At 33.1% G+C, this 144,179-nt stretch overlaps 1 protein-coding gene across 2 annotated transcripts; it reads left to right on the top strand.

Annotated features, from left to right (window-relative positions):
• The first annotated feature begins 24,831 nt into the window (after nucleotides 1–24,831).
• Nucleotides 24,832–137,591, top strand: LOC100915681 (gamma-aminobutyric acid receptor subunit gamma-3). Of its 2 annotated transcripts, XM_031959093.1 has the most exons (5): nucleotides 24,832–24,963; nucleotides 104,247–104,399; nucleotides 117,596–117,792; nucleotides 118,345–118,404; nucleotides 135,114–137,591. In XM_031959093.1, the coding sequence occupies exons 1-5, from the start codon at nucleotides 24,846–24,848 to the stop codon at nucleotides 135,390–135,392; spliced, it is 807 nt and encodes a 268-aa protein (XP_031814953.1). In that variant the 5' UTR covers nucleotides 24,832–24,845; the 3' UTR covers nucleotides 135,393–137,591. The 2 variants fall into 2 exon arrangements, with proteins under 2 accessions (XP_031814953.1, XP_031814954.1); XM_031959094.1 differs by lacking the exon at nucleotides 118,345–118,404.
• Nucleotides 137,592–144,179: the final 6,588 nt, after the last annotated feature.

Genomic DNA, 144,179 nt, shown 5'->3' with positions numbered 1-144,179 from the left:
CTAATAGATCATCTCTAACATATTGCCTGGGAATTGAAGGACTACTCTGTGAAATATTGAACATATTGAAAGATGCCAGGTTATGTTCTTTAGTTTTACTGTTTCTTTCCTTTTTAAAAAATAAAAATGTTGCATGAAATGGCTCTCTGGTGGGGGGAAGAGGAGGTATATATTTAGAATCAATTTGGTGTAAAAATAAGAGACATCAACAAAAGTTAAAAGAATACTGTAAAGGTCATTTAAACCTCTAAGTTAGACTTCCTAATTAAGTATATGAATTAATGAAATTTTACCATATTTATGGTCAGCTAAATGGCACAGTGAATTTTCTGTTGGGTCTATAGTTAGGAAGACATCTTCTTGAGTTCAAATCTGGCCTCAGACACTTACTAGCTATGTGATCCTGGACAAGTCACTTTACTCAGTTTTCTTCAGTTTCCTTATCTATAAAATGACTTCCAGAAAGAAATGGCAAACCAGTTCAGTGTCTTTGCCAAGAAAACCACAAATGCAGTCACAAAGAGTCTTATCTTTTTATCTACAATGCTGTACAAGTTAGATAGATAGATATACTGAGAGAGAGACAGAGACAGAGACAGAGAAACAGAGAGAGACAGAGTAGGGAACCAAAAGGAGAAAGTGAAATAGCAGTCATATAGTACTACATATCAGAAGCTCTGCTAAGGTTTTCATAAATATTATCATATTTTATCCTAATAACAACCATGTGATATTTGTGCTTTTATTATCCCCATTTTACAGTTGAGGTAACTGAGGCAAATAGGGATTAAGTGACAGACCCCAGGTCACCCAATAGTAAGTGCTTGAGACTGGAATTAAACATATATATATATATTCCTGACTCTAGACTCAGTACTACTACTAAGCAACTTAATTTCCTGAGAGACTAGCAGCTGCTTTTCATGTATATCTAAGAGCAAGAGCAATACTGTGAATATTTGCTGTTAGGTGAGAAATATGGACAAAATTAGCAACACATTTCTTATGCTTTTGGTGGGAAGGGAACTTTTGTCCAACAGCAGTGATTCTGAATCTCTACTGATTCCTATTTTTACTAGTGACAAACATTTTTGGAGGGAAGGAGCCTTAATAGTGGGTTAGCATTAAAAAGGCCAAAGTCTTCCCTTGCATCCAGGACCATCTCCAATCATCTTTATCTATATTTGGCCACTGGATCCAGATGGCTCTGGAGGAGAAAGTGAGGCAAGTGACCTTGCACAGCCTCCCTAACTTAAATCTAATTCACTTCCATTTCACAGCATCCCCTCATTACTGTTTAGAAGGAAGGACAAACAACAATAACAACCTGGTTTGACACTCAAATCAATCCCACTTAAAAACAAATCAAACATATGTTGTAAATGTTTCTTATGTATTGTTTTCAGGGGAATTTTCCAAACCAAAGTTTCCTGACGAGTTTTTAGAAACTGATGTTGAACTTGTCTTTGAAGAAAAGAAAAAGGAGGGAGAAAAAGGATATATTCAAGTCTTGCAGTTTAGAATACCTTACCTCCTATAAACTCAACCAATAAAAATAACTGATGCAGAAGCTTCACCACCTCTTACGCCTTTTACCATGTTTACCAGCCACCTCTGTTTTTAAGTTAAAGGACTGAATTCTTCTCTCTATTGGCACAGGGCATATGAGGTAAAGAAGATCTCCAACAGTTAACTTCAGTACTACTTCCAAGAATCAATCACAGTGTTTCAAAGTTGGAAAGAATCTTAGAGACAAATTAGTTTTCACTTTACAGAAATGAAATAGAGAAAATAACTGGTTCATTCAAAACTGTTTACTATACCTGTCATAGACAATCTGGAGCCAAAATCTGGACTAGGTGCTAAGATTCCAGGTAGCAGATTCTCTCAATTCAGGGTACTGGCCTGAACTTCCCAATGCAAAGCTGGTTGGAGTTGCAATTAGAGGAGGAAGTGGAGGGCAGGAAAATTTACTAGTTTTACTATGCTGTGCAAGTCACTTATTCTCCCTCAATCTCAATTTCTTCATTTAAATAATAATAGTGCTTACCTCACAGTGATGTTGTGAGGATCAAATGACATAGAATAAGTAAAATGCTTGGGAGAACTAAAAGTGCTATATAAATGCTGGATATTTTTATCTTCTCTAGTATTTCTGGGTGTTAGTGATAGCTTATAACATGACTTTAGTAAAGGGCAGGGTTATTTATAGAGACAAAATGCAGTTTAACAGGGAACTATCATTGTCCTTTCCCTTAATACTTCAAAAGAAAATCTTGGTTACTCATGGGACTCAGTTTAGTATATTATTGAATAATTTGACTCATTTTCCATTTCAGTGAAGAAGAGTCTGTGGGAGACAGTGTAGAGTGGTGAGAAGATGGCCAAATTTGGAGTCAAAGGTCTTGAATGTCAATTTTTCTTCTGTCATATCATCCACGTGACCTTAGGTCAATAATTAAACTTCTTCTGGTACTGTTTCTCCATATTTTAGATAAGGAGATTGCATATGGTGACATCTGACTTCCCTTATATAAATAGACATATATCATCTCATCACAGTCATATTCATAATTTGGCCTCTAGATAGCAAGTGAATAGAGATGAGAAAAATGATTATCTTTCTCATGTTAATAACCAAATACCATGAGGGATCTATGGTTTTTTCCTTTCTATTTCTTCATTCTTTACTAGATCAAAGCAGTTTCTGAAGGACAAGCTTGATAATGAGATTGGCTTAAGATTTTCCTCAGTGTTGGGCAAGACCCCAACTGAGACATAGTGACTTGAATGGAGGTAGATCCCTTTCTCTAGATTGCCCAAGGTGGGGATGGTGTTGTAAGAGATAAGAGTGACATAATCAAAGTCATGGCCCCAGCTCCTCATTAGACTAAATCCATCTCTCATAAAATTCTCTCATTGTCAACCAGTGAAAGTTTATTTCTGCCTGTTGGAAACACCCACTCTTCTAAAAGGATCTAAACTCTCAGTAACTCCCAAAGTTTGTCCTTGGTTCCTGAGAGTGCCACTGACCTCATTTCATCAATCATCAGCTAATTTTAATAAATTAATTGTTAATTACTTAGAAATTCTCTTTTACTATTTCTAGTCATATGAAAAGATGCTCCAAGTCATTATTAATCAGAGAAATGCAAATTAAGACAACTCTAAGATACCACTACACACCTGTCAGATTGGCTAAGATGACAGGAAAAAATAATGATAAGTGTTGGAGGGGATGCGGGAAAACTGGGACATTGATGCATTGTTGGTGGAGTTGTGAACGAATCCAACCATTCTGGAGAGCAATTTGGAACTATGCTCTAAAAGTTATCAAACTGTGCATACCCTTTGATCCAGCAGTGTTACTACTGGGCTTATATCCCAAAGAGATCATAAAGAAGGGAAAGGGACCTGTATGTGCACGAATGTTTGTGGCAGCCCTTTTTGTAGTGGCTAGAAACTGGAAACTGAGTGGATGCCCATCAGTTGGAGAATGGCTGAATAAATTGTGGTATATAAATTATGGAATATTATTGTTCTGTAAGAAATGACCAACAGGATGATTTCAGAAAGGCCTGGAGAGACTTACACGAACTGATGCTGAGTGAAATGAGCAGGACCAGGAGATCATTATATACTTCAACAACAATGCTGTGTGATGACCAGTTCTGATGGACCTGGCCATCCTCAGCAATGAGATCAACCAAATCATTTCCAATGGAGCAGTAATGAACTGAACCAGCTATGCCCAGAGAAAGAACTCTGGGAGATGACTAAAAACCATTACATTGAATTCCCAATCCCTATATTTATGCCCACCTGCATTTTTGATTTCCTTCACAAAGCTAATTGTACAATATTTCAGAGTCTGATTCTTTTTGTACAGCAAAATAACAGTTTGGTCATGTATACTTTTTGTGTATCTAATTTATATTTTAATATATTTAACATCTACTGGTTATCCTCCCATCTTGGGGAGGGGGTGGGGATATGAGGTGAAAAATTGGAATAAGAGGTTTGGCAATTGTTAATGCTGTAAAGTTACTCATACATATAACCTGTAAATAAAAGGCTATTAAATTAAAAAAAAAATTCTTTTTCAGATTTTTCTCATCACAGAGTACTGGGTTGGGAATCAGAAAGCACCAAATTCAAATCTTAGCTCAGATACTTTGTGACCCTGGAAAAGCCATTTAAAAACAGATATCTGCCTCAGTTTCTCCATGTGTAAAATCAGGATAACAATAGAATGTACTTACCAAAGTGGTTGTAAGGACCAAATAAAGTAAAATGTATAAATTATTTAACACAGTATCTGGCATATACAAAGTGGTTATTCGGTTTGGTCATGTATACTTATTGTGTATCTAATTTATATTTTAATATATTTAATATCTACTGGTCATCCTGCCATCTGGGGGAGGGAGTGGGGGGAAGGAGGGGAAAAATTGGAACAAGAGGTTTGGCAACTATCAATGCTGTAAAGTTACCCATACATGTAACCTCTAAATAAAAGGCTATTAAAATAATAAAAAAAAAGAAAGTGGTTATTAATTTCTTTCCACTTTTCTCCCTTCCCACTTCCATGGACTTTTTTTCTCTACTACCTTTTCTGTAGCTTTTCCCTTACAACTGTATGCTAGAGAAAGTTTTCTGTTTGGCTTTCTGGTCCACAATATAAATCTTTCTACATTGTGTGAAGGACATAGGATGAAAACAAATCCATTTGCCAGACTTATCTCTTCAAATAACTAAATCTTAGGATAATAGAAATAGAAAGTGACTTTTGTAAATGTTTCTCTTGTATACTGTAGGTCCAGTTCCAATTAAATTAAGCATCATACCACCTGTGATACAATATAGTCAGACTCATTTGACTTTTAACCTGTTAATCTTACTTGCAGTTTCTAATTTGAGGAATGGAAGTAAAAAAGCATCAGTGAAATTGTACTTAGAGCTTTGTGATATATATTTCACCTTCCATGGTTCACTTTGCCTAAAGTAGTTTGAAAAGTACATAATGTGATACTATCTTTGTAATGAGGGATACAATCATCATTTTCCTGAAATTGTGTCTCCATTCTCTTGCCCAGCAAGTTTTGAAAGTTGTCAGTATGTTGAGAAAATGCCCATCCTATCTCATTATCAGGCTCAGAAGCAATCAATGATCTTGCACTTCTAAAATGATGAGAGATTGGCTGGTACTAAAATACAGCTCACAATGTGGTCTTGGCAAAGAGCAATAACCATCAGGACTCATTTTTCTCTTTATGCCTCATAAGAAAATCAGGACAGAGAATGATAAACATAGGATGATTTCTAAGAAGATAATTTGACATCCATACAATGGATACAAATAGGATTCATAGAATGTACTGTTTGTTCTAGAGAGCTGAAAAGGAAAAAAAGGGATAAAACTTGCATACTAAAAAGAATTTTATTAGATTTGTCTTTGCATAGTTTAACTATTTACTATTTATGTATATGTGTATACAAATGTGTGTTTGTGGGTATGTATATTTTCTAAATCAAGTCACCAAGAAAATTCAAAGACCCAACAGAGTTCCTATTGAATCTCAATCTTATGTAACATCTGCCTTGTCATTTTTGTGTGGTGCCTGCAATTAATTTCTTTCTTCCCTTTAGAACCATTATTTATTCCACTTTGTCTTTATTCTCTTATGATTTTTTTTATTACAGGCACATTTTTTCCTGCAATTCTGTCTAATATTCATAAATATACACACATTTCCATGGAATATAAAGGAAACTGAACTGAAGAAAAGAATATGTTCATTCCTTAGATCTGTAGGATTCACTTCTTCTTCTGATTTCTGCTACTTAGAAAAACATGTTTTTTTTCAGAGAAGTTCATATTTCCATTAGAAAACAAAAACTTTTACAATTTTTTTCTCAAAAATAAAACAAATAAATAAGTACAAATAAGGAATCAAAACCTGTTTTTATTTTCTGAAATATAAGGCAGTGACGATTAAAAGGATGATGATGATCACAGATACCTAGAATACTAAGTAAACAATCTCACTGTAAATATGTGAGACTGATTCTCTACTCTACCTCCTTATATTTCTGAGCATAGATGCTATTACTCCCCAAGAAGGTAATAGAAATACAAATTTTTCTGTGGAGTCTTAATGACCAACTTCTATGAAAGGAGGCATTTCCCTAACAGGTGATCTGAATCACCACAGTAAAAAAAAAAAAAAAAAAAAAAAAAAGTAGAGTTGTAGAGAAATAAGAACTGAGGGCAAGAATGGTGAAAAACTGAGGGTAAGTGAGACAAAAGTCAATTTACAGCCTCAAAGGAGTAAATTTGATGTGGCTAGAAAGATCAGAGGAATGTTGAAGTCAAAGGGTAAGGCAGCCCCTTGGAAACAACTGAAAGGATATACACAAATAAATTAAAATAAAGACAAGCTGGTTAAAGCTTCACAGAGAAAAAATCCATTGAAAATGCTGTATAGTTTTCCCTTCCATATCACAAACTTCCCCATCGAGGTTTCAATACATTACAGGCTGACATAAGAAATAAAATGAGAATTTGGGCAGTTTTTTGCAAGCTACAGATAGACAAGAAGGCTAATAGATGACACTAGAAAAGTTAGAAACTCAGAAATGCACAGAAATACAAAGGTATAGAATTATATAATATCAACATATTTTATCATTCAATACCAAAATAATTCAGACTTCTCTGTAAGGAAAGAGAGTCAAGATATTTTATGGGGATTTTTCAGTTTACAACATCTGTGGGTTAGAAGGGTTAACTGTAGCAGATGCTTAAAGAAGATGTGGCTGTAAAGTAAATATTTACATTTTGCTACATAATTACCACTTGCAGGTAATTCATTGGTTTCATGGGCTAACATAAATAGATGTTTCATAGATGTATGAAAGGACAAGATTTCTCCTACATTAATAATTTGACCTGACAAGCACTTAACAATTCTTCAAAATGATCAGCATAAATATTATTATCTTCATTTTACAAAGGAAGAAACTGAAGTTTATAGAGTTCAAGATTGCAATAGCTTCATAGAGCTAATAGACAGAAGAGGCAGAATGTTGAAGTTCAAATCTTTTGTTTTTCTCCATTATATCATGCTACCATCAGTGAATTCTCATTTTCTGTAGTCACTCAGGGGTATAGCATGGATTCTAATTTATCTTTTCAAGCACTAATTTTTTTTGAAAACTACCAACATTTTAATATAAATTATTTTGAAATGCATCATATACTTCATTGCTTTGTTTATTGAATTACTTAAAGTGTAACATAATTTTTTTTTTCTTGAAGAATCATTATTAGCAAGAAATACTGTACCGTTTAATGATGAAGTAAAATGTTCAAATGAAATTGAAGTTTTTAGACCCAGAATAAATGGTCTTTTAGTTCTGGTACTAATCATTTCACAGTTTTTCTTTCTCTTTCATTGTCAGCTTTCATTTCTTTCTACCATTAAGTAGTATCCACTGTTTCAGCATCTGACAATCCTAATTTGTAGTTTCCAATCTACAGTGTGCTGCAAAAATGGACAAATTGTCATGTTAAAATTTAATGTAAAAGAGAAGTAGGCTAAGCATAAGGCCATCAGACTCTATTCTAAAATAAATTGGATTTCATAACAGCCTTTTTCACTTCTCACTTCTTAGGTGTATTTTAAAGGAATAAGATTTCCAAGATTTTGATATTCATCAAAGTGAAAGCATATTTATAATGCTAAATGGAAGCTTTACAAACAAATTCTACTGAACTTCAGTTTTTATTCACATAACATACAATTTCTGAAATAGAAAGTTCAATTCTTTAGTTTAGATTCCCATTTAAATGCCTTTCATTCAGGTAGAGAGCTAATAACTTCTATTTTACTTTCCTTTCCCTTTTCTGTGATTTGTGACTTTAATTATTGATCTTTCTGTGGAACTCTTACTTTTAAAAAATCATGAAATGAATTAAAGCATTTTAATATGAATTGAATACAAATATTAATATAGAATAAAATATGGATTTCAATATAAAATATATTATATATGAATAAGTAAAATATTTAACATAATATTTCAATATAAATATATCCAGTGACCATGGATAAGGTAGTTTATCATGCCATAGTGAAATACTTATATTCTCATTTTACTAATCTCTGCTCCATTCTACTTTCTCTCCCTAAGGATGATAGGTCAATTGCCATCTGAATATGCCTTCAAGTTTATATAATTTTAAGCCTTTAAGAACTCTGGCCTTCAGACAGTGTTCAAAATCTATTGCAATTTGTACTATGCCCAATTGGGAGCAATAGGGACTACAAACTGAAATTGTTCCCTGTTGTTATCTATTATCTTTCTCCCCTTATTAACAGCCATAAAGTTTTATAAATTGCTATTCTTATGTGTCCCCACTGCTCATCAACCAAACTCTTCTGCACTAGAATAAAATGCACAAGAATGCACAAGAATAAAAGGCATGCATACTAAGTTTCTGCTGTAGCTTTCATGACTACATTTGAATCATCTCATGCAACTATAAGATGTAGAGCAAGCCCCTCAGATATTCTGCCTCCTTTTGATGCAGGTTATTTTATTCATTGCATTTAAATCCCAGAATAAGTCATCTTTTTGCTTTACCTATTGAAAGAGTAGTATCTATGATTGTCATTTTATTGGTTGTGGAACATATATATATATATATATATAAAAAGAATGATGACTAACACCTTGCTAAAAGCTGTTTAAATTACATAATATCAAGAAATTATGGGACTTTTATAACTGATTAACTTAGAAAAATTTTACTTTTCTTTATCGTTCATTTCTGAATTTCACTAAATCCTACATGGACTAAAACATTGGTGAAAACAGTGTGAGACTTGAATAGAATTAAATGTATTTATCTTTTTCATACAATATAGTCTTTAACTTATTAGTTACTTTTCTCCCTAGCTAACCCAAGGAATTGGATTGAAATTATAACAAAGTGAGTTTTGGTTTATGTTAAGTAGAGTTCATCTATTGTATTTTTAGTCATTTAAATTCCAGAGATTTACAAATTATTACTTATAAATAATATTATTTACAAATTGTACATTTCAAAAAAAACAAATATTTGTTCCAACTGACATCACCAATATCCATCAAAAGAGCTAGCTAGTTATTATTCTTTTTTACATTTTTATTTATTTTATTTTTAAATTTTTGGAATAAAATAAACATTTCCCATAACATAGCATAAAACAAAAAGATGGTTGCATATGAAACTACAAAATGATTATATACAACTTCCTATTCCTTTTAAACCTATAATAAACTTATAAAATTTTCTTTTTTTTCCTTTCCTGCCCTCCCCTGCTATAGAGATAGCTATCATTAAACATACACACATATGTGTGTATGTATAAAATCATTCTTTAAATACTTCTATATATCAGCTATTTCTCTAGGATGCAAGTAGCATCTTTAGTTACTCTTTTTAAGTATAGTAGCAGACTTCAGATTAAAAGTAATATAACTGGCTTAAATTTTGTTTAGATTAAAAAAAGTTAAAGTAAAACATATTTGAGACTCATGTCTAGAAAACTGAAAATGAACATCTTTAGAGTGAGATTTGACAGATCTTAGTTAAAAGTTAGCTTTATTGAAATGCTTGGGTGCTCTCTCATGACCCCAGAATGTAATTGAATTTTGGGTATTATAAATAAACCCAGATATCCTTCTGGCAATGAATATTTTGGATTTGAGGTAGATTTTTCAATGTTAAAAATGTACTATTGTTCATATCTTAACCCACAGAACCATTGTCATGCCCATCACAATACATTAAGAACACTATTTCCTAGTGTTGCAAGTAGGGATATTTTAATTTTTTACCTTTACTTTTTCATTGTTTTTATGATTTTTAGATTATACAAAAGGAAGACAAAATTTAAAATTCATGACTGCTCAACGATTTTTGAGCTACTTTATTTAGATTAAGAAATAGAAGAATGAGTAGCTTTAAAAGATTCACTGTGAATGAAGAAATAATAGAATTTCCTATTATTCATGAAGTAAAAAAAGATATATATGTATTCTTGAAATAATAATTTCTTTGTTCTTTAAGTAATTTTTCTCTAGGATTTTTTTGTTTATTTTTCTTTTAGACATTGATATTGTTTTTGTGAAGTCTTGTCTAAGATTTCTTAGTTACTATCTAATATCACAAAATTATATATGGTCTGGTTTAAGATTCTCTTAAAATAATTCATATATATTTAAACATACATATACATATATATATATATATATATATATATATATATATATATATATGTACGTGTGTGTGTGTGTGTGTGTGTATGTGTGTGTATAGTTAAAGGAACATCATTATTATGATTCAGCTGGATAGAAATATAGGAAACTCTCCAGGGTGAAATTAACCATGTTTTACTATAGTACCTCAAAGGTGCTACTGGTTACTTACTTCAGCAGCATTTTAGCAGCTAGTGAAAAACTGATCATCTTGTCACTGGAATCTGGTCTAGTCCAGGAGCCTTGGTAGAAGGAAAGGAAGTTTCTTTGAGGTCAGCTGAATATAATTGTTGATATGGCATACATCACCAGTGACAGGAGAAAAAGTGATTGTGATGGATTAGGAAGGCAGTATTCCATTTTTATTCCTACATAGAAATGAAATGAGATGCTGAAAAAAGCTTCCTTGTGTCTCTTTCAGAATGAGTTTTACCCCCTTTGCCTTAATGCATTTGTCAAAGTAGGTCAAATCCTATAACCAAGGACACTACCATTTAATTCCCATCACTCAAAACAAATGTTGCTTCTTTCCAGACAAAAGAGTGCTAGGCAATATAATTCTCAAAATAGTGCTGGCTCTTGACCTGTCGACCTGTACATAAAGGTAGAAGAGTGAAAAAAAAAGTCCCAGAAAGAGATAAATGGATGCATGGAACTGAACCCTCTAAAGGTTATCTATGTGGACACAAGTGTAACTGCTAACCAGGTAGTTCCTCTATTATTCATAAGGAGGTAGTACAAGAAAGCACTAGGGCACATGGTGACAGAGGGCTTTTAAGAAAAGTGGGAGAAAGGGAGTCAATCTATTTTCAGTGTTTTGGTTGAAAGTCTGGAATTTTTAAATGATGGCACTGTCTATGGGAAAGAAAATTCAGAACTGAGGTGATACTTAAAGGAGAAATGCTATATTTATCTCAAAATGTAAGTGAGGTTTAATATGTTCACAATTCTGTACAAGAAATGCTGCATAAGTATGGAATATTTATGCTACTGGCTCTAATTTTATGGGCCAAATGAAGATCTGGAATTGCAGTTAGGATGGATGGACAAGGAAGATGGGGGCATCTTCAACTTTTTAACAACTTGTGCCAGCCATGGAGGGGCTGGTTTGAAATTATTTGAAATACTGTATTTAGTTTGAGGTACCACAAAATTAAGAACAACATTTATAACTTGGAAGTGTTCAAAGAAATATGGTGAAAATGACAGAAAAACGACATTATGTCATATGTAGGATAGTTTGAAGAAAATAGGGATATTTAACTTGTAGAAAAAGCGCAACATGAAAATTGTCTTCATGTGGTGGAAAGATTGGACTTGGTTGAAAAAAGAAGACATTAGAAATTGATGGAATTATAGTAAAATATTGACTTGATAGGAACAATAAATTTCTAATAAGTAGAACTCTATAAAAATCCTTTCAGAAGGTAGTGGATTCTTCTTTCTAAAACATAAAGCAAAGTCGAGATGACATTTTACAATGGACATCACAGAGGAATTGCTTGTTCAGAGAGATTAGACATGATCTCTACAATCCCCTCAAATTCTGATAATCTGTGATTCTCTTGTATTCGTTGTTAGCAAATTTGAATATGACTTAATTATTTTTATTAACAATGTTCCAATAGAAAGCCATACATCTGTGTTGGAGTCTGATAGATGCTATTGCTATACAATCTTATTCCCAATTATCAGTTGTAGGATCTTAGACAAATCATTTAACTCTGTTAAATTCCTGTTTACTATAGTACCTCAAAGGTGCTACTGGTTACTTACTTCAGCAGCATTTTAGCAGCTAGTGTTAAACACTCTGTTTATTCTGTTAAATTCCTCTCTGTTAAATTCCTCATCTATAAAATAACTATAATAATTATTAAGACAACTCTGACATACCACTATCCTCCTCTCAGATTAGCTAAGATGACAGAAAAAGATAATGACAAATGTTGGAGGGGATGTGGGAAAACTGAGGCACTAATACATTATTGGTGGAATTGTGAATGGATCCAGCCATATTGGAGAGCAATTTGGAATTATTTTCTTTTTTTTAATGTCTTTTCTTTTTTTTTCTATTTTTATTATAGTTTTATTTTTATTTACAAGATATATGCATGGGTAATTTTTCAGCACTGAAAAACCTTTTATTCCAATTTTCCCTCTCCTACCTCCTCCCTCCTCCCCCAGATGTCAGGTAGACCAATACATGTTAACTATATTAAAGTATATGTTAAATAGAATATATGTATACATATCCATACAGTTATTTTGCTGCACAAGAAGAATCAGACTTTGAAATAATGTACAATTAATCTATGAAGGAAATAAAAAATGCAGGTGGACAAAAATAGACGGATTGAGAATGCTATGTAGTGGTTCGCACTCATTTCCCAGAGTTCTTTACCTGGATATAGCTGGTTCTATTCATTATTGAACAAATGGTAGCTGGTTCTATTCTTAATTGGGTTTTTTTAATTTGTTCTTTTTCTAGTGTTTTTAAATGCAAGCTCAATTCACTGATATTCTCTTTCTCTATTTTTGTGCAAATAAACATCTAGAGATATAAAATTTCCTCTAATTAATACTTTGGCTCCATTCCACAAATTTTGGCATGTTCTCTCATTGTCATTCTATTGGATGAAATTATTGATTGTGTCTTGATTTGTTGTTTCACTCACTCATTCTTTAGGATTCGATTATGTAGTTTCCAATTAATTTTTGATCTATTTTCTCCTGGCCTTTTATTACATGTAATTTTTATTGCATCATGTTTTGAAAAAATGCATTTACAATTTCTGCCTTTCTGCCTTTAATTTTGAGGGGTTTGTGCCCTAATACATGGTGAGTTTTTGTATAGATTCCATGTCCTGCTGAGAAAAAAGTATATTTCTGTCTCCAGTTTTCTCCAAAGATTTATCATCCCTAACTTTTCTAGGATTCTATTTACCTCCTTAACTTCTTTCTTATTTATTCGGTGGTTTGATTTATCTACTTCTGATAAAGCAAGGTTGAGATCCCTACAAGTATAGATTTGCTGTCTAATTCTTCCTGCAGTTCTCTTAACATCACCTCTAGGGATATGGATGCTATACTATGTGGTACATATGTTTAGTATTGATATTACTTCATCATGGTACCTTTACATGGGATGTAGTTTCTTTATCTCTTTTAATTAGATCTATTTTTGCTTTTGCTTAATCTGAGATCAGGACAGCTAACTCTGCTTTTTTAAAAAATCTCAGCTGAAGCATAATGAAATCCACTTCTGCCTTTTACCTTTACTCTAAATGTATCACTTTGCTTTAAAGAGTTCCTTGTTAACAACAAATTGTTGGATTTTGGCTTTTAATCCAGTATGCTATCCATTCCTGTTTTATGAGAGAGTTCATCCCAGTCATATTCACAGATAAAATTATTAACTCTGTATTTCCTACCAACTTGTTTACCCCCAATTATATTTTTCTCTTCCCTTACCCCCTTTCCCTTCTCCCCAGTATTTTGTCATTAATAACTCCTTTCTTCAAACAGCCTTCACCTTTTGCAACCCCTCCCCTTTTCTTATACCTTTCACCTTTTACTTCTCTTCTCCCTTCTATCAGCCTCCCCTATTCCTTTGCCCCTTCTCCTTCTATAGGGTGAAACAAGCTTCTCTATGAAGCTAACTGTGTCTGATATTCTTTCTTTGAGCTAAATCTGATGAGACTAAGATCTGCACAATAGGTTGAGGGGCGGAGCCAAGATGGCGGAGAAGGCACACACGACTTTCTAAGCTCCTCTCATTCCCCTCTTAACCAACAATTTAATTCAGCCTCAAAAATAGCTCTTCACTGCTTAAATTCATGAAGATTAGAAGCACTACAATTTACCATCCAAGTCAATCTGGAAGATTGCCAGGAAAGATTTGTCCTGAGGGGCCAGGAACAGACTAGCACAGGCAGCAAGAGGCTAGTGTCCTGAGCAGACCAGGGACAGAGGTGATCTCTGTGGCTAGAGAAATTATAGAGAAGACTCTGCTATAGACTAACTGCTCTGCCTTGATTACAAAGCAATAAACTGGCAGAGAAATTAAAGCCTAAAACAGAGGGTACTCTAAAAAAATGTCAGAACCTAACAAAATCTGGCTGTAACCACTCAAAACCGGAAGTGACTCAGGCAGACCTGTAACACAGCCCTGCAGCCACATCCTGCAGTTGAAGGCTTTTGTGGGTAGATACAAATCTGCACGGCAGGGGCCACAGCCTGGGCAGCTTCTAATCGGCAGAGTGGGGGGCTCGACCTGGGGCAATAGAACTTCCCCAGCAGACTGTGCTTCCCGGGGCAAAGACACTTCCAGTCCCTGCAAGTCCATTCACTGCTCAATTGCTAATACCCACAGCCCCAGGGAGGAATTTGCCTTGGGGTAGTGAAACTCTCACTGCTCAGCGTCTAGCCCCAAGGTAGTCATTATCTCACATAGTGGGGGTTCTTTGCAGGGCACTTTCCTAGCTTGGCCCTGCAGGCCTGAGTTACTTCCCAGTGGGGAACTCTTTCCCAGAGCACTCCAGTACCTTGCTGCTTTTAGTAGCCAGCTGACAGGACAGCTACCGGTCCATACACCTTTCACTGTTCTGCAGAGGAAGCTAGTAACCTACTGGCCCTGAAGGCAGACCCTACAGGATTTAACAAAATGAGTAAAAAAAGCAAAAAAATGATTGATAGTTTCTATACAGAAAGAGAATAGCTTTTCAACTCTGAAGAGACTAACAGCAGACAGTCTCCAGACAATTGTTGGTCCCCAATACAAAAGGTTCTCCTAGAAGAGACTATTAAAAATCTTAAAAGAGAACTAGAAGAAAAATGGGGAAAGAAAAGAGAAGCTATACAAGAGAGTATAGAAAAGACATATAACTCACTAAAAGAAAAATTTGATGAAGTGGAAAAAGAAAACAACTTCCTGAAATGTGAATTGGAAAAGGTAAAAAACTCCCAAGAAGTGCAGGGAAAGAAAATTTGTGAATTGGAATTAGTGAAATGGAAAAAAATTCCATAGAGAAAAACAATTCATTTAAAAACTAAATTGGACATATACAAAAAGAAGTAAAAAAAAAAGCTAATGAAGAAAATAATTCATTAAAAATCAGAACTGAACAAATAGAAACTAATGATTTATTGAGACATCAAGAATGAGTCCAGCAAAACCAAAAAAATGAAAGATTAGAAAAAAATATCAAATATTTACTTGGAAAAACAACAGACCTGGAAAATAGATCTAGGAGAGATAACCTAAGGATCACTGGACTACCTGAAAATTATGATGAAAAAAAGAGCATAGATACTATTTTACAGGAAATCATTAAAGAGAACTGCGCAGAAGTAATAGAACCAGAAAGTAAAATAGGTGTTGAAAGAATTCATCGAACACCTTCTGAAAAAGACCCTAAAATAAAAACTCTGAGGAATATTGTGGCCAAATTTCAGAATTTTCAGACTAAAGAAAAAATTTTACAAGCAGCCAGGAAAAAACAGTTCAAATAACGAGGTGCCACAATAAGGGTCACGCAAGATCTGGCTGCCTCAACATTAAAGCATTGAAGGACCTGGAACCTTACATTCCAAAATGCAAAAGAACTTGGAGTGCAGCCAAGAATAAACTACCCAGCTAAGCTGAACATTTTTTTTCCATGGAAAAAGATGGACATTTAATGAAACACAGGAATTCCATTTGTTTCTCAGGAAAAAAACAGACTTAAACAAAAAATTTGATCTCCAACAACAGGACTCAAGACAAGTAGAAAAAAAGTAAACTTAGTAGTCTTAAAAATGAAAAGGGAGAACTTCCCATCAATGAAGAGGAAATTAAAGAAATAATAAGGGGTTATGTTTCCCAACTTTATGCCAATAAATTTGATAACCTAAGTGAAATGCATGACTACCTCCAAAAATATAGGCTTCCCAGATTAACAGAGGAGGAAGTAAATTGCTTAAATAGTCCCATTTCAGAAAAAGAAATAGAACAAGCTATTAGTCAACTCCCTAAAAAAAATCCCCAGGACCAGATGTGTATTCTACAAAACATTCAAAGAACAATTAGCCCCAATGCTTTATAAATTATTTGAAAAAATAGGGAATGAAGGAGTCCTACCAAATTCCTTTTATGACATAGACATGGTACTGATACCTAAACCAGGTAGGTTGAAAACAGAGAAAGAAAATTATAGACCAATCTCCCTAATGAATATTATGCTAAAATCTTAAATAAGATATTAGCAAAAAGACTATAGAAAATCATCCTCAGGGTAATACACCATGATCAAGTAGGATTTAATTTGTGTGGAAAATGTTTTGTAGTTTTGCTCATAAAGTTTCTGATTTTCCCTTGTAAATTGTAAATGTAAATTCCAAGGAACATTGTAGATAAATTTCAAAATTATTAAATCAAGAAGAAAATATTGCAAGCAGCCAGAAAGAAACAAATCAAATATTGAGGAGTCACAATCAAGATTACCCGGGACTTAGCAGCTTCCATTTTAAAAGATCAAAAGGCATGAAATCTGATATTCTGAAAGGCAAAAGAACTTGGATTGAAGCCAAGAATCAAAATCAACTATCCAGCAAAATTGAGTATCATTGGAATTTACATTTTGGGTTCTCTTTTAGGAAATGATCAGTGTACTCTTTCAATGGCTATTTTACCCTCTGGTTCTAGGACATCTGGACAGTTTTCCTTGATGATTTCCTGAAAGATGATGTCTAATCTATTTTTCATCATACTTTTCAGGAAGTGCAACAATTCTTAGATTGTCTCTCCTAGTTCTATTTTCCAGATCAATTGTTTTTCCAATGATGCACTTTACATTTTCTTCTATTTTTTTATGTTTTTTTTAAATTTTATTTGATTCCTGAAGTCTCATTGAATCATTCTTTTCTATTTGTTGAGTTTTAATTTTTAGTGAATTATTTTTGTCAAATCTTTTATCTTCTTTTGCATTTGGCCAATTGCGGTTTTTTGTTCATTGCGTTTTTTTTTTCCATTTCACAAATACTCTTTTTCAATGAATTTGTTTCTTTTTCATATATATTTTGTAAGGGGTTATATACTTCTTCAATTTCATCAAATTTATTTTAAGGAGTTTTCTTCAGGTAATTTCTGTTTTTCCTTTTCCATATCCTCTCTCAAAGATCTCATTTTCATTTTGCATTTTTCTTCTAACTCTCTTTTAAGAACTTTTTGAATTCTTCCAAGAGAATCTTGTGAAATGGAGACCAACTCATATCTCCCCTTGGGGCTTTATCTGAAGCTGCTTTGCCTTTAAGATCCTCAGGCAGTGAAGTCTGTTCTTCTCTTTCTCCATAAAAGCTAACTATGGTCAGATTTTTTTTTGTTTTTTTTTTGGGGGGGGTTGGCTCATTTTTAATGGGTGAGATCTACTTTTAAGGTAAAGGGAGGATAACCCCTTTAGTTTGCCCTGGGGATGGTGCTGGGGATGGGGTAGACATGGCCAGTTCTCACATTCTCCCGGGATGCAGGGCTCATAGTTTTCCTTTTGTATTTTCTTTGGGTGTTTTACAGTAAATCTGCTGATCCATTGGCTTGTAATCTGGACAGAGTTGCTTAAAAGTCTCTCAGTAGATTCCCTGGTGGGCTCCCCATTCCATCTCCTTGCCCTAGCCTCCCTGGGCAGTGGTCTAGGCCTGGTAGTCTCTCCCCTGCCCAATTGAAACAGACCCTTTCTGAAGTTCTTCCAAAGTATCTTCTGGAAATGTGTTGTACTCCAAATATGTGGGGGTTCTGTTATTCCAATATCACTTCAGAGGCTTGATCTGCTGTTGATTTGAGGAAAGATCATAGGAGATCACATAGAGGCATGTCTACTTTCCTCCATCTAGGTTCCCCTTCCATCTTTCTGGCTTTTAAGCCAGTTTTCTTATCTACTTCATCATGATGCTTCTCATGTATAGGTCTAAACACTGTAATTGTTGTACACACTTTGTGTGCAACCTACAACCATGTATAACAGTCTACCTGGTGTAAACAATAGTTTTGTCAATGTTCTAAAGGCCTTACCTTCTCCAAATTTAAATATTTACTCATTTCAGAAGAAAATGAAGCGTTTAGTCTATAAAGAAAATGGAGTGGCTTCAATACCTTTCCTCATGATGTGGGAGAGTGAAATATATAATAAAGTTCCATATTTCCCAGTAACTATAATTGAATTTTAATGAAACATAAAATTCCCCCCTAAAATTCCCTTTTTATGACATTATAAGTAGATTTTTAAATGCTAATAGCAACTTTCATAGGAAGCATTCTAATATCAAATAGAGACTTGACTAGTTTAAGATCAAGATGACCTGATTCTCAGTCTACTTCTATTACTTATATACCTTCTATATAAACCTGAGCAATACACTCAGTTCCTTCAGACAATTCTCTTAAGACAATAAAGTTACAAAGAAACTGCAGATACATATTGCTGGAGAGAGTTTCATTATTAGACATTGTCTACAACAATGATATCATGGATCTCAGAATAAATCAAACCAAAAATAAACCTACAGAACAAGGATGGAAGTTCCAAAAATGTTGCCTTAGTTTCTTCAAAACAATATGTTTTCAACTTTTCCTAAAGTTATTTCCTAATTTGAAAACTATAAACAGTTTATACAATGCTTAAGGTGGTGCCTGGAATATTATATGTGCTTAATAAATGATTGTTGATTATTTTTCACTTATTTCTCAATGATTAAACAAGTTTATTTATTATAATACAGATGAGATATATAGCTTGGATGCTAGAAGAAGTACTAAGATTACAAAATTAGGTGAGACCTCAATGGGTCCATAAGTCCTATCATTTTCATTTTAGACATATGAAGGAAAATGAGGACCAAAGAGATCAGTTCACTTGTTAGGAGTCAAACATGTAGCAAGGAAGAAAGTATTCAATCTTCAAATCCAATGTTTCTTTAGTAACTTTTTTTTTGATGGGATAAGAGCCCATCCTTATATTTTAAGAATCTCCCATCCTGATGTCCATAAATTGGAAATACCTGAAGAAATTGTGGTATATGATAGTAATGGAATACTACTATGATATAAGATTTGTGAATTGATGCAAACTGAAATGAATGGAAAACCAGGAGAACATCATATACAGAAAAATAATTATTGTGATGTGATCTGTAGAGGGCTGAAACTCTTGAGTCTATGCACTGAGATCAGGACAGCCAAGCACTTAAAGCTAACTACTGATTTGACAATACTCTATGGGCATATGCTTGGAAAATGGCCCTTCCCACTATCCTGTGCTGGCTCAATGATTGGTGTATATAGAGAATTGTAGAAGGGACTAGGGGGTGTAGTAAGATTAGCCAGAGGCACTTTTGTGATAGAAGAGGAAGAAGGAGGTTGTGGAAGATCCCCTTCACTTCTATCCTTAAAGACTAAGAATAAAGACTAAGGACTCCTGCTGATTCTAAGGTATCTTGGGTGCTAGCACAGTCATCACAGTGATCAACCATGAATGACTTAATAATTAATACCAATATACTGATCCAAGAAAATCTGAAGAACTTATGATGGAAAATGCTATTCATCAGAAAAAAGAACTAATGGAATCTGAATCAAATAGAAGCTACTTTTTAAACTTTATTTTTGTTTTGTTCTATGTTCTGTAACATGACTAACGTGGGAAAATGTTTGGCATGAGTATATATACATAACCTCTATGAAATTATTTGCCTTCTCAGTGAGAAAGATGCAAAGGAAGGCAGGGAGAAAATTTGGAACTCAATTTTACAATTTTTTTGAAAAAAGTTTTTTTATATGTAACTGGGGGAAAGTAAAATAAAAGTAAAAAGTAAAAAAATTAAAATAGTAAATAAATAAAAATAAAAATAGTAAATAAAGAAGTAAAAAGGTAAAAATAAAAAATGTTAAAAATCTCTCTTCTCATCTCTTCACTATAGTTTAAGTAATTTCTTCAAATGATCTATATAATTGATTATGTTCTCTACTACTTAGTACTTTTTTACATGTAAGGAAAGGTTATATTTGAATCTTATCTTTTGTTAATGTGTGGCCATTCCTGAGTTATTATGGTGACAAGTAGGATCTAAATATACACTCGGAAGATGATAACAAAATTGAAACTCCTACATTCAAAGCTGCCAAGAAAAATAAGAATTGGGCTTAGGCCATGGAAGAGCTCAAAGGGGAGTTTGAAAATCAAGTAAAAGATTTAGAGGAAAAATTAGGGAAAGAATTTAGAGAGGTACAAAAGGAAATATAAAATGCTAATGAAGAGAAAATGTCTCAAAAAGCAAAATTACCCAATAGGGAAAGGAAGTACAAAGAGAAAGAGAACAACTGTACCAGGAGAGCATCTACAGTGCCCCGGGTGGCATCTATACCACCCCTAGCCCATCTGGGCCAACCGGGACAAGATACAAAGATGCAAAGGCTCATTGAGGAAAATAATTCCTTAAAAATAGAATTGAGCAAATGAAAGTAATGACTTTATGAGAAATTAAGACACAATAAAGCAAAACCAAAAAAAAAAAATGAAAAAATAGAATATATGTGAAATACCTCATTGGAAAAACAACTGACCTGGAAAATAGAGCCAGGAGAGAAAATTTACAAAATTTTTGGTCTACCTGAAAGCCACAATCAAAAAAAAACCAGCCTAGGACATCATATTTCAAGAAATGGTTAAGTAAAACTTCTCTGACATTCTTGAACCAGAGGGTAAAATAGAAATTGAAAGAATCGACCAATCACCTCCTGAAAGAAATCCCAAGTAAACACTCCCAGGAACATTATAGCCAAATTTCAGAACTTCCAGATCAAGGAGAAAATATTGCAAGCATCCAGAAAGAAACAATTCAAGTATAGTGAAGCCACAGTCAGGAAAACACATGAAAGAACCAGAGGACTTGGAATATGATATTCTGGAGAGTAATAGAGATTGAATTGCAACCAAGAATTACCTGCTGAATATAATCTGAGTATAAACTGAGTAAACTGAGTATAATCCAGCAAAGAAAAAGGTAGTCATTCAATAAAACATAGAATTTTCAAGCATTCATGATGAAAAGACCAGAACTGAATGAAAATTTTTTATTTTCAAATACAGGCTACTGGAGACACAAAAGGAGGTAATCAGGAAAGTGATATCATAAGGGACTTAGTAAGGTTTATCTGTTTACATTCCTACCTGGAAGGATGATACTTGTAACTAATTAGAACTTTCTAATTATTATGGCAGTTAGAAGGAGTATATATAGACAAAGGGCATGGTTATCACTTAAATATGAAGGGATATCTTTTTTTTTAAATGATGAAATTAAAGAATGAGAGAGGAATGCACTGGGAGAAAGGTAGAGACATGGAATGATGCAAGTTATCTGCCACTTAAAAAAAAAAGAGGAAAGAAAAAGTTCTCATTATATTTGGCTCAAATAGGAAATAACATACATACTCAATAGATTTTACCATGAAGAAAAATAGGAGGGGAATACAATATGGAAGGGGAAGGTGGGTGATAAAAGAAAAGCCATATTGGAAGTGGTCAGTAACAAAATACTTTTAAGGAGGGCAGGATGAAAGGAGAAAAAGATAAATGGGGGGGAAATACAATTAGCAATAGTAATTGCCAAAAAAAATTGAAGCAATTGAAGCGTGTTTTCCTGGATGGAATATTATAGTTCTCTGGGAAATGATGAACAGAATGCTCTCAGGCAAAAAACAAAACAAAACAAAACAAACAAAAGAAAAAACCCTGGAAAATCCTCCATGAACAAAGTGAAATACATTGTAAAAGCAATGTTCTGGGATAATGATTTGTAAATTACTTTGTTTTTCTCAGTTGTACAATTATCCATATCTTCTCTGAAGGTTTTATGAAGAAAAATTCTATCTATACCCAGAAAAGGAACTAATTGTGTCTTAATACAAATTGAAGAATTCTCTCTTTCTATCTCTATCTCTCTATATATTTTATCTTAATTTTTCATGAGGGTTTTTATTTTCATTAGGGTCTGTGAGATCTATGTTTTTCTTCACAACTTAACTTTTTAAAAAATATTGTACATAACTTCACATGTGGTTACTTAATTGTGGATGGGGATAAGTCAGAGAACCTAGAACTCAAAAATCCTGAAAACAATTTTTTTAAAATTGTTTTGAACTTAACTGGGGGAAAATATTAAGTAAAAAAGGAAAAAAAAAGCATTCAAAGAACAAAAAAAAGGAAGAAAGTTATACTAGAATTTTGTTAGAAACACCTAGGAAAATTTTTGTTCTATAGAAATTTCATTAACTTTTTTAAGTAACATGCCAAATCAATATTAGCAAAAATATCCCCAAAGTTTGTAATATCTTTTATATACATTATCTCATTTGAGCCTTAATATTCAGTGGGATAGGTACTACTATTTATTCCATAAAAGTCACCCCAAAACAACATTGACCCTAAATTTTTAGTATAAGAATCTAAGAAGCCACCTAATTCATCACATGGTTGCTCTAACATTTAAGGTAATCTACTTTTCCCAGATGGTTATTTGTAATTATAAGATAATCAAAAAATCACAGGTCTTATAGTTAATATACTAACTCCATTTATAAGGGGTTATTATAAGGCTAAGAAGAACAAAAGAAAAGTACTTTCAGAGTACAGGATAATGTACCTAAAATGATCAGAATGATCACAGAATACTTCTTGGTCTCCAGAGAACGATTGAAGCTGCTAGAACTCCAAAAAACAAAAAAGTAAAAACCAGCTTCTAGGCTTCATGTTTGTTTGTTGTTGTTGTTCAATCCTTTCAGTCCAATTCTTTGTTACCCCAATTTGAGGTTTTCTTGGCAAAAATACTGGACTGATTTACCATTTCCTTTGCCAGCTAACTTGCGCAGGCCATATCTTTTTATAGTGGAACAAAAGTATCTCAGCTGAAAGGAAGCTTGGCCATTAAATAAATGTCCTTATATTGCACACCTCTTCTTGAAAACAAAGTTTATGACTAAGAACTTTGGAATGAACCCATCCATATGCTACCCTTCCTAACTAACAAGAAAGAAGTAAAATACCAAAGATCACTTTTAGGGACAATCGTTCAGTATTCAAAATTGCCTATATACCTTATATCTTTTCCCAGAAATCTAGTAGCTTTATGATGCCCCATAGCTAATCCAGCTCTTCATGATTTAGAAAACTTTTATCAATGTTGGTTAGCCTTAAGCTAAGCAACTTTCTATGATGGATACATAAGCAGAGACATATTGATTATTTTATATTTGTATTATTTAGAAGAATCTCAGTTGTTTATGATTTTTACTTAAAATGATAACTTGGTTATAACAAAAATACATGTTGAAAAGTGGTCTTATGTTTTGACACTGCATGTGACTACAATTGTTACATAAATGTTAATTGAACTACAATACTATAAAAAGGAGAAAATTATTGAGACATATTCAATATTCTATTTTTACAAACCATTTTGTCTTGCTGTCTTTGAGCATCAATTTTCAAGAAATTGCATTTAGTTAAGAAACAAAATTCTTCCTTCCAAAAATATTATTCAAATATTAGCTAGCCTAAAATGTGGATTAATAAGAAATATAAATGTCATTCCTCCAGAGTTCTATAGAGAAATATAGGTCTTCATAAACTATAATTGACATGTGTTTGATGGAGCCTGCATTTCTTTACCTTGCAGTTAAATACCTGTTAATACCTTTTAGATATTTGGCTCTTAGGATACCAGTGGTAAAAAGCATCTCATGAATTCAAATTCTTATAAATGATGTTAGAAATATAATCTTATCACTGAAAATCAGATATTGAGGAAAATTTATTAAAGAATAATCTTAAGGAATCATCTTAACATTTCTGGCCAGAAACAGGCTCCACTCCTCCTTAGGAAGAGGGAATGCTGCCTACAGGAATAGGAGAAACTTTATATTTGCTAGTTTGGAATAGCCCCTTCCTTCAGAGAATGGATTGGTCCATTTCTTTTGGGTTACAGTCTTTCTGATCTTCCCAGTACATGTTTCCCCTAAATATGCATAAACATGTTCTCCCTCTCTCATCATACATCCTATGTTCAAAAATGATAGAAAACTCCTCCAACCCATTGTGCACTTTAATATTTAATTAGTCTATTAAATAGGTGCAATAGAGATTTGGTCAAGTTCTGTCATTGACCTCAACTATTTTAGGCTGGATCAGTTATTATCTTAAGTTTGTGTTTTTCTCAAAACTGCAAGTTTCTTTCTGATTGGCTGAATCCACCTGTACCTTCCTAGCCCCTCCTTGTTTGCTCAGGCTTCTATTGATCATTTAATTAGTCCATGGAATCTTAACCTTCCTTATCCAGAAAACTTTTTAGTCAGTGGTACCCTCTATCTCACACTACCTTAAAGCTTGCAACATTGTGGAAACCCAACTTTTCAGAATTTCCCACAATGATCAGAAACATGACTTGGTTTAGAAAATCTCCCCACTAAATATGTTGGCTATATTGTATTTTCAGATGGCTACCCTAAGGAAGAAATGATTTATAGATGGAGGAAAAATTCAGTGGAGGCTGCTGATCAGAAATCATGGCGACTTTATCAGTTTGACTTCATGGGTCTCAGAAACACATCTGAAATTGTGAAAACTTCTGCTGGTAGGTACTAGATTCAATAAATCATAACCAAGTTCTCCTTATTTCCATGGTTAACTATTCCATGGTTAAGGGTATTTTAAAGAATACCCTTGTCTTGACATTTTGGGGGTATTTTGTTAACTATGTAAGGACAAGTATGAAAACTATCTTGTTTTAAAATGCATTACACAACAACAATGGGCATAAAAGTAAAAGAAAAAAAAGTTAACCATCTCAACTATTTCTAAAATTTACCCAAACATTTTGTGTTATGTACGTATGTATTTATATATGTATTGCCCCAGACACCAAATTTTGTTTTGAATTTATTGATTTATTTTTATATAGCATTGTGTGGGCAGAGGCTTAATCTAGGATTACTCTTGAACAGTCTTGTGAAACATTTTTATTTAAGGAAATTGTCATCACTATTGATGTAAACATGCATATTTCTACATACAGTATAAGAAATAAAGACAAATTATTTAACAGATTTTTTTAATACCAAGTGAAAACATTAGGGTCAGATTACTAGGAAGGGGGACACAGTTAAGTAATTTGTTTCACTTCTTGAGTTTGAAAATATTTCTTTTCTCTTTGTACTTTTTCTTAAGTTTTTGAAACATACACATACTCTAATTAGGTTACATCATGTTATTATTGAAGTGTTAAATGAGGCATGTAATAAGATGAACAAGGAGTCACTGATATCCAATATTACCTTATGGTAACTGTCATCAAGTTTTGTCAAGTGTGAAGATAACTCAGTAGTGTTAAAAGTTTAATGTATACCTGTGCTTTAGTATCAAGTGTCAAGTGACTGAGGAAATTCATGATATCAAAAAAATTATTCTGAACTTAGAAATGCTTTTAAATGAATTTGTATTGTATTTATCACAATACCTACATATAAATATGAATATAGTGTATATATATATACATATATATATATATATATGAAAAATAGTAATTAGGGAAGTTTAGGAGCTCAAAGAAGTTGAGGACTATGAGTAACTGTGAAAAATGCTCTCTGGAAAGTAATAGAAAGTTTGGTAACATCATGGAAGTGCTAAGTGGCATGATATGTGCTTTAATGTTAAACAGTGATAAATTTTAAAGAATGGAAGTGGAGGAATTAATTGACATTTGATTTTAATTTTGACATATTTAAAGAAATTCTGTGGAAATAGAATAAAACTTTGTGGAGGCCTGCTGCCAGTTATGAAACTGCATTTATAATGAATATGTGAATAATTGAAATACAAGTTTCCCCTAATATACTGTTGTTAAAATAGCAAATTTTTTTTGGGGGGGTCACATGGTTTTGGAAAGAGTGATATAAAACAAGAAATTTTATGTCTATTAAACTATGAACTAGAACTTAGTTTCCTTCCTAGTGTTCCTTGTTGCAACTAATATCAAATAATGACAAATGGTGTTTATTCAAAAACAAACCTAAGTGGAATAAATAGGCAAATAATAAGGATGACAAGAACAAAAAAGGTTAAAAATGTAACCTACTGTGTCTTTTCAATTGAGAGACATGAGAATCAATAATTAAGATGCTAATTTGTTCTTACTAGATTAGTACTCTAAGCATAGATAGGATGCAAAAGACACTATAATGATTTCCCACTGGGAGCTTACCAATGGGCTTGAAACTTGCTTCTGAATCCTAACATGTGGCTTCTCTGTGACCTTGGGGGTATTGAGATTCAGATTATGGAGTAAACTTTCAGATTGCTTTCTTAAAGGCATTGATCCAGCAGAGTGGTTAACAGATGAATCTAGTTGACTTCAATTTCCTTTTGTTGTTTCCATTTTGTTCACCTAAATCATAGGCTTTTTTTTAAAAAAAAATCTACATAGGAAGGAATGAAAAGAAAGAGATGCTCTAAGTAGCAAAGAAAACCATAGAATCATAGAGGTGTATATGTGTGGGGAGGGGATGATATAGTGCAATGATAAACAGTTCTACAAATATTTCTTTTCATTCCCTCATGTAAGCTGACTCTTCTTACTGTCATCAGCATATTTTGGTTGCTTCTATGCTACACAATTATTCTGTACAGAATTGTCTGAATGATAACCTGAGGGTGGTTTGGACTTCTCTTATAAAAACAAGTACATGGGCTTTTTAGCAGTCATTTTAATTGTTCAAGGAGGTGTTATTTTTTTTTACATTTAGGTTTGTGGTTGAATTCCAGGAATTCAGCAAAGTGGGAAGTTAGGATTCTAGCCTTAAGGAAACTTTAAAGGAATTTAGAAGATGATAATAAATTTCTTATATATAACAATGAAACCTTGATGCTAAATCAGAATATAAGTGAAATAGGATGTTGTCAACAGGAAAATGATTAGAATCCCTACAGTGTCTGAATAATGTGATGTGCTCTTTATCAGTAGCCAGCCACACCCAGCATAAAAATTAGGTGTCAACTGTGAAAATATATATTTAATGAATATGCATGAAACACAATTGTTTACTAAATGTCTGTAGCTTTTTCAGAGTTTTGGTAGCTGGCTCCCACTGTGTTCTGATAGTGCATCAGAAAATGGTTGTCAAATGATTTTTTTAGACAAATGTTTTCATTGTTTTTCATCTTCTAACTCAGAGTAGTGAAAATATGTACTTGATTTCATTATTTGGAATAGTTTAAAACAGTTCATGACTATCATGTCATTGATCCTTATATAAGGTTAATAGAGGATGATCATAATTATTAAATTTATATTTTTCTATTTGAATATGGACTGTTGTATTTGCATGTCTCTCAGATAAAAGGGAATTAATATTCGGAATCAGAATACTTTACATACATCTACTGCCAGAATTCTCTACCAATTTCAGATCTTATAGTCCAGGCAGGAAGATGCTTTGGGAGATAGATTAACAACTTTAAGGCACTAGGGGATCTGCATATTTATATAAATTAAGATAATTCCAAGATCAATTAAAAAAAAACAGAGGATGTCTAAAGGAAGTTAGAATTTCAAATGAAGTAGAAAAATACAACATGTACCTCATCTTGTGACTTATTGTTTGGTTAATGATATCAATTAGAAGCATACTCTCTATGCTTGCCCAAATAATTTCTTTCATGGCCTGGCACAAGGGATAGAACATTGGACCTGAATTCAGGAAGATCTGAGTTCAAATACCTCTTTAGACATTTACTGGTTGAATGACCATGAATAAGTCATTTTCCTTAGCCTCAGTATTCTTACTGAGAACGCAACACAAGAGTTGTATGAGAATAAAATAATATATTTTCAAATTTCTTAAGGCATTAAACAGACACTAGATAATTAGTATTATTACTTTGATGAATCTGTGATTTCATTCATTCATTCTTTCTCCTATTGCATGTCTTTTATATATTCTCATACAATGTGACTTACCTATAAATTTGCCATAAGGGCTTTGCTGATTTTCAAGACCTCTGTACAAGATCTTCCTCTAATTCTCTTGGCATTTCCCTGTATCAGGGAAGCACATGTACTATCCACTGGCCATCATATATTCTTTGAATTTGATTGACCCAAGTTCTTTTCTCATCAAACATCACATTTGATTCATTACTCTATTGCCTTCCAGTAAATCATAGTGATGTAAATGGTATTTCAATTTCCTCATTTTGTGTGATTTAATGGAAAGAAAAATGTATTTACAATGAGAGAACTTGGATTTTAATCTTGGCTCTCTTAAAAGCTACCTGTGCAAGAAAAAAAAAATTGTCACCGTCAGCCAGTCTACGCTAACCCAGCACTCATTTATTCATAAAAATTAATAAAACTAAAAATTCATAAAATTCAGATATGAATTCTAAACTTCTTAAACATTTGAAATAAAACTATTTCCCTAAGAAAACAAAGAAATCTATTAATAGCTCCAGCCATATATATGTATGTATGTGTGTATATATAATTTATATACACACATACATACATATATATGAAACCTACATGTTGTATGATGTGAAACGTGCTATAAAGGCATTCATTATCAAAAAAAACTTTTTTTTCATTTGCATCCTCATAATATATGATGCTATACTGTTATTCATTCCCTTCAACTAAGTAATTCCACCCTAAGTCTTTTAGTATGTCAGAATACTTTCTTTACCCATAAGAAGAGGCTAAAGATAAAATTTTCTACTCTGCAGTTTTGCCTTGCATTGACTTTGGCAGAAACCTACAGTGGCTGCATAATTTTCAGTGACCTCATTCTAAAACCTAATCTTTACAAATAGATGCATTTTAACTTTTTAAATAATTTATTTACAATTAAAAATTTAAATGCAAAAGAAAAAAGGCATTGCTATGTACATAGCAGAACTCAAGAAAGGATTCAAAATAAAAAGCAATAATTTTCTTTTTCAAGAAAGCTTATATGAGAAAAATACACATTGTCTTCAGAACTGTCTTTTCTTTGCTTCCTGTTTTGATTTGCTTTTTATTTTTTTCTGTGTACTTTTAAATTTTATTCTTCTCCCCTCCTCCCCCAAGAAATCTACAGTTAAGTTTGGATATACATAGATAGATGTAGATAGATAGATAGATATAGATAGACATACTATATAGACCATATTATATAGACAAGCTATATATACATATACATATATACATGCAAATAATGTATATGCATGTATATATATATATATATATATATATATATATATATATCTGTTGCATGGATATGTATATAATCATATACACATATATTTTCATATACATCTATGTAAGACTGTACTATGATTGCCCATTTTCTCTGAAGTTAGATAACACCTTCTTTTAAAACTCAAGTGTTTCTATGATTTTCTAAATTAACCAACTCAGATAGATGTATCTTTAAAAAGTGGAGGATTTGATATGGCATTTATCCTTATAGTAGGGCATATTGGAGCAATTATCCCTGGCCCTATTTCTTTTTTTAATTTTTATAAAGCTTTTCTTTTTAAAACAGATAATGTTAAACATTCACCCTTGCAAAACCATGTGTTCCAAATGTTTATTTTTCCTATCCTCTCACTCCACTCCCTAACCTAGATGGCAAGTAATCCAATATATGTTAAACATGTGCAATTCTTTTATACATATTTCCACAATTATCATGTCACACAAGAAAAAGCAGATCAAAAAGGGGAAAAAAAGGAAAACAAAATAAAATGCAAGCAAACAACAAAGTAAAAATACTATGTTATGATCTACACTCACTCCTCACAGTCCCATCTCTGTGAGGTAATGGGCACCTCACAGTACCCATCAGCCATTGCAGATGGCTCTCTCCATTACATCACCATTGAAACTGCCCTGACTATTCTGAAAAGGCCTTTTATGTTTCCTAGATAAATCAAGTCTGGAGTGAATTAGGAAATTAGCATGTAGAGGGATAAATGGTAGAACCAGCTGCTGTTAAGATAATACTAAATCATGTATTGACTTGAACTCACTTCTGGCCTCCCCTGCCAAATTCCCCTCAAGCTATAGATTTCCCTTGTATATCATCTCTTTGATTTCTTTTTCCTCTTCAGAACTACTCTTAATAGTTAATTTTGATCAAATTTATTCTACATAAATATTGGGGAGTAGAGAGCAAAAAGTGCTACTCTCCCTTAATGTCCTTGCATCTTGTGTTTGATGGACTTGGTTAGCTAAATGGCTTAGTGGAAAATTAGCGCTGGACCTGGAGTAAAGAATACTCATTTTCACAAGTTCAAATCTGACCTCAAATACTTACTTATCTATGTAAGGCTGAACAAGTCATTTTAACCTGTTTATCTTGGTTTCTTCATCTGTTAAATAAAACAGAGAAGGAAACACCAAACCACTCTGGTTTCTTTGCTAGGAAAATTCCAAATGGGGTTATAGAAATTTGGACATGACTAAAATGACTAAATAACAAAAGGGATGGTCTTGTCACATGAAGTTGAATATTTCTACCTGCCACTAAGTACCTATAGCTCACTTACTACCTATAGCACATACTAGGCCTTTTATCTCAAAAAGGTTTAAATATTTCCCATATGAAATTAAAGTGATATTTTCCATTTCATACAAATAATTTTCTAAATCAACCTCATAAATCAGGCCTTATTTCACAGAGAAATGAAACTGAAGCCAAGAAAGGTAAAATAATTTGTCCCTATTATTAGTAACAAAAATAGCATTTGTACTCAATGCTTTTGGTTCCAAGTCCAGTTATCTTTTAGGGTAAGCTAACTGGCCATGAGCCAGGAACCATGATATATTGCATAAGTGCTACAAGTAAATAGGTACTTTCCTCCCCTGGTAATGAAATTAAAAGATGCTCGGGTTGTTACAAGTGTATCAATAGCCACATTTTCTCTGGTGGTTTTTTTTTCACGTTGCATGCACTAAAGAATTAATTATTGAATTACATTGAAACTCCAAATTTTTAAGCACTTTTTTTTTCCTCTCCCATCTCTGAAATTTGAAAATCATATATGGAAGTCAATTTGCTTCCATTCAGTCAAACATTTTCAGATTTTCCTTAATAGAATTGAACAAAAAGACATGGTAACACTATCTCCCACAAGCTTCCTGTAATATATTGGAAAACTGTGAAGTAACACATTGACTTTTCTTAATAAATAGTTTGGCCCATCAAATGAGCTGACATCACTTCATTTAATGAGAAGAACTGTAACAAGGCACTATTCTGAGATTTTTATCTTGAAGACAAATAGTAATACATCACAAAAGATGGTTAAAATGGTTCCATTAGCAAGAGATCTGAAAATAGTTCTTTTGGCTTTCATCATATCAGTCTGGAATGCAATCTGGGTAATAAATCAAAGTTTCTGTCTTCTAGTTTATAGGGAAGAAAATAGCAATAGAATCTTGGTTCAGAAAAGTTCTAAAAAAATCAATCTGCTTTAATTTATTTAGTTAAGTCAGTCCTCTATAATTTTCCAAGAGAGACTTGATGAAACAGAAACCCAAATATACAACATCTAGATGATCCCACAACTACCAACACAATTGCACATCCTCTGGTGCTAAGGCCATTTAAAAAAAAACACAAAAAACCCCAAAAACTTTGTGACTTTGGAGCAGTGTTCCCCTATTTGTTATTCATCTATGTAATACTGTATTAGGTACAATGAGAGACATCATCTACTTTACTTCAGACAATACCCCTTCTTTTGAAGATGATGGTCTGAAGGGAGCATAAAACTGAAAATCGCTGATTCAGACTCTGAGAGACTCTGAGAGTTAAAAATAAAATGCAGTAAGAGAGAAAAGATTGTTACTGATGGATATAGGAGCAAGATTAGGGAAGACTTCTTGTAGGAGATGGAATTTATGTTGAATTTTAAAGGATAGATGGGGGCCATAGCCAATCATCCTGACCTATGTCTTGCCATTGGACTCTGAATGACTGGAGTATAGAGCGAGGCTGCTGACTTTGCACAGATCTGCCTCACTTAAACCTAATTTACTCACAAGAAAATGTCTTGGTAATGAGGTTTTGGTCCTCCTGATGCCATTGGTCTTCAAGAACGAAATAGAAACAGCAACAAAGGACGAATAGGGATTTAGTAGGTGAGAAGAGAGGGAAGGAGATTATCTAAGGATTAAGAATAACATGAACAAAAGAATGAAGTATACTAGGAGAAGGGTATTATGGAGTGAGAGAGCAGCTCAGTTTGTCTGGAAGACATTAAAATGAAATTATCTTGAAAATATAGCAGATTGTTAATGGCTTTGATGCCAAGGCAAAGCATTTGACAGCCAAGACTATAGGAGCAACTGAACTTTTATTTTGTTTTGTTTTATTTAATTTTGTAAATTTAAAAAAATATTTAAAATTTAAATACATAATGAGAAAAAAATTATCATGTACACATTATAATATGAGAGGATTCAATAGATTTTTTTTTTAAATTCACTTCAAGGAAACCTATATAGTAAATACTATACATTGTTTTCAAAGCTGCACAATTTGGATTTTTTGTTTTTGTTTTGTTGCTTCCTTATAGGTTTTCCTACTGGAAATTTTTTTAAAAAGATAATTAACAGGAACAGACTTAGGCAAATAAAAAACATTATTCTGGTAGGTGTTTGAAGGATTATTCAAGGTAGAGAGAGAATAAAGATAGAAGAATTGTAAGTAAGCTATAGCAATAATATAGGTCAATAGTAATGAGATTCTTTACTAAGGTGATGACAGTAGTAATAGATAGGAGGGGATTGATTTGACAGATGTTGCAGAGATAGAGTTGACAGGACCTGATAACTGGTTGTATATGAAATATGAGCATAAAGAAAGAGTAAAATGCATGCCAAGATTTTGAACATGAAATATTGGATATATGGTAACACTGGGAAAAATAATGAAATAGAAAGCAATAGTTTTAGGGGAAAAGATAAAGTGAATATTGACTTTGAGTTATTTATAGGATATTCAAGTAGATATGTCCTGTAAGCAACTGGAGTTCCAAAAAGAGGTCAGGGATAGTGAACTCCTTTTAGGAGTCATTATCATAAAGGTGATGCTTGAAAACATTAACCAGACATAATATGTGACAGATTCATTTTCATGAAAACCCATCAGAACTTTTTTGTTTTGTTTTGTGCCAAAATTCTCAAACTGCCCACGACTTTGTTTATCACACAAGACATCTCCTGGGAAATACACAATAGAGAGGAACACTGAAACAGGCAAAAAAGTGAGACAGGAATTGCAGGTTATTGAATGTCATGATCCCCCTGCACAAAGAGGTTGTATCTAGCTCATAGTTCTGCTTTCAAAAACAAACAAAAACAACTATATAGCAGCTGTAAGATGAGACAGTTCTCCAAAATTCCTTGCTTCTACTACTTACTGCTGATTCAGAGTCTCATTGCCCTGGATTGGACTTGGTTTACGGTAGCCTCTTTTTTGTATTATACTCTTTATGCACTCTACATATTCCTGTCAAGCTAATGTTCTGTAAGGTTCACAGTCAACCTTTTTAACCCTATATGTGAAAGAAATTAAATTAGAACTAAAGGGATCAGGCTTGTACTCAAAAATCTCCTGAAAATGTTATTTTTTTAATATTTGTTCTGAACAGATTTCTTTGTTCTGTCTAAATCAGGAACAGTTACTAATCATTGACTAATAAGTGGATCAACTTGTTTCCTGAATCAACCTTTTATTCTAGCTTACATTCCACTCAAAAACTAACAGCAGTTTTATGATTTGGAAGCATTTTATAGCACTAAAAATAAAGGTATCTAAATCACATGTAATCATTTTTGACACTTACTGAATCAAATAACTCCTGAAAGTTTTGCTAAGGTGTATCCACATACACCTTGGATGTATGTGGATAATTATGCAGAAAAAAAGAATTCTTATCAAGCTTGCTGATAAAGAAGGATTGAAGATTCTATTTCCTTTACTGAAAACAGCCCTATCTCCCCAACATGCAGTGTTATCTTTCTCTGACAAAAAGAGGGAGAGCGTGGCTGTGCTTTTCATTGAGGTGACATCCTTTGAGAAATTAGTTGTTTTTAAACTATAAATCATTTCCCCCAATTCTTCAAGAGCCAATTCATACTCATGCCTAGTTTTAACTGAATGAAGTTATTTCACATTTATTAAATGTGAGCTCCGTTCTCATTTTTCAGAACTGTATTATCAGTGATAGAGCTGATTTCTTTGTGGATTCTACTTTGTTAGTTATATCACTTGATTTTTGTTTCATTTAATTTACTTAATTTCTCCTTGTTGATTATTTATAATAATTCAGTACTTCTTAATCATTCTTGCATCATAGACCCTGTTGGTAGGATTGCGTGCCCTCTCCGAAAAAAAGTTTTTATTTTCAAAAATTGAAACCAATTATATTGAAAGAAAACCACTTACATTGAAGTATAGTTACTAGAGAAAAAAAAAAAACAATTCACAGATGCCAAGCAAAAATAATAGTTCTTGATGCTAAGTGAAGTAAGTAGAAAGAAAATATTGTATATCACAAGATTATATGATGATCAATAGTGATGAATTTGGATCTTTTCAATAATGAGGTGATTAAGGACAATTCCAATAGATTTATGGTGGAGTGAGTCATCTAAATCCAGAGGGAGGACTATGAGAACTGAATATGGATCACAATATAGTATTTTCACTTTTTTGTTGTTGTTTGCTTGCTTGTGTCTTTCTTTTTCATTTTTCCCCGTTTTGATCGAATTTTTCTTTCAGAGCATGACAAATTTGGAAATATGCTTAGGAGAGTTAAATATGTTTAACATATATTGGATTATTTGCTATCTCAGGAGGAAAGAGATGAGAAGGGAAATAGAAAAATTTGGAACACAAGATTTTGCAGAGGTGAATGTTGAGAACTATTTTTGCATGCATTTTGAAAACTACTCTATTCTTTAAAAAACACAGTAGATGTTAGTAAATCTAGCCTAACCTCTGATCCCAAATTTTTCTAATTGTCCAAATTTTTCTAATTGTCCCTAGTTATTGTTGTCTTTAGCTAAGTAGAGTCTCTCTCTCTCTCTCTCTCTCTCTCTCTCTCTCTCTCTCTTTCCCCACCCCCCCCCACACACACAATCACTTCAGGTTAATCACTTTTGCACATGTAGTTCTAAAATCAAACCACTCCTTTATAATTGATACCTAAGTCACTTTTCCCTAGTGGCTTTGTTTCTACTGCATCTATGCTTTAATTGTATAATTTACATTAAATTTCACAATTATCATCTACTGCTCCACTAAGGTATTCAGTTGAATTGCTTTATTAGATTCAAATTCAAAATGAAATGGGTTTTGATGAGTCAATTCAAATCAACAAGCGTTTTATGCATGCAGAATAATTTGCAAAGCTATAAATGTCAGTAAAATTTTAATATTATTATTTATAAAGCATTGACCATTTCAGAATCATTGGAGGAAATGAATATGAATAGGACATAATTCCTTGCTTTAAAATTATAATCTAAGAGGGGAAGTACATACATATAATATTACAAAATAGAACTTAAGTTTAGAATAGAGATAAAAAATAAAACACTGAGAGACCTAAGAAGGGAGCTTGGGTACTCTCACCTGAAAACTGTGATTGAAAATTTCCTGGGGGAGGGGAAATTGTAACTAGGCCTTTTAGGACAGGCAAAGTGAGGCCATAGGAAATAAAATTATTAAAAGCATTGTGGTAGAAAAAGGAAAGCCAAGTATAGAGAAGTCAATTTCTGGTTTGGAAGAGTCACAATTATACATCACTTTGGAAAGAAAGGTTTGAGCTATATTGTGAAGAGACTCAAATATCAAACCAAGGAATATGGAATATTCCTGGTAGCAAACACTTATTTAATGTTTTTTGAATAGGCTTAATAGTCTGAGTAAGATACAATGGATAAAAGAAATGGATTGTATCAATGGAATTTAAACAAATGCAGAATATGTGAGAGATGCTATGGATGTGGCCTTAGGAACTAACTGGATATGGAATATAAACAAAAGATGGTAGTCAGAAATGATACTAGGGTTTTGTGACAGAGCTATCTGCAAAGTGAAGTTGTTAAAAGAACAACAAGTGAGGAAAAGAACTGTCAGCAATAACCAGAGTAGCATGCAGCTAGAAGGATGACTAAAGGCTTTAACATGGAGACACTCAAGGAAATAAATTCAGGGAAATGTAGATTAAAGTCTAAGATCGATAGCATCTTTGTGTGTTCATCTTGCAAGGTTGGGGAGAACCTATAATTAAAGACAATGCATAACACTAAGTTGTAATATTCTACTTGTGCTGGTGATTTATACATTTGCTGAACAAAATTCTCTAGCAAGAGTAAAGACATTATTGTCATTGCAGTGCTGCTTGAGAACATTAACTTAGGGCTAGGTCCAGTATTTTGTATTTGCAACAGCAATTCATAGTGCCAGGTTCCATGGACTTTACTGATATGAATTTGGTCACTTCTTGTGGTTTCTTTCGATGGGGCAAGAACCCTATGATAGTGTTGGGTAGATAGGGAGATAGAAACAGAGAGAGATACAAAGAGAGACAGAAAACTAGAAAGTTAGCGCAGCAATGGAGAAAAAAAGTATGCAGGGAGAAACAGGGAAAGAAACATGGACAGAGCCTTAGGAGAAGATGATAAAAAAAAAAAAACAGTGACCATCAATGTTGATTAGACAAAGAGTGATTAGAGATGCAGGAAAATTATTGGACTTTAACCTAGAGAGTGAATAAACCAAGAAGGAAGATTTTTTTTTTATTGTCAATATTACTATATTACTAAATATGTACTAAATACATAGGCTCAAAGTTAGATTAAGACTGAAAAGGGAATATTAGATTTGTCAATTTGGAAGTTACTATTAAACTCTGAAAAAGTCATTTTAATGGAGAGGACACATTGCAAGCAACTTAGGATTGGATATAGAAAGGAAAAGTGGAAGGGCAGCAAAAGTAATATATTTTTGTAAAAATCTTTCTGTGAAATAAGAGAATTAAGAGACTGGCAGTTTGAATGGACAGTAAAGTGAAAAGTTTTTTTTTTTTTCTTTAATCGTTTTGTGGGCAAGATGGAAGAAATCTGAATGGATTTCTAGGCAGAAAGAAAGGACTCATTGGAGAGGAAAAGACTGGAAAGACAAAGTGAGAGGGAAGACTTTCTGGAACAAAATTCCTAAGGAGATAGAATGGAATAGCTCACTGTGGTTAATCTTCATTTCAGGAATCTTCCTCAAATAAAAGCTAAAATAAAAGTATGAATGAAAACAGGGAACTTCTGAAGTATGGGTGTTAGAGGGAAAGAAAGTATTCAGGCAGATGGCTTTAATCTCAATTAAAGTGTCACCTGTTAGGGGAGGAGATAGGGGAATAAAGAGAAAGTAAAACATTGGAAATAGCCATTGTTAAGAACATGATAGGAGGTCAGTTATGTGGATAACCAAGCAGGGTTAGGGGACAAAAGACATAAGAAATTAAGAAGTTGCAGTTAAGCTAATTAGCAGAATTTTATGAATTTTTACAAGCGGTTCTCATTGGTTAAGAAGTAGTATGTTATAATTATGGGACATACATACATATATATATATATATATCTATACATGTATCTAATATGTGTATACACATATATATGCCACCTGAAACAGAGATTTGGGCATAAATAGTGGACATATTGAAAAAAAAAAACATCAAAAAAGTCAGTAGAGTAGATTTAAATCCTAACTTCCATATTGATTAGGTTGTCACTATGAGCAAATCAATCATCAAAAATTTAAGTGCCCATTATATGCCAAGCACTATTGTAGGCACTGAGAATACAAAGACAATAAAGCAATACTGATAAATATACCCAAGAAGCTTATTTATTATAGAAAGGAGAAAAGGCAATCTACAGAGATTTTACTGAATAAGAACAAAATAGGGAGAGAGGGTACTAGCATTTGGGATGCTTCACATAGAAAGTGGTGATTAAGGAGCATCTTAGAGAAAGAAAATAATATTCTAAGGTGGATAGGAAAAGGAGGGAGCATTCCAGGTTTATACAAGGAGATAAGACACAGAATGCCCTTTGTGAAGATCAGAATACTAGTTTGGAGGATGTTTAAGAGTTTGGAAAGGGGAGTAATGAATTATGAAGCTAGAAAGATAAGCTAATAAAATAATAAAAGGCATTTTGAGAGAGAATTAGTACAGGAATTTGTTTTAGCATTTAGCAGTGGAGGGAGAAGTAGGGAATGCAAATATATATATATATATATATATATATATATATAACTAGGTGGTACAATGAATAGAGCACCATCCCTGAAGTCAGGAAGACCTAAATTTAAATCTGGTCTCAGATACTTCCTAGCTATGTGACCCTGGGCAAGTCACTTAACCTTAATTGCCGAAGCAAAAAAAAAAAAAAAGTAAACAAAAGATGTGTGTGTGTGTGTGTGTGTGTGTGTGAGAGAGAGAGAGAGAGAGAGAGAGAGAGAGAGAGAGAGAGAAACAAGACATAAAGAGACAGAGAGAAAGATAGACAGAGATTACATTTTTAAATTTATTATATTTAATAGGGAACAAAACAACCAACCATTTCCACAACACAGCACAATAAAAAAGATGATTGCCCTTGCAACTGCAAATAGATCTGTGTGTATGTGTGTGTGTATATAAAATTATTCTCTACTTCTATCAATTCTTTCTCTGGATGCAGGTAGCATCTTCACATATCCATTATTTTTAATTTGTGGAGTTATAATAGTCAGAATGACTTAATAGCTCAAAATCATAAATTTTATATATGTACATATTTTATTATAGAGGCAATAGAGAAAGCCTGGAGTGGGTTGAGTAAGGAAAGGGTAAGTTCTTATTTGCATTTTCAGAAAATCTTGTTTACAGGGATTAAGTGGAAGAAAGACGAGTCAAAAGACTTGGCCAAATGACTATTCTTTTGTTAAAATGCTGGCATTATTTTAAATATATTTTATTTTCTCTCCAATAACACATCAAAACACTTTTTTTAATATCACTTCTTTCCCTGGAGGCAGACAGTATGTTTCATCCTTAATCTTTTGGCATTTTCTTGGATCATTGTACTGCTGAGAATAGTATATTTGTATATTGTATAAACTTCTACAGCTTCTGTTAATTTCATTTTGCATCAGTTCACATAAAGTCTTTCCAGGTTTTTCTGAAATCGTTCTGCTTAGCATTTCTTATAGTTACAATCATATTCCATTACAGTCATATACCAAAGTTTTCTTTAACTATTCCCCAAATTGTGGGTATCCCTTCAATTTCAAATTCTTATCCACCATAAAATAATCTGCTATAAATTTTTTGTACACATAGTTCCTCACCCCTCTTTCTTTTTTATGCTTTTGGAATATAAATCTAGCAGTAGTATTGTGTAATCAAAGATTATGCATAACTTTATAAAATGCTGGCATTATTAATAAAATTATTATATTTCCCAGAAATTAGGTCTTTTGAACCTTTTTTTTAAACACCACACCGATAAGACAAGTATCTACATCCATCATTGGACAGAGTAGCTAAATCTAAGAGATAATCACTGAAATGGGGACACACATTTAGGGAAAGTGTGCACTTGTACATGCTTGAGGAATGGTAAATGCATTGAGAATTTGTGTTGTTAAAATATATACAAGGAAGATAACATATGAACAAGTAATACATATATCACGGTAACTAATACCCCTTAAACTTGAAGGCCATGGAAGCTTTCTGATGATTGTGTTCCTCTTAGGCCCAGGTTTTGTGATAAGTTCTAGACAAAGCTTCCATTTTCCTCTTTGGCCAAAATACTTAACTCTAAGGAGCTATATCTTTCCCATTAGAGGAAGAGTAGATTGCATCAATTTTCTTTTAGCTTAGATACTGGAGGCAGAAATGATAAGCCAATCCAATATCTCTGAAAAAAAAAATTCCATAGGTCCCAAAGAGATGGACATGGCTAAAACAATTGAATAACAGCTATGGATGTAAGCTTTTATTGTTTTAGAGAAGCATGTCTCACATAATCAGTTTCAAACTCAGGGAAATCCCTTGCTGCTTGTGCCTGCTAGAATGAGAGGCTATCAAGGTTTTTTGCTGTCATTTGTGCTTTTTTTTTTTCTCCCTGAAAGGAAAGCCTTCAATGTCAGATCTCAAGCTTTTTGAACATAATGCATACAGTCAGCAAAACAACATAAGAAGGCATTTATTTGGTCTGTCTTTGACCCTACTCTTCCTGCTCAATAGGTAAAGGGTCTCTGTCTGAAACCTCTTTTTCATTTAGCAAGAAAATTCTCATAATTCCTATTTGATTTCCATATAGGAATCACCAAAATATAATTGAAAAAATATATAATTGATAGGATCTACCCCACAAAAGTTATATGGATATCAAATACCTCATTCCTACCCTCACCTACACATCCTCAAATGAAAAGTAGAGAGAAAGAAAGCCTTAGGAATAAAAGTTCCTTGGTTAAGTATCCTTTCCACCTAAATCATATGTTCTGTCTTTCTTACAGGGATATGGCCAACAATAAGTGTCTGAGTTTGATCTGTGTTACAAATTGGGAGAGGGGGGTGAACTGTTCTTCTGAAATGTCATCCTGCTGAAGCAAAAATTCCTAATACATGACCATCCATTTTTTAAATAGAAAAGTTTAAGTAAGATCCAGTTTGTCAATGTCACTATATGGGGAAGGAGTGGGAGAAAGACCAGAACTACTCTATTTCTAAACAAGAAACATTTAGCAAAGTAGATTAAAATTTCATTGACATTTTTTGGTTTTATTATCTCAATGATTTTCACTGAGCTTGTTGTAGTCTACTCAAATTCCTAAATCTCTTTTACATGGACAATTATACAGCTGCCCTTTTTCTTTCTTTTCCCTAAGGGCAGTTGCCACAGACATGAGGACAACATGTGTTCCTAAGTAATTGCATTTCCTCCTTAGAAATTCATAATCTTAGAAATCATTCAGCGTTCCTTCTGGATATATTATTTAATCCTGTTTTGAATGCTTTAAATATAAGATCAGAAGATAAATTTAAGGCCTTCTGCTTCTGGTTAGTCTTGTGACCATGAGAAGGTCATTTAGGTTATGTGAACCTCAGCTTTCTCATCTTTAAAATGGGAGACATAATATTTTAACTACATACCTTATGAGGTTATTTTGAAAAAATTATTCTGTAGGACTTCAAAATTTTGATTTTTTCAAATTATTTTATGAAATTCAGTATTCTCTTGATTTTCAAACATCAGGAGTTACATGAATTATTTGTCACTTACAGAATTTATTTCTGCATCAATGAATACCTCAAGAATCAGGAATATATTTGATAGAAAATAACCAAGTACCTAGCTGTACCTGATCTAAAACTATAGTATGAAGCAGCAGTTACCAAAACCATTTGGTATTGACTAAGAAATAGATTAGTTGATCAGTGTAATAGGTGAGGTTCACAAAACAAAATAATCAATAACTATAGCAATCTAGTGTTTGACAAACCCAAAGATCCCAAATTTTGAGATAAGAATTCATTATTTGACAAAAAACTGTTGGGAAAACTGGAAATTAGTATGGCAGAAATTAGGCATGGACTCACACTTAACATCATATAACAAGAAAAGATCAAAATGGGTCAATGATTTAAGCATAAAGAATGAGATCATAAATAAATTAGAGGAACATAGGATAGTTTACCTTTCAGACATGTGAGGAGGAAGGAATTTGTGACCAAAGAAGAACTAGAGATCATTATTGATCACAAAATAGAAAATTTTAAATTACATCAAATTAAAAAGCCTTTGTACAAACACAACTAATGCAAAGAAAATTAGAAGGGAAGCAACAAACTGGGAAAACATTTTTACAGTTAAAGGTTCTGACGAAGTCCCCATTTCCAAAATATGTGTAGAATTGACTCTAATTTATAAGAAATCAAGCCATTCTCCAATTGATAAAGGGTCAAAGGATATGAACAGACAGTTTTCAGATGATGAAATTGAAACCATTTCCATTCATATGAAAGTGTTCCAAATCACTATTGATCAGAGAAATGAAAATTAAGACAACTCTGAGATATCACTACACACCTGTCAGATTGGCTAAGATGACAGGAAAAAATAATGATGAATGTTGGAGGGGATGCAGGAAAACCGGGACACCAATGCATTGTTGGTGGAGTTGTGCACAAATCCAACCATTCTGGAGAGCAATCTGGAATTATGTCCAAAAAGTTATCAAACTGTGCATACCATTTGATCCAGCAGTGCTACTACTGGGCTTGTATTCCAAAGAAATACTAAAGAAGGGAAAGGGTATGTGCCAAAATGTTTGTGGCAGCCCTTTTTGTAGTGGCTAGAAACTGGAAAATGAATGAACACCCATCAATTGAAGAATGGTTGGGTAAATTGTGATATATGAACGTTATGGAATATTATTGTTCTGTAAGAAATGACCAGCAGGATGAATATAGAGAGGCTTGGAGAGACTTACATGAACTGATGCTAAGTGAAATGAGCAGAACCAGAAGATCATTATATACCTCAACAACAATACTCTATGAGGATGTATTCTGATAGAAGTGGATTTCTTTGACAAAGAGATCTAACTCGTTTCAATTTCAACAAAGAGAAGATCTGATTCAGTTCCAATTGATCAATGATGGACAGAAGCAGCTACATCCAGAGACGGAGTGGGAAATGAGTGTAAACTGTTTGCATTTTTGTTTCGCTCTCCAGGTTGTTTTTATCTTCTGAATCCAATTCTCCCTGTGCAACAAGAGAAGTATTTAGTTCTGCACACATATATTGTATGTAGGATATACTATAACATATTTAACATGTATAAGACTGCTTGCCCTCTTAGGGGAGGGAGGAAAGGGAAAAGTCAGAACAGAAATGAGTGCAAGGGATAATGTTGTAAAAAAATTACCCAGGCATATATTCTGTCAATAAAAAGTTATAATAAAAAAAGAGAAAAAAAAAGAAAATAGCCAAGTAATACAATGCATAGAGAGCTGTTCCTGTAATCAAGAAAACCTGAATTCAATTCTATCCTCAGATATTTACAAGCTGTGTGACTCGGGTCAAATAACTTAACCTCAATCTTAATTTTAAAATGAACATAATAATAGCATCTACATCTCAGGTTTGTGGTGTGGTTTGAAGAAGTTATTATTTCTTAAGTGTTTAGCATAGTAACTGGCACAGAGTAGACACTCAATCAGTGTTTCTTTACTACCTTCTTAATCTCAACATTCACTCCCCAAAGAGAAAAAATGAGAGTTCATTGCCTTTGCCATCTAAAGGAGGGGACTGCTGAAAAGATTTTTAGAATCAGTGTAGTGATGATAGATGATATAAAAAGAGCTTTGTTTTTTACTTTTTTTTTTACTTTCCTTGATCTTTCTTTTTAATTAATTTTTATTACACATTGTTTTATGAATCATGATGAGAAAGAAAAATTAGCAAAAAGGAAAAAAAACATGGCAGAGAAAATAAAACAGAAAAAAAGAAGTGAAAATAGCAAATATTCATTTACATTTAATCTCCATAGTTCTTTTTCTGGGTGCAGATGGCATTTTCTGTCCAAATTCTATTGGAATTGCTTTGGATCACTGAGTGACCAAGTCTTTCATAGTTGATCAACCCACATTCTTGCAGTTATTTTTTACAATGTATTCCTAGTTCTGCTTGTTGCACTCAGCATCAGTTTTTGTAAATTTTCACAGGTCTTTCTTAAATCAGTTGTCCATCATGGACAATTATATTACATTACCTTCATATAACACAACTTATTCAGTATTACTCAATACATGGGCATCTACTCATTTTCCAGTTCTTTGCTACTATGAAAAAAAGCTGCTAATAACATTTCTGCCCATTTGCATTCTTTTCCCTTCTTTATGATTTCCTTGGGATACAAACTCAGTAATGGCATTGCTGGGTCAAAGGATAAGCACAATTAATAGCCCTTTGGGCATAGTTCCAGATAGCTCTCTAGAATAGTTGGATCATTTCACAACTCCACAAACAATGTATTAATATCCCAATTTTCCCACATCCCCTCCAACATTTATCATTATTTTTTCCTGTCATCTTAGTCAATCTCATATGTGGAAGGAAGGTGGTACCTCAGAATTGTTTTAATTTACATTCTCTAATAGTGATTTAGAGAATTTTTCATATGACCATAGATAGTTTTAATTTTGTCATCTGAAAATTATCTGATCATATCCTTGGACCATTTATCAATTGGGGAATGACTTGTATTCTAATAAATTTGACAAAGTTCTTTATATATTTCGGAAAGGAAACCTTTATCAGAAACATTGGTTATAAAGATTTTTCCCAGCTTTGTACTAATCTTTTACTCTTGTTTCTGTTGGTTTTGTTTGTGCAAAAACTTTTTAATTTAATGTAATCAAATATAATCAAACTTTAGCCTTGTTTTAGTATAAGATGTGAGATGTAGGTCTATACCAAGTTTCTGATATATTATTTTCCGATTTTTCCAGAAATTTTTATCGTAGAGTAATTTCTTATTCTGGAAGCTGGAATTTGGGGGGGTTAATAAATACTAGATTACTATAGGTCTTGATTATTGTTTCTATCTAATATCTATAGATTATTTATCCCACTGATCCACCACTCTATTTCTAAGCCGGCACCAAATGATTTTGATGACTGCTGCTTTATAATATAGTTTTAGATTTGGTAATGCTAAGCCATTATCCTCTGTATTTTTTTTTTCATTTATTTCCTTTGATATTCTTAACCTTTTGCTCTTCCAGATGAATTTTGTTGTTATTTTTTCTAGTTCATTGTTTACATTACCCTTTATCAAGATGTAATTTTTCCTTATCTTTTAATTATATCTATTTTTAATTTTGCTTTATCTGAGATCAGAATTGCTACCTCTGCTTTTTTTTCCACTTCAATTGAAGCACAATAAATTCTGTTCCAGCCTTTTGCCTTTACTCTCTATGTGTCTCTTTGTGTCAAATGTGTTTCTTACAAACAACATATTGTAGAATTGTGTTTTTTAATCCACTCTGCAATTCATTTCCATTTTATGGGAGAGGTCTTCCAATTCACATTCACACTCACAGTTATGATAACCAGGTCTGTATTTCCCTCCATCCTATTTTCTCTCCTTTTATTCTGTCTTTCCAACCTGTATTTATAGTGTTTTACCCACCATACCAACTACTATAATTATTTCTTATCAACCTTTCCCCCTTCTCTAATCTTTTTTATCTAGTGTTTCTGTTCTTCCTTCTATCCTGCCCCTATCCTTCTTTCCTCTTTCTCCTAGTACTTCTTTATAGAATTAGATATATTTCTTTACTTAACTCAATTATTAAGTTATTCTCTCTTATAGTATACACTGATGAAATCAAGCTTCAAACAATACTCATTGCTTCTTTTCCTGGATTGCACTAAGTGTTTGGGCCTCTTCATGTGATCTAATTAATCCCATTATACCTCCTCTTTCCTCTTTTTCCAATACAGAACTTTTTCTATGCCTTAATATATTTTTCTTTGAGGTCATCACAGCAGAGTTAGTTTTGTGCTTTCTAGAACCCCCAAATTGGGGTTCCAAAATGTACTGTGCTTTCTAGAACCCCACATTGGGCACCAAATGTGTATGCTTTTTAGAGCCCCACATTGGGCACCAAATGTTGTGTGCTTTTTAGAGTCCCCATGCTGGAGTGCCAAAATATACTGTTTTAGTGGAGGAGTGAGGAGGTGAGACTCCCGAGAATAGTTAAATATTAAGTCTATTTATTCCAAATTTTCTGACCCTTATATACCCTAATACCCTTCTATAACCAAAGCAATACTACACATGCACTAACTATATACTGTGCACGTGGGACCACATAAACAACTTGCTATTGTATATAGATTGCCACATGGTGTCACTCTTTGCAATCTGGTATCATTTTGCATCAATCATAACACAGGTTATCACAGCCCCCTGACTTCTCAGGAAGACTGAGAGCCCTTAGGGGAGATGGGGATCTGAACCAGACATTGTTATCAGGTTCTATAATTACTAGATGATAAAGAGAAAGACCTCAAAACAAAGGAGAAGATTCAAGAAACATCTGATACTGAAAGAACATGGCTGATAATAAGACTGTTAAAATAACTTTAAAATCTAGGAGAGGGATTCTGGGTTATCTACCAGAGTGCTCTCTGGTTCTAAGGGAGGTGTGATTTCAGATCTCATACTAGCCCTGAACTCTCCCAAAGGTGTGCACTCCATTTAGTACTTAGATACTTATGAGCTCTCTAAAGGTGTGAACACAAGCATTGTTCAATCAGTTCCACTTAGTACCTAGTTCAAGTTCTGGCCCAAAACTCTTTCTAAGATTAAATTAACTCCAATGTCTTTAACACTTTGTAAAGAAATATCTTAACACTTTAGTAAAGATTCCAACAAGGTTCTCTCTGGGCTGAAGGATCTTATACCTCACCCAGAATTCCCCCACTGTCTGTGACCCTCTACAAGAGTCCATTCCAACCACACCCTGTGATGGTCCCCTCTGTTTGCCCCAGTGAGAGACATAGTTCTCAAGAGTTACAGATATCATTTTCCCATCAGGAAGTATAAACAGTTTAACCTTTAAATAGCATATTTTTTCCCTGTTTATCTTTCTATGCTTCTCTTGAGTCCTGTTCTTGTAGATTAAATTTTCTGTTTACTTCTGTTTTATCAATGGGAATGACTGAAAGTCTGTTACTTCATTGAAGATACATCATCTTCCATGAAAGATGATGCTGATTTTGCTGGATAGTTAATTTTTGAGTATAACCCTAGGAACTTTGCCTTCCTGAATATAGTATTCAGGCCCTCTGACTCTTCATTTTATAAGCTGTCAGATTCTGGGTAATCCTGAGGTTTTTTCCTTTGATATTTGAATTATTATTGTATGGCAGCAGTACTTTTCCTTTAAGATTATACTTCTGGAGTTTCACAACAATGCTCCTTGTATTTTCCTTTTGGAATCTCTTTCTGAAGGTGATTAATGGAATCTTTTAATGAGTATTTCCCCACTCTCTTTCTAGAATATCATGGCAGTTTTCCTTGATGATCTCTTGAAAAGGGCTGTTAATGCTCTTTTTGTGGCCATGACCTCCAGGTATATCAATAATGTTTAAATTGTCTCTTCTGGATCTATTTTCCAGGTCTGCCTGTTTTTCCAAGAGGTCTTTCACATTTTCTTCCATATTTTCATTCTTTTCTGTTTGTCTCTCTGATTCCTAATGTCTCATAGAGTCATTAGCTTCTATTTTCCCTTTTCTAGTTTTTAATGTGTGATTTTCTTCAGTTAGCTTTTGTATGTCTTTTTTCCAATTAGTTAATTCTATTTTTAAAAGTTTTTTCCTTCAGTGGATTTTTTTTTTTTTTTTGCATTTGGCCAATTGTATTTTTCAGGAGTTATTTTCTTCAGTCAATTTTTTTCCTTCCTTTTTCCAAGCTGTTGACTCTCTCTACCATATGTCTCATTTCTTTTCTCATTTTTTTCTTCTCCTTCTCTTATTTGACTTTTAAAATCTTTTATGAGCACTTCCAAGAAGCCTCCTTGAGCTTAAGACCAATTCATATCACTCTTTGAGATTTCTTCTTTAGACATTTTGTTCTTGCCTGAGTTGGCATCTTGGTCTTCCATGTCACCGTAGTATCTTTATATGGTCAAGTTTTTTTTTTTTTTTTTTTTTTTTTTTTTTTTTTTTTTTTTTTTTTTTTTTTTTTTTTTTTACTTTGATGGTCAAGCTCTGTTTTAGGTGTAAAAGGGGTGCTTTCTCAAGCTTCTTTGTAGACCTAAGGCTTGCTTTTGAGTACAGGATCCCCTTGAATTTGCAGGGAGTAACATTGCTTGCTCCTTTCCAGAAACACCCTGATTTCCCAGATTTTGCCTTCTAAGCTGAGACTGGTGGCTATTCTATTGATCTGCTCTTCTACTGAACCCAGACTGAGATTCTCAGTTGCTGATTTGCTTTAAATAAGGCACTCTCACTAATTTTCCCAGAGTCTGTCTAGGGTGGGCTGAATACCCTTTTCACCCCAATAAGACTAATCTTTCTTGAAGTTTAATGTATCATGCTAGACAGTGGTTTTATTCCTTCAGACTCTTCAGAATCTTGGTTTTATATGGTTTTCTAGGGAAACTGGAAGAGCCCAAGCAACTTCCTGGCTTTATGATGTCTTCTTTTGATTTTTTTCCCTTTCTACATATGTATAGTAACAGATTCATATGCATTCATAAATACACACAAACACTCACTCACACTCACATCCCAAAAACTTTCTCATCCTGAATAAGGCTTAAATTAGAATATATACATATATGTATATATATATATATACATATATATATATATCTTCTGTTTTTGTTGTTTGTGGTTTTTGTTTTGCAAATTCCTAGTTATTTAAAAACATGAGACTCATTTGTTCTTACTAATAAAATATTCTTTTAGTTGTTAACAAGTGTTGATGCTAAGAGTATAGATTTCAAACTGCAAGGGGCTTATTAGGTTCATCCTCTTCATTTTATGAATAAGGGAATTGAAACTTAAGGAGATTAAGTGATTATTCAATTTGATAGAAGGAAATGGCATCTGAGGATTCAAATGTAGGTCCTCTGACTCAAAACCAAGTCCTATTTCTACTGTGCCACACAAATACAAAATAATAGAATCCAGACACTACTGTTTTCTTACTTACTCACCTAAAACATTTGAAAATGAAACTAGATTTTGCCAAAGATGTTTCTTTGTCAAGTAATTATTGTTTAATTTTGCCACAAAGTTGCAGAGTCTGATCAGTCTAGGTTTTATTTGAATTATCTCAGTCAATCAGCAAATATTGAGTATCTTCTCTAATGTGTGCTCAGCACTACTCAGTAACTCAGAGAGAGAGAGTGCATTCTTTGAAGTTGGAAATATTTTTTAAATTTAATTTATTTTTATTAATTTATTTTAATACACATTGCTTTATGAAACATGTTGGGAGAGAAAAATGAGAATAAAAAGGAAAAACTATGGGAGAGAAAAAAAAGCAGAAAAAAGAAGTGAATATAGTATGTGCTGATTTACATTCAGTCTCCAGAGTTCTTTTTTCTGGATACACATGACATTTTCTACTGAAAACATATTGGGATTACCTTGGATCTTTGAACTACTGAGAAGAACCAAGTCTTTTATAGTTGATCATCGTACATTCTTGTAGTTGTTATGTACAATGCATTTTTGGTTGTGCTTATTTTACTCAGCATCAGTTCATATAAATCTTTCCAGACCTTTCTAAAATCACCTTGTTCATAATTTTAATAGAACAATAATATTCCATTACTTCCATATTCAATAGCTTATTCAACTATACCTCAATTGATGGGCATCTACTCATTTTCCAATTCTTTGCTACCACAAAAAAACTGCTACAAACATTTTTGCACATATGGGTTCTTTTCTCTCCTTAAATGATTTCTTTGGGATACAGACCCAGTAGTGGTATTGCTGATCCAAAGGGTATGCACAGTTTGATAATCCTTTGGGCATAGTTCCAAATTGCTCTCCAGAATGGTTGAATCATTTCAAAACTCTACCAATAATGCATTATGTCCAATTTTCCCATATCTTTATTTTTTCCTGTCATCTTAGCCAGAGAGGTATGAGGTAATATCTCAGAGTTGTTTTAATTTGCATTTCTCTAACCAATGGTGATTTAGAGCATTTCTTATTTAACTATAGATGAATTTTATCAACTAAAATTATCTGTTCATATCCTTTCCATTTAGCAATAGGGGGATGACATGTATTCTTATAAATCTGACACAGTTATTTATGTATTTTAGAAAGGAGACCTTTAATGGGAAACAAACCCACCTATACAAAAATGTTTGTGGCAGCCCTTTTTGTATTTTTAAGAAACTGGAAAATAAATGGATGCCCATTAATTGGAGAATGGCTGAATAAATTATGGTATATGAATGTTATGGAATATTATTGTTCTGTAAGAAATGACCAGCAGTATGATTTCAGAGAGGCCTGGAGAAATTCACATGGACTTATTCTAAGTAAAGTGAGCAGAACCAGGAGATCATTTTACATGGCAACAACAAGATTACACTGTTCAATTCTGATGGACTCTTTTCAAAAATGAAATTATTTATGCCATTTCCAATGATCTTGTGATGAAGAGAGCCATCTACACCCAGAGAGAGCACAACATAGCATTTCATTCTTTTTGTTATTGTTTGCTTGCATTTTATTTGCTTTCTAATTTTTTTCTTTTTGATTTGATTTTTCCTGTGCAGCAAGATAATTGTATTAATATGTATGCATAAAAAGGAGACTTTTATCAGAAATACTGGATATAAAGGTTTTTACCAACTTCGCACTTCCCTTTTAATCTTGTTTCTGTTTGCTTTGTTTGTGCAAAAGTTTTTTGATTTAATGTAATCAAAGTTGTCCATTTTGCCTACATAATGTTCTCTGTTTTTCTTTGGTCATAAATTCCTCCCTTCTCCAAAGATCTGATAGGTAGAGTATCTCTTGATCTACTAATTTGCTTATGGTATGACCTTTGTGCCCAGTCATGGACCCATTTTGACCTTCCTTTGGTATTGGATGAGTCAGGAATATCTTGTTATTAGTTTATGCCATTCTTCTCCTGGAGAATGTCCTAGTGGACAAGTTCTTTCTTGCTAGAAAAGAACAAAGCTAAATAAGCTTTTGATTTTGCAGGCACTTTTATTGAGTTCAAAAGAGTAAATCCTGCAGAGTTTGTGCTTTAACTATCTACACAAACATTCTTGGGAAATAGAAGCCGGGCAAATTCTCAATTTTATTATCACTGTTCAATAGAGTCTACTTTCATTTTAAATTTACATCAAATTTAAGGTTGTTGCTCATATTACCAAGATAGGTTTTATATTAAAACTTGTATTATCTTACTTTAGGAGTTAGATATAATATGATATGGTAGTTAGGTAGGCATGATCATTTACAACCCACTTGATCCAAAGCCATTCTTCTATCTATGAGTAAAACACTGGAGAAGTTTGACCTTTGTCGAGAGAGAAACCATTACCTTCATGTACTATAATTTATTGAACCACACCTTAATTGATGGGCATCTACACACAATGTCATTGCCATTCCCTGATCAGGAATAATTAGGCTAAATTTAGAGTCAATCTCAATCTTTCTCTCTGTCTCTGTCTCTCTCTGTCTACCCCTGTATCAATTCTGTATTGGAACAGAAATTTTAATGAAAAATTAAAGATACAAAATTGACAAAGAATTAGTATTAATATAAATAATTTAAATAAATTTATTTTAACTTATATAATGTATTTATAACTAAAATGATTTAATTAAATAATAATATTTAACAAAATACTTATTAGCTAAATATAATATACTTCCCAGTGGTGTTTTATTTTCTTTGTAATAAAGTTAATAGAAAGTAAATATTAAAGGAAGACACTGAATTGTCTTCTGTTTCTTGATTTATGTTTTATTCTACAGGAAATTTAATATATGTACATCTATATATACACATATATGTATATCTTGAGTAGGTACATTATTTTGCCTTTTTAATTCCTATTCCAAGTACTATACACGGTTCAGGCAACTCTCTCTCTGTCTCTCTGTGTTTCTCTCTCTCTCTGTATGTCTCTACAGATATACACATATATAGTGTATATAATATACATGTATATTATGTTTTATACATCTATATGTATTACATACATTAGAAAGACAAACAGAGAGTGAGAGAGAGTGAGAGTGAGAGAGAGAGAGACATAGACATATAGTTGATTTAAACTTTCATATGTAATTTCATCAAATTAAAGGGAAGCCTTGTATAAACTCTCACCAGTGATGTAGATTCAATAATTTTGGGTCTTAGACAGATGTCTCTTCCCTGAAATGTCAAGTATCTTGACCACATTCACACAACTAGTATATGTTAGTGGCAGTACATGAATCCCATTATAAATGACTACAGGAATAGTCTTCTTTCTCTCTACTAAACCACACTGATTTATTTTGTGGTATCATTGTCATCATCAAATTAGTGATTTAGTCAATATAGATATATGGTTATCTTTCAAGAATTTTGTACAAAGTAGTCCAGAAAAGATAAAACTTCTAGTGTAAGGAAGACAGGAAACCATTAAGAAATTCCTTCTTCCAGAAAGAATTACAATGATTTTACAATCAGATAGATTAAGAGTTAAAATGAAAGATTGAGAAAGGAACAGAGATTGAAAGAGAGTTTGAAAGAAAGAGATGGAGGGGAGAAACAGAGGCAGAGAAAAGAGTGTTTGTGAAAGAGAAACTGAGATACAGAAAAAAAGAGAGACTGAGATACAGAGAGAATATTTCGGTGATCTTCTTGTTAGTGAGGTGAGAATTTTGTTTTATTTTTTCCAGAAATGGTTTTGAATATATACTTATGCATTCATACACTTCAGCCCAGCCCTCTTTTTTCCATCCTCATTGCTGTCAGTTGCTTCTTTACCTGTTCTTGACTGACAGGATAGTTAGCATGGGTTATAGCAGCTATTAATAATAAAAAACTAATGGACATTTAAAGAGAGAAGACTTGAGACCTTGTTCTCATTAGCACTGTCTTCCAAACCACTTATGATTATAAATATGTACTTTATATTGTTAAATCACTACAGATTAAACATTAATTTATAGACATCATTAACTATTACTGTACCATCTTCAGAAAACCATTTTCAATTAAGATATATTGAAATTATTTGTGCCAATTATTGTGTATTATACAAATTCTATATACTACTGCAATATAATATGATATGATAAAAAGAGGTTTTGAGTTCTAATAGAGGGTAAGTACATAAGGCAATAACTGATTTTTATTCATGGCATCAACTGAACTCAAATGGAGCTTTCTTTTTACAGCCCTAAAGTCAATGTTATAAAGGTTGGGGTAGATTAGATTATCCTTTAGTAATGTCCACTATTCAATTAGATAGATTTCTCTTCCTCACTTAAATTTATTATTCAGAATTTAATTCTAAATAGACAATAAAAGCTCTAGTCAATAGTGATTGAAACTCATATTTTCATGTTTAACTAATATCATTTCCACAAATTAATTCCACCCTTCATCTAATACAAAGTTACCATTTTAATGGAAATACTTACTTCCTAGTCAGAAGCAGATTTGAAAAGCAAGGAGCATTAGCATCAATTAAGCTGATAACTCCACGATTAAAGAAATCCACAACAAAATTATACATCTTTGCTGTGGCCCTATGATATCTCAAATCCTTCTGGGTATAATCACAAAAATAAGAAAAACAACAAGCCTGGGAATAATTAGATGGATATAAAAGGGATCAATCTATTCTGCATAAACTGTAAGATCTATTGGCAGGACAAAATACACAAAAGAGACTGATATAGTAGGAAAAGGATTGAGTTAGAAGACCAGGTTTTAATCTTGTCCACTCTAAACTCAGTTTCTGCATCTTTAGGTGTAATAAAAAAATAAGGCAAGGTAAGGTTAATTTGGAGTCAGAAGACCTAGTATTGAATCCCAGTTCTACTATTTCCTCTCTGTGACTTTGGCTAATTTAACCTCTCCAAATAACCATAGTTTTTTATCTGTCAGATGAGCAACTTGGACTTCTAAAGTACCTCCCAGCTCTAAATGTAACCTGCACTATACATCTTTCAAGAGTATTATAAAAAGAGCAATTTCTAAACCTTTAAAGCTGAAGTAACTTTAAAGATTGCAGATAGATATGGCAGTGAACGTGTTAACCTGCAGTCAGAAAGATTCATCTGCCTGAATTTAAATCTGGCCTCAAATATTTCACAGCTGTATGACCCTGGGCAAGTCCTTTAATCCTATTTGCCTCAGTTTCCTCACTTATGAAATGAACTGGAGTATCTTTGCCAAGAAACTCCAAATGGGGTCACAAACAGTAAGACACAACTAAAAATGACTAAAAAAACAAACAGATGTAGAAATGTGAACAATTACCATCTACTGAACTCACAGAATTGGCTTGAAAAACAGAAGATCATTTTTATAAAATATAGCCTAGCATAAATTGCTATGTAATTGCAAACTGTTGCTGCCATTGTGACTTATTTTGTGCTTATTATTATTATTATAAGTAAAGTTAGGACAAGTATGAATCATGCATGTGCTGGATCTCTAATAAGGATATACAACTGGGTACAAACTGTGGGAAGAAATACCCAGGGAATGGATATAAATCACCATCTGCAGAAGCTTGGCCAGTGCAACAACCTTTTAAGTCAACAGATTATTATTACAAGGCTTGTCTAAGTCAAGCGCTGAGCTATACATGAGAGATTAAAGAGAAATAAAGGAAAAGCTCTTCTCCTCAATGAACTAATAGGAAGACAAATATTTGATTTCTGAAAATCATTTTTGTTCTCTAATGGCATAAATTATAGCACTTTATAACTTCAGTATGAGATTACAGATTTACAGATGGAAGGAAACTCAGAAGTCAATTAATCTCCTTTTTCAAATGAGGAAAACAAGTCCCAAAGAGGTTAAGTGTTTTGAAGGTCATGCAGGTAGTGCATGAGAAAGCTGTTTTTTAACTTAGTCTCTCTGACTCAGCATCCTTTTCACTGCACTTGTATGCTTTAGGGTTAAGAAAGACAATAGGAAAAATGAGAAAAAATAATAGTGGTTCACTTCTTTCTTTTTCCTCATTTTTTATAGTGAAAATAAAGTAGAGGAGAAATCAAATGCAGTTTTTTTCTCAAATAATTTTTACCTAATCATAATAATGAAAGAAAATTAAATTTCTAAAAAAATATAAAAATAATCTTTCTTTCATCTCATCTTTTTTTTTTCTTTTGCAGAATATAGCATGCAAAAAAAGTTTCCATTAATTGTATGCTATAATGAAATTTAAATAAGAGTTGGTAAAATTTTTCATGGAAATAGTCTAGGAACATTATCGAGTGAGAAACTATAATGGGATATATTAATATTGTTATTTTTTGGTCCATATATGTGATTTCATTGATATAGGGAATACCCAGTACCATAATCCACATTCCAATTATCAATGTAGAATGACAATTCTTCTTACAGATTCCTGGACTACTGAAAGACTAATGACTTGCTCAAGATCATCTAGATTCTATCTTGGCCACATAGCTAACTTCCTTGACTCCAAGTGTTTGTTTTATCACTTCCTGCTGCCTCTCATATAATTGATGAAAACAGTTATGATAATGATTGTAATATGCTATGGTGGATTCTCAAATTGAGGAAGACATGGATCTCTGACTCATACTGTCTAGATGTGGATCATGCAAAAGTATATATTGGATGCATGTAATCATTTCTTCTGCTCCAAATTCAGTTCTCCTCCTACATGACACAATCTTCTTGAGCCTTAGTTTTCTTATCTCTAAAATGGGGATAATAATAATAATAGTATCTACTTCATATTATAGCTGTGGGGAAATCAAAAATTGTTATATAAATGTATATACTTTTGTGTAATTCTTAGCAAACCAAGTAATCACTCTTGAGAAATAGTCCTCTGTGATTTGATTAGCCAAACTATTTACTTGTTTTGTAACTAATAAATGCTTTACTTCTATTAGGCAGACATTATAACTTGTTCTCCAATGTAATGTGAGGAAAAATACAGTAACTTCTGTTTAATGTCTTGTTCATTTTTTTCCTTAGACTAAATGAATCTTTCACAGAAAATAAACACTGGATTAAGTACACATTTTTATAATAAATGCAAAACTTGCTTTGCTTTGTTTTTTGCTTGACATTTTGGTTATAGAAGAGATAATTAACAGGATCCCTTGCTTCCTGATTTGTTTGCAACTAACTGAGACAACAGACAGTTAAGCATTTATTTCACATACTGCTACCAACATTTTCAAAGATGAAGACTAGCTTTAGGCACCTGAGCCTAAAATGATTAAACAGATCATTACATGTTTCTCTGAGATCTTTCTGGAAGCAAATATGTGGTTGTGATTCCAAGTTATAAAAGTGTTTTCTAGGAGCATAAAGAGAATTTTCCTTTCTTTGCTCCTGACAAACAGAGCAGATAATCAGAATATATGAAGATATTATTATCTATTTTAGGAAGGGACTAAAAAACAACTCTTGTTTTATTCACCAGCATTTATTAAGCATCTAGTCAGTGGGCTAGACAGTGGGCTAGTCTCTGAGAATATAGAGACAAGAATGAAACACTTTGGTCAGAAAAATTCATTCATATATCAAATCAGTTCCTTCAGCCATTTAACAACTATTAACTGTTTCCTTTGTGACTTCCTTACTATGCTGGTCTGTAAAGGGCAGAAACTCTGGAGAAATATACTTAAGGCTCAAGATGATTGATTTAATCCTACAACAAGTTCTTAATTCAGTGGAATTGATGAGACAATAGTTATCTACTTTAGCATGATGATTATTAGTTCTCCAGTTCAGTATGATAGATTTAATCCTAAAACAAGCTGTTAACTCAATGGAATTAAGATAATGATTCTCTAGTTTACTGTACTTAGTACTTAGTATAATTTTACAATATTGACACCTATGATGATGTGCTTGCAATAGAGTATTTAAACTGAGGACAAAGTCAGCCACTGACATTCCATCTTTAATCAGCTTCCTGTGGCTCTGTTGCCTCCTGAACATTGGGAGAGACTGGTTCAGACTGGGAGACAAGGAGACAATAAAGACTTTGGACTTCTGACTATTCTTGTGGTTATTATTCTGCTGAGACCAAGGATGGTCCCGAGATCTCCAGAAAGCTAACCAGAACATTACACTAGTCTCTGTGACATAATTTAAGGAGAAGAAGGTTAAGCAAAGTTTGTACTACTGATTCACTCTTTGGCAAGATATCTGATATCTCTATATCCATTTCTTCATTTACAAAAAGATCAAAATGATGACAATATCCACCTCAAAGGAACATGAAATAGAAAATACAGACAAAAGTCTATTGAGAATTATGAATTCTCTACAAATATATACCGCATTTTTATTAGAAAGTTAAGCCATTCATTAAATTAGCACAGATACATGCAGTCTAGATTCTCATTAGCCATCAAGAACAACATTCATATGTTTATAGATAAAGATATATGAGAACTTGTTTATACAAATAAATATATGTGTATTTGCTATATAGTTTACATTTACTAGGCATTTTATATATGCTATATGGAAATATGCAATCTCCCTGTACGTCATGTATATAACATGTATCCATGTATACCCATGTGCACATGCACATATATATATATATATATATATATATATATATATATATATATAGTTTCAAAACCATTAATTCTGGGAAGATAGAGCTAATATGGAAAAGTAGAGGAAGCCACCTGGCAGAACTCTCCTAAAATCTGCCATTAAACCACTTTAAAATAATTCCTCAATCTTGCAGTGGCAGAGCCAACAAAAGTCAAAATAAGACATTTTTTTGATCTAAGGTAATTTAAGAGGAGAAGGTTATGAAACTAGAGTGGGGACCAGACAAGGATACACAGAAACAAGAACAGCTGGGACCTTAAAGGATACTATATAAGCAGGATCAATTGCTTCAGGAGTTCTCAGCCCAGAAATGGTAAGTGACTCAGAGAACTAATCAGAAAGAAATTAAAGGGGTTTCTATCCTTGTATCTAAAGCCTGGAGCTGTTTGGCAATTACATTGCCTACATAAAGTTTTTGGTTTAAATCTTAGGTCATAGATCAAGGACATAGAGGAGTGCTTGTGGTCATTCACAAGAAAGCATGGACCCTGATCTCAGTCTTATGGCAAAAAGAAGTACCAGTACTTTTAGTTATAGAAGAATAGGGAACCTGGTCATAAGATGAGAGAACTACTAGCATTTGTAGCTGTATGGACCCATGGCCCTTCTTGGATAAAGATTAGAACACAGATCAAGAGTACCATGACTGCAATGTATTACACCACCTTGAAAGTACACTAAACTTGCAGACCCACTAGAACTAATTCTGAAAAGAGCCACATGAAAAAGCCTGAAGGTTAGGACAATGCTTCTCTACTTGCGGGATTAAACTGAAGAAATAGTTTAAGAAAATGAGCAAACAAGAAAAAGAGAACTTCTCAAAAAAAGCTATTACACTGGCAGGATAGACCAAGCCATAAATTCAAAAGAAGACATTGTGAAAACAACAACAAAAACCTCAAATTAAAAATTAAAAAAAAATATTTAGACACAAGCCCAACAAAAATTCCTCAGACTTAAAGAAAGAGGTAAGCGTACTTGAGGGGGGAAATGAGGAAAAAATTACAGCAATACAAGAAAATTATGAAAAAAATTTAATTTAGTTAAACAAGCCACCCAAATAGTGAAGACAATAACATCTTTTAAAAAGAACTATCCTAGTAGCAAAAGAGGCCCAAACATTCACTGAAAGACTCCTCAAAAAAGCAGAATAGACAAAAGGAAGGGCAGGGGAAGTACAAAAGCTCACTGAAGAAATTAATTTCTTAAAAAATAAAATCAGGCAAATGGAATCTAAGGGTTCCATGAAATACTAGGAAACAATACAACAAAATAAAAAGAAGGAAAATACAAGAAAATGCAAAATATCTCATTTGAAAAGCAAATGATCTGGAAAATAGATCATAAGAGTTTATTTAAAAATTATTGGACTACCTGAAAGTCATGATTTAAAAAAAAAAAAAAGAAAAAAGAACCTAGACATCACATTTCAAAAAATTATCAAGGCAAACTAACCTAATATGTTAGGTTCAGAGAATAAAATAGAAATTTTAAAAATTCACTCATCACCTCCTAAAAAAAATCTCAAAATGAAAAATCCCAGGAATATTATAGACAAATTCCAGAGCTTCCAGATAAGGGAGAAAATATCGCATGCATCCAGAAAGAAACAATTTTAATATCATGAAATCACAATCAGAATCACACAAGACTTACCAGCTTCCACACTAGAGGAGTGATGGGTTTGGACTATGATAATCCAGAAGGCAAAGAGATATGATTACAAGCAAAACTAGCTCATCCAGAAAAACTGATTATAATCCTTTGGGAGGGGGGAATTAGAGAGAATGAACATTTTATGAAATATAAGATTTTCAATCATTTCTAATGAAAAGACAAGATGAATAGAAAATATGACATTTAAATATAAACCTCAAGAGAAGCATAAGAGAAAACAAGGTATTTGATAACATTTAACTATTCAAACTTCTATATAGGAAGATGATACATGTAACTTCTGAGAACTTGATCATTATTATGCCACAGAAATTATGAGAGTGAGTTGATTATATTATAATGATATTTAACATAAATTTATGAGTTAGAAAGAAGGGTGTCCTAAGAGAGGAGGGAAAGGACAGGAAGAATGGTGACTATTATGGCACATAAAAGAGACATACAAGAAATAATTTTTATGGTGCAGGGGAAAATTGTGGGTGTTTGTTTAAACCTCACTCTCATCTAAATTGATTCGAAAAAGGAAATAAATATATGTATACACATACAGACACATATATGTATATATGTATGCAATGCATATATACATTCACTTAATTGGATAGAAAAAAATCTATCTTATTCAGTAAGGAAATAAGAAGAAAATGCAATAAAAGGGGGAGTGGGGATGATAAAAGAGAAAGTGAATTAAGGGAGGCAGTGGTGGTCAGGAGAAAAATGGACTCTTGAGAAAGGATAGGGTTAAAAGAGAGAGCTAAGAATTAATAGAAGAAAATAAGATGCAACAAAATATACAATAATCATAACTGTGAAAGTGCATGGAAAAAATCTCCACCTATAAAACTAAAGCAGATTGCAGAATGGATTAAAAGCCAGAATCCTATATATATATATATATATATATATATATTTGAGACTGAAAGACATACACACACATACACACAAGGTAAAATGAGGTGCTAAAGAAAAATGTGTTGTTTCAAAGGAAAAAGGTAGCAATCATCATCTAAAACAAAGCAAAAGCAGAAAAAAGACATAATTAAAAGAGATAGTCAAGACAAGTACACTTTGCTAAAAACTGCCATAGACAATCAAAAATATTTATAGCAAGTTTCTCTCATAAATGCCTCATTTTTCAAATATATATAGCATATGTACAGAAATTTATTTTTAAAAAGCCTTTCCACAACTGATAAGTGGTCATATGATAAAACATTTATGAACAGATAGTTTTCAGAATTAGAAATCAAAGCTAGCTATAATAATATGGAAAAATCAATTACTATTCATTAGAGAAATAAAAATTAAAATAACTTTGATGTGCCACCTCACACCTGTTAGAAATGGTAAATAGTGAAGAGGATATGAAATAATAGGTATATTAATGAATACTGATGGAGTAATGATCTTACTTAACCATTCTGGACAACAATTTGGAACTACACCCCCCCCCCAATATTTTAAAACTGTGCAATTTGACCCAGCAATACTTAGTAGAACCAAAATATTTTTGTGGTGGAAAAGGAAATTGAAGGGATGGCTATTAAATGGTCAATGACTGAGCAAGCTGTGATATATAATTGTGATGATACACACTGACAAGATATAATGACAAGATACAAACTGACAAGAAGGATGGTTGCAGAATAACTGAAAGACCAATATAAATGCATGCAAAATGAAGCAAGAAGACCCAGAAAAACACTGCACATAGTTATAGTACTATTTTAACTAGTATTTTATTTTTCCCAATTAAATATAGAAAATAATTTAAAACATTCATTTAAAAGCATTGCATTCCAAATTCTGTCTATCTCTCTCCTGATCCCCTTTGAGAAGGGAAGCAATATGTGTGTATGATCATATGAGATCATAAAACACATTTCCATATTAGTAACATTGTGAAAGAAAAAAAAAGAAAACATCAAGAACACAATAAAGTGAAAAAATAGCATTCTTCAATCTGCATTCTGACTCTGCCAGTTTCTTCTCTGGACATGGATAGCATTTTTCATCATGACAATTTTGGAGTTTTCTTGGATTGTTGTATTACTAAGAATAGTTAATTCATTCATAGTAATTTTGTTTAGATATTCAACTGTGAAAGCCTTAGCTGCTCTGATAAATAAAATTGCCACAAAAATGTAAAGAAAAAAATTGACTTTAGATCTCTGATCAATGTGTGACTAATTGCAATCTCAGAGAAATAATATTAAAACATGCCGTCTGTCTCTCAGCAGAGGGATAGACTTCAGAGGCCAAATGAGAAGTACATTTTCTTTTACTAGTTTTGTTTTCAAATTTCCTGAAAAATTAGTTTGTTAATTAAAAAAAATAAGGATCTGTCCTTTTCAGGTAACACTGATCATTGTATCTGATTAAAGTTTTGTTGCTTTTCAGTGTTAACTTTTTACTTATATATTATTGTAAATATGATGGATATTATTCCTTTAGTGCTCCTTCATTCATATCTATTACTTCATGAAGAGTTATCCCCAGTCATCCTCATCTATCTCTTGTTATTGAACTCATATAGGTCTTCAGAAGAAGTGAGGCTATTGAGTTCACACAGCTCACCCTCATCTAAATCCATTTTTCTTGAATGCCATGGCCTCACCTCCTTAATGTCATGGTCCTCTTTGAGAACAAATAACAAACAACAATTTCATGAAAGTTTTCCCAAGCTTCTTTGAATTCTTCATATTCATTCTTTATGGTAAATTATGTATTGTAATTTATTCAGTTATACCTCCATTGTGCATATGTTATTGATAACTCTTTGTTGTCATACATAATTTTGTTAAGAATTTTGGATGTGTCCTTTTTTTGTGTATAAATTTTTCCTATGATTATTGGATAGAACACCAATAATGAAATTTCTGTATCAAAACAAATTAGCAATTAGTAGTAAAATCAGTTCCTAAATCTTAAAAAATTCTACTTTCACATTTGTCCAGTCCATCCGCTGCAGCTCACCTTCCTTTTTAAAACTTTATTTCATGTTTTTTCTTTTTACCTCTTATCTGCACTATTGCAAGAGCTTACTAATTATCTTCCACATGTAGTACTTCCTTTCTCTAATCCATAATCCACAGAGATGTCAAGGTGATATCTTAAAACAAAAATCTAATCAAAACCCTTCAACAATCACTCTATTGCCTCTGACAAAACTCCTATATTTAACCTTTGACTACTTTCACAGCCCAGTTCCTTTCCCTTATTACTTATAATCTACTTTCATTCACATGCTCTATAATTTAGCCAAAGTACTGGGTTTTCCTTATGATAGACCATTATATTTCCGGATTCAAGTCGTAAATGTTCTGATAAGACCAAAGTTGATTCATTTTACTTAACTATCCTCATTTGTTACAAAGGGAGTATCTTTTTTGAGGGTTTGGAGGAAGAGTCATTGGGATGTGACTGCAATATAAAAAAAGAGCATCAATAAAGCATTTTAAGTGTTGAAGCATGGTAAAAAGGTTATTTACTGGGGTAATCATATTTGTCACTAAAAAAATACTAAAACTAAACATTATGGTGTATTGGAAATACAGATTTATTCTTATTAATGAATGTATCCCAGATCTTCATAGAATATTCCCTATAGTAGAATTATGGAACAGACATTAGGAAAGACCTTAAGGCTATCTTTTAGAGATTTGAAATCAACTGGCACCAAGCCATGATAAATTCTCATTCCAGATGTAATGAGTTCTAGCCCACAAGAGGGTTATCATTTTGTTCTCTAGTTAAGTTATATTTCTAACTGACAGCTCATCTATGATAATGTCAACTAGATCTATTAGCCATTGAATCTTCCCAAATCCTAGGACAAAAGATTTAATCAGAAAAAAATTTTAAATGTGACTGCACATATGTGATGTTCCAATACAAATACCATTATTTTATGAGTGTTTCAGTTTCTTATGGTTCTTATGGTTGTCATTTGGGGAGATTTTAAAAAGTTTTTGTATTTAAAAAAAGTGTCTCTGAACTATCATGAGGGTTTTTGCAAAGATAGAAGACAGCATAATTGATATATTGATGTGAAAATATGATTGGCATTTAGAAAACCTAAGTTACAGTCTTAGTTATAATGACTGTTTCTTACAGGGTGGTTATTTTGAAAGAGGAGTAATGTGACTATACAAGACTTATGGCAGCAGCTACAGGGATTAGGGCAGTGGGAGTGAGAATAATCTCTTTCAAAAAGATTTATAATATTCATGATGAAACTTGAGAAATTGGCAAATAAGGTATAGAAAATAGTCTTTGGTGGGGATTCTGTTTGTGTGTGTGTGTGTGTGTGTGTGTGTGTGTGTGTGTGTGTTGTGTGATAGATCTCTTTGGTAGTTTGGTGGATGTTTTGGACCCCTTTTCAGAATATTATACTTGGTGCATAAAATAAAATACATAGTCTTAAAATGGGAACCAATTACATCAAGATATAATTATCAAAATATTAAAAAAAACAAATTTTATAAACCGTATATTAAGAACTTCAGGTCTCTATTAAATACCTTGGCTTAAAAACCTTCTAAACCTTCCAAATCTGATCTTAGGTTTTCTTAAATCTATAAATTCAGACTCAGGACTTGTTATATCTGTAAGTTACCTTAGGATTGATCCAGACTAAATCTATTATCTTGTAGATGAAGAGTTAAGTGACTTACCCAATATTATACAGGTTTGCAGTCTGTAATTTATATTATTTTGTAGAAAGAGGGGACACTTGAAACCAATTTTTAATCATGGACAGAATAGGATTAAGGCTGAAATAGGAAGGAAATAAATCCAGGTGTAGGGAACACTCTGAATATAATGATGTTGCATTAATCATGTTAAGTGTTAAATACAAAAACAAGAAACAACATGTTATTCTGTTTCTCAATACATAAGTCCACTATGTATTTTCCACCTAGAAGGTGCATTTTCCCTCTTCTTTACCTTTAAAGAATAAATAAAACTTTCTTTACCTCTTGAACTAGATATTAATAAGCATATCCTAACAGCTCACTTTAGGTAAGTTTATAGTCAACACTAGTGTGTTGACAAATAGAGGATTTAGATAAATAGAGCTAAGCAATACTAAGGAAAGGGAGGGAAGTAATCAATCAAGAGATTTTAAGTACCCTTCATGGATCTTTCTGTTTTATGTACTAGCAATAGAAAGACAAAGCATGGGACAGTCCGCACTCACAAGGAATTCCAATCATAATGAGGGAGACAACAAAGACAGAATAAATGAAAAGAGAATAAACACTAAATAGTTAAATACAGGTGAGTTTGGGTAGGATTGTGGGAGAATGAGAGTATGTATTCCTAACCTGAACTTCTTGGAGTAATCTCAGAAGGTTTTGATTTTAATCTATGAACTTGGATAGAAAGAAAATTACAGCTTTATTTTCGTTAATCTCATTTGATTATTAAACACATACACACACACACACACACACACACACACACACACATTCTCAGAAGGAGTTCATCACACATAAAAAAGTTAAGAGCTCCTAATGTCAAAGGTGGTACAGGAGCTGCAAAACAGACAAAAAGTAGAAGGTAAAGGAGAATAATAACTCAGTAGAATGATAGACCTAAAAAAGAATAAATAAAAATCACAGGAATGATGATTGTCCAGTGCTACTTGACCCATCTTTACTCTTTAGAAGAACAATAAGCAACAGCAGCTGCAGGAACAACAGCGATACATTTATAAATCTTTTTAAGACTCACACAGTACTTTCCCCTTAATAACCTTTTCAAGTGTTCTTTTATATTTAGTCCTTTAGATGAAATCTCATCTCTTTCTTTTCTTCTTTACTACATTGAAGAAGAATAAACTAATTAGGGCTGGGAAGGCCCAGCAGGGAACTATAAGCCTAATTTGCTTCATCTTTGCCTGCAAATCTCCACACATTATGCTAAATCTTAACCAGAAAACCTCAGTAAGCCCCAACTAACATAAGAAATTGTTAGTTATGCCCTCCCTGCCCTGGGCCCTGTCCTTCCCTGTGACTTTCAGAAATGGAGTTTTGAACTTATCTTGATTTAGTTTAATAAAAGTAAGTGCCAGAGATGGTTCTCTGAAAACTTTGTGGTAATTATGAGACAGAAAGAATTATTTTGTTTTGTTATGTTTAAAGTTCATGGAATTATCAGTTTAAAACTGCAAGACATCATCTGTCCTCTAGTTTTACAGATGAAGAAACTGAGGCCAAAAAAGATTGTGTCTTCCTGTGAGTCATCCAGTTATTATTTCTATTTTCCATTCTTCTCAAAAAAAAACACATTTTCACTTCTTTACTATTCAGAATTTCAGAAGTTAAAGATATATTTCACTCAATTTTAGATTTCATTTGAGATAAAATGTTTCATAGATACATGCCAATTTAATTAATCAGGTAAGATCCACCAATGATTTTATTTTACTTAGTGCTAGGGACAGGGGAGTAAGTAATGATGTGGATAGTTATTCAAAAGTCAGCATCAATCACTGACCCTGAAGGTCTGTGATTCCAATGGACCAAGACTGGAAATTAAGAGTTAAGCTCCCTCTAAAATCTAAAGAATAGAGAGGAAGCTCAATTTCTGATAACTTAAAATATTAAAAAGCAATCCATAATGAAAGCATTGAGAGCCAATGTTCCAAGTTGCCTAAAGCAACCCAAATCATACATCATTAAAATAATTTTCTAATAAGACAAATGAGATCTTGATGCACTGAATCATAAATCCTAAATAATCACACATCCAAAATCTGCAGATTAACTGCCCAACATTTCTTCAGTAAATCAATGTATCTGTTATCAAGTTTGCTGTTTGCTTCCAAAGCCCTTAATAATTTTGTTCCTTCCTATGTTTCCATGTTTCCATGGAAACCTTTTTATACCTTAATCTCCTCTACACACACTCTCTCTCTCTCTCTCTCTCTCTCTCTCTCTCTCTCTCTCTCTCTCTCTCTCACTTTGCAACCCAGTGGTACTGGAATACTACCTATCATCCATCTAAAAATTCCATCCCTGGGCACTGAGAGTTTTCATTGACTTTCTCCCATGCCTGGAACTCCATCTTTTCTCACTTTCTTCAAGTCTCAGATAAAGTATCTTGTTTCTTATATTAACCTCACTTTATTCTGTTTACATCTTCTCTACATATACTTCTCTCTCTCTCTCTCTCTCTCTCTCTCTCTCTCTCTCTCTCTGTGTGTGTGTGTGTGTGTGTGTGTAATTCTTTCTCATTAGTCTGTGAGTTCTTTGAGAACAGTAATTATTTGATTTACTTTTAAAAATTTATTCCCAGCACTATCCAGTCTGGCAGATAGTAAGGTACTTAATAAAGGCTTGTGGACTGACTGCCTGACTAAAATTTTTTATAGTCTTTATTGAAAAGCCATGCAGTGGATTGCAGATGCATTTGATCTTTCCAATCCTATGGGCTAAGTTGTAGACCATAATTTTTGTATTTGTTTAAACTTTTCAAAAATATGCTGAGTATTATAATGAAAACTCTTCAGATTCTCTAGATAAAATCAGTGTGGAGCTGTGACAAAGACCCTAAGAATTAAGACTCCATTGTAGGAGCGTGTCAGGACACTACTTTTGGGATTTCTTTTGGGACAAAAGAAATTCTGCTATCAGGGATCTTATCTTCTCCTGAGATGGATCATATATGTTACTATGTGTATTACTACAATATTGTGATTATACTACTATTTATATATTAATTAGATATATTTTATTATTATATTATATACTGATTAAAATTATATAAAAAACAAATATAAGACAATATCAAGAGAAAAAAGCAACGTATACTTAGCTGTAATTTTTAAAATCCTTACAAAGGAAGGGCACTTTAGGAATTTCAGAAAGGTAGACATGAAGAAGGCTGTATATTCTATGTATGGGTGAATATTTATATTAAGTTTATTCCATTTTTTACTGTGAATCTCCGGGGTCCAGAACAAAACTTTCTTTGTCCTGTTGACATTTCAAATATTTGCTGTACTGAAGTGAAATGAAATTAAGTTGTGGTTCTGGGAACTAGGATGAAATAAGCATTGAATCACTGTACCTCTCCTATGTTCACCTTTGAGCAACTGTAAAACAGTATTATAAGATAGGCCCCTAGAGTAATGAAACCAGCAAGGAGACCTGGTGAAATAATTTTTTAGCTTAAAACTTGAAAGATTGGCAGGAGTTAACACCATGTATATGAGAGTCCAGGACAGGAAGCTTCCTAGCAAGCCAGCAGAATATACCATCTCAACAGACCACTAGTAAGTCTTGTGCCCCAGTTTGGTGGAATAGCCAATTATTCCCCAGTCTTAAAAATTCCAAGAGCTTTGGCACAGCCCTAGGCAAGTACAACCCTTACAGATAGGTGCATTTTTCATTGCCAGGGCCTGGGTAGGTTAGCATACTCTGGAGCCCAGCTCCAGGAATTGTCCAGCTGCCCGATCACCATATGCTTTAGTATATCCCCAGGGAAATGTACTACTAAGACCCCCAGTTCAGCATCAGGTAAACTACCAAATCTCTATCGCCTCCAGTAGTACCAAATCACCCATTCCATCCCTGGAGCCACTGACATAAGAAACTTCCACAGTACTCCTTTCACTTTGTATAAAGAACCCAAATTTAAAAGAAAGGAAAAAGGAATCTGGCAATTAGGGTGATGGTGAACACCAAGACACAAAATCTGAAAGAGGATAAAAGTGTCAAAACATCTATAGACAAAATGCCAAAGAAAAATGGGCACTGTCCTCAGACCTAGAAAGGACTCATTGAAGAACTCAAAAGGAACTGAAACATCTTATAAAAGAAGTAGAAACAAAAAAGGGGGAGGTGTTTCAGAAATGAGAGTGATGCAATAGAATTATGAAAAAAAGTGTCAACAGTTTGGAAAAGTATATAAAAAATTGAATTTTCACAATGGAAATTCATTGAAGAATGAAAAATGAAAATACAATGAAGAAAACAACACCTTAAAAAGTAAAATTGCGGGGAGGGTTTGGAAGGGGCAGAGCCAAAATGGTGGAGGGTTGACAGGTCTTTGAGCTCTTTTAGGTTTCCTTCAGTATCAACAACAGGTTAAGTTTCTGAACAGGTTTTGGAGTGACAGAACTCACAAATATTTGGAGCTCAACAAAGTCCCAGAAGATTTTTTTAATAAAGCTTTTTATTTTCAAAACATATGCATAGATAATTTTCAACATTCACACTTGCAAACCTTTGTGTTCATTTTTTTTCCTTCCCCCCACCTCTCCCCTAGATGGTAAGTAGTACAATATATGTTAAACATGTGTAATTCTTTTATATATATTTCTACAATTATCATGCTACATACACAGGAAAAATCAGATCAAAAGGGGGAAAAATGACAAAGAAAACAAAGTGCAAGCAAACAACAACAAAAGGAGTGAAAATACTAAGTCGTGATCCCCACTCAGTTCCCACAGTCCTTTCTCTTGGTGCAGATGGCTCTCTTCATTACAAGGCCATTTGACCTGGCCTGAATCAATCACCTTGCTGTTGAAAAGAGCCATGTCCTTCAGAATTGATCATCATATAATCTTGCTGTCAGCAGAAGATATTTTGAAAGAACTTCAGAAAATGTCTTTCTCAATTGGGGATGGGAGGTGGGGGGGGGGGGAGAAGATGACCTGGTGCAGGTGCAGCACAGGGACCCAGAGTAGAGAGACCTCTGAGTTGGGGGAATTTACTGGGAGGCTCTTGGCCAAAATGCATTTGAGTTTGCTGCTTTGTCCTGGTTCAGAAGCTAGTGGATCCAGCAGCCTAGCTGTGAGACCTGCAATAAGGCATATAGTGAGCCTCTGGACTCCAGCATAACAAGCTGGATTTTACCACACACACACACACAATGTGGGAAGGGAACGTGAAACATCAGTCCCAGAGGAGCATGAAACAACTGTTGCCTGTAGAAGAAGCTTGGAACAATCTCCTCTTTACCTTAAGAGCAGAGCTCAGCCTTTAAAAAAGGAAAAAGACCTCTGATCATAGATAGCTATCGTGGAGACAAGGAAGAACAGATCTCAAACCTTTAGGACACTAAACACAAAACATCTTTAGATAAAGCCACAAAAGGTGTTATGAGTTGCTCGCCAACTCAAAAGGCTCTTTTGGAAGAATTTTTAAAATATCCAAAAGAGGGTTAGAAGAAAAATGGGGAAAGGAAAGGATAGCTTTGGAAAAGGAAACACAAAAATTGTCTGAAGAAAATCATTTCTAAAAAAATTGATTTGACAAAATGGGGGGAAAAAACTCCTTGAAAAACAGATTTGCTGAAATGGAAACTGAAAATTCTTATAAAAACAATAGAGAATATTGGAATAAATGGAATTTCCTTAAAATGATCAGTAGCATCTATTTAAAAACCTTCAGCAAGCATCATATATAATGGGGATAAACTAGAACTAATGGATGAAACTAGGTTGCTTTCTATAATATTGTATTCGAAATATTAGATATAGCAATAAGAGAAGAAAAAGAAATTAAAGGAATTGCAGTAGGTAATGAGGAAACCAAATTATCATTTTTGCAGATGATATATACTTCAAGAATCAACTAAAAAGCACTAGAAAGGTAACAACTTTAGCAGAGTTGTAGGATACAAAATAAATGCACATAAATCATCAGCATTTCTACATGTTATTAACAAAGTCCAGCAGCAAGAAATACAAAGAGAAATTCCATTTAAAGTAACTGCAGATAATATGAAATATTTGGGAGTCTACCTGCCAAGTCAAAGTGAGGTACTGCATGAACACAATTACAACACTTAAACAAATCAGATCTAAGTAATTGGAAGAATATCAAGTGCTCATGGGAGCTAATATAATAAAAAATGATAGTTCTACCTAAATTAATCTATTTATTCAGAATCATACGAATCAAACTGCCAAGAAATTTCTTTACAGAGCTAAAAAAAATAATAAAGTTCATTTGGAAGAAGAAAAGGTCAGGAATTTCAAGGGAATTAATGATAAACTGCAAATGAAAGTGGTCTAGCAGTAGTCAGCTAAACCATTTGGTACTGGCTAAGAAATAAGAATACTTGATCAATAGAATAGGTTAGGTTCACAAGACATGATAATCAATCACTATAGTATTCTAGTGTTTGATAAATCCAAAGACCCCACCTTCTGGGATGAGAACTCACTATTTGAGAAAAAGTTGTGGAAATAATAAAGCAGAAAATGGGCATTGACTCATACCTAACACCCTATACCAAGATAAGATCGAAATGGATTCATGATTTGGACATATAGAATGATATTATAAGCAAATTATTTAAAAAAAAGGACACTCTCGGAGAAAGAAGGAATTTGGGCCAAAGAAGAACTAGGTTATATTGTAAAAGACAAAATGCATAATTTTGATTATAATACTTTTAAAAGCTTTTGTATAAACAAAACAAATGCAGACAAGATTAGAAGGGAAGCAGAAAACTGAAAAAAATATATTTGAGGGTTCTGATAAAGCCTTATTTTTATAATATGTAGAAAATTGACTCATGTTTATAAGAATACAAGCCATTCTCCAATTGATAAATGCTCAAAGGATATGAACAGACAATTTTCATATAAAGAAATTAAAACCATTTCTAGTCATATGAAAGAAATGCTCTAAATTTTTATTGATCAGAGAAATGCAAATTAAGACAGCTCTGGCATACCACTACACACTTCTCAAATTGGCTAAGATGATAGGAAAAGATAATGATAAATGTTGGAAGGAATGTAGAAAACTACATCTAAAATTAGTATCTTAGAATCTTAGAATACTAAAAAGTTACTTACCCATACATAACCTGTATGCATCAGTGGCACATATTCTCAGGTCTTTCTGACTCTTAGAATATTATAACATAAAACAGAAATAATTAATTAATTATTTACTGAATTTAATTGACTATCTTTATCCCATCCACTCTTTCACTCCACTCACGTCTTTGTATTTTTTCTGTTTCTCATCTTTTTTCTTTTTTTCTTTCTCTACCTTCTCCCTCTTCTTCTTTATTTTTACTACAATGACTTCAATCACTTTCTGCCTTTCTTTTTCTCCCTCAGTTTCTGTCACCTCATTTTATCTCCATTTTCTTTCATCCTCTTTCTTTTTGCATGTATGTCGCCCCTTCAGATTTAGAGTCTCTCTTTTCCTATTGCTTGTCTGAATATTCATCATTATACTCAGGTATATATTTTTAAAATCTCAATCATTTCTATCTCCCCACAAAAATCTGTCAATTTCCATTTTCTTCCAAAATCTTTTGCATCTCATGTTTGTTTGATATGTCTCAGATATTTAAAACCCACACAGGTTTAAAAAAAAGGTACAAGTACTCATTGATAAGTGTGCATTGACTCACACCTGCCACTTGTTTCTATGTATAGTCATTTATGTAACTATTTGGAAACTTGATTTTGATAACTGCAACAATCGCCATATGTGGCCTACTGCAAAAATAATTACATTCATAATTTTTTAAACTTAGTCTTATTAATCAATGCAACAAGAAACTATCCCAATTTGATTTTCCCTCAGGAACATTATCACAAGTTTCTATTTGCACCTATTGAAAATATTAAACAGTTTGACATCGTTGTTTATTAAACACAGACTATTTAGAAAGCCATATAATTCCAAACAGTAAAGGCAAACATTAATCTCTTGCTTATTAAAAAAAAACTTTTGAAAAGTTCCATTTGACTTAAAAGTAACCAACGCAGTTTTATAGAAACTCTTCAAAGAGTTTCTATATTTTGCTTATTTTGGAATCTGACCATAAACATGACTATAGTTGTGGTTGGTGATGGTGGTGTTATTGGATTTCAACTTAACGGGTTTTGAAATGATTAAGGCAATTTTAGGAAGGATTTAAGATTTCTTCAGTCTCATATAGGGGAATTCTGGGTATTCTGATATTAGCTTAGATACCTATGAAATTTCTTGAGCAAGAGAACAAAGGTTAAAAGATTTGTCAGGGGGTCACATAGCTAAAGTATCAAAGGCTGGATTTCAACTTAGATCACAGGAATCCAACACAAACACTGTTAACTAATGTATGCTACTGCTATTTCTGCACATAGACATATGTCTTTGATTGTTTTCTTCTTAGTGAGCCCTGTTAAAGAAATCAAGACAGATTTTATTTTTATAAAATAAAATATAAAATATTTTATGTGCATGAAATAAAAACTTGCTGCATACAACAATAGAAATTAGAGGACACATCTATTCCTTTAATCTAATTCATTAATACATAAATTTGGGTGTGTTTATGTTTCTAGTACATTGATTTGGATTTATATACCTTTTTTATTATAGCTTTTTATTTATAAAATGTATGCATGGGTAATTTTTCAACATGGACCCTTGCAAAAGCTTGTCTTCCAACTTTTCCCCTTCTCTCCACTACCTCCCCTAGAGGGCAGCTAGTCCACACCAAGTTAAATATTTTAAAGTATATGTTAAGATTTATATACTTTTTAAATGCTTTCATTCTTACCAAAAGCAAAACAAAACAAAACTCCTTGTGTTTTTAATATTTTTTAAACCATGAAAAAGAATTTAATTTGTGATAATGTTAACTCACATACCTTTCTTTGGTCTAATTTATTTTCCACTACATTAACTATCACATTTATTCCAAACCACTCCAGTGATCTAAGCAAATAAACAAACAAACATGATCTATGGAAGTAACAAATGTTTCTTCATTTCCTATTATTTCTTTGTTATTAGAATTTTCTAAATCTTATTATAAATGGCTCCTCGAGTGTCTTTCACTAAAGAGTCTCTTTTCTTGATGAGTGAGTAGCCCTAAGTCTTCAGAAGATATACCAGTCAAACACAAGTTCTAACTGGATCTTCCAAGAGGATGAGATTTTGATTATGTTTCTGATAAACAAATTGAGAGCAAACTCTTTAAATCATAGACTCATCCCCTGAAGATTAGCTACAGGGTAATAATTTCTTATAACCTGATGCCCCATGTCTTCTGGTTGATGTATTAGAAGAATGCCAATATGGATAGGTATGTTTAAACCAGTATTATGTAAAACACATTTTAAAATGAGTCAGTTATGTGTGGACATTTTATATTTCTGCAACAATTTTGACAAAATGATAGAAGAGGGAACAGAGAAGGCAAAGACTCATAGGGATTTTAGACATTCTAGAGACTCTAACTTCTGGTCATTTTACTGTGAAATATTTGACCAACATCAGTCAAATGATATAAACTGAACTATATGAACATTTTCGATATTGAACTTTTCATAAGGCATTGGACCAAAAAAATTAACTAAATGTGTAGTTTACTTGCCTGCTTTTCCTTGAAGTGATAAAAAAAGTAATTGGCAGAATTGATTTCATTATGTGCCCCCCAAAAGGAAGAATATAATGGAATCCTTATCTCTTTTTTTCCTATTGCTTATTGAATCTTTTCTCTTAAAAAATTAAAGCAATTGAGTAAAATAAATTGTAAAAACAGTAAAAACACGATAGCAGAAGAAAAGTTATCCCATAAAACCCACCTCTCTACTATGAAGAGGGATATATATATATATATATATATATATATATATCTGTAATGTCCAAAGATTGTTCATTGCAGTTAATCTGTGTTCAGCTGCCTTTTAGCATTTTTATTTTTATTTGACTTTTGTTATATTAATATATTGTTATAGGTTATAATATGTTATGTTATATATATATAATATGTTATAATAATAGTCTTTATTCTTACCATTCATTCATTTTTCTATAATATTTGACCTTTCATGACTCCATTTGGGATTTTTTTGACCAAAAAATACTTCAGTGATCTTTCATTCCTTTCTCTAGTATTTTACAGATGAGGAAACTGAGACAAACATGGGTCAATGACTTGGGTCACACAGGTAGTAAATGTCCAAGCCCAGGTTTAAACTGAGGATTATGAGTGTTCTTGAATCACAGACTGGGATTCTATCTCTTGTACCCACTAAATGATCTTTTTTTGTTTTGTTTTGTTTTGTTTTGTTTTTCAGTCCTCATTTTTATGTCTATATTATTTCAAACAAGTTTTTTCCCCATATTTCTCTTAATTCCTCATGTTTATAGTGTCTTATATTTTAATATGTAATAACATGAATATTCAGCATTTTTTTATTCATCCTTCAAGCTATGATTACTCTATTTTAACTTTTTTCTTGCTCCCATAAAAAGGCAATGAATATTTAGTTATGTTTTGCATATTAAGGTCTTTCATAGAGAATCTGTGTGTAATTGCCTATTTATTCTTGGAGTGCTCAGAATGACCTCAAGCAAACAGGCCAACACAGAAATAACTACATCTTCTATACTGAATCGTTTCTTGTTAATGAATAGAGAAACTCAAAAAGAACATAAAAAGACAGTCCATATATATAACAAGAAATTTGATGGCACAAGTATGGATGGAAGGGTTAGTTCACAAAATGAATGACAATTATAATTGAAAAAAATCTTGATAGGTCAAAATATTGGAAGTAATCTGATAAAATCACATTTGATCCAAAGGCAAATTCTCAAGCTGAAATAAAAAAATTAACTTCACACATTTAAGATGAAAGAGTTATGGCCACATAGCCATTAATGTGAAAAGATCTATACCAGAGGCTCAGTATAATCAAACAATATGATGATATAAAAAAGAGCCAAGGCAATTATGGATTGCATTAAGTGAAATGCATTATTGAGTATTTAGAAAGTCATTATCACCTTGTACTCTACCTAGATGTGACCATGTATAAAATATTGTGCTTCATTCTGAGCATCACATTTTTTTTATTAAAGCTTTTTATTTACAAAGCATATCATGGGTAATTTTTCCAACATTGACCCTTGCAAAACCTTTTTTCCAAATTTTTCCTTCCTCCACCATCCCCTCCTCTAGCTGGCAGGTAGTCCAATACATATTAAAGATATTTAAATACACATTAGATCCAATATATGCATATATGTTCATATAGTTATCCTGTGGCACAAGAAAAATCAGATCAAGAAGAAAAAAAAAAGAAAAAAACTGAGATAGAAACAAAATGCAAGCAAATAAAAAAAAAAAAGTGAGCATGCTATGTTGTGTTCCACATTGTGTTCCATGGTTCTCTCTCTGGGTTTTCTTCATTGCTGCACAAGTGGAACTAGTTTGAATCATCTCAATGTTGAAGAGAGCCATGTCCATCAGAATTGATCATCGTATACTCTTATTGTTGCCATATATAGTGATCTCCTGGTTCTGCTCATTTCACTTACCATCAGTTCATCCAAGTCTCTCCAATCTTCTCTGAAATCATCCTGTTAGTCATTTCTTACAAAACAAAATAGTATTCCATGGCATCCATATACCATAACTTATTCAGCCATTCTCCAATCAATGGGCATCCACTCAATTTCCAGTTTCTTACCACTAAAAAGGGGGCCACCACAAACATTTTGCAAATGTGGGTCCCTTTCCCTCCTTTAGGATCTCTTTAGGATACAATCCCTGTAGAAACACTGCTGGGTCAAAGGGTATGGATAGTTTTATAACTTTTTGAGCATACTTCCAAATTGCCCTCCAGAATGATTGGATCCGTTCACAGTTCCACCAGTAATGTATCAGTGTCCCAGTTTTCCCATATTCCCTCCAACATTCATTATTATATTTTTCTGTCATTTTAGCCAATTTGACAGGTGTGTAGTGGTATCACAGAGTTGTCTTAATTTGCATTTCTTTGATCAATAGCGATTTGGAGTATCTTTTCATGTAGCTACAGTTTTAATTTCTTCATCTGAAAATTATTTGATCATAGCTTTGACCATTTATCAATTGGAGAATGGCTTGAACTATAATAAACTTGAGTCAATTCCCTATATATTTTAGAAATGAGACCTTTATCATATCATTTCGTTGTAAAAATGTTTTCCCAGTTTATTGCTTCTCTTCTAGTTTTGTTTGTACAAAAACTTTTTAACTGAATATAATCAAAATGATGTATTTTATGATCAATCATGCTCTCTAGTCCTTCTTTGGTCACAAATTCCTTCCTCCTCCACAAATCTGAAACATAAGCTATCCTATATTCTTCTAATTTGTTTATAGTATCATTCTTTATGTCTAGATCATGAACACATTTCAACCTTATTTTGAAAAACAGTGTTAGGTGTGTGTCTGTGTCTATTTTCTGCCATACTAGTTTCCAATTTTCCCAGCAGTTTTTGTCAAATAGTGAATTCTTATCCCAAAATGTGGGGCCTTTGGTTTCTCAAATACTAGATTGTTATAGTCATTGGCTATTTTGTTCTGTGAACCTAACCTGTTTCACTGATCAGCGTCTCTATTTCTTAGCCAGTACCAAATGGTTTTGATTACTGCTGTTTTATAATATAGTTTTAGATCTGGTACAGGTAGGCTACCCTCATTTTCTTTTCTCTTCATTAATTCCCTTGAAATTCTTGACCTTTTGTTCTTCCAGATGGATTTTGTTATTATTTTTCTCTAGTTAAGTAAAATAGGTTCTTGGGAGTTTGATTGGTATAACACTAAACAAATAAATTAGTTTAGGGAGTATTGTCATCTTTATTATATTTGCTTGACATATCCATGAGCACTTCATATTTTTTTCCAATTGCTTATATATGACTTTATTTGTGTGGAAAGTGTTTTGTAGTTTTTCTTATATAGTTCCTGACTTACCGTTGGCAGATAAATTCCCAAATATTATAGATTATCAACAGTTATTTTAAATGGAATGTCTCTTTGTATCTCTTGTTGTTGAATTTTCTTAGTGATATATAAGAATGCTGATGATTTATGTGGATTTATTTTGAAACCTGCAACTTTGGTAAAGTTGTGGATTATTTTAATAGCTTTTTAGTTGATTCTCTGGGGTTCTCTAAGTATACCATCATTTCATCTGCAAAGAGTGATACTTTGGTTTCCTCATTACCTACTCTAATTCCTTTAATCTCTTTTTCATATCATATCCAAGGCTAGCATTTCTAATATAATATTGAATAACAGTGGTGATAGTGGTCAACCCTGTTTCACCCCTGATCTTATTGGGAATGGTTCCAGTTTATCCCCATTACATATGATGCTTGCTGATGGTTTTAAATAGATGGTACTGACCATTTCAAGGAAAAGTCAATTCATTCTTATACCCTCTAGTGGTTTTAAAAATAATGGGTGTTGGATTTTATCAAATGCTTTTTATGCATCTATTGAGACGATTATATGGTTTTTGTTAATCTGATTATTGATGTAGTCAATTATAATAATAATTTTCCTAGCATTGAACCAACCCTGCATTCCTGGCATAAATCTTACTTGGCTGTGGTATATCATTATGAGGATGATTATCTGTAATGTCTTTGCTAATATTTTATTTAAGGTTTTTGTATCCATATTCATTAGGAAGATTGGTGTATAATTTTCTTTCTCTGTTTTCATCCTACTGGTTTAGGTATCAGTACCATGTCTGTGTCATAAAAGAAATTTGGTAGGAGTCCTTCATTCCCTATTTTTTCAAATAGTTTACATAGTATTGGAGTTAATTGTCCTTTAAATGTGTGGTAGAATTCACATATAAATCCATCTGGTCTTCGGGATTATTTCTTAGGGAATTGATTAATAGCTTATTCTATTTCTTATTCTAAAATGGGACTATTTAAGTAATTTATTTCCTCTTCTATTAATCTGGGCAATCTATATTTTTGTAGGTATACCTCCATTTCACTTAGGTTGTCAAATTTATTGGCATAAAGTTGGGCAAAGTAGCTCCTGATAATTGCTCTAGGTTCCTCTTCATTGGTGAATACTTCTCTGTTAAGTCCAGGCTAGCTCCCTGGAGGCCTCAAGATCAGCCAGAGAAAGGATAAGTAAAATCCTTGGTCTTTAGGGCAAGAAGTAAAAGAAGCAGGCAAACTGCCACAAGGCTCACCAAAGATGTATCCTCGATTCTCAAGTCCAAAGTCACCAACTTCTCTCCTCTTCATCCTGCCACAAAGTGAGTCTGACCTCTCTCATCCCACTCTAATTCTCTTAACACCAAACATTCAGCTAGCATCAACTGTGAGAAGAGCCATTTATCCAAACATATGCTAATAGAGTAATTGTCTCATATTGAATAGGTAATTAGTTTTATGTGCTCAGTTGTCTGATTCAAATAAACCTATTCAGAGTTTTAGCCTTCTACAATTCTCCTCTTTCATATTTTAGACTAACAATTTGATTTTCCTCTTTCCTTTTTCTAATCAAATTAACTAAAGGTTTATCTAGTTTGTTGGGGGGTTTTTTCCATAAAACCAACTCTTAGTTTTATTTATTAATTCAATAGTTTTTTTTAGTTTCAATTTTATTGATTTCTCCTTTTATTTTTAGAATTTCAAGTTTGGTATTTGATTGGGGGTTTTCATTTTCTCTTTTTCTAGAATTTTTATTTTTTATTTATTTTATTTATTTATTTTTTATTATAATAACTTTTTATTGACAGAACCCATGCCAGGATAATTTGTTACACCATTATCCCTTGCACTCACTTCTGTTCTGATTTTTCCCCTCTCTCCCTCCACCCCCTCCCCTAGATGGCTAGCAGTCTTATACATGTTGAATATGATGCAGTATATCCTAGATACAATATATGTATGCAGAAACAAACAGTTCTCTTGTAGCACAGGGAGAATTAGATTCAGAAGGTAAAAATAACCTGGGAAGAAAAACAAAATTGCAAACAGTTTACATTCATTTCCCAGTGTTCTTTCTTTGGGTGGAGCTGCTTCTATCCATCATTGATCAATTGAAACTTAATTAGGTCTCTTTGTCAAAGAAATTGACTTCCATCAGAATACATCTTCATACAGTATAATTGTTGAAGTATATAATGATCTCCTGGTTCTGCTCATTTCACTTAGCATCAGTTCATGTAAGTCTCTCCAAGCCTCTCTGTATTCATCCTGCTGGTCATTTCTTACAGAACAATAATATTCCATAACATTCATATACCACAGTTTACTCAACCATTCTCCAATTGAAGGGCATCCATTCATTTTCCAGTTTCTAGCCACTACAAACATGGCTGCCATAAACATTTTGGCACATACAGGTCCCTTTCCCTTCTTTAGTATCTCCTTGGGGTATAAACCCAGTAGTAGCACTGCTGGGTCAAAGGGTATGCACAGTTTGATAACTTTTTGGGCATAATTCCAGATTGCTCTCCACCAACAATGGATCAGTGTCCCAGTATTCCCGCATCCCCTCCAACATTTGTCATTATTTTTTCCTGTCATCTTAGCCAATCTGACGGTGTGTAGTGGTATCTCAGAATTGTCTTAATTTGCATTTCTCTGATTAATAGTGATTTGGAACACTCTTTCATATGAGTGGTAATAGTTTCAATTTCATCATCTGAAAATTGTCTGTTCATATTCTTTGACCATTTATCAATTGGAGAATGGCTTGGTTTCTTATAAATTAGAGTCAATTCTCTGTATATTTTGGAAATGAGGGCTTTATCAGAATCTTTAACTGTGAAGATATTTTCCCAGTTTGTTGCTTCCTTCCTAATCTTTTTTGCATTAGTTTTGTTTGTAAAAAAGTTTTTTTTAATTTGATGTAATCAAAATTTTCTATTTTGTGATCAATAATGGTCACTAGTTCATTTTTGATTACCAATTTCTTCCTCCTCCACAGGTCTGAGAGATAAACTATCCTATGTTCCTCTAATTTATTTATAATCTCATTCTTAATGCCTAAATCATGGACCCATTTTGATCTTATCTTGGTATACAGTGTAAGTGTGGGTCCATGCCTAATTCTGGCATACTAGTTTCAGATTATCCAGCAGTTTTTGTCAAATAATGAATTCTTATCCCAAAAGTTAGGATATTTGGGTTTGTCAAATACTAGATTGCTATAGTTGACTATTCTGTCTTGTGAATCTAACCTGTTCCACTGATCAGCTAGTCTATTTCTTAGCCGATATCAAATGGTTTTGGTGACTGCTGCTTTATAATATAGTTTTAGATCAGGTACAACTAGGCCACCTTCATTTGATTTTTTTTTCATTAATTCCCTTGAGATTCTCGACCTTTTATTATTCCATATGAATTTTGTTGTTATTTTTTCTAGATCATTAAAATATTTTTCCTGGAAGTCTGATTGATATAGCACTAAATAAATAGATTAGTTTAGGGAGTATTGTCATCTTTATTATATTCGCTCGCCTATTCAAGAACACTTAATATTTTCCAATATTTAAGTCTGATTTTTTATTTGGAAAATTTTGTAATTTTTCTCATATAATTCCTAGTTTCCTTTGGTAGATAGATTCCCAAATATTTTTATCTGTCAACAGTTATTTTTGAATGGAATTTCTTTTGTATCTTTTGTGTTGGTTTTGTTGGTGATGTATAAAATGTGAGGATTTTGGGGTTTATTTTATACCCGCAACTTTGCTAAAGTTATAAAATTATTTCTAATAGCTTTTTTATAGAATTTAGGGTTCCTGGATACCATCATATCATCTGCAAAAGTGATGGTTTCATTTTACTTTAATTCCTTTAATCTCTTTCTCGACTCTTATTGGAAGCTAGTGTTTTTAATACAATATTGGATAATAATGGTGATATGGGCAACCTTGTTCACCCAGATCTTACTGGGAAAGGTTCAGTTTTCCCAGATTAATTTAGACGGTTTAAAATTTCCATATTTTAAGGAAAAGTCCATTCATTCCATACTCCCAATTTTTTATTAGGAATGGATGTTGGATTTATCAAATGCTTTTCTGCATCTATTGAGATGATCATTGGTTTTTTGTTTGGTTATTGATATAGTCAATTTGCTAATGTTTTCCCAATTTGAACCAAATATTTCCTGGTATAAACCCTTGGTCATATGTATTCTCCTGGGGATGATATTCTGTAATCTTTTGATAATTTTTGTTTAAGATTTTAGCATCAATATTCATTAGGGAGATTTCATAATTTTCTTTTCTGTTTTCAGACTATCTGGTTTGGTATTAGTACCATGTCGGTCATAAAAAGGAGTTTGGTAGGACCCTTCAATCCCTATTTTTTCAAATAGTTTATATAGATTGGATTAATTGTTTTTAATGTTTGGTAAATTCCATTAAATCCATCTGGGGATTTTTTCTTAGGGAGTTGGTTAATGTTGTTGTATTTCTTTTCTAAGATGGGATTTTTAGGATTTTACTTCTTCCTTTTTAATTCAAGTACATTTTGGAAGGTATTTTTCCACTTATTTAAGTTGTCGATTTTGCCATAAATTTGTGCAAAGTAATTTTATTTTGCTCTAATTTCCCCTTCATTAGTGGATTTTCCTTTTCATTTTAAGACTAACAATTTGTTTTCCCTCTTTCCTTTTTAAATCAGATTTACTAGGGGTTTGTCTATTTTGTTGGTTTTTCATAGAACCAACTTTAGTTTTTAATTAATTAATGTTTTTTACTTTTAATTTTTTGTTCTCCTTTTTTTTTTAAATTTCAAGTTTAAGTTTTGACTAGGGTTTTTTAATTTGTTCCTTTTCTACATTTTTGTTGCAAGCCCATTTTTTGACCTTTCTTTCTCTATTTTTGCAAGTAGACCTCTAGAGATTGGAAATTTCCCTTATTAATGCTTTGGCGCATCCCACATTCTGGTATCTGTCTCATTATTGTCGTTTTCTTGGTGAAGTTATTAATTAGTCTATGATTTGCTGTTTTCCAATCTTCTTTGTTAGTTATTTAGTTTCCAATTATTTTTTTACTTTCCCGGCTTTTTTGTTGAATGTAATTTTTTATTGCATCATGGTCTGAAAAGGATCATTTACTATTTCCCCAACTGCATTTAGTTTGGGTTTTTTATGCTCTAAAAAATGGTCTATTTTTGTATAGGTTCCATGAACTGCTGAAAAGAAAGTATACTCCTTTCTGTCTCCATTCCATTTTCTCCAGAGATCTATCATATCTAACTTTTCTAGTATTCTATTTACTTCGTTGATGTCTTTCTTATTTATTTTGTGGTTTGATTTATCTAATTCTGAGAGTGCAAGGTTGAGATCTCCCACTATTATAGTTTTGCTGTCTATTTCTTCTTGCAGCTCTCTTAATTTCTCTTTTAAGAATTTAGATGCTACACCACTTGGTGCATATATGTTTAATATTGATATTGCTTCATTTTCTATGCTACCCTTTGGCAAGATATAGTGCCCTTCCTTATTTCTTTTAATTAGATCAATATTTGTTTTTGCTTGATCTGAGATCAGGATGGCTACTCCTGCTTTTTTGACTTCACCTGAAGCATAGTAGATTTTGCTCCATCCTTTTACCTTTACTCTGCATGTATCTCCCTTCTTCAGGTGTGTTTCCTGTAAACAACATATTGTAGGATTCTGGCTTTTAATCCATTCTGCTAACCTCTTCCTCTTTATGGGGTTACCCTATTCATTTATGGTTAAAATTGCCAATTCTGTATTACTGCCTTCTTGTTAACCCCTGTTTAGGCTTTTCCCTTCTTTTCCCCTTCACCCCCTTCCCAGTATTAAACTTGTGAGCACCACTTGCTTCTCACAGCCCTCCCTTTCTAGTATCCTCCTCCCACCTTAGGTTCCTCTCCCCTATCTTCTCCTTTGCCTCACAGTTTCCATGTTCCCTTCTGCTTAGCTTATTCCTTCCTTTTCAGTTTTCCTTCTTACTTTTCAATGAGATGGGAAGTTTCCATACATTGAATATGTCAAATTTTTCTCTTAAGGCAATTCGTGGCATAAAATACCCACTATATTCATCCCCTCCATTCTTTCTCTCAGATATAATAGGTTTCCTTTGCCTCTTTGGAGAGATATAGTCCCCCCTACCTTTTCTGGTACTGTCCTTTACCTCTGATTTCTAGAACAAGGTATACATGTATTTTATATATCTTTACAGCAGAAATATAGTTAGTTTCTTTTTACCTTTAGGTTTTCTTGAGTTCTATTTGTAGATCAAACTTCTTGTTAAGTTCTGATTTTTCACCAAAAATAGGTGAAATTCACTTATTTGTTGAATGACCATCTTCTTCCCTGGAAAAGATGCTCATTCTGGCTAGTAAGATTATTTTTGGTTGCATACCAGAGTTCCTTAGCCTTTTGGAATATCATATTCAGGCCCTTCGATCTTTTAATGTGGATGCTGCTAGATCTTGGGTGATCTATTGTGGCTCCTCTATATTTGAATTGGGTTTTCTAGCCGCTTAGAGTACTTTTTTCTTCATTTGAGGGTTCTGGCATTTGGCACTATATTTCTTGGTGTTTGATTTTAGGATCCCTTTCAGTGGGTGATCGATGAATCCTTTCAATGTCTATTTACCATCTGTTTCTATGACTTCTGGGCAGTTCTCTTTGATAATTTCCTGGAAAATAATGTCCAGGTTTTTTTTTCATCGTTTTTTTCTGGGTCAATAATTCTCAGATTGTCTCTCCTAGACCTATTTTCCAGGTCTGTTGTTTTCCCAAGAAGGTATTTCACATTTTCTCCATTGTTTGATTTTTTGGTTTTGCTTGACTGATTCTTCTTGTCTCCTAGAGTCATGCAATTCCATTTGCTCGATTCTGATTTTCAATGAAGTGTTTTCTTCATTCACTTTTTTTATATCTTTTTCTAATTGTCCAATTTGTTCGATGGAATGTTTTTCCATTTTACCCACTTTGTTTTTTAGAGAGCCATTTTCTGTTTCCAGTTTTCCTATTTTTCCTATTTTTCAAGGATTTGATTTCTTTATCTATTCTATCTTTAAATGAGTGGGATGACTTCTCCAGACTGTCTTGCCAGGCCTTCCTTTCCTTTTCCCATTTTTCTTCTAGCTCTCTTGTGAGAGCCTTTTTTATTTCTTCTATGAGATTCATCTGTGCTGAGGAACAGATGATCTCCTCCTGTGGGCATTCACCTGGAGACAATCTGCTTTAGTCTCCTCAGGGTTTAGAGTCTGCTCTCTGTCCGTATAAAAGCTGCCAATCATTAAGGTCCTTTTCATTTTTTTGCTCATTTTGTCAGAGAAGAATCAGAGACAAACTAGCAAAGAAAAAAAAAAAAACCAAATGGAATCTGCTTTTTTGGGGAGTGGCTGGGTGGTGTTACTGAGCTTCCTCTACAGACTGTAGGGGCAGCAGTGAGGCACTAGCAGGACTGTACTGCTCTTGAGCTCTGAGACTCTGAGAGCGTGCTGAGATGCTGTGGGGAAGAGTGGCTAGGTCCTGAGAAACTCCAGATGTTTGGGGTTGTATTCTTCACCCCCGGTGTTGTTAGCTTCCCTGGTGGGCTACTGACTTGCTGCCAGGGCAAAGTATCCAAGCCTGTAGTAAAGCTCTCCCCATAGAGATGGCTGAGATCACACCCCAACCCTCTCTGGTCTGCTGGGCTATGAGCTGCCTGCCGAGCTCCCGCTGCCGCTGCCACTGCCCTCAGCCTGTGTCGATCTAAAACTATCCCGCCCTCGAGCAAAAACAGACCTTTCCTGTCAAATCTTAAGGATGTCTTCTCTTGGTATTTACTTGTGGATTTTTTTTTCAGTCAAGCATTAATTCAGAGGTTTGTAATGAGATGGATTCTGAGAGAAAACGTGGAGCTTATACAGCTGTGTGACTCCTCACCGCCTTCTTGGCCAGAAGTCCAGAAATAGACTAGTTGATTAATGGAATAGGTTAGGTTCAAAGGACAAAACAGCCAATAACTTTAATTATCTAGTTTTTGACAAACCCAAAGACCCCAGCTTTTGGGATAAGAACTAATTGTTTGACAAAAATTGCTGGGGAAATTTGAAATTAGTATGGCAGAAACTAGGCACTGACCCACACTTAACACCGTACACCAAGATAAGGTCAAAATGGTTTCATGACCTAGGCATAAAGAATGAGATTATAAATAAATTGGAAAAGCATAGGATAGTTTACCTTTCAGACCTGTGGAAGAGGAAGGAATTTATGACCAAAGAAGAACTAGAGATTATTATTGATCACAAAATAGGAAAATTTGATTATATCAAATTAAAAGTTTTTAGATTAGAAGGGAAGCAATAAACTGGGAAAACATTTTTACAGTCAAAATTTCTGAATAAGGCCTCATATCCAAAATATGTAGAGCATTTACTCTAATTTATAAGAAATCAAGCCATTCTCCAATTGATAAATGGTCAAAGGATATGAACAGACAAGAAGAAATTGAAATTATTTCTAGCCATATGAAAAGATGCTCCAAGTCATTATTAATCAGAGAAATGCAAATTAAGACAACTCTGAGATACCACTATACACCTATCAGATTGGCTAAGATGACAGGAAAAAATAATGATGAATGTTGGAGGGGATGTGGGAAAACTGCGACACTGATGCATTGTTGGTGGAATTGTGAACAAATCCAACCATTCTGGAGAGCAATCTGGAATTATGCCCCAAAAGTATCAAACTGTGAATACCCTTTGACCCAACAGTGTTACTTCTTTGCTTATAACCCAAAGAGATTTTAAAGAAGGGAAAGCAATCCAAATGTGCAAGAATATTTGTTGCAGCCCTCTCTGTAGTGGCCAGAAACTGGAAATTGAGTGGATGCCCATCAGTTGGAAAATGGCTCAATAAATTGTGGTATATGAATATTATAGAATATTATTGTTCTATAAGAAATGACCAGCAGGATGATTTCATAAAAGCCTGGAGAGACATACATGAACTGATGCTGAGTGAAATGAGCAGGACCAGAAGATCATTATATTCTTCCACAACAATACTGTATGATGATCAATTCTGATGGACATGGCCCTCTTCAACAATGAGATGAACCAAATCAGTTCCAATAGAGCAGTACTGAACTGAAACAGTTACATCCAGGGAAAGAACTCTGGGAGATGACTATGAACTACTACATAGAATTCCCAATCCCTCTGTTTTTGTCCACCTGCATTTTTGATTTCCTTCACAGGTTAATTATACACTATTTCAAAGTCCGACTCTTTTTGTACAGCAAAATAAACTATTTGGAGAGGTATACATATATTGTATTTAACTTATACTTTGTCATATTTAACATGTATTTATCAGCCTGCCATCAAAAGACTTAGAATCAAAAGATCAAAGGATCAAAAGACTTAGAATATGATATTCAGCAGAGCAATGGAGTTAGGATAACAACTGAAAATCATCTATCCTGCAAAACTGAGTATAATCGTTCAGGGGAAAAGATGGATTTCAATGAAATAGAACATTAATGATGAAAGAGCGGGACTAAATAGAAATTCTTATTTTCAAATACAGGACTCAGGAGAAGCATAAGGGGATAATTAAGAAAGGAAAATCATAAGGAGCTTAACAAAGTTTATCAATATACATTTCTACAGAGGAGGATGATACTTGTAAAACTTTCTCATTATTGTGGTTGTTAGAAGGAATATATAAACAGACAGTGTATAAGTGTGATTTTAATTTGAAGAAACATCTAAAAAATAAAATAAAATCAAGAGATGAGAGAGGAATGTAGTGGGAGAAAGGGAAAGGAAGAGGTGGAATGATGTAAATTAGATGTCATAAAAGAGGCAAAGAAAAGCTTTTACAAAGGAGGGGAAGAGATTCAGGAAGGGAAGTGAGTGAACTTTACTCTCATCAGAATTAGCTCAAAAAGGGAATAACATATACTATCAATTGCATTTAGAAATCTATCTTTGTTTTTTTTGTTTTTTTTTAATTTAATAGCCTTTTATTTACAGGATATATGCATGGGTAACTTTACAGCATTAACAATTGCCAAACCTCTTGTTCCAATTTTTCACCTCTTACCCCTCACCCCCTCCCCCAGATGGCAGGATGACCAGTAGATGTTAAGTACATTAAAATATAAATTAGATACACAATAAGTATACATGACCAAAACGTTATTTTGCTGTACAAAAAGAATCAGACTCTGAAATATTGTACAATTAGCTTGTGAAGGAAATAAAAAATGCATATGGGCATAAATATAGGGATTGGGAATTCAATGTAATGGTTTTTAGTCATCTCCCAGAGTTCTTTCTCTGGGCGTAGCTGGTTCAGTTCATTACTGCTCCATTGGAAATGATTTGGTTGATCTTGTTGCTGAGGATGGCCAGGTCCATCAGAACTGGTCATCATATAGTATTGTTGTTGAAGTATATAGATCTCCTGGTCCTGCTCATTTCACTCAGCATCAGTTCATGTAAGTCTCTCCAGGCCTTTCTGAAATCATCCTGTTGGTCATTTCTTACAGAACAGTAATATTCCATAATATTCATATACCACAATTTATTCAGCCATTCTCCAACTGATGGACATCCATTCAGTTTCCAGTTTCTAGCCACTACAAAAAGGGCTGCCACAAACATTCGTGCACATACAGGTCCCTTTCCCTTCTTCATAATCTCTTTGGGATATAATCCCAGTAGTAACACTGCTGGATCAAAGGGTATGCACAGTTTGATAACTTTTTGAGCATAGTTCCAAACTGCTCTCCAAAATGGTTGGATTCGTTCACAACTCCACCAACAATGCATCAATGTCCCAGTTTTCCTGCATCCCCTCCAACAATCATCATTATTTTTTCCTGTCATCTTAGCCAATCTGACAGGTGTGTAGTGGTATCTTAGAGTTGTCTTAATTTGCCTTTTTCTGATTAATAATGACTTGGAGCATCTTTAGAAATCTATCTTTGAAGGAAAGTAGCAGGGGAAGGGGATAAGAGAGGGTGAAGCATGATAGGAGAGTGTGCACAAATGTGAGAGGGGCTGGTAAGAAACAAAACACTCTTGAGGAAGGACAGAGAGAATAGAATAAACAGGAGAAATACATTTAGCAATAGTAATTATGAAAAGAATTTTGAAGCAAGCTTCTCTTATGGAAGCCTAATTTCTCAAATGTATAGGGAACTGAGTCAAATTTATTTTTTTAAATGAGCCATTCCCCAATTAATAAATGATCAAAAGACATGATTTATGCCCAAAGGATTATAAAATCATATATATCCTTTGACCTAACAATGCCACTACTAGGCATGAATCCCAAAAAATTTTTAAAGAAAACCTATATGTATAAGAAAGTCTTTATAGCCACTCTTTTTTCAGAGCAAAGAATTTGAAATTGAGGGATGATCATCAAATTATGAATGGCTGAGTAAATTGTGGTATAAGATTATGAGGGAATATTATTGCTCTTTAAGAAATAATGAGCAGGATGCTATCAAAAAATCTGGAAAGTCTTCCATGAGTTCAAGGAAGTGAAATATACTGTGTACATCATAATAGCAAATAGCAAAGTTGCAGAATGATCAGACTTCACTATTCTCAGCAATACATTAATCCCCGACTACTTTGAATGATTTATGATGAAAAATGCTATCCATTCATACTCAGAGAAAGAACTGGTCATGTTTGAATGCAGACTAAAGAATACTTTTTAACTTTCATTTTTGAGGGGGGTTTTTTGGAGCAGAGATCTATATTTTCTTTTGCAACATGACTTTATATTTTTCACAACTTCACATGGGCCTTCTCAATAGAGTGGTGTTAGAAGAAAGGGGGAAAATCTGGATCTCAAAATTTTACAAACAAATATAAAAATCGTTTTACATGTAACTGAGGATAACAAAAATAACAACAATTAATTAGCTAATCAATTTATTTAAGTGATGATTTCAAAATATATCATAGGAAAAAGGATTTCAAAAGAATTGGAAAAATATCATAGGTAGTCTTAATAGTCTTTAAAATTTAGAGAAAATATCAGCACCTACCAAACCATGTTTATTTTCTGTTATTTATAATGTGTTTGTGAGAACAGTCAATAAAAATATCAGGGCTATATTTTGTGGAATTATGAAATTGAAGAAGAAAACCTTTCTCAGAGACATACTTTTTTTAGCACAATAGTATAGTTTCATATAATGATTTCCTAGAATCACAGAATTTTATCTTTACAGATACACAGTTGATTAAGCAGTAGAAATAATGTATCCAATAATTATTATTTGTTGATTATTGAAACAAAAGCATTTGTTTCACTAGAATATTATAGACACTATTTCAAACAGCTCTGTGAACACTGATAAGTAATAGAATCATAAAGTTGTGGGGGAGGAACAGGGATTTTAGAGGTTACTTAGTCTAACCACCTTATTTTACATATAAGCAAACTAAACATTAGTGTTGGCATTGGAAATGAGGTTTTCTGACTCCAAATCCAGTCACAATTCTTTTGAACTTTATTTTCCACATTAATGAAAAAGCTATATTGCCACTTGTACATCACTAATTTATTTGAAGAAACACTTTGTAAAACAAACAAACAAAAATAGTAAAATGAAATTAGGAATCTGAGCTCTTGTCTCTCTGAAACACAGCTGGCATGAATCTTAATTTTAAAATTAATTTTAATTGAATAAAATTCTTTATTTGAGGTGTATTATACAAGTAGCAAAATTTTAAAATCAAGAAATAAATTAACTTGTATTCCTTTGGCATTTTATAGGTCACAATTATGAATCTACCTCTACTGTCTCTCTGGTTTTTGTTATACATTGCAAAATAGTGATTCTAAGGTTCTAAGATATGACAGTCAAATCTGATTGAATAAACATTCAGATTTATGTTTTGGGATTTTTTTATATAGCAATAAAGTTAAATGTACTTTTAAATAAAATCAAAGTCTCTAAACTCTATTACAATCTTACTCTGTACTTATATGTAAGTCATCAGTAAAAGAATACTCTTGTAAACCTCTGCTAAAATTATAAAACATCTTATAAGTATCTGGTTCTTCTTGAGCATCTACAGATGTTCAGCAAATGATGCTTTTCTAAAAGCTCCTCATTTTATCTCAACTGTGATGCCAATACCCAGTACCTTAACAGTAAGTTATCTAGACTTCTTTTTTTTTCATAGAAAGCACAATTATTTATTAAATTCTCGAGAAGTGGACCCCCTCCTGGCCTGCAAGCAAAATTTCACAGCAGGATAGGGCCAGATCCTTGAAAATGCTTACAGCTTTTTTTTAAAATAACTTTTTATTGACAGAACCCATGCCAAGGTAATTTTTTACAACATTATCCCTTGCACTCACTTCTGTTCCAATTTTTCCCCTCCCTCCCTCCACCCCATCCCCCAGATGGCAACCAGTCCTGTACATGTTAAATAGGTTACAGTAAATCTTAGATACAATATATGTGTGCAGAACTGAACAGTTCTCTTGTTGCTCAGGGAGAATTGGATTTAAAAGGTATAAATAACCCAGGAAGAAGAACAAAAATGCAAGCAGTTTACATTAATTTCCCAATGTTTTTTCTTTGGGTGTAGCTGCTTCTGTCCATCCTTGATCAATTGAAACTGAGCTAGATCTTCTCTTTGTCGAAGAAATCTACTTCCATCAGAATACATCCTCATACAGTATTGTTGTTGGAGTCTAATGATCTCCTGGTTCTGCTCATTTCACTCAGCATCAGTTCATGTAAGTCTCGCCAATGCTCTCTGTATTCATCCTGCTGGTCATTTCTTACAGAACAATAATATTCCATAACATTCATATACCACAATTTATTCAACCATTCTCCAATTGATGGGCATCCATTCATTTTCCAGCTTCTAGCCATGACAAACAGGGCTGCCACAAACATTTTGACACATACAGGTCCCTTTCCCTTCTTTAGTATCTCTTTGGGGTATAAGCCCAGTAGAAACCCTGCTGCATCAAAGGATATGCACAGTTTGATAACTTTTTGGACATAGTTCCAAATTGCTCTCCAGAATGGCTGGATGTGTTCACAATTCCACCAACAATGTATCAGTGTCCCTGTTTTCCCACATCCCCTCCAACATTCCGTCTTATCTTTCCCTGTCATTCTAGCCAATCTGACAGGTGTGTAATGGTATCTCAGAGTTTAGACTTACTTCTAACAAAATTAGTTAAATGGTATAGTGAAAATAACATTAGCTTTATAATCAGAAGTCCTAACTTCAAATGATTACCCACATAAGTAAGGCAACTTTCTTGGATCTCATTTTCCTCATCCACAAAATTGAGGGAGAAGTATTAAATCACGTTTGAGGTCACTTTCATCTCTAGACGTATGATCCTATTGTAAAACATTGCCCTTTTTATATTTGGAAAGCTTTGTTTGTGGAAAGGATTGGAAACATAGATATTTCTGAAAGAAACTTTAAAATAGCAACCCTCTGAGAAAAGAATTTTGGGAGAAAATCATAGTTATGTAAAGAGTTTAAATATAGCACCATTTTTTGAAGATTTCCAGGTTGGGAAACTTTGATAACCAGAAATTATTTTGAAAATGGAACAATTGGATATTGCTTATTTGTAGCATGTCTAATAGAAACCCAAATTTTGTTTTCTCACCCTACTTTGAGGCAGAACAAAAAAAGCAAAATGACGATGGATTCAGAGAAAATGGAACTGAGTTGCTCCCTGCTTACTAAAGAAAATGGCTCATCCAAGTATAGCTTGAGCATTAGCTTTTTGAAAAACTAAGAATTTAGTGAATAGTCAAGACTTTGTCTTCTCATAACTGACTGAAAAAAGTCAGGTTTCGCATGTATTGCTGAGAGCTTAAATAATTACAGAAAAAAAATATTGCTACTGAGAGCTGAGTAGAGAAAGAAATATTTCGTGCTTAATAGTACTGTCTAAAGAAAAAGATAAGACTTGTGTATTTTGCTGTTTGCTGCCACCAATATGGATTTGAAACAGAGAGAACTCATCAGAGGTTTGTTTGCCTTTTTGTTTACTACCATCTACAACTTCAGATGAAGAAAATCCTTAGAGCCCAAAGAAAAAAGCAAAACTGAATAACTTTGCAGATCCCACACTTAGGGAAATGTATTTGCTAAAAGATAACAGTACTGCCAGACTAGCTCATTTTAAATGGGATGATTATAACAAGTTTGAAAACTAAGAGCTTTGAGGTTTTTTTTGTTGTTGTTACAGCAACTTGCAAAGACTATTTACTAAGCCAAAAGTGGGTTCTAATCTCCATGAGCAGTAGAGCCCACAGTGAGAAAATTATGGATTCTTTTAGTACGGAGAAAATGGATGTTTGGAGGGAATTATTTGTTTGTTTGTTTTTAAGAATAGATTTCTCTATACTTTCAGAGCTAAAATGACAGAATAAGCATTAAATTGCTATAACTTTCCCATATTCACCTCCTGGAACACAAATCGGGGAACAGCAGAATCAGCAAAATGATGGGATGAAACAATCTTTTAGCTCAAGAAATTTGAAAGATCAGTCAAAAATGTCTGTTTCACTTGGGCTGAATGAAGCTCAGTCCAGGACAGGAAGTGTTCCAGTGTTCCAGAAGCAAGCCATACTTCACCAAACCACAGAGAGATCCTGAACTCCAATGAAGTAGAATAGGAAATCACTAACACCAGGACCACACCCATGACTCCAGATAGCCAGGGCAATCTGCAGACTCCAGCTTTGAAAGCTATCTGATTTAGTATAGCCCTAGGAAAACAGGCATATTCCATTGGCCAAAATTCCACCAGCTTCAGCACAGCCTCATGCAAATAGTCAATCTTCAGAGATCAGACCACCACATTCTTCAGTGTAAACCCAGAGAAATGCAGAAACCCCCCACCAGTCTTAGCATACCAACAATAGGACCCCAACTCAGTAACAAGTAAGCTACCAGACCCTTGAGCAGTGCCAGCCCCTCCTCTCAAGTATCCCCCCAGCAAATATTAGATATAAGAATCCTCCTTGAGTCTCAGGACAACATCGTGTAGCACCATGTAAACAACTAGGGACTATAAACACTGGCATGAAAAAAAATCTGAGACAGTGCCCCTGCTACCTTGGGAGCAGAGCTCAAATTTAAAGGAAAGGAAAAACGAAATAAAAAGAAGGAGGAGGAGGAAGAGAATGAGAAGGAGGAAGATGAGGAATAGGAGGAGGAGGAGGAGGAGATGATAATTATAAAGAAAATATATTTAAAAAGAATCTAACCGTAGAAAGATTTTATGGTGACAGGAAAAACCAAAATAGAAACTCAAAAGAAGACAACAATATCAAAAAAAAAAAAAAAAAAAAAAAAAACTACTATGTGTAAAATCCCAAAGGAAAATAGAAAGTGGTCTCAAGCTCACAAAAGACTCATGATGAAAGAGCTCAAAAAAGAGTTTAAAAATCATACAAGAAGTAGAAGAAAAATTGGGAAAAGAAATGAGAGTGATGCAAGAGAATTATTTTTAAAAAGAGTCAATAGCATGGACAAAGAAAATAACTGCTTAAAAAGGTAGAACTCAGTAAATTAAAAAGAGATGCAACAATCCACTAAAGTGAACAATTTAAAGAGTAAATTTGGTCAAATAGAACAGGAACTTCAAAAGCTAACAAGAGAAAACAACTCCTAAAAAGTTAGAATTGGGCAAGTGAAACTAATGGTTCTATGAGACATGAAAAATCAATTTAAAAATTTCAAACGAATGAAAAAAATGGAAGAAAACCTCATGGGAAAATAGAACTCTTGAAAATAAAATCAGAATAGACAATATTAGAATCATTGGAATAGCCGAAAGCCATAACTTAAAGGAAAACCTGGTCAGCCTCTTTCAAGAGATTATTAGGAATCCACTGATTGCCTCAGGGAAGAGATTCCAAAACAAAAATTCCAAGGAACATTATAGCCAAATTTCAGGTCAAGGAAAAAAAATACTACAAAACATGTCACTACAAAACAAACAAATAGTTAAAATACCAGGGAATCACAATTAGGATTACAAAGGACTTGACACCATTAAAAGATTGGGTGGTCATGGAACATTATATTTGTGAAAGCAAAGAATCTAGAACTATAATAAAGAATCATCTACTTGTGAAATTAAGCATAATAATTCAAGGAAAAAATTGATCATTTAATGAAATGGAAGGATTTCAAGCTTTTATAACAACAGATATAGGCACAAAATTAATCTCCAATTTAAGACCCATTAGAAGCCTATTAGTGGGAAAGGAAAAGAAAATGAAAAGGGATTCAATGGAGCTGAACAGTTGATGTCTTTCTATGACCTTCTATGACCGGTAATTCCTAAAACTTGTACCATTGCTAGAAGGAATATACATATCCTCTGTCTAAGAGGGTATGGATATAAGGTAAATTTGAGGGAAATAACATAAAAATAATTAAAGTATAAGTACACTGGGTACAGAAGAAAAAAAAGGATTGAATGAGGAAAATTATTTCATGTGAAGAAACTTGTAAAATCTATTAAGGGGAAGATGGTAGGATGGGTGATGGGCATTATTTGAACCTTATTCTAACTCAAAGAAGAAATAATATACACAATCAGTTGAATATAGAAATGTATCTTATCCAACTGGGGTGAGGACAGAAGGAGATTATGTAAAGGCAGAGAATGGGGCAACTGACAAGAGAAGCTACAGATCAAAAGAGATGGTAGGCAGAAGTAAAATGATATCAAGGAAGGAATGGATGAAAGGAGGAAAAGATCAAACAAGAAAAATATGATGGAAGGAAATACACAGTAATTATAACTGGAACTATGTATAAATAGGCTTAAATATCCCATAAAAATGGATAGCAAGTGGCTGAAAAACTAGAATCCTACAATATTTTGTTTATATGAAACACACTTGAAGAAGAGAAATGCACATTGAGAAAAGGAATTATGCTTCGGCTGCAGTTTAAAAAGAAAAAGGAGCAGTATCAATCCTGATCTCAGACAAAGGAAAAGCAAAAGCAAAAATAGATCTAACTAGAAGAGATAAGGAAGGAAACAGTTTCTTGCTAAAAGGTACAGTAGACAACGAAGTATTATCAATACCAAACATATATGCATCCAAATTCCCAAAAGAGGAATTAAGTGAGTTATAGGTTCATGACCAAACAAGAGATGGGGAGCATTACAAAATTTAAAAATAGAAAATTTTGATTATATTAAATTAAAAGAAATTAGAAAGCTTAGAAACAATCTTTTATAACAAATGTCTTTGATAAAGGCCCATATCTCAAATCTATAGAGAACTGAGTCAAATTTATAAGACTACATACCATTTCCAATTGATAAATGGTCAAAGGATATTTATGGACACTTTTCAGATGATGAAATCAAAGCTAATTCTCAGCATTGGAAGAAGTCCTCTAAATCACTTTTGATTAGAGAAAATGAAATAAAAAATAACTCTCAGGTACCACCTCATACTTAGATTGGTTAATATGAAAAAAAAAGGAAAGTAATAAAAATTGGAGAGGATGTGGAAAAATTGGGACACTAATGCACGTTGGTGGAATTGTGAATTGTGAACTGATCTAATTATTCTGGAGAGCAATGTGGAAGGGCTCGAAGGGCAACTAATTAATACTGCTACTAGGTCTGTATCCCAAAAAGATCATTAAAAGGGGAAAGGAGCTGTATGTGCAGAAATATATTAATATTAATAGCGGCTCTTTTCATAGAGGCAAAATATTGGAAACTAAGGAAATACACACCAATTGGGGAATGACTGAACAAGCTGTGGTATATGTGGTATATGTAATGCAATAATATTATGCAATAAGAAATGATGAATAGGCAAATAACATAAAAACCTGGAAAAAGTTGTATGTACTGATACAAAGTGAAACAAGCAGAATCCAGAAAACAATGAAGACAATATCAGCAACACTGTGTGGTAATCAACTATGAATGATTCAGCTCTTCTCAGCAATACAATGATCCAAAATAACTACAAAAGACTCAGAAAGAAAAATAATATCCACAAATCCATATGTACAAAGTACTGATGGATTTAGAATGCAGATCAAAGCAAGCTTTTTAATTTACTTTATTCTTTTTTTTTGAGTTGTTTCTTCTTTCACAACTGTGAGTAATACAGAAATATGTTTTACATGATAGCACTTGCAAAATCTATATTAAATAACCTACCATTTAAAAGGAGGAGAGGAAAGGAGGGAAAAAATCTGGAACTCAAAATTTTGTGAAAATGAATGCTAAAAAATTTCTTGACATGTAATTGTGGAAAAATACTATTGAAAAAAGTGTTCTATTGATTTAGAACACACACAACAGCCTCAGTTAATTGTTTACCTTGTGTGGCCCATTTTAAATCCTGCTAGCTGTTTAAGTGAACATTATGACTCATTTGTACTTGGCACATTAATTATTTATATTCAAATGAATAATGTTTTTGTCTAGAAATATTTATTTTAACTAGGTTAAACAATAACAAACCCCTTGTAATTTTCATTAAACAATGAGTTTTCTTAATAACCTCTCTCTTGACAAATTTTTTTAAAGGAAACATTTTAGTTTTGATCCAATTCCCACAAATTTCAAATTAATAGATTTTGAATTAATCCTGTTTTACTGAATCTCTGCCTCACAGAATGTGTTAACTCTCTCTTATGTGTTAACTCTGCCTCAGACAACTCATCTGACCAGTGTGAATGAATGAATTGGTCTACTTGACTCCATTTTATATTTCCATATAAGAGTAGAAAAGATTGAGGAATGTAAGAATATTTTCATGGGGAAAAAAAAAGACTAGTCATGGCAGCCTCATTTATATGTGTTAATGTGGGATATGATAAAATATTGAAATTGGATTCAGGAAGCTAAAGGATCAATTCCTGCCTTTGACATTGACTATTGTATAATCACAGGCAAGTCCACAAACAATGCTCTAGAATTTTAATTCAGTTTTAAATTTAATAGAATGAATTCATAGAATCATTTATTTAAAACTGAAGATGACTTTAATTCATTTTGCTCATTGTAGAGTTAGGAACAAATATAATTAATTGATGTGCCTAAGAACAGAGAGAAGGGATGAAAAACAATTGCACATACCATACCTACAGTTTCCTCATTGAAACACCACAGATCTTTGAAGCTTTGACATAATGTTGTTTAAAAAACTAAGACTTCACAAAAAGCCTTACCAAAATTTGATTGTTACCCTTGTTTCTTAAAAGTTCTGACAATGAAATTCAAATTCCAGCAGGTCCTACTAAGTTAAAAAAAAAAGATTTTTGTTCAAAACAATAATAAATAATAATGCAGTTTCCATTTATGTGTTTATTTTTAAGCACATAGTTATTGCAAAACATACTTATTGTTATGGATTGACAATAGATTCTGTTTGCAGTTCTAAAACTGAACTTGATAAGTTTGAAAATATTTATCATGAGAAGATGAATGTTAACACATCAATGATTACAGATCTTTTAATTATTGGCAAAAGACTTATCAGAAACATAGTCATTCCCATGATTAAGAAGTAATGATAAGCTAGAATTGCCAGCTAGCTAGTTCAACATTCATTGATTTAGTACCCATTAGGAGCTTTCTATCGTATTGTTCATGAAGCTGTTGGGGTAGCATATTTAAGAAACATCAAGTATTTTTATCATTGTCAATACATGGCTTATTATAGTATTATTATAGTATATAGTATAGTATTAGTATGACTTATTAGCTTATCAGTGCTTTGTATTGTTCACAAAGTTATATATCACCCAGATGAGATTTGTAGCAAGGAAAAACTGATGTGGTATTGTCCAGTTTTTCCAATTAGAAATTTCACAGGGGCAGAGACAAGATGGCAGAGATGACAACATTTCTCTCTGACCTTCTTTACAACCCTCACAACAACTATGAAATCCAGCTCTGGATGGGCAGAACCCACACATATTAGGAGTGCTACAAATTATTAGCAGAAAATAATTTCAAAGATCACCAAAAAAGGTCTGTTTCAATTGGAAATAGGAGGGAGGATGCCAGGGCAACCAGTACCAAAGCCAACACAGATAGCTCATTGTCCTGGGGCAGAGAATTTGCAGGAGGAAACAGACCAGAAAAGATCTGTTTCAATCAGAAACCGGAGAGAAGCAGTGAAGAACAAAGAGATGTCCACAAACGCCAACAGCATGGCTAAGTCACACTTCCCCGTCTTCAGGCACCAATCCAGATCCCACAGAGACAGACCACCAGGAGGTAGGCGTGAAACAAAAGAGAATTTTATTCTTAAATAGCATATATTTATACCCCCTGAGGATCTGGGGGAAGGGAAGGTCCCCTAGGAACTGGGACAGGCAGGTCATAATGGGAATAACCTGAGAAGAAGAAGGGAGGCATGCTAGGCTTTGAGAGTGCTAAGGAGGGAGACATGGTACCTGGGGTCAGACAGCACCTCTTGGGGGTATGTCCCACCTCCACATAGGACTCCCCTACACCTCAGTACCTCTCATCCCTCAGGTCCTCCCACATACCTTGAACTACCTTCCTTGCTTCCAGAGGCTTTTACCCTTACCCAAAGGGATATTAAAGAAGGGAAATGGACCTGTTTGTGCAAAAATGTTTGTGGTAGCCCTTTTTGTAGTGGCTAGAAACTGGAAATTGAATGGATGCCCATCAATTGGAGAATGGCTGAATGAATTGTGGTATATGAATGTTAAAGAATATTATTTTTCTGTAAGAAATAACCAGCAGGATGATTTCAGAGAGGCTTGGAGAGACATACATGAACTGATGCTAAGTGAAATAAGCAGAACCAGAAGATCATTATACATTTCAACAATAATACTATATGATGATCAATTCTGATGGAAGTGTCTCTCTTCCACAATGAGAGGATCTAAATCAGTTCCGATTGATCAGTAATGAACAGAACCAGCTACACTCAGCAAAAGAACACTGGGAAATGAGTGTAGACCACAACATAGCATTTATACTGTTTCTGTTATTGTATGCTTACATTTTTGTTTTTCTTCCCAGGTTATATTTACCTTATTTCTAAATCCGATTTTTCTGGTATAGCAAAACAACTGTACAAATATGTATACATATATTGTATTTAACATATACTTTAACATATTTAGCATGTATGGGACTACCTGCCGTCTAGGTGAGGGAGTGGAGGGAAGGAGAGGAAAAGTTGGAACAAGTTTTTCCAAGGGTCAATGTTGAAAAATTACCCATGCATATGTTTTCTCAATAAAAAGCTATAGTAAAAAAACAGAAATTTTACACACAGAGACACAAAGAAGTATGAAAGAGAATATATATCTTATATGTTCCACCCAACTGAGTATTATCCCTTCTTTGGGACAATTTTGATGAGAGTATGGTTTAAACTTTCTGCCACACTGCAATCCCAACATTCCAAGATATTATTTTACAGTGCTAGAAAAAATAATAACAAAATTCATTTGGAAGAACAAAAGGGGAAGAATTTCAGGAAATTAATGAAAAATGCAAATGAACACAGGCTAGCTGTACTAGACTAAAAGTATATTATAAAGCACTGGTCATCAAAACCATTTGGAACTGGCTAAGAAACAGTGGTCAAACAGCAGAATGGTTAGGTTAGAATCACAAGATAAGTCAATGGCTATAGTGATCTAGTGCTTGACAAAAGCAAAAACCCTAGCTTTGGGGGTAAGAAGTCACCAGTTGAGAAAAATTGCTGGGAAAATTGGAAATTAGTATGGCAGAAACTAGGCACTAACCTATTGAAATGGGTTCATTATTTAGACATAAAGAGTAATATTATAAGCAAATTAGAAGAACAAAGGATCTCTGTCTCAGATCAGTGGAGAAGGAAGGAATTTGTGGCCACAGAGGAACTGAAGTACATTATTGAATATAAAATTCATAATTTCCATTTCTAGTCTTTCCTTTATGATCTCTTTGGTATACAAACCCAGTAGAGGCACTGCTGTGTCAAAGGATAAGCACAGTTTGATAGCTGTGTGAGCATAGTTCCAAATTGTTCTCCAGAATGATTGAATCAGTTCACAACTCCACCAACAATGTATTAGTATCTCAGTTTTTCCACATTCCCTCTAACATTCGTCATTGTCTTTTCCTCTCATCCCAGCCAATCTGAGAGGTGTGTAGTGGTATCTGAGAGTGGTCGTAAGTTGCATTTCCCTGATCAATAGTGATTTAAAGCACCTTTCATATGACTAGAAGTGGTTTCAATTTCTTCATCTGAAAATCATCTGTTCATATCCTTTGACCTTTTATCATTTGGAAAATGATTTGAAGTCTTACAAATTTGAGTCCTAGTTTATTGCTTCCCTTCTACTCTTGTCTGCCTTGGTTTTATTTGTACAAAACTTTTTAATTTAATATAATCAAAATTCTGAGGTGGTCTGCTATCTGTCTCTGCTTTATGTGAGAGTTCACCCCATTCACATTTATGGTTGAAACTATTAATTCCATATTTCCTGCCATCTTATTATCCCCAGATTATGCTTTTCTCTTTCATTTTCTCCTTAACCCCCTCCCCAGTATTTAACCTATGGTCATCACTTTCCTCACACAGCTCTACCTCTTTAAAATCCCTCCCCTTTTGAGCCCCTTATACCTTTTACCTACTATTTCAGTATTCCACTCTATTTATCCTATCCCTTCCCTTTTAGCTTTTGCCCTCCCACTTTTCAATAAGGTGAGAGAAGTATCTCTGTAAACCAAAGATGTATAATATTTTCTCTTTCAACCAAGTCTGATGAGAGTAAGAATTAATGTTCTTCCCTCTCCCTTCTCTCCCTCAAATGTTTCCTTTGCCTCTTTGTGGGACATACTTTCTCTCTTTTTACCTCTACTTTCCCTTTTTTGGCATAATTCCCTTTCTACCTCTAGTTTCTTTTTTATATTATAACAGTAAAATTAAATTATTTATGCTCTTTCTGTGTATACCCATAACATAAAAAAACATTTCTCAAGAGTTCTTTCTAACTTTTTATGCTTCTCCTGAGTTCTATATTTGCAGGTCAATTTTTTTGTTTAGCTCTGTTTTTTTTTTTCATCAGAAATAAATAGAATTCACCTGTTTCACTGAATTCTGATCTTCTTCCCTGGAAGAAAATGCTTAGTTTAGCAGTGTAGTTTATTCTTGGCTGCATTCTGAGTCCCTTTGTCTTTCAAAATATCACATTTTAGGCCCTTTGATCCTTTAATGTGGAAGCTGCTAGATCCTGAATAATCCTCATTGTGGCTCCTCAGTATTTGAATTGTTTATTATTTATTGTTTATTTTTTTTCTGGCTGCTTGTAATATTTTTCCTTGTTCCAATAGTTCTGACATTTAGCCACAATATTCCTTGGAGTTTTAAATTTGGGGTCTCTTTCAGGAGGTGTTTGATGAATTCTTTTACCTTCTGATTCTATGTCATCTGGGCAATTCTTTTTGATGATTTCCTGAAAATTAGTGTCTAGGCTCTTCTTTTACATCATGGTTTTCAAGGAGTCCAATCATCAGATTATCTCTCCTAGAGCTATTTTCCAGTTCTGTTGTTTTCCCAAGTAGGAATTTAACTTTTTTTCTATTTTTTCATTTTGTTTTTCTTTTTGCTTGACTGATTCTTGATGTCTCATAAAACCATTAATTTCTATATGTTCCATTCCAGTTTTTAATGAATCATTTTCTTCATTTACTTTTTTAAAACTTTCTTTTTGTATTTGTCCAATTGAATTTTTAAATGAGTTATTTTGTTCTAGGGAATTTTTTTCCATTTCACAAATTCTATTTTTTAACAAGTTATTTTCTTTTTCCAATTCACAAATTCTGTTTTCCTGGGAGTTCTTTACCTTTTCCAATTCACAAATTCCCTTTTCCTGGGAGTTCTTTACCTTTTCCAGTTCACATATTCTGTTTTTCAGGGATTGTTTTCTTTTTCCAATTTATCTTTCATGAGTTATATGCCTTTTCCAAACCTTCTTGTGAAGTTTTCCTTTCCTTTCCCCATTTTTCTTCTAACTTTCTTTTAGATTTTTTTTAGTTTCTTCTAGGAGAGCCTTGTGTGGTGAGGATCAGATTATATCACCCTTTGGAGCTTCATCTGGATACAATCTGCTTTTAGTCTCCTCAGGGTTTGAAATCTACTCATCTCTTTCTCTGTATAAGATGTCTATAGTTAGAGCTGGCTTTGCTTTTTTACTCATTTATTAAAAAAAAATTGGGAACTGCTTTTGGTGCTTAGAAATGCTAAGCTTCCTCTACAGACATCCAGTAACAGTGACAGCTGCACTGGGATCTTGCTGAGTCACTCCCAGTGCTGGGTGAGTATGGCCAGGTGTCATGAGACTTTGGGTACACTCTCTACCTTTTGCATTTGTGTTGGATGTTTTATAATTTCTTTGCTGAACTACTGGCTTGCAACTAGGGTAGAGTAGCCAATGCTGTGGTAGAGTTCTCCCTATATATTCTCCACCCCAAAGAGACTGCACCCTGCTCTGGGTCTGCTCAGCATGCACTGGCTTCCATGCTCTGCCTCCCTGTCTTCCCCTAGCCTCCTCCAGTGCCCATGCCTGATCAAAACAGACCTTTTTTAGTGATCTTCGAAAATCTTCTGCTGGTAATTTGCTGCACTCCCAATATTCATGGATTCTACCAGTCAAGTACTATTTCAGAAGCTGAATTTTGCAATTAGTGTGACGGTAGTAGGAGAGCTCAGAAAGATGCATGTGTCCTCTCTGCCATCTTGGCTCTGCCCACCTCCCTCAAAAAAATTATTGTTAAAACTTCATTGTTAACATAGCCATGTCTTCCCAACTTTATCAGCATCTTTTGGTGTTCTGCTGGTCTAGAATGTTGAAAGTCTAAATTTTTCTTAAATTTACACATCATATGACCAAAATACTGTCACAGCAGCACTAAGATGGCTTCTCTTTATTCAAAACATATTATCAGGATGTGAATTTTAGCTAATTTTTGATGAAATTTATAATTTGTGTTCTTTTGATCTTTGAAATAATTTGTGCTTGTTTCTTTAGGTTCTCCTTAGCAATCTTATTTTCTACTAATGATCCTTTATACTGACTACATATAAACTTATAATACCAACTAGAAAGCAGGGGAGGGAGCATTTAAGGGGACCAAAACAAGATTCAATTTGAACAGCCTCTATCCAAAGCTATCGGTCTGATTTTACATCACCATGCTATCAGGAGTTGGGTAGAAGTCTTCATCATCATTCCTCTGACATCATGATTTAACATCCTTGATCAGGGTTATTAATAAAATCATTTATTTTTTTACCATGCTGTTATAGAATGAATCATTTTCCAATTTTTTTTCCTAACTCAGTTCAGACAGGTCTTCTCAAGTTTCTCTCAAATTCTTGTCTGTGTAATATCTCATAGCACAATATCATTCCATTTCATTTGTATATCAGAATTTCTTAATGATTTACTAATTGATAAGCACTCCTGTAGTTTAAAGTTCTTTTTTATTTCAAAAAGAAGTGAAATAAATTTTCTCTTGTCTATTGAAACTTTTTTTCTTTCTTTTTTCTCTTTGGAGACCTTTGTACTCTTTCCTGATATTTCTCCAGGTAGGAGCCACACTACTGTTTTAAAAGTCTCATTGAATGTAGCTAAGGTGACCCTCAGAAAGCAGACTTAACCTATTTCTGGGCTTTGATTCAAAGTCTTTTAAATATGGCAGATCCTGATAACATTTAAAATCTATTGGTATTACTTTTGAGAAAGCAGGTCAACTTCTTATACTGATAAGGAATCAGGATAGGATTTCTGAAGTATACACAAATACATATTTTTAGTAAAAGGCTGAATAAAAGATATAATCATGCACTTTTGAAATGAGAATAAACTGTGCAGGAAATGATATAATAAATTAAAACTATATGATAATTAAATTTTCTGGTCTGAATTAGACTCATAGTTGATGCATGAAATTCAATGTACTCTACCTGATTCAATATGTATTTTTATTGCAGGTGATTATGTAGTCATGACTATTTATTTTGATTTGAGCAGAAGAATGGGCTACTTCACTATTCAGACATATATTCCTTGTATACTAACAGTCGTTTTATCCTGGGTGTCTTTTTGGATTAAAAAAGATGCCACACCAGCAAGAACAGCCTTAGGTAAGATTCTAACCAATTTTTATGAGATTTTGTCTTTTTTGAATGGGGGAAAGTATGAAAATGAAAATATTCTTCCTATTGAAGGGAAATAATTAAAAATAAATTATCTCAATTTTGTAGATTGTTCCATTATTAATATTTTTAATATCTAAGTCAATAGAGTTTACTGACTACATAATTTTTTGTATGGTTAGAATATACAGAACTTCTATTAAGACAGAATATGAATGGATGAAACACCCAAAATATACTTAGAATAAATGCCTTTGGTTTCACTTCTTGATCTGAAATTGATGTATTGTGTGGACTAAATCTGTCACTTAATTTAGTTAATTCCAAATTCTCCATTTGTTCATTTGCATACATAGGACTAGTTCCCAACTTTTATTATTAAAGAGTTTGTTTAATTTATTAATTTTGTTATTTAAAGTTCTAATGACAGTAAATACATTATTTTAAAGTATAACCAGACTGTCATAATCACTTTGGGCTATACAAATGAAATTTAACATCCACAGGCTAATAGTACACTATTTCAAACTCCAATTCTTTTTGTACAACAAAATGTATGCTTATATTTTATTTAATTTATACTTTAACATACTTAGCATGTATTGGTCAACCTGCTATCTGGGGGAGGGGATGGGGGGGAAGGAGGGGAAAAATTGGAACAAAAGGTTTGACAATGGTCAATGCTGTAAAATTACCCATGCATATAACTTGTAGATAAAAAGCTATAATAAAAAAAAATAATACTATTTGTTTCCAAATGAGGAGCTAGATAACAGTGTTGGGTCTGGAATCAGGAACACTCATCTTGATGAGTTCAAATCTGTTCTCAGGCACTTACTGTGTGATTCTTGACAAGTAACTTAGCCTTGTTTGCCTCAGTTCCTCATTTGTAAAGATGAGCTGGAGAAGAAAATGGCAAAGTACTCCAGAATTTCTGCCAAGAAAATCCCAAATGTTGTCACATGGAGTAGGTCACAACTGATAAATGATTTAGCAACTTAACAAATGATCCCAAATACATAATGCAATCTAAGATTGGAGAGAATAGTTTTTTGTTTTGTTTTATTTTTAAGTAAATGGCAATGGGACCGAATATTGCAAACAGTTGTTTTGGAAACTTAAAAAAAAATGTGGCTCATGCTGAAGAACAGTTAAATGTGTGGATTCATTCATCTTATGCATTTTATATAAACTTCCTAAATCCTTTTCCTTCTTTTTAGAGAGATGTGATTACATTGGTGTGGCCAACTTCCCATGTGAAAATACCTTGCTCTCAAATTAACAACTTCTCTGCAACTCATACTCTTAGAGGGTTTTATACTTATAAAATAGACAGTTAATAAATATGGACTCACTTTTGTTGTATTGAAAAAGAAATTGCCTGGGGAACATAGAATTTAAATAACTTGGTTGTGGTAGAGGACTAGTATGTGTTGTGAGTCAAGTCCCTATGGTATAATCAAAAGAACACTGGTTCTGTAATCAGTTAATCTAGGCAAATTGCACCTTTGATGCTCATTGCTAGTTTATACTTGAGTAAATTATTAGATTTCCTCAGGGCTCAATTTCCTCATTTGCAAAATGAGGAACATTGAATGTACTCCATGCTCCTTTCTAGCTTTAGCTTTATAATTTTATAATTGTATTCTTGACTTCAAGCACTATCTCCATGAAGGTATAAATGAAAAAAAAAAACATTTATATGTATTTAACATATGATATCATTAGTAAATTCAACAAAAGTAAATTAAGGTCCTTAGCCCAAATAAAGTCAGTTTATTAACAGTGACATATATAACTTATAGCCACCTCAGTACAGCAATAGACCCCAATGAGAAAGGGGGGCTCTTTAATGATAAGCAGGAAAAAAGGGGGTCTGGATAGTTGTGGAACATTACAATTGGCTATAATGAGACAACTGGATTAGTATTCAATTTTGACTAATATGCACTTATCTGACAATTTAGGAATGTTAATTGTTCTTTTGAAACTTATCTGCCTCTTTTAAGTTTGGCTAGGAAATCGGTATCACAAGGTTTGTTTTCCCCTTGAGAATGTGTAAGCCTTCCCTAACTATGCAAGGACAAATGACTTGTCTTTGTGTGAGGGTGGGGATGGGAGGTACCACTTAAACTGGCTAGAATTTACAGAAAACAAGAGAATTTCTCATTGGTTAATTTTATGAATTATATTTTTTTCCTTCTAACCACACCTTTAAAATAGTTTGAAGGGAAAACTGCATTCTTGAGTTAACTCAAGAATAGAGAAGTACAAACTAAAATCAGTTACAATAAAGAATCAATTATTAAATGACATAGTTTAAATCTAATTTCCTCCACAACAAAAACTATGTTAAGTATTAGGGATGTAAAAAAGAGGAAAAAAAATAGTCCCTGCTCTTAGAACTCACATTTTAATTGGAAGAAACTAAATATATAAGATAATTTAACTGCATGATGAACAGAAAGACTCAGAAATCCTAAGGTCTCTGGGTGGATTGGTGGATGACAAAACTGAAGAGTTATTCAGGTATACATGGACCTTTTATTTCATAACAGGACTTGTATTTGAGTAACTCCTACCTTAGCCAAATGGTATGAATAATCACTGATGTCACTGCCTGATCTAACTCATGTGATATGGGGGAAAGGCAAAAAGAAGTACAATGAGAGGAAGAGTTATCCCCACTGATGGTTCCTCTAAACCTTTTGTAAGCCGCCATTTTGCATTGGTAAGAAACATGCATACCTACATACATAAATAAAGAGAGGGAATGTGTGCAACTTCTGGACAACCTTACTCATAGGGTTGGAAGAAAGTATTCTGTCAGCTTTAAAGTAGAACGCTAATGGGAAGTATTATTCCATTTCTAACATTACGTTCTCAGAACAATATGGTCTCCAAATTACAGAACTTTATTTGTATTGGAACTCCAGACTTATCTTTTCATTGGTATAAAGTGTATCTTCCTAAATGAATGAAGTAGCTTCATTAGCTTCCAGGCTAATTATGGCTAATAAGTTATGAACAAAAGTTTCAAAAAAAGTATAGAATTCAATGAATCTTGGACTTGATGATTCATCAAAGTAACTTTATCCAAGTGACATAGCAAGATACTCAAGTTTAATAATTTTTCAATTCCAGGAAACTCCTTTTGATCTCAAAATACATTAAACAATGGCAAGCAATTAGAAAGCTTTGTTGAAATAAATAGTGAAAATTTTAATATAAGGTGGATATTTTGCTCTGTAGTAGAGCTAATTTGAGGAAACAAAGTTATGTTTTTCAAGTCCAACCAAAAAACACTATTGGGTTCTAAAAAAAAATTTAAAAAAAAAGTGAAAAGCAGGAAAGTTACAAATTCTATCTCAGTTATGGCTCATTGATAAGATAGGTTCGTGGATATTATTTTAGAGGCCATCAAATGCAACTCCCTTCTTTTTACAAATGAAAAAGGGTTAAGTAAATTATCCTTAGCAATTGTGCTAATACATGTCTGAGGCAGAATTTGAATTAATATCTTCATGATCTTAAATCCAGTACCTTGTCAAATATCTGTTATACCAAAACTGTAAAACTTATAAAATTTAATTTCTGAATATGAACCAGATTAAAATGTAATTGGAAAATGATTATCAAAATAAATAAAAACACAATAAATTAAAGATAATGTTGTGTGTTTTTCCAAGCCAATAAATGGTTGCACATATCCATTTCTATTTGATTTTGACAGCACTGTCTGCCTTGCTACATCTAGAATCTCGGGACAAACTCTAGGTAACCTCTCTAGAATTGTACTGTTTGTCTTGAACATTGGTGGATTCACAAAAAATCATAGTTGAATACATGTCATACTATCAAACTGTTAATTACATGTCAACAAAACTAATATATAGATAATACTCAACATAGTTCATATATACTTAGTATTTTATGTCTAACAAGTATTTGTCTCACGATCTATGTATAAACCAGAATATGACCAAGATTGTTTGAAATAGAATGGAGAAAGTGTGAGAATGTAATTGGTTTTTAGCCACAAGAGGGGGTTTTTAAGTAATATCAAGAATGATTTATATTTTAGAGATAAAGAAACTGTAGTCCATATTGTCTGAGTCACTTGAACTCAAACTTCTAACTTCTGTCTTCAAATTCATTACCAGAACACTGCCTTGTTATTTTTCATACATAAAAGATAAATTTCATTTAAGCCATTTACCCTTTGCCTTCTACATGCAACTAGGTAATTCAGAAATAAAAACGTTAGAATACAGACCCGTATTGAAAAAAATGAGCATCACAAGGCAATTCCAATTCACTTGTGATGGAAAATACAATCTGCATCCAGAGAGAGAGCTAGGAGACTGAATGTGGAGCAAACAATAGTATTTTCACCTTTTGTTTTTATTGTTATTGATTTTTTTCTTTTCTCATATTTTCCCTTTTGATTTGATTTTTCTTGCAAAAATGAAAAATATGGAAATATTTTAGAATTGCACATTTTTAATATATGTTGGAATTCTAGCTGTCTTGGGGAGGGGAGGCCAGGGAAGAGAGGAAGAAAAATTGGAACACAATGTTTTGCACAGATAATTGTTGAAAACTACCTTTGCATGTATTTGGAAAAATAAGATACAATTAAGAATGGGGGTGGGGAGAGAAATGAGAATCAGTCCAGTTTAATGGGGCAACAGCTGATTTAGAATCAGAAGAACTTGGGTTCAAAATCCTAATTCTGTAACTTATCACTTGTATGATATAAAACAAGTTATATCAGTGGACCAATCAACTTTCTAGATGGCAAATTTCAAATGAGATGCTACTCAGTAAAAGGAATTTTCAGATTTGAATTTCTTACAGAGATAAAATCATAGGCCTACTGGTGAAGACTTTAAACCTTCCTCCAATCAAACACAATTTATTTGCAATACACCAATTTTCCATTTCATCCCATTCCTGTAATCATGTTTTTTGTTTTGTTTTGTTTTGTTTTTTGCTGAGGCAGTTGGGGTTAAGTGACTTGCCCCCCAGGGTCACACAGCTAGGAAATATTAAATTTCTAAGGTCATATTTGAACTTGGGTCCTCCTGACTTCAGGGCTGGTGCTCTCTCCATTGCATCACCTATCTTCTGCTTACAATTTTAAAAAGAAATATTAACCAAAGGAAAGCAGTTTTAGAGCAGGGCTTCTTAAACTTTTTCCACTCACAACCTCCTTTCACCCAAGAAATTTATACACATATATGTTTTATATATATATATATATATATATATATATACATAAAATACATATACATACATATATACATAGTATATGTGTATATATATAATATATATAGTATATGTATTATATACTATATGTAGTATATAGGTTTATAAAGTAGGTATACAAATCATTTACTAATAATAAATCATGATTTCATGATCCTCCATTTAGTTATTCAAACCCATATGAGGTTGCTACCCACAGTTTAAAAAGTGTTTAGAGACCACTGAAAAACGTTATTTTTTTCTTGATCATGGAGTTACTTTTTCCCCTCTCAATAGTATTTCATGTTTCCAAATACATATAAATATAGTTTTCAATATTCATTTCTGTAATATTCTGTGTTCCAAAATTTCCCCTCTATCTTCCCTACCTTTCCCCTACCCAAGACAGCAAGCAATCCACTAAAGGTTAAATATGTTCAATCCTTTTAAACTTACTTCCATATACATCATGTTGTGCAAAAACTATCAGACAAAATGGAAAAATAGCCATGAGAAAGAAAAACAAACAAACAAGGTAGAATATACTATGTTTCAATCTACATTCAATCGCTATAGCTCTCACTCTCTCTCTGGATGCAGATGGTATTTTCCATCCCAAGTCTATTGGAGTCTTGAATCAATTGAATTATTGAGACAAGCCAAGTCTACCACAATTAATCATCACATTTTCTTCTTGTTTTTTGTGTACAGTATTCTTCTGGTTCTGTTCACTTCACTCAGCATTATTATATTATTACATCATCATGTAAATCTTTCCAGGCATTTCTGAAATCAACTTGTTCATCATTTCTTATAGAATAATAATATACCATTATATTCATATATCATAATTTATTCGGCCATTGCCCAATTGATGGGCTTCTGCTGAATTTCCAGTTCCTTGCCACTATGAAAAGTAGCTGCTATAAACATTTTTGTACATGTGGGTTATATAATTACTTCTTAACTAGACATAGGCCACTTGAATAATAAAGGCAGTGGCAGCCTCATATAGTGGAAAGCCCAGTGACTTTAGTATCAGGGACTATAGATGCAAATCCCAGCTCTGCTTCTTGTTACTTTCTCTAGGACTTGGTTCTTCAGATAAAGAAGCTGAAGCCTTTTCTAAAATGTTCAAAAGATATAATATATGAGTAACTTAAGTTTTTTAATAATACCAGAATTTTAATAAAATGATGGTTATTTGGCCATCACTTTCTTAGATCAAAGACCCTTAAGGAGGCAGGATCACAGTTTTTATACCTTTCAAAGAGTAGGTGTTCCCCATTTTGGCAAACAACTCTGCTTTTCTAACAATGAAAAGTGGACTTTACCAGGAACAGGGGGCTGACTTCTGTGACAGGCTAAGAATAACATCATTTCACCCTTGGACAGAGAAATTATCTCTAGAAGCAGACTACGCAGGCAATTTATAAGAAGAATCTATTCACTCAAACCTGATTGAATGTAATTCATCCTAGAGGACAGATTTCTTATAAAGGTAGTTGGAATCAGAGAAGAAGGTTAGCTCACACTTAACAGCCTGAGGTCTGAAAGTGAAACTAAAGAAAAGGGGCAACTCTGAATTTCCCCAAATCATTAGTTATTAATAATCATTTCTCTCAAGGTGATAATACTACACAAAATCTGAGGTTTCTTCTAGCTTTCAAACTATGATATCAGAAACACTTAACTGCAAGAGTTATAATGCAAAGCATGGGGTCAGGATTCTAATATGACTTCAAATGTTTACTAGCTATGTGACCCTATGTCACTTAACCTCAGTTTCCTCAACTATAAAATGGTGATAATAGCACAACTCACAGGGTAGTTTAAAGATCAAATGAGATAATTTGTGAAAAGCACTTACTTAGCAAAGTATCTGATGCTGTAGTAGGCACTATATAAATGTATTATTCCCTCTCTCTTTTTTTCTCCCATTCTTCTTTCTCCCAAGACTCTAACATCATAATAACAAAATTAAATCCCAATATATTTCATTTTAATAAGAGAAACTGCCTTTCGGAACTAGAGTCAAGTCAGAAAAGCTCCTTATAAGAAGTTTTGTAAATAGGTTATTTCACCTTATAAAATCCACAAATGCTTAGTTATCTACTTAACTAGTTAAGTGCAAAGTAAAAAGCATTTGTCCCAATTCTGGAGTCAAGAGACCTGATTAAAATTCTACATCTGATGTTTATTTCTTGGTTGACTGAACAAATCATTAATTTTTGTGAGTTTCAGTTTTCTTTTTTCTAAAGCAAAAGGCTTGTGACTAGAAAGCCTCTGAGGTCCCTTGGAGTTCTACATCTGAGATTCTATACTCCTCTAAGGAGCTACCTAACACACTCTTGCAGGTGTAGTTTAAATGTTAAATGTACAGAATTGTAAGGGACCTTCTATTACCTCTCCCATCCATTTAATTCTTCCCTTAATGATGAAGAGATTAAAATCTCATGAGAATTCCTTCCCTACAGTTATCTATCTACTTATTGGCTATTAGAATCAGAATCCAAGATTTCTTTCCAGTCTGGAACTCAGTCTTTTAATATTTTTTTCTAGAATCTTCCACCATTATCTTGCTAAAGTGATTACTTAATTTAAAAAAATAATAGAAAAACCTATTGTCAAAGTATTAGGTTTAAAATGAAAATGTTATAAGAATGACTTCATCACCTCAGAATGAATTTTTTTGAGTGTACACTTCGACTGACCCTTACAAAATTCTATACAAAGTGAGTGGCTTACAGAAATATTTTTATGCACTTCTCTATTAACTTTCTAGAGATATTTATTAGAGTTTAGGGAAACAAGTTAATCCAGCCTTTTTTGCTTTAAAGTACTAGTGGGATAGGCCATGACTAATCATTCTACTACTCCACACAAGCATCACAAATAAGTCTATTGGCAAACAGCATTAAAGACAGCTTCAAATTGATTTTAAAAGACAAATTTAGTTGAGGGAAGAAGGGAAGAGTGTGGAAGTAGAGAAATTACATAGTATGTCCTCCTGGGAAGAGACATTGGGATATTGACTCAGGTGGGGTTAAACATTTAATCTTGCTGGGAAAGAGACTACTAAGGGAAGATAAAACTGGGTAAGCCTTAGGAAGTACATTGTAACCGCAAAGCAAAGGAAACATGCTAATAGCTGCTAAGCTCATTTGTGTTGAAAGAGTTTAAAATGTTGGCATACTTTCTACATTTTAGTGACCTAGTTGCTCTTTATTATACCTTTGTTTTCCATTAACTCATTAGACTTTAGACTAGTTTAAAGAATGTTGGACTTGAAAAGAATTTTTATAGACAGTTCCTTAAAGGAACTGTCTAAAAGGTCTCATATCTGCCTAGTGTGAGGAAAGTAAACAATTTAAAAAAAACGTAAAGTCATACATCCATACATATTATATAATTATTTTTCTACACTTGCTTGTATACAAATATGCAATTTTTATGGTCGCAATAAATATTTTAAATGCTCATTTAAAAATTAGTTCAACAGCATGACACTGATCTAAATAAATTTCTTTTACACAAATTCACTTGGTACACTTCAAACCAATTTGTCTATTAATAAGCAAAAACAATAGAGCAAGTTTAATTATCTGTTCAAAATATGTTCAGAATATTCTGTGGTAAGGGATTTTATCTTTTTTAAAATGTTCTGAAGTAGTTTGTAAAGGAGTAGGTCTAAGAGCAATTGCTGAGGGGATAAATGAGCATTTATTAAATAATTACTCTGTGCCAAGCAGTGTTAAAAGTTGGGAATACAGGAAGGAAAGCAAGATAGCCACTTCTTTGAAAGGGTTCACGTTCTAACAGAGGGAAATAATACATATAAAAAAGTTTTTCTTTAATATAGAATAAAAGTTCTAGTAATCCTTGGTTCACAGAAATCAAAGAACCAGAAATAAAAATGAATGAATGTTAATCTTCTTTTTTCCCTTAGATTGAATAATAAAGAGAAGGGATCAGGAATGCTTTGTTTTTAGAATTATTTTTCATTTTAAAAAATGGCATAATAGAAAACATTATAGGGATGATCAGACAAAACTCCATCACTCTTTATTTCTTTTCCTTGTGTAAGAAGTCTCAAAGTGGAAATATTTAAATGAAAATAAAATGCCTTAGTGAAATCCTTTCAGAAATATACTGTATAAGTGAATATCTAAAAGGAAATAAGATTATTTATTAAATCATTTTATCCAGAACACAAATGATGAGTTGTTAGCAAGAGGTTTCCATGTAAAGTGAACTAGATTAAGATAATTATCCTAGCATCTCAAGTTGAGTCTTAAAAAAATAAATAAAAGAGAAAATATGTAACTATCTTTAGATGACATCTTTATCAGCTGACTTTGGAACCATTGGATGTTTTGGTGTTTATTTGAAGTTTGTTACAGTTTAAATAAACACATTTCTGCTACATCAACATTTATGCGTTTAAATCTGTGATCTTCTGAGCAAATCGTTGCCATCCCAAACAGGGAAAATATAGGTTTATAATTTCAGAGAGTTAGAGTTTGAAAATCCCTAGACATCTGTTCATTTATTCTTTTTCATTTATAGATGGAGAAACTGAGGCCAGGAGATAAGAGTAACTTACAGGGAGGAAATCATGCAAGCAATAAATTACATATAAATAATATTATTAGTAATAAATAATAAATTGTAGAGGTTTTGAGTCCCACCTTTTAAATTTAAAATCCAGTACCTTTAATACTTTCATTGTCACTTTCATATTTTGTGTTGATCATTATATCTGAGGTACTCTAAGGTCATCTGACAGCATTGTATTTAAATTGAAATAGGAGTTTAGGTTCTTGAAAACTATCTCCACAAAACTAAATCCTTGAGGCAACAACATTTTCTCTTTTCTATGAAATTTCCTGAATTTTTCCTTTATTATTGGTTCAGAAAGAATTATTGAAGCTAATTCATTCATATCCAAATATATGACTGAAATTTCTCATTTATGATAATATCTTAATTTCTTATACACTTATACTGAGTGTTTTAATTTGTACTGGTGGAGAGATTATCCATTGCTGATGAAAGTATAGACTATTTGGAGTACCAAAAAAGTTTTTTATTAAACCTTATTGTTTTTCATATTACTTTTAGATAATCATTTCATTTCTTTATCTCAGTAATCCTAGGAAGTAGGCTGTATAGGTGTTAGGTAAAGTGGCATTAAAATTAACAGAGCATATCTGTTACATTCTTACTGATGTGATTGTAAGCAATAGGCTCCCTGGCCCAAGAAATAATGAGCTTGGGAATAGATTCCAAATTGTCTGTCTTAACAATACTGTATCTTTACCTTTATTTATCCTGGTTTATATTTTTGTCTCAAAGTTGTCCTGTTTTAGGAATGCTATAACTTTACATCCCAGCATGCTGACCCCAAAAGAAAATCAGTTGTATTGACTTAGTTTATGGCTGGTAATATTTTATCTTAGTTTACATTTTAATGGTCAGAAATATAGTAATGTGAAGAAATCATACTCCTAACTTTAGCTAACCTCTAGACCATAAAATTAGCATCCTGATACTAATGATTAACAGTATTGAAATGCCTAATTTAATCATTCCAATTCTATCTGAGATCAGTGCTTTATAAATACTATCTGTCCTCCCACTTCTTCACTATCTCCCTTTGGAAACTAAGGCCACCAATCAATGGCATAATAATAAAATCTTTGCCTTTTGATTTGGAGATAGTTTAAAAATTATTTTGTGATACCTTGTAATAGCAGTCCAGAACTCCAATATTTTAGGTTCCAATACCATTTCTGTGACCTTAGACATATCAACTAATTTTTTTTGGAGGGATCTCTAGTTCCTTGACTGTAAAATGAGGGGAGTGTGCTTAGATAACCTCCAAGCTTTTTATTGTTCAAAATCCTGTGATCAGTATGTTATAAATTATAAAACACAGGCACATAGAATTCACCTGACCAAGGACGCATAACAAGTTATGGAGTTGACACTATAATTTTCCAGTTCTTTTGTTTTCTATATTCTGGAATTTGGTTCATTATACTATACTGTCTAAAGGGCAGGTGTGTTACCTTTTTTCTCTCCCCCAGAGTTCCCCAGTACCCTTAAGGCAACTAGGGGATGTCAAGTGTTTCAGGCATTCACTCAGACCCCAACCACTTGTGTTCATACAATTTAGGGATCTCATATTCTTCATTTCTTCTTAGTCACTTAACAGTCAAATTAGTTTTTATGAAAGAATATTTATTTCAAAGATTCAGTAATAACAACCATCATCCCCAACAAGATTCCTCATAGTATCTTAGTTTCTGGAGAGAAGAGAAGGATTATTAGGTTTACAATTTAGTCCAGTTCTTGTATAATCTAGGCCCACTAAGCTCCAAGACCAAAGTTCCCTGAGCAACTTGGCTTCTCAAAGTTCCCCAGATGGTAAAAATATCCTAATCTCCAAGATTAGCTCCCAGATTCAGGCTTTCCATAACCTGTTTCTACACTTGAATAGGACAAACAAAATAATCAATACCCAAACCTTATTCTTGGAGTCATGAGTTCTAAAAGGAGTTGGGGGAAGTGGAAAATAATCCTTTACCTCATTCTACATAGTTTATGATGCCTATTATTGGAATGAACAGGACTTTTATTTTCCTTGCTAGACTAGAAAGAGAAAGCTAGACTATCCCAATTTGGTAGTTTTTAAGGCATATTCTGCTCAGCCTGTGAAGTCTAAGGAAGCTGTTGTTACCCACATGATAGAGTAATAAAAAATGTCTTCTCTCAGAAGCAGGTCCCTTGGCTTGTCCCACATAAATGCTATCATATTAGGTGATTTGAACATGCACAGGGCAAAATCCCATTATATTTACATTTTGTATTCATATTTATTGATCCATACATTTTATTTTTCAGTTTATGCTTGTACAATTTTGTTTTCCTTCCCATATGTACTGTGCTATAATGTTATTTTTTTAAAGTTAAATCAGAAGTATGAGGTTCTGGATTTAAATCTAGAATCCAGACTTGGCCTTTTATTCCCTGTGTTACCAGTGTAGCTAGGTGGCATTGGCCTAGCATTAGGAGGACCTAAATTCAAATCTATTCTCAGATACTCTAGCTATGTGGGCCTGAGCATGTCACTGGAATCCCATCTCCAAGATTTACAGCCAGATTCAGGATCTCCACAACCTGTTCCTATACTTGAATAGGATAAACAAAACATATGAATATCCAGACTTTATTCTTGGAGCCATGAGACCTAAAAGAGGATTGGTGGAAGTGGAAAGGAATTCTCTACCTCATGCTACATAGTTTGCCTCAATTCCTCATCTGTAAAATGAGTTAAATAAGGAAGTGGCAAATTACTCTAGTACCTTTGCCAATAAAACCTCAAAAGAAGTCATAAGGACTGACTGAAAAAGTCTGCAAACTGTTGTATTTCAAGGAACTTGCTTTTTATGTAGTCTTCTAATCTATAAAGTAATACAGTTGGACCAAGAAACCTCTAGAGTTCCATTTAATTAGAATTAATACTATACTGTTCACCTATTGTTAATCTAAATCAATATTTCACTGGAATATGGAATTCCCACAAAGTAAAACTTTATCATTGTAAATCAGTAGCTGCTCTTCAATTTAAAATTTAGCATCAGCTGCTGATTTGGACCATTGGCATAACTTGTCTAAGATTGAAAAGCCAATATGTTTTAGAAACAGGGTTTAAGCATATATCATCCTAAGTCTGAAGACTGTTCTACAAAAAGAGGCCAGACTGCCTTTTTTTCCTCTTTAGTTGAACATTCTTTTCTTTGATTCTGATGTGCCTCCTCTAGTCATAACTCTGTTCTCATGCATTTAGCGGCTATTTTCTCATACTTAAATTTCTTAATTGATTAAAAAGTAAAACCTAAAAAAATAAATAAAATATCTCCATGCAGGGATCACTACCGTATTGACTATGACAACTCTGAGTACCATAGCACGGAAGTCCTTACCTCGAGTGTCCTACGTCACTGCCATGGACCTGTTTGTGACTGTGTGCTTTTTATTTGTCTTCGCGGCTCTGATGGAATATGCTACTCTTAACTACTATTCAAGCTGCAGGAAACCAAACTGTGCCAAGAAGAAAAAGTCGGTATGTTGCCTATACTGTATTACCTAAACTAGTGAGTCAAATAAGCTTTTTCAAAGGAAAAAATAATCACCTTGAATTAGTATGCTACATATGCATCTCACTTATGATTAGTAGCTTTCTGTATAACTATGTTTTGGGGGTGCAAAAATGAAGATAGAGAACTACAATTTCATTAGTGTGTGCAGTTCCCAGTGAAGAAATGATCTCTCTGGAAGTACAGATCAGCAACTCATTTTTTAACTAAGTCTTAGAGAGTTGTCCAAGGCAGTTAGGGGTTAAGTGACTTGCCCTTAGTCACACAGACATTATGACTTGAGCACAAATCATCCCAAGGCTTTCTATCTACTATTTCACATAAAATTGTTTTTTTTTTTTTCCTGCATTAAAGCAAACCTTTTAACCTTCAGTTTGTTTGTTTGTTTGTTTTAAACAACAAAAACCTCCCCATTTTTTCTGGTTTTTCTCTAATTGGACATGGGTTAGTTTAGTCTTGGAAAAGTTGGGGATTATTAAATGAGAATAGCATGCTAATTTTTTTCCCTTTTATTCTAGTTAATGCACTCAGAGGCAACCGAATGGGTCCATGAAAGAATACGCACACACACCCACAGCGTATGTATTCCCACCCATCCACCCCCAGTCAGGTGTCATTAACTCCTGAGCATCTTTATTTAAATAGGATTCCATTTGAAAATAAGCTGTGTACATGCTATCTGTGCCTAAATGATACACTTCCTATTTTTATCACTAAAGAGGTACAATAAAAGTATCTTGCCAACTTTGTTCTAGACATGTTTGCCAAAATTGCTGTTGTTTTCCACTTAATAGTTTTTAAATCTTCTCAAGAGGTGCTCAGTTAGGTGCCATCTTTTTTAATGTGTTTCTTTTCACTGAGGTTGGCATCAGGCTTCAAGCATAACCTGTGTCAGCCTCAGTGGAAAATAACAGTCAGAAAGTATAGATTTTAACAGCATCTGCTCTCCTTTAAAGTCACATGACAAATTGCAAACTCCAAAACCAGAATAAATCACTTGGAACTTAAGGAGACAGAAAAATATTAACTAATTTAGCCAAAGAGCTGAAGATCAAGTTCAGCACCTAAGACAGTTTCTATACATAGATATAAATGCTTACTGAATGATTTAGCTGCAAGTAATGGGGGAAAATAAAGTAAAAACAGAAAAAGAGGCAAATTATCTTTTTTTTTCTTTGTTTCTTTTTTCTTGGTATAGAAGTAATGTAGTTAAAAACAAGTAAAAATTTCCTTGATCAAAGAGAATAGAAAAATCTCACAACTAGAAAGCAGAACAAGTCTAATGCTCTAGGAAAAAGAATAAAATGCTTAATAGAGAGTCAAAAGTTTGCACCATTTTCAGCCATTGCCAGAACCATAAAATGAAGCAGTCAGTTGAAACAGCTTCAAAAGTGTAAGGAAAATGTAATATCTTTTAAGATAAGTATAGCGGTATCTTTACATCCAGAGAAGTTGAAAGAATGAATAACTTGGAATATGACTACTGGATTTTGTGATTATTCAGGAAACAAAATATTTTGGGGAACCAGCTAATATCTCCTTAGAAAATATTTTGAGCCTTTACAACACATTTAGGATAAGGCATTTGTAATCAGTAGGCAAGTTTGGAAAATTAGGCAATCTAATGTATATAAACTGAGCCCATACACATTTGAAGCTTCAATTTCCTGAAATGTGTCTATGTGAAACTTTAATCCTATTGTAATGCAAAATTCTTGGCTAATCACAAAATAACTTCTTATATGACATACTAGGTAAACTTTTCTGAGGTACATTTGTGTATATATGTGTATATGTATGTTCCTCCTTTCTGTTTTTACTTTATTTTTCCCCATTCCTTGCAACTTTTGTGCATATGTGCTTATATTGTTTTTGTAAAAAAAAAAAAAATTGGTTTTAGATTTGCTGAAAGCAAATGAAAGAAAATCATAAGAATATGTATAATTTATGGAACATATTCCAAAATCATAAATTTCAAAATTTTAATTTGAAACAAATTCAAAATAAAAGAACTGAAAAAATATTAAAGTTGTATATTGTAAATCATAAGGTCAAAGTTTTAGTAATTGAAAGGACCTTAGAAACCACCTAGCCTATTATGTATCTTATGAGCTAAACAAAATTTGGTTTAGTCAAGCTGCTTCAAGTTTTGTTGTTGTTTTTCTTAATTCATTATGTACTTGGGAACCATAAAACTCAATTAAAACATAAGTGTGACTGTGGGTGTTTTTCTCTTCTTTAAAATAATAATAATAGTTCTCTCTGGGAGAAAGCAGATTTCTTGGGGAAGTTTTCTGGAGGCAGCCTTAGTTTCAGTTACAAGTAAATAATTACTCCAAAATTGCAGCCAGCTGATAAAAGTTCAGATCTTTTATTGTATCCTTCAATATAGCCCGGTTAGCTCAAAGGCCTATCTCTCTGCTTGGTTCTAAGAGTTCTGCCCGAATGTACCCAAATCCAAAGGTTTGTCCTTCTGGCTCCAGCCAGCACCAAGGTAGAAGATACAATGAATCTCTCTTGCCTCGAAGATAGGGCTTGTGGGCTTCCTCGCAGAGTGCTCCTCTCTGACCCCTGGGAATGTGCCCAAATAACTCTCTCGAGTGGCTCACTGGAGCTGTATTTATGCTACTTCTCTGAGAGTGAGATTGTGGGATATCTCCCAACATGCTCTTTGACCCTAAGAACTTCAAGGGAGGTATGAATTCCGATATCTCTTTCTAAACCATGAAATCTCCCAAACATGTGAATTCCAATGAGTACTTAAATATTTCTTGCTTCTATGAGCTCTCTAAAAGTGTGAACACAAGCATTGTTTCTATCAGCTGTACTTAGTACCTTGTTTCAAATTCTGGCCCAAAATATCTCCTTCTAAGATCAAATCAATCATATTGAACCATGCTAAATTATATAATTATTGTCTCTATCAACTCTAATGGCTTAATACTTTGTAAAGATTCCAACACAACTATTTACATATAACACATATTTATGAATGTATATAAAAATTTTAGAAATCATGATAACCAGGAGCAGCACCAACAATGTCAAATTCACAGATTAGATATCCCCAACTTGTTGTCAGTGGACCTGATTGGATGATATCTCTAACATTATTCCTGGTTCTTATCACTGGTCCACATCTGGACCAACCGAATTTTTAAAAAAGCATTTCTATGCCTCTGGCATGGAAACTATTTCAGATCATGGATGGGTACTAGAATTCACCTTGCTTTATTGCCACATAGTACACCTAGATCTACCAGTAGTTCTTCCTGACCAAGTTTTGGACACTTTAGAGGCCTTGCCCAAGGATCTATCATCTTTTTCAATAAGAGTTGAATAAAGGTTCCCCTTCTTCAACCAGGGACTTAAAATCACTATCAAATAAGCCAAAATACAAACTTACCCTTCAGTAAACTTAATTCAAGTGTTTTTTCTATGTTGATCATTTCAGATTTATCTATCTGTACTAGATTGTTTTCATGTTAAAATTAAAATTGTTAAAGTAAAATTTTTATTTTTTCATTCCTTCAATGACTCTCAAAGACCAACCATTAAACTCATATCTTAAGTCACCAAAAGCATTTGCAAAAAAATCTAACTTTTTAGGTTATTACCCACAACAACATTAACAACTACTGAATTTCAGTCACATACATCTTTTTCATAAAAGGCAGAAATAGAAATAAAATAAGCAAAATAGTAGTTCATTCCTCATAGGCAAAGATCCATTAGGGTATCAGAGTGGGTAAAGCATCAAGGTTATGACTGGAAATCCCAGCTTCCAGTAAAGTAACAACTTTTCTGGAAAGCATTAATTCATGATTGATGCCGGTAATCATAATATTGGATGTGCTATTTCCATCTAACAATGAAAGCCTCTTTTTCACTAACTCTCATGTTAGAGGACCCATCTTTCACTGGCCAAATCTTCATAAGCAATGGTAGAGGAAAGACAACCATCTAATCTTGTGACATTCATTCAATGGCAACCAAGACCAAAAAAAAAAAAAAAAAAAAAAAAAAAGGCAGTTGTTTTTGGAGCATGAATGAGTGGCTTCTTCAGGAAGTTTATGGCTCCAAAAGTCCCCAAAATTTCTGACATCATCTGAGTTCTCCCTATCAAATGCATCTCTCAAAAATTAACTGAATAGATTCTACTAACAATAAATGTTATAGAAACTACTATAAGTGACTGGACAGATGCCAATTGCCAAGAATTCATAATAATCATTTCTCTTGATCAGGTACCAAAATAGAAGGCTAAGATGGAGATGTTTCTTCCATCTCCATCTAAACAAAGGTATTCTTCTCATAGATGGTTTTGTCCCTCAAGTTCTCAACAGAGTACAACTATAACCTAAATGCCAGTGCATAGCAATTCACTGTTTAATTTTGCAGTCTCCCCACTTTCTACACCACAGTAATTTGAGCATATGGTTTCTGTTTCCAACCCACAACAGGCTCCTATAGTTAAAATACACTGAGCACTGGTGGAACATTTCCCTTCATGCTAAAAAGAATTCATTTCAACAATCCCTTAAGTCTGTCAAAAAAAATGTAGCAAGGGAGACCATCAATGTATAATTGGGAAACAAGTAAGTAAACTGCATACTTTTTAGAATGTCCTACATTTGAATGTCCCTACATTGGTGGGGAAGAATGACTTTCCAACCCTAGTCTCAAATATGATTTTGCTAAAAATTTTGTATTATATATTTATATTATGTAAATTAATAGACATAATATATGTATATATAAATTCTTATCAACTGTACATTTGAAAAGTTATTCCCAAAGTTTATTAAAGAAGAAAGCAATTTTGAAAGCATAACCCAGATAGTGGAATAAAGGCAGGAATGTGCTCAAACTCTCTCCCAAACTGCTCCAGATTTCTTTAAATAATGTCTCTAAATAAATTTTAGAACACCAGAGCACCCAAAAGGTCAAAGTATAACATTTTCCAGCCAAATAATAAGGTCAGCACAAAAGATCAGTGACATCAGTTTGGAGATCCAACCTGAAGTTTCCAGTGTAGGCCATGCCAGCAAAACTATTGCTGAGCACCTGCCTTGGGCCTAACACCATCAAAGCAGGAATGAGTAGAGGGACCTTTAAATCAATGTCAGTACTGGAAATTTCTGGACATCTCAGGCTAGAGATACCAAATATGAATTGGAAGGTCAGCAGAAAAGGTCTGTGGCAATATGATGAGAGTTCAGCATACAATCTCAGTGCAAGTCTGACCCCAGCCCAAGTCCCAGCCCCAACAGAGCAGAAAACTTTTGTTTTAGAACACTAGATTTACAGTGGGATGGGACACTCCTAACAGCTTCAGGGTAGAAAAGAGTGCTTATGGTCAGGTCCCTAGAAGGATCTCTGAAAACAGTTGTACAAAATCTTTATAGTTTGGGACAATGCACCCTCCACCATGGAAACGGAGCCTTACTTTAACAAAAACTTAAAAGCCAAGTGATAAACTAGCGAAATGAGTAAGCAGCAGAAAAAAAAAAACATTGACCATAGGAAATTACTATAGTGACAAGGAGGAACAAAATACACACTCAGAAGATGATAACAAAGTCAAAGCTCTTACATCCAAAGCCTCCACTAAAAATAAGAATTGGATTTAGCCTATGGAAGAGCTCAATGGGAATTTGAAAAGCAAGTAAGAGAAGTAGAAGAAGAAAAGAAGAAAAATTAGGGAAAGAATTGAAAATGGTGCAAAGGATAATACAAAAGTCTAATGAAGAGAATAATGTCTTAAAAAGCTAAATTGGACAATTGGACAAGGAGGTACAAAAGCTCACTGAGGAAAATACTTCCTTGAAAATTAGATTTGAGCAAATGGAAGCTAATGACTTTATGAGAAATCAAAATATAATAAAATAAAACACCCAAAAAATAGGGGAAAAATCATGAAATAACTCCTTGGAAAAACAACTGACCAGGAAAATAGATTCAGAAGAGATAATTTAAAAATTATTGGTCTATCTAAAAGTCATGACCAAAAAAAGATTCTGGACATTAAATTTCAAGAAATCATCAAAGAAAACTTTCAATATATTCTAGATCCAGAGGGTGAAATATAAATTGAAAAAATCCACCAATCTCTTCTAAAAAATATCCCAAAATGAAACATTATAGCCAAATTCCAGAACTCCCAAATAAAGGAGAAAAATACCACAGGCATCCAGAAAGTAACAATTCAAATATAATGGAGCCAAAGTCAGTATAATACAAGATTCAGCACCTTCTATATTAAAGGACCAGAGGGCTAGGAATATGATATTCTGGAGAGCAATAGAGCTAGGATGACAATCAACAATCAACTTCCAGGAAAAACTGAGTATAATTCTTCAGCAGAAAAGGTGGACATTCATGAAAGAGAGGATTTTCAAGAATTCATGTTGAAAAGATCAGAGCTCAATAGAAAATATGATTTTCACATACAGAACTCAGGAGAAGCATAAGGAGATAATCAGGAAAGGGACTTAATGTGGCTTATCTATTTATAATCCTTCCTGGGAGAATAATACTTGTAACTCATTAACTCTCTCATAATCATGGCAGTTAGAAGGAAGACATATAGACAGAGGTTGTTGTGAAGAAGTATGAGTTCTAGAGGAGTTGTAATAAATGAATATATATAGACAGGTATGAGTTTAATATCAAGGGATAACATCTTTTAAAAATGATGAAATTAAGCTAGGAGAGAGGAATGTACTGGAAGAAAGAGAGAGGGAGCAGTGGAATGGTATAAATCATCTGCTATAAAAAGAGGCTAGGAAAAGCCTTTAAATTGAAGAGGAGGAGGAGGAGCTCATAAGTGAGTGAACCTTACTCTCATCAGAATTGGCTCAAAGAGGAAATAATATACACATGCAACATGGGTATAGAAATCTATGTTACTTTGCAGAAAATTAGGAGGGGAATGGGATACAGGAAGGGGACAGTGATGAAAGAGAGGGCATGTTTGGGGAGGGGTCAGAAGCAAAACCCTTTTGAAGACCGACAAGATGAAAGGAGAGAAAAAATAGACTGAATTGTGGAAACAGCAACAGTAATTGCAAAAAACAATTTTGAATCAAGTTTTTCTGGTAAGACCTCATTTCTCAAACACAGAGAGAACCGAGTCAAATTTATAAAAAAAAGTCTCAATTGATAAATGATCAAAAGATATGATTTATGTCCAAAAAGTTATAAATTTATGCATATCTTTAACTTAACCATACCACTACTAGGCATGAATCCCAAAAGAGATTTTTTTAAAGGAAAAGGACTTATATATACAAAAATATTTATAGCAGCTTTAAGGGCAAAAAGTTGGAAATTGAGGGGATGTCCATCAAATGTGAAATGATTGAATAAATTGTGGTATGTGGTTGTCATGAAATATTATTTTTTCTATGAGAAATAATGAGCAAAATGCTCTTAGAAAAAAACTTGAGAAATCTTCCATAAAATTACTATATACCACAAAATAACAGTAATGTTCTAGGATGATCAGCTATAAATGACTTTCTGTTCTCAGCAGTACAATGATCCATGACTACTATGAAGAACTTATAAAAAAATCTCATCCATACCTAGAGAAGAAACTGTATTTGAATATAGATTGAAGCATTTTCTCTCTCTCTCTCTCTCTCTCTCTCTCTCTCTCTCTCTCTCTCTCTCTCCCTCTCTCTTTCGTGCTCTTGCTCTTGCACTCTCTCTTGCTCTCTTTCTCGCTCTTGCTCTCACTTTCATTCTCTTGCTCTCACTCTCACTCCTCTCACTCTTGCTCTCTCACTATTTCAATCACTCTCTTTCTTTTACTTTATTTTTCTTGAGGCTTTTTTTTTAAACTGTAATTGTCTGCCATATGAAAGAATAGTCACATAGGGCAACGTCATAAGAAATATCAAACTTTTTTTTAAAATCACCTCCACCACCATATCATGGCTTTTCACAACTAACACAATATATCTATGTGTGTTTGCACACATGTGGTAGAGAGAGTAATAGATCTAGAAACCAAAATATTGAGAGACAGAATGGTATACTAATGGCCAGATAATCCACCTAAGAATAAGAAAGAATGAAGTTAAAGCCATACCTTGGATACTCTCTGATTGTGTGACACTGGGGCTTCTTATTTAGCCCTTTAGTATTTCTCTAGTTTTAGATTCTTTAAGACTTAACATTGCTGATATGCGTTGATAGAAAAGGTCTTAATTGGTAGTTCCGATGCCAATGAAATAATTTTGTTGTTGTTCATTCAGTCAGTCATATTTGATTCTTTGCAGCCCCGTGGAGGATACTGTTCCAGGCCCTTCTACCCTCTATAACTCCTTAAAGTCTTTCCAAATTTATATTCACTATTTCCAGTTCTAGCTATCCATCTATCTCTCTATCTATCTATCCATCTTATCTCTGCTGTCTCATTTCCCTTTTGCCTTCAAGTTTTCCCAACAAAGGTAATTTTTCTAATGAGTCCTGTTTTCTCATTATGTGGCCAAAATATTTGAGCTACAGGATTTGATCTTCCAGGGAAAAGTCTGAGATAATTTTTTTAAATATTGACTGACTTGGTCTACTTACTGTCTAATTGACTCTCAAAAGAGTTCTCTAGAACCAAAATTCAAAAATGTTGATTCTGTGACATTCAGCTTTTCTTATACATCAACTCTCACAGCCATATATTACTAAGAGAAAAACCAATACTTTGACTTTATGGTCCTTTGTAAGAAAAATGATATATCTGCTTTTTTAGTACTCTCAAGATTTGCTATATTGCCAAAGAGCAAGTGTCTTATTTTTTTATGACTGCACTCACCAACAGCAATGATCTTTGAGCCCAAGAAAATAAAATCTGATGCTGCTTCCATTTCTTCTCCCTCTATTTGCCAGGAAATGATGGAATCAGCTACCAAGATCTCAGATCATTTTTTATGCTAAGTTTAAGCCAGTTTTTACTTTCTCCATTTTTGTGTCAACAAGAAACTTCATTCTTCACTTGGGCTTTCAGAGGGTTGTTGATATATCTCCCAAAAATCTACTTCTGTTTTTCGATTCATTCATCATAGAATTTTGCATGATGTAGACTACATATAATCTAATGAATTAGATGACAATATGTAGCCCTATGGAACTCCTTTTCTAATCTTAAACCATTAATTGGTTGTTCCATATTTGCCTTTAATTTCCTTCTTGGCCTACATAAAGTTTCCCCTGGAGACAAGAAAGATGATCTGATGCTCAATCTCTTTGAGAACTTGCCATATTTTTTGTGACCCATGAAGTCAAAAGTTTTAGTGTTGCCAATGAAGCAGAAGTAAATTGTTGCTTTCATCATGATCAAATGAATGTTGTCAATTTGGTTCCTAGTTTCTTTACCTCCTTGAAAATCAGCTTGCTCTTCTAGTAATGCTTGTTTTACATATTGCTGAAATCTAGATTACAGAATCTTAAGCATAATCTTGCAGGAATGTGAAATTATAAAAAAAATGTTTGATAATTTAAACATTCTTTGGCATTATCCTTCTTTAGGATTGGGATATGACCTGATATTTTTCAATGCAGTAGCCTCTGTTCAGTTTTCCAAATTTGCTAGCATATTTAGTACAGTATTTTAACAGAATCATCTTTTATGATTAAAAAAAAAAAACTCAGCTGACAATCTATCACTTCCACTAGCTTTATTGTTAACAATGGATATCTAAAGATGTCTGGCTCTAGATCAGCAACTACACAAGAGTGGTTATTGGTCATGTTAAGATCTGTCTATTATAATTCTTCTCTACATTCTTGCCACTTCTTAATCTCTTCTATTTGTTAAATTCCTACATTTTATCTTGTATTATGCCCATTTCCACATGAAGTGTTTTCTCAATATCTCTAATTTTCTTGAAGAAATATCTTTACCAATCTACAATTTTCTTCTATTTCTTTGCATTGCTCATTTAGAAAAATATTCTCATTACTCCTTGTTGTTCTCTGGAAGTCTTCATTCAATTGGGCATATCTTTCCTTTTCCCTTTTGCCTTCTCTTTCCTTTTTAAATCCAAATGTTTGCAATAAGAATCCCATGATTTGAGCCACAGCCAAATGCTGGATCATTGCTTTGTTATGGCAAAGGGACTTTTATATCTCAATGAAACTATGAATTATATTGTTCTGAGTTGCCTGAGGCAGACAGGTCATAGTGGAGAGCTCTGGAAAAAAAGTGATCCACTGGAAGGAAATGGAAAACCACTCTAGTATCTTTGCCAAGGCAACTCCATGGACAATAGTAGAATCACAAAAAAAAAAAAAAATGACACTGGAAAATGAGCTCCCTCAATCAGAAGATTTCCAGCATATTTTGGGGGAAGAGCAGAGAACAACTATAATAGTTCCAGTACTAATAAAGTGGTTGTAACAAAACCAAAAGAAAGCCCAGCTTCAAATATGTCTAGTGACAAAAAAATGTCTGTGGTAAGGATGAATATTGTATAGAAATCTGGAATATAGGATCTATAAACCAAAGTAAGCAAGATGTGGTCAAACAGGAGTTAAAAAGATTAGGCATTAACTTCATGGATCTTAGCAAACTTTACTGGAAGGAATGAGTGAATTTTGTTCAGTGATCATTATGTATATTACTGTGAACAAGAATCCCTTATTACAGGGGTCCTCAAACTTTTTAAATAGGGGGCCAGTTCACTGTCAATCAGACTGTTGGAGCACCGTACTATAGTAAAAACAAAAACTTTGTTTTGTGGGCCTTTAAATATAGAAACTTCATAGCCCTGGGTGAGGGGGATAATTGTCCTCAGCTGCCACATCTGGCCCGCCGGGCCGTAGTTTGAGGATCCCTGCTAGAAGAATGGTGTAAGCAACAAGATTATGTGATGATCAATTCTGATGAATGTGGCTCTTTTCACCAATGAGTTGATTCAAGCCTATTCCAATAGACTTGTGATGGAGAGAGCCATCTGCATCCAGAAGAGAGGATTGTGGGGACTGAATGTGGATCACAACATAATTATTTTCACCTTTTTTGTTGTTATTTGTTTGCTTTTTGTTTTCCTTCTCATTTTTTTTTTCTTTTTTGACCTATCTTGTGCACTACAATAATTGTGGAAGTACATATAGAATTACATATTTAACATCTATTGAACTACTTGCAGTCTATGGGAGGGAATGGGAGGAAGGGAGGAAGAAAAACATTTGGAACACAAGGATTTTGAAGGGTGAATGTTGAAAATTAACTATGCATATATTTGAAAATAAAAAAAAAACTAAAATCAATAAAAACAAATGGTCTAACCTTCATAGTTAAAAAAAATTGAATAAAAAAACTGTATTGGGAATGTCATCTTAAAAACAACAGAATTACATGTGTTCATATCCAAGGTTAATTATTCAATACTCCAACCATTGATGCCAGAGACTAATGTTGATCAATTCCATGATGACTTATGATGTCTTCTAGAAATAACGCCCCAAAAAAGAAGTCAATTGGAATGCTAAAGTAGGACATGAAAAGATAATTGGAATAATAGGAAAGTTTGGCATTGTAGTGCAAAATGTAGTGGAGCAGAGACTAATAGTTTTTTTCAAGATAGGTTGCTGATCATATCAAACACTTTTTCATAATCCAAAAGGTTCTTGTTCACATAGATATCTGCAAATGTTCAATATTGAAATGAAATTATAGGACTTGTTAACAAAAAATTAAAATTAGAGGAAAGTCAAAATATTGATCCTAATTACTCAAATATAGCTTTATAAAAACAATTCTAAATAATCTCTTACTTCTGCCTTGTTTCAGGTAAGGAAATTCCTATCATCTGATTTCATTAAACTTCCTGCCCCTTTATGAATTTTTTCTCTTTTATGTATGCCCCTAAGCTTTTCAGTTCAGCCTCAAATAAACCACATTATATTGTTTTAATGTCAGGAGAAGGTCAAAATATGATTTCATTACTTCTGGTTTATTATGGCAAATAAAAATTAAGCCATTCAATAAAAGTCAGTTTAATATCTATTTTAGCTATTATTCATTTTAAAATTTTGAAGTATTATCTAGAGCATACTAAATAGTTTTTAGAGAACGTCCTCAAATCTAGAAAGAATTTTTTTCCTCTTTGTTGATAATGTAGACGTTTTGCTTCTTTCTACTATCTCTTTGTTTTCACTTTACGTAATTGGTAGGTAGGTAAAAGAAGGAATCTGATTCCATTATTGTTTTTTTCAGTGACTGCACATACAATAGCACCATGTCAAAAAGTTGTTGATTTTGAAATTAACTACTTGTTCTATAATAGACTATTACTGACAGAAAGATGGAAAAAATCACTTCTGAAATGTTGCTTCCCTACTTATATTATCTTCTGCCAGACTATGTAATTTTGGAAAGATTTTTTTCTATCAATTTTTATACTCTGAAAATATGTAATAATATTTAGTACCTCAACTGAAGAGGTATAAGTCCTACATATGCATGCATAATTTTTAATTTTAATTTTCTAGTTTTTAACCTTATAATTCTGACTAGAATTCTACAGGCTATGTGGAATTCCAAATTTCAGGGGCTTTTTGATATTGCACAATGAAGAAAATAAGGCTTTGAATTTTATGTAAGTTGTTAATACTTTGATTAACATATAGATTTTCCCCCCAGTTCACCACATCTTTATTTACTTTTTAAAATGTGTTAACATTTTTCTTTGAAGTTTTGAGTTTCAGATTCTATCCTTACCTCTATTCCTCCCCTCTGTCCTCCCTAAGATAGTAAGCAATCATATATAGATTTATTATGTAAAATATTTCCATATCACTCATTTTGTAGCAGAAAATTCAAGTAGAATTGTAAAAAAGAGAAGAAAGTAAAAAAAATAGCATTCTTAAGTCTGTATTCAGACAATATCAGTCTTTTTTCTGGAGACAGATAATCTGCTTTATCATTTGTCCTTTGGCATTTGTTTTGGGTCATTATATTGCTGAGAATATCTAAGTCATTCAAAGTTTTTCATCAATGTTGTGTACAGCCCTCTCCTAATTCTGTTCATATAAGTTGATAAAAGCTGCTATAAATATGTTTCTACAAATAGATCCTTTTCTCTTTTTTGTATGTCTTTAGGATACAGACACAGCAGTTACTGCTGTATCAAATGATATTCACATTTTATAGCCCTTTGGGCATAATCCAAATTGCTCCCCAAAATGGTTGGATCAGTTCAGAACTCCATTAACAGGGCATTAGTATTCCAGTTTTCCCAATCTCCTGAATGAGCTAATATTTTCCTTTTTTGGTCATATTAGTCACGGTGGACAAAACAGCTGTTTTAATTTGCATTTCTGTAATGAGTAGTGATTTAGAGCATTTTTTTATATGATTAGAAATGCCATTGATTTCTTTGAAAATGGCCTATTCATATTTATTCACTATTTATCAATTAGGAAATGATTGTATATTTATAAATTTGACTCGGGTCTCTATATATTTGAGAAATGAGTCCTTTATCAGATAAATTTACTGTAAAAATTGTTTCCCATTTTCTCTTTTCCTTATAATTATGGTTGCATTGGTTTTGCTTATGCAAATATTTTAATTTAATATAATCAAAGTAATCTATTTTACATTTTGTAATGTTCTCAATGTCTTCTTTTGGTCTAAATTCTTCCTTTATCCATAAATCTGACAGAAAAATTGTTCCATGCTCATTAATTTGCTTATTTTATTACCTTTATATGTAAATTATATACCCATTTTCAGCTTCTTTTGTAATACAATGTGAGATGTTGGTCTATTTCTAATTTCTGTCATGCTGTAAGATACTTAGCTCTTTGGGTTTATTAATTTGTAGCTAATCCATTCCAATGATACACCATTCTATTTCTTGGCCAATACCAGATTGTTTTGATATTACTATTTTATAATACAATTTGAAACCTGATCCAGCAAGATAACTTTCTTTCACATTTTATTTCATTTATTTATTTCATTCATTCCCTAGATATCCTTGAGCTTAGGTTCTTCCAGATGAATTTTGTTATCATTTTTTCTAGCTCTATAAAATAAATTTTTGATAACTCAATTTGTGTGGTAATGAAGGAATTGACTAATTTATATAGAATTATCATTTTTATTATTTTGGTTCAGACTAATCCATGAGCAATTAATATTTTTCAGTTGTTTAGATCTGACTTTATTTGTGTAAAAAAATGTTTTATGTTTCTGTTTTTGTTGTTTCTAGGTTTGTGTTGGCAGGGAGGCGCCCAAGGCATATCAACTTTTTGGCTAAATCCTCATAATGCTCTAGAATATATTAATATAGGCTATATTTCAAGCCTGTTGCATTTCCATCGGACTCTCCTAATTGGGGGAGAGAAAGATGGCTCAATGCTATGCGTCTGAGAAGCAAAGGTGGTAAAAGAGCTTTGGAAAAGAAAGATAATCTTCATTATTTCTTTAAGAAACTCAGATGTTTCCAGACATTCTATATGAAAGGATCTTTGGAAAAAAGAAAGGGAAAAAGGACTCTGAGGAACTGCATCTCAACATAGTCCTGATTTCTAACCTGCCTTGCTGAAATATTCAGAAAATTGTCTTTTGAGTAAGATTTTCCTCAAATAAAGAGAGAATGACAGAGACAGACACACCTTTCTTGATTCTTAAATTTTCCACCATTTTTTGTCTCTTAGACACATAATTTTGAGACATCTTCTTGACCAAAGTAGAGAACATTTAATGAATTGTCCAGGCTTGATGCTTGTGTTATATAAACAGGCAGTACAACATAAAGACTGCACAAATGTGACAGACAACAGCATTTAGTTAAAGAATAGGAAGATCTGACTAATTTTTAAGGCTTCAAAATGGTAGGTTTTATTTTCTAAACTCTACTTTTCAAGCCATTTTTACATGTGTAGGAGAACAGCATGACTTTAATAATTTTTTCATTCACTGTCTGAAGATTAACATACTTGACAAAGAGTTACATAGAATTTTATTATGATGATCCTACCACTTGTTTATACAGAAATACCTAGAATTCTTTTTCCAATCCATCTATATAACCATTGTGAAATAAGCATCAGGTAAATGACTCTTATGATATCAATCATTATTGAAATATTTTATCACAATGTAGGAAGCACTTCCAAACAAATATTTTTAAAGCAAATCTTGACAAAACACATTGCTTCAAAAAAATTAAGCATAACCTTATTAGCGGAAATTTTACTGATACAGATGCAGTTTTCCACTTATATACCATGTTTATTAGAAAAGAAAGATTTGTACTTTAATGATAACTTGTTCTGAACAATATGGGCTATTAGCATGACATTTTTTTGTTTTTAGGGTTTTCTTTGTTTATATCATTGTAGTCATTGTGTAGATATTATGTTGGTTTTCTTTATTATGTATTATAATCATATCAATAATTTGATCAGGTTCGGAATTCTTCATATTTTGTTCGTTATTTTGGTATAATAATGGTATAATAAAATTCCATTGTATTCAAGTAGTAGCATTTATTAAGCCATTTCTGAATTGGTGGGGATGTATTGTATTTCTAGTTTTATTTTAAAAAACCTTTTTATTTTTATGAATTACCATGAATTATTAAAATGCATTAGTCTATATTCCATAGTTGCAAAAAAAATTTAAGATTCTTAAAAGAAATTATGGCAAACTCCAAATCAGAAAAAATAAATGGGTTGTAGATTCATCTTTTAAGGCATCCATGAAGATATTTTTAAATGAATATGAATATATGAATTCATTGTTGAGTATAACTTCTTAATGGAGAAATTCTCACTACTAAAATAGACCAGCAAACTTTGAGCATTTAGTCATACATCATTGTTTAGGAACAGTGAGATGTTAATCTAAGAGATTCTTAGTAGAACAATTTAGTGATAGTTTCTCATGATTTCAAATTGTTTTCTTGATTACTTGGAAAAATGTACAATTCCACCATAAGTGAATTTGCATTAAAAAGCAAAAACTGATTGACATGTTGACAATAACAAAGTAAAGATTTGACAGTAATAGATATTTCTTCTTCATTGAATAATTTCTTCAAATTTTTAGTCAAATTCTTATGTGTTTGGTATTTACTTTTTTTTTTTTTCAGATGGTTACACATACTTTCCCACAAACTGATTACTGCTTTTTTGTGTTCTTTAATTGTTATTTTATTTTATAATTATTTTGTTAAAAGACAATATATTCACAAGGCAATATTTATGCTCCAATAATAATACTATATATTGGTGACATGTGAATCATTATGTGTTTTACGAATAGTAACTCAATTAACACTGAATTCAATTCAAATACCATTTAATAAGCACCCATTCTGCATCAAATTCTGTGCTATCCTCAAAACGTTTATATTATAAGCTATCTTTCTGTTCCAAAGAAGCTCAAGGAGTTTATATTCTAATAATAGCTATTTTTCTCTTTCCAAGCTCAAAAAGCTTAAATTCTAATGATAGCTACCTTTCTCTTTCAAAGATCATTAAAATGTTTCTCCTTTTTTTTTGTTTCTTTTTCACCAAAAATTTGAATGCTTTATCATGTTTTGTAATACACAGATATTTTATAAAGTGAGTCAACATAGATGCCTGTCAGACATTTTTGGAGGATTTCTGACAGTTCAATATTTTTATGATCTTAATTGACATATTTTTGTTTTATTTTGTCTTAGTTTAAATGCCTTAGGAGATATGCAAAAAATTCAGGTTTTTAAAAGAAATTATGGCAAACTTCAAATCAGAAAAAATAAATGGGTTGTAGATTCATCTTTTAAGGGATCCATGAAGATATTTTTAAATGAATATGAATAAAGAAATTCATTGTTGAATGGAACTTCTTAATGGGGAAATTCTCACTACTAAAATAGACCAGCAAACTTTGAGCATTTAGTCACACAGAATTGTTTAGGAACAGTGAGATGTTAGTATATTTTAGAAGTCACCTGGCAATATGAAACAAATTGAAAGATTTTAATACCAAGTTTTCCCAACTCTAAGATAACCACTATTGATTTGCTAAATTACCTCTTGTATCACCTTTCACATAATAATCTCTTGGACATAACAGATTTAGATGTTTGCCCTCTAGATGTGACAAACTATTACTATATAAATGTTTTCCAAGCATCTGATTAATATGAATATGTCTGCTAACATAGGCAGGCAAGTTTCCATATGAACCTGTGTTGTTGGTCATTCTATAACTCATACAGTGATTGTTTAAATGATGTAATGTATCTAATGTTGACTCATTTATGTCAATTATTTCTAGAACTATTCTGTCCTGGATATGAGACCACCTCCTACAGTGATCCCTCTGAATAATTCCATGTACTGGCAGGAATTTGAAGATACATGTGTCTATGAATGTTTGGACGGAAAAGACTGTCAAAGCTTCTTCTGCTGCTATGAAGAATGTAAATCAGGCTCCTGGCGGAAAGGACGGATTCACATAGATATCTCAGAGCTGGACTCATATTCCCGAGTCTTTTTCCCAACCTCTTTCCTTCTCTTTAACTTGGTCTACTGGGTTGGATACCTCTATCTTTAAATATAAAGAGTAGTGGTGAATACTGAAGTGGTTTTCACACTTTTTCTTTTCTTCAGCATTGGCAAATATTTAGTAGCAAAGGAGGACACTGGTCAGTTTCATATCTATTATAAAAACTTATTATCTATGATTATTAAAGGCTCTCACCAAGGTTTTATTATGTATGTGCCTGGGGTGTGTTTGGGGGGAATACATAGTTACTTTTCAATATCCAATTCTCACTAAATTCCACTTAGTTTGGTGATATTTAAAAATGATTTTTTAGAGATTGGTGTAGCTGTTGATTCATATCAGCATAAAAATCAAAAGACCTTCAGGCAGATACATTTATAGATTCCTCCAGTTTCCTTACCTCTTTTCTCTTTGCATATCCAAGTAGTAGCATCAACTGGTGCTAAGCCACATTTCTGGTTTAGGAGTATTTGAAAAGTTGGACTTTTAAACTCTCCAGTTTGACATTCATTGTGAGTTTGCAGTCTGTATGGTACCCAGGATTTCTCTTTATAACTATTGCAAAATGCCAACCAAGCTTTTGTAATCCTAATAGCTGTTCAATAACCACGAAACATCAAGTAGATGGCAGAATTAGGGAGGGCATATGTATGTGAGTGTGTGTGTATTGTGTGTGTGTGTGTGTGTGTGTGTGTGTGTACTCTGATGCACATTTTCCGGGAATATTACTTTGAGAAGGAAAAAGTATGATTTTTAAAATCCCTCATTCATTGAAATCAAAAAAAGTAAATAATCTAAAGCATTATTTACAATACATTTTAAAGATTTTTGTCTTTTCTTTTTGAACTAAAGGAAGACTACTTCACTAGAAAGGCAAATAGCAGGAGATTGCATCTAACTAGTTTCATTGAAATTGGCTTGTGGTTTTCCATAGAGCAAAGGTTTGTGTCAGCGGTTTGTTAACAAGGTATCTCCTTCAACTTGTTAAAAACAGGGCACACAGACATACACACATCACTTCTGAAATATATTTTATAGTGGGCAAGAAATGAGGCTTTCATCGCCAAAATTTTCTCAGTCACTACTGAATATAATTATTTTTAATTAAAATTATTACCAATTCAAAACAAAATGAAACGAAAATAAAAATGTGTAGCTGGTAATGATAAAATAAGTATATTCTTTAGCTAAAATGAAGTATTTTATACTTTTGAAATAGAGTCAAGCAGCAACATCCCAAAGAGAATTCTAACATTTATAACTGTTTTGTACAACATAAATGCAACTTTATTTTGGCATTTTTATCTAATTCTTTCTTGGTTTCTGGTCACCAGTATTTCTCAAGATATTTTTCAAGTGCTCCCTTAAAAAAAACTTTATCATTTGGTTATAATCTCCTAAATAAAACAACATATCTCAAAAATACTGTGGGCTTGCCCTAATCATATAAGATATGAATTGAAACTAATGTAAAAGAATCTGTTATTTTAAAAGAAACTGATGTAGTCCCTACTGCAAAACCCATTTCTATTGGCTAAGGAGGAAAGATATATCAATAGGATACATCTTATTAGTAAAATACCCAGAGTTTTACTAGTGCTGGTAAAAGTTTGATTCTTATTTGTTTGGCTGCTTAAAATCATCACAGTTACTCCTAGTATAATGAAAAATGAATACACAGATAAAGCAGGACTCTTTTTCAGGCATTGGTTAACTGGTTTGAAGAATCTCCAGGAATATTGTTTTTCTTCTCGTTTCCACTTTGTTCTCTTATGGTTCTCTGGTTGTTAGTAAGCAAAGCATACAGCATGTAATTTGCTTGTTACTCTTAACATCAAAGTTTAGTGGAAAGCAGGCTGAATATATTGGTTTTCAGTGAAATTTATTAACTATCTGTAACTTTATTTATATTATTCCTCTCTCTTGGAATCTAGAATTGTAGAAAGCTAATTCTGCATAAAGGACAGTGCTCATTTGATTTCAAGGTATAATGACTCAAGATTTATTTTAATATAACATTGACATAAACTTTCATAAAGTAAGTGGTTTCTGTTTACCAACTGATCATGCCAGTATTTCTACTAAAAGAGCTTATTCTTTATAATGATGAAAGAAATACCAAGTATGGTCTAGTTGAGAATGATTTTTGTAATGGTAGGATTCCCAGATAGAGTTCTCCACTGTTGGGGGGAAATTAATTCACCTAGCAACTTTTTTTTTCTGAAGTAATTGGGGTTAAGTGACTTGCTCAGGGTCACACAGCTAGGGAGTGTTAAGTATCTGAGATCACATTTTAACTCAGGTCCTCCTGACTTCGGGCTGGTGTTCTATACACTGCAGCACCTAGCTGCCCCACCTAGCAACTTTTTAACCTAGAAATCAGGAAATATTTTCCACCATGTTATCTCATCACAAAAATGGTTTGAACAATGACCATCTTTTAGAATCTGAAGTAGTTTGGTGGAACCTTCTATTAAAATGGGACTGAAGAGGAAAGGAAATCAAGTCATAAAACAATAAATAGGAAGTAAGTACATGAGATGATATCTATTCCTGATAACTTTACAAAGCCCTGCCAGTTGATCAAAGTTCCAGAAAAAAAAAAAAAAAGATTTTCTAAGAGATGAGCCTAAAGAACTCTTATATTTTCAAGAGATTAAAAAATTGCTAGATTTTACACTACACACATTTGTTTCTTCTGACCTTTTCATCTATTTTTGTTTACAACTTTGCCTAGCTGTAAGCTGTAAGTCTCCCTGTGAAAGATTGATCATAGTTATCAAAAAATATATCCCTTTTTCATCTGTTTTCTGAGAGCATGAACAGTTCTTACTCATCTAAAACATTTTTTCCTATCTCCATTACAATGAGACCGGAGACCAAAACACAGTGTTAATATTTTTGAATGAGCCATTTGCATAAATGTTGATCTCTTTTGCAAAATATAATTCTAGTCACAGAATTACCAGTCTTTAGATTAGATAAAATGCTTCTTACACTGAATCAGAAGAACTACGTATAAATCCCTCATGCACAGACTTTGTCCATCTGTTCAGTCTTGTATGAAGTTTAATGTACAGTATAAATGGGTTATTTCATATATTGAAATTGGCCATGTGATTTTTTTTTATTATTGTACCATAGCAGAGGCATATGGAAAACATAATTAAGTATGTAGCTATCATTTTAAATCCCATTTTTGGGTAACAAATAATGGAAAAGGGAAAGCTGTGAGTGACATTAAGCCTCCTCAATCAAATTATTCACTTTTTTTCCCTCTCCTAAGATTGACTATTGAAGAGATCTACTGTTCAGCTGCAAAGTAGTAGGTCTCAGAATGGATTTTCCTGACAAAAATCTCTTGGTTTGCAAAGCCCAAAGGCTATGTGTTAGAAAAAAGCATTTTAGGTAATAGTTCTGTAGTTATAAAGACATTTTCTAGGTGCTTGTCACCATAAAGACACACTATCTTTATCTCTCCTTCTGAGTCAGCCTTATTCCCTAGATCAAGTTTTGCCATTGCTATTGCCACTGCCTTAAGCAACTAGGGGGAGAGATAAAGAGAGAAAATGGAGCAGGCAGGCCAAAGTTTACCTAAACTGGGATCACCACTATGCATGACATCACTGGTAACTATTAAGTGCTCACTTTGAGGGACACCATAGAAAGAAGCTTCCAAATAGACAAAATATTTCTTTAGTGACTAAGAAGTAAAACTTCTTCACAGCTCCTCTATCAGTACTCAGAATAATAGACTTCCCAGAATATGTTCTGCTAATGGTTGTTATGAATCTGTATCATTGCTAGAGCTATTCAAAAGTTTTACTTAACATTATGGTTCTATAGGATTTAGAACTAGAAAGTAGCAGATAATTATTGATGACAACCCCTACCACCATTGACCAAATAAGGAAATTGAGGTACAAAGAGGAAAAATATTTTCCTATAATTGACTAGTTGATAAATGACAGATGCTAAATGTGAACCCAGTTTTTGACTCCAGTTTCTCTATTGAACTACATTAATCACCACCAAAGCAGTATTGCCTGCTAATGAACTAACCTTACTTCCATTTTCAGCCAACCAAACCAAATATATACACATATGTGTGTGAATACACACACACACACACACACACACACACACACATACAAATATATGTATGACATCCTATAGATGTCAAGATTCAATTCAATTCAACAAGCATTTATTAAGAATCTTATTGCTAGGATATGGTAATGCAAAATTGTTTTAATCCCTGTCCTCAAGGAGTTTACATTCAATTTTCTGCAAAATATATCTAAATCAGCATTCATCTTTCATAAAAACACCAGTTGTAAATAATATCATGTTTTATTAGTTTCCAGACAAGGAAAAATACCAGATTCCACTATCATCTTTGGCTACATTAAAAACAATTGAGAAATAACTTTTGCTCCAAAACCAAAAAAATTTGATTTGTTTCTTCTATAAAGCAAGCAAAGACACCAGATTTTCATGCTTCATAGGGGATATTCTGGCATTACTAAAAGACAAACCAATCCACAAAATTGAACCACATGACAGATGATATGCAAAGTAATATAGATTATTTACATTGAAACTATTTTAATGTGAATAATCTTCTAACTATAACATGAGTCAAAGATCTCAAGCATTTTTCTCCTAAAATTATAACTAAAATAAAGTTGTATTGTGGAGTTTCCCAGCCTGAGTTTCATGAAACCCTCAGTAGAATCTTACCCACTGTAAAGTCTATAAGACCAGGGGTCATAAAGTGAGTAGACAAAGAAAAAAAGGAAAAAAACAGTAGCATGATAAAGAAGATTGTTCGGAATAGGAACAATTTCAGCTTCTCAAGATACAGATAGGGGTTATATTGATTTTTAGGATTACTCAAAGCATACAACACACTGCAGCCAGTCAGTGGCATTCCTTGGGGAAAAAATGGAGAAAAATACAAGTCTTGGATTCCCAGGAGTTGATAAAGATGAGATGGTACCTTCCTGTAGGAAAATATATTACCTCATCTCTCTAATAGGAATGGGAGAGGGACACTTCTTTAAAACATAATTAATCTGGCTTATTTTGTTTCCAATAAAGAGGGGAATAAAGTGTAGCCTAAAGATCTTTTTCTAATGCAGATGCTCTTTCTTTATCCTGGAGGTTTCTTTATCTGGGGAGAAAGTGTTTCTCCAAAACTCCAATACTCAGTACTCAGAAAATGAGTGCAATCTCCTCCTTCACATTAGTCTATTAAACAGTAAGATTTCCAGTAGCTAAATTTTTCAAAGATTGAACGTTTACCCCAATTCTACAAATAATATTTTATTCCAGAATGGTCATTGCATTATAAGTGCTGAAGCAATATAGAAAAGGAGCTTAGTTGTTTAATACTGACTCAAGGATTAATTAGATTAAATTTATGACTTAATAAAAATGAAAATATGTTGTGCTTTCTCTTTTGTTTTTATATTCTACTGTGGAAAATTGTTGAAGTAGAGGGTCTCTAAATGAATATTATCAGCCTTATAAACTAATGATTCATTTGGGGTCTTAGATTAAAGATTTTAAAATTGTGTTTTTGTTTTGTTATGCTTTTCTGAGCATTTGCTGATAATTTAATAGTGAAAGTTGATCTTGGAAATGAGGAGTGGGAAGTGACTGATTGATTTCAGATATGTAGTCAGAAAAAGCTTTATGTTTAAAAAAATCAAGTCTGTCTTTATAATAAAATTCCTAAATTTACTATCTCAGTCTCAGAATTACCATCAGTAGCAGAGCATTGAAGGTTTGAATTTTCTATCATGTTCAATATTTCTTGAATCTTGAAGGAAATAGAAAGACAATTGATTCCTGAACAGATATGTTCAAGGTACAATATGCTGAATATTTCTGAAGACTTAGTACCTAATGAGACATTATAGAAATCAAAGAAGTAAGTTTAAATTTCTAGGCCTGTTTTGTCCAAATCAAAAACAATCTCTATGACATTCAAATGTCAGTCAGTTAGGATCACGGGATTTTAAAAAGAGAGATTGAAGGAGCCTTAATGATTGTCTAGTGTTCTTTTAATTAAAGTTAACATCCACTGAGCAAGTACTGTTTATATGAAAGGCAGTGCACTAAATCTTGGAAGTACAAAGGTACAAAGGTGCTTCTACATCCTACACCACTAACATTAAAAGTCACTGTCCTAAAAAACAACTTTGTAACATAATAGAGTATTTTACCATTACCTTCTCCAGATGAGGAAACTGAGGCAAGCAGGGTTAAGTGACTTGCCCAGAGTCATATGGCCAGTAAGTGACTGAGATCAGATTTGACCCCAGCAAGATGAGCTTCCTGATTCCATATCCAATGCTTTATCCACTGTGCCATCTACCTGCCCTGGTTTATTTTAGTCGCACTTTGCAAACTCCTGTCTTATTATTTAAGATTGATGGATTAAAATTGTTTATTTTCATTTATTTCTCTCACTCTAGCTCTCAGAATTCAGCTGAACAGTGAACATTAACTGTTAACTGTGTCATTTAGTAGCTCTTAACATGCTTCTGTGATTGACCGTACATGGAACCCATCAAAATAGTATTAGTTTAAGGCATTGATATCTCAACTTGACCCATCTTTCATTAGACTATACATCTATCAAGAGAGGAGAAAAGCATATTTTCCCTGATATCCTTCCTTGGGCTTTCAGATGATAGGCAAAACACTAAGCTAGCCAGGCATCTCATTATTTTGGGGAGAAATATAAAGACATGTATAAACATTCTTAAAAATTCTGAAAGTTGTAAAGCCTAAGTGGTTCTGATATTTTCATTCATCCCCTTTATATCATAAAATATCCTATTTTTCATATTTTATGTCTGATCTTAGCCATATTAGGGATTTGTTTCATGCTATATCCTTTGTAGAATTTCCTACCATGGTGTTTATTTATATATAACGATAGAAAAGACCATTTTTTCTAATTGTCTTTTTTAATAAATAAATTTATTTTTACATGCATATATACTCTTTCCTAACCAGGACCTCCTTCTTCACTCCCACAAATAAAAAAAACCACAAAACTATGTATTATCTTATAAAAATTAATTATTTTGTTCTTAGAACAGATAGGCTACATACAAACAATTTAAATAATTACATCAACAAAACAATTATCAAATTCAGACTACTGTTTACCACCAAGTAAAATAGATTTAGAGCTTGAAGGATCCTTAAAGGGAGTATAAGCCCATCATTTTACAGTTGTAGAAACTGAGGCACAGGCATCAGCCAACATGATATATTCTATTAATAAAATGACAATATACAATACAATTTAATGACAAGAAATGTCTTGGTCTAAAGCATACTATGTGTCCATAAAACTGATTGGACAAGAATAAGTCACCAAATGATGCTGGATGTCAAAACTGGAGTTTCAAAAAGAGGAATCAGGGAAACAAAGGAACAAAAACCTGAGCAGCTTTAACTTGTATCCTGAACTACTTTTTTTCTTCTATTTTTTTCATTTTATTTATTTTTCAATTAGGAAACATTCCTTTATTGTTACTCATACCCCCACCCAATTTAAAAGAAAAAAAAGATACATATTTCTATCATGTTACTTGTTAACAAATATGTGCAACAGATCTCCACACTAGTCATATGTTTCATTTTGCAACTTGCTTCTACCCCTTCTTGGTCAGGAGAATTCTCTGAAATCATGGTCACTGCATTGATTAGAAATCTTAAGTATTCTTGTTGTATCTTTCCAATATTGTTACTATTGCGTAAATCGCCATTGTTGTGCTCAAATCCTGGAGTTCTTCATAAGTTTTGTTTTCCTTCAAGTTTTCCTTAAGCAACTGTTTCTTCGTGTTGTTGTATTGTCCTTTTGTTGCTGGTGTTTCTGGCACAAAACAACCTTTCAGTCTTATACAGGGTATCAGGTCTTCAGTTCCTCAAGTTGTAAATGAAAGGAAATCTACAGGTTCATTTTTGAGAAATTCAAACCTAGTGATTGTCATTTGTACAGACTCAATTTGAAACCTTCTAATCCTATAGCCTGAAGCAAACAATTTATTTTCCATTAGCAAACTGACACATGCCCTTAGCTCTAAACTACCTAGTTTCACAATTTTTCTGCCAAATGACATTTTGTCATAGTGTGCCATTTGGAGGGGCTTATTTTTCAAACTATGGATGAAAGAAAAAAAATTAATTACAAATTTCTATCAAAGGCTCATCGAATTCTATCCACTAGTAATAGCCATAAAATTTTTTCCCTTAAAATCAAAAGGAGAAATCATAGTTTGAAATCTTTTTACAAAAACCTCATTTCAAACAAGTTAGAGATTAATCAGGATTTCTGACTCTTATTGAATGAATTAGCTCCAGAGATATTAAGCCAAAAGCTGTATATACATATATATGTACACATATGTACACACACATGCACAGACACACACACATATATCCACATAGTTACACTGAGATGAAAACTTAAATGCCTTGCCAAAGACTCTTCATTTTTCATGAAAAACAAGTCTAATCTTTGTTACACTCCCACAGAGCAACCAGGCACAGAGAAACCAGTTTTTAACTCCCATTAACTTAACTGTCACTACAGATATTCCCCAAAGTGTATTGCTATCCTTTGCAGGAATTTCACTTCACAGGCCAGTGATAGCCTTCAGGGGAATAAATGATTGGAACAGATTGAAAATGCCATGACCATCATGTAATTCACTTTTCAACTAAATAGCACATATATATTTCATGACAGAAGTATGACCCTCCACTGTGTATTTCAGATTATTAAAAGTTAGGACTTACTTTTCTGAA

Source organism: Sarcophilus harrisii, chromosome 3 (genome assembly GCF_902635505.1).
Source record: "Sarcophilus harrisii chromosome 3, mSarHar1.11, whole genome shotgun sequence".
Taxonomy (NCBI): Eukaryota; Metazoa; Chordata; class Mammalia; order Dasyuromorphia; family Dasyuridae; genus Sarcophilus; species Sarcophilus harrisii.
The sequence above is the reverse complement of the archived record's forward strand: the minus strand, read 5'-3'. Positions and strand labels throughout refer to the sequence as shown.

Excerpts from the sequence above, each read along its gene's own strand:
- LOC100915681 (XM_031959093.1), top strand. The coding sequence starts at position 24,846 with ATGATTTATAGATGGAGGAAAAATTCAGTGGAGGCTGCTGATCAGAAA. Across the intron at positions 104,400-117,595 it reads ACCAGCAAGAACAGCCTTAG|GGATCACTACCGTATTGACT; the intron begins GTAAGATTCTAA and ends ATCTCCATGCAG. Across the intron at positions 117,793-118,344 it reads GTGCCAAGAAGAAAAAGTCG|TTAATGCACTCAGAGGCAAC; the intron begins GTATGTTGCCTA and ends CTTTTATTCTAG.